The sequence below is a fragment of the Heterocephalus glaber genome, unplaced genomic scaffold, assembly GCF_053883595.1.
Source record: "Heterocephalus glaber isolate CG9 unplaced genomic scaffold, H.glaber_assembly_v1.0 deba00001481, whole genome shotgun sequence".
Taxonomy (NCBI): domain Eukaryota; kingdom Metazoa; phylum Chordata; class Mammalia; order Rodentia; family Bathyergidae; genus Heterocephalus; species Heterocephalus glaber.
In genome coordinates, this window is record NW_028258317.1 from 12,415,173 (window position 1) to 12,553,827 (window position 138,655).

Below are 138,655 nucleotides of genomic sequence, written 5' to 3' on the forward strand. Positions count from 1 at the left end.
ACTGGCTATTTATCATCTTCTTATGTCTACTTTTTAATTGGGTTTTCTATTAATGAGCTGTAAGAGTTCTTTATATATTCTGGTCATAGGTTATATACATTGTAAATATGGTCTGTTTAAGGACTACTTTTCATTTTAATGAGGTCATTTAAAGTTCTAAATTTTGATGGAATCTCATTTATCAATTTTTTTCTTTTATACATCATGTTTTTTGTATCCTAGGAAGTTCTTGCCTACCCTAAATTCATAAAAATTTTCCCTTATAATTTCTTCTTAATGTTTTATACTTTTAGGCTTTCATATTTAGGTTCATAGATCCCTTCAAGTTATTTTCATGTATGGAAATAAAGGGTTGAGGTTAATTTTTTATATACGGATACCAGGTGTTCTAGTGTCGCTTGCTGAAAACACTATCTCTTCCTCGGCTCTTGAATTGAGTTTATATTCTATAAAATGCTAATGTTAAATAATCTTTCAAAACTCAGTGGACCATATATGTGTGGTTCTATTTCTAGATTCTCTGTGTTATTCAAATGATCTATATGTCTTTCCTTACACCAACACTGCCTTGATTACTGGAGCTTTAGAAGAAGTCTTAAAATTAGGTACTAAACGTCTTCCAACGCTGTTTTTTGTCCTTTTTTTGTTTTTAACTTTTCTAGGTCTTCTGTACTCCTACATAACTTTTAAATTTCAATATCCAATTCTTCATTTATAGCACGTATAACAGACCTGAATTTTTATATATACCTTGTGTTTTCTAATCCTGCTAAATTCAAATATAAGTTCTAGGGGCTCCTAGAGATTTCTTAGTATTTTCTCTGTTGATGATCATTTCATCTACATATAAAGATTTTGCTTCTGCCATGCCAATCCTATCCTAGTTTTGTCATTTTATTGCCAGACTATTTTGGTGAGGACTAGGTTTTAAAGTTTAATGGACAGATAAAGAGTTAGCATATCTGCCCTTGTTCCCCACCTTAAGGAGAAAGCATTGTATCTTCTCCATTCATATAAGGCATTCTCACTGGAAGTATGGAGTATATGTCTTTAATCTGTTGAGAAGGTTCTGTTCTACTTCTAGTCTCCTGATAGCTTTTACCATGAACAGCTATAGAATTTAGTCCAATACTTTTTCTCCAACTAGTGATAGGATCATATGGCTTTTTCCTTTCCTCTGTTAAAATGATGACTTTTGGGGGTGGATCTTCCAATGCTGAACCAACACTGCCATCCCTATAACAAAACCACTTTCTACATACTGCCAGATCTGACATCTAATTGTTTTGTTAAACAAATTTCTATCTATGTTCATACTTTTCTCTTCTATTATCTTTACCCAGTTTTAGGATTAGCACAATGTTGATTTCCCAAAATGAGGGGAAAATTGTTCCTTCTTTTTTCTGCTTTAATTGTTTGATATAATTTATCAGTTAAAATGTATATGAGCCTGCTGTTGTCATATAGGTAGGTTTTCAAGCTAGGAATATACTTTCTTTAATAGCTGTTTTTCAAATTTTATATTTCCTCCAGAGTTAGTTTCATTAATTTGTCTTCCAAGGTACTTCTTAGAAGTTGTCAAATTTATTTCAGAAAAGATTTTTGTAATATGCTTTCTATATTCTTTTAAATTCTGTAAAATCTGTGATAATATCTCCTAGATCTTAATATTGTAATTTAAAAGATGTATAATTGACAGGGCCGGGGATTTAGTTCAGTGGTTCCACCACCTGCCTCGCAAGTGCAAGGACCCAAGTTCGATTGCCAGTACCAAAAAAAAAAAAAAAGCAATGTATAATTGATATTGTGTAATAGGAAGAAAGGTCCAAAGGAGCAGGAGAAGTGGGAGGGGTAGGGGAAAGGAAAAAAAAGGGAAAAGAAAAAAATATGAGAAGAGGAATAAAATGGAAACAAAGTCTTTGCAAATAGAGAAGGATGGAGGGGGTGAAGGGAGGGCAGGGTAAGGGGGAAAAAAAAAGAACCAAGATACTCATGTAAAGGTACAAGATCCCAATGATAAATGTAACTGTATTTTATACCTAAAATGTACCAATAAACTTAATGGGAAAAAAATAAAAACAAAAATAAATAAATAAATAAAAATCAAAGTGGTCATCGTGGAAACATCCCAGTTTTTCTGGGCTTCCTAGCACTTAATTTATGGTTTCTTTTTCTTGTTGTTATTACTAAAGAGGCACTCCATCAATATTTGTTGAATGAACAAGCTAGTAGAGAGGATTCTGAATGTTCTCAGCAAGAAGAAACGATAAATGTCTGAGGTGACAGAAATGCCAGTTACCCCAATGTGATCATCACACATTGCTTTTACATATTGAAATGTCATACTGTATCCCATAAATACATACAATACCATGTGTCATGGCTTGTATTTAGATGGCCCCCCAAGGCCTCATGTGGTCATAGGTGGGAAGCATTGAAGGTGGCTGTATTAGGGTGTATGATTATGGGATTAAGGGTGCTGCAAACTGGGGTGTGGGTGGCACCACTCAAAAGGCCAGTAGCCTGGATGGAATATAAAGGGACAGAAAGAAGCTGCTTTATTACTTTGCTGCTTGCTGCCTTCTGCCTATCCTGCTTTCCCATCGACTGTTTCTCCTCTGCGATGCCCCTCTGCCATCCCAACCTGCCTTGGAGCCAGCTGACTATAGACTGAAAGCTCTGCAAACTGTGAGCTGAAATAAACCTTTCCTCTTTTAACTCTGGGTGTCAAGTATTTTGTTTCAGCAATGAGAAAAGTAACTAAGACACCATATGTCAATTAAAAATAAAACATATTCTAAAAGCTGTATTGAATGAACAAGTAAATGATTCCCAGGCCTCTGGCTGTATAGTGGTGCCATTCATTGAGAGAAAGAACAGAAAAAAATGAGCAAGTCTACAAGGAGAGGAAGGTGGGCAATCCCTCCTACCAAGAGAGCAGACATCAGGGCACTCTGGCTTCTTCTGGGAACTCAAGGCCCTGAGCTAGCTTAAACAAGGAGAGTAGTAAGTTTGTTTAACAGTCACTGTGGCACATGTCCCCAACAATCAGAAGGAATCTAGCCCTACTGTTAAGTGTGAATCTTGGAGCCCTACTGATCCAGATGACAATATTTTAATGGTTGGATTATGAGGAAGATGAGCAGAGGGGCAGGGAAGTTAGACTAATTGGGACTTGGGACAGTGGATATTGACTAACAGCAGGTAGAGCTATACCAAAGGGGATGCATTGAGAAAAAGTGCTGATCCTGGAGATGGGCAGAGAAACTAGGCAAACTAGAAGACACCATTCAACAAGGCTGGAGGAAGAACCCCCCAGCTACTCCTAGGAGATACCTGGAGAACCAAGGCTTACTCAAGGCCACGGCTTCATTCCCAGTGCTTCCAGGAAGTTAGCTCAATGAAGAGCAGTTTCAATACCTTCACTTTACAAATAAAAACATTGAGCTGCAGGAAAAGCCAAGAGAGTGTAGGGGATTATTTTTAGTAACTTGGGAGATTTTCAGTAACTTGTCTATGATTGCAAAACTAGCAAGTGGCAGAGCCAAATTCAAATTCAGGTGAAGATCTCTCTATACCTGACTACAATGTAAATGGTAGTACAAGGTAAAAGGCAAAAAGGGAAAATCAGTGAGTAGTTCTCAAGGAGCTTTGAGGAAGCTCAATGGTGTCTTGGTGACCAAAAAGCTCAGGCAGAAACCAGAAAGTTCCTCCTCCAGCTCCTAGGTCAGAAAGATCTATACATATGTGTTTCTATCTGCTCTAGGGTTGCTGAGGCATTGGAGGGGTGGTAATATCTGAGATTTGAAATGGCCTGTGCCATTACAATGGGCTTGAGAATTTGAAAAGTGGAGGTATCATTTATCTTTGTACCTCCAAAATGAAACATAGTCTTAGGTACAAACTAATCATTCAGCAAATATTTTTGAAAGCATGAATGCATAAACAAATGAGATACTTGATCTTTCTCAAACATGGACCTGATTCCATCTATTACCTTCCTAAAGCCTTCCCAAAGTGTCCCACCAGGTGTAGGAGAAAGTCTAAATGCCTTTCCTATAATCCAAGGCCAGTATGATCTCACCTCTGCCTGTCACAACACCCTGCCACATACACTCAGCCTGTCCCTGCTCCTGAGTGTGGCAGAATCTAATGTTTTGGTCCTTTCACCCTTTTGTGCTCTTGATTTTTGGTCATTGCAAAACCCCATGCATTTTGGGTGGAGGGATTGTTTCTTCCACATGGATCATCTCTGGTGGAGCTGCCAATGAATTATGGGTGCACAACACAAGTACGACCAACCAGAGTTCTTTCCAGAACTGATGTAACCCCAGAGGGGAAAGGAGGTCTCTTCTTCTCTCTGAGGCCATTCTCTGTGGTGGTGGGGTATATAGGGTAATGCAAGCCTGGAGCTGTCTGTAAACACTCCTGCCACATGAAGACTCTTCTCTTTGCTTGAAGGAAAGGAGCCATATACTGAGAAAAGCACAAGCAGGCAAGCAAGGCAGACAGGCAGACACAGACACACAGATATACACACAGAAAGGGCTAAGTTTCCATGTTCTACATTCCTCAGGTCTCTGTGTTCTCTTCCTGGTCTCATGATTCAATACATTCGGGGGGGGGGCATTAATGTGAGTATGTTTCCTTTATTAACTAATAGAATGTTTTGACTAATACTCAGCTGTACTGGGCTGCTGCTGACAGTCCCCAGAATTCTGTACTTACATTTCCTGCATAACTGAAGCCAGATAAAGCCCAGAGGATATGGGAAATCCAAGGGTGGATCTTGTGGTCCATTTTCCTTGTTTTCTTGTTTCTGCTTCAGGCCATATCATCCTGTCACATCCATGTTTACTGGGAGATTTTCCTGGGTCTTTTCCTTCATGCTTTCTGACCCCAACTCAATAGCTTCCCAGTAATCCTTTTATCCTTCCCAAGTCTGCCTCCTCACGGCCCTGGCCCCTGACAGGGGTTGGCATCCTTTTCTGTCTGCTGGTTCTGTCACTAGATGGGAGACTTTGGGAGCCTGGAGCTGCAGCCTTCAGAATGAGGACCTGCAATGTCAACTCATAGCAAGAACTCCAAAGATCTCTAGCTCTACAAAGATTAGCTAATCTTGTGCCAAATCTTCCTTCCCATATCACGACTGATTGTGCTAGTTGGCTCCCTAGCTTTCAAAAGCATTCAAGACATCCAGGCAAAGGGGGAGAGTAAAAGGTTTGGAAATCCTCTGCCACTGTATTTTAGTTGCATGGCAAGATTCAGACTTGAAACCCATCAAGCATTCAGGAGAGAAATGAGTAAAGGTAAGCAGGTTCAGGGAAATGGGCAGTATCACAGAGGAACTGGGAGGGGACAGATCAGACCTAGTGATTGAGTCTTTCCAGAGATGGGGTTGAGTCTGAGCAACACAGCCCAGCAGAGGACCCTATGTGGCTCGCATAAGCAACCATAAGGACTCCAGACCAGTGGCCTGTGGCATGTGGAGGCCAGTGTTTAGTGGCTCAGGATTTTGACCATCATTCTGGGTATGAATGGTGCCGGGTTGGCTCAGGGCCTCCTCTGCAAGGGTTATATCTCCTCCAGTCCGTGAAGAGAACTGGGAGGCAAGGACAGGAACCTTGACCCCCTCTCTCAGGGTTAGCAAATTGTTCTCTCCTCCTTTGAGCTCTCCTGCAAATCTCTATCCCATTCTGCCTTTAGAGTAGTTTTGGCCACATGAGCTGACTAAAATGGGTGGCTTTTTACCTCATGGTCTCAGGAGCCTCCTGTCTTTATTCCTATGCAACTTCTGTTCATGCGCCTCTCTCCCTTGTCACTCAACTTGGTAGTCTGGTCCCCAGACATCCATCTCCGGGGCTTTCCAATTATAGCTGTCTTCACCCCATGACTCACGAGAAAGATTCTGATTGCTCTTTCATGTGTGAAGCTCCTAAGTGGAGGTTCTGGGATATCTTTATTGTTGTCCTCAATTTACTTCCTACTTCAAGGACTATGTGGATAAATTCATCTGATTGAGTTTTTGGGCCAGCCCAACTGAATGGGAGGAAGTATCCCAGCATGCCTCTTGCCTGGTGACTATGTTTCTCCTAAGAGTCAAAGCAGAGCCAGAGTCACACACTTGGAACTGGGAGGGACCGAGCAGGCAGCTTGCACCATGATTCCTTGGAAAGATCCTGGGCCTTGGAGTGAGACCGACCCTGAGTCTGAAACTAGCCCCATCCTTAGCAGCTATGCAACCTAGACCAAGTAAGTTCTTGAGCCTCATTTTTACCCTTCATTTCTAAAATAGAGATAAAAATACTGTATCAACTTTGCAGGTTTATTATGAAAAGTGAGGCATGGTGGTGCACACCTGTATGATGAGGCAGGAGGATCATGAGTTTAAGGCCAGTGTGAAACACATAATGAGACCCTGTCTGAAACAAACAAACAAAAAGTAAACGAGACCTCTGATAACTATGATGCTGAACAACTGAAGGTGACATTGTACTTGACTGACACCTCCTTGAGTGACAGAGGCAGATGTGCCCAGTCAGGTATCGAGACAGTGGTAAAATCACAACAGATCGTGTCTCTACTCTGTGACTCTTGCGCCTTCCCACACCACCCACCTCACGCCGAGGGGGGGCAGATGATCATGATGGGAAGATCTTCATTTCTTTGATTACTGCCTGAGGGTTTGTCCAAGTGGCCAAGAGAGGATTAGCAAACCCACCCCAGGTTGCTTCCACATCAATGGCAGAGAATAAAGGAACTAGGGTGAAAAAGTCAAACAGAAGAAAGCGCCTGGAAAAGCTGTTTTTATGTTCACTTACTTGGAAAACAATACAGCATGAAGATACGTGCTTTTCAAAAAATTCATCCCTATGAACCTGTCTGTTTCCGCTGCACTTGTAATTCAAGAACTGCCAAATGGAAGCCATAGAATCGTGGATGGGGGGGTGGAGAGGAGGGCTGTCAAGGGACAGGTAGTAATTATGTGCTATTTCTCTTCTAATTTCAGATAATTTAGAGTTTCAACTTTTCCAGCAAGTCAGAGTTACATAAACAGATGCCATACTAAAATACAATTGGGTAAAAATATAAAACTCCTACAGCAATAATATTTAAGGAAAAGACATATTAGTCTGATACAGTAAGAAAATACAAACAGGATCATTTGAGCAGTTGTTTCTCTGTATGAAAAACAGTTGCAAATAATGGGTAGATGTGAAATAATAAAGTATTCAGTTTGCACATAACTTAGAAAGGGGTAACATTTCTAAACACTGACTTTGTAAGAAAACATGAAGGACATCTTACACTCAACAACCATGGTTAAGAGGAAGAAAGTAATTTCTGAAGGTTGCAGTGGGCAAATGCCATGGTCTCTGTTTTCACCTTGGCCTTAACCTGTGTTGGGATGTTCACACTGCATGGGGTTTCCTGCAGAATCTAGCACCAATATGTGAATCAGATTTTGCCTTTGCACGGAGTCCTTTATGTTTTCAATTTTGAGTGTACTGAGGTATGTTTTCTTTGGTTGCTCTTGTGATGAATGTGTAATAAAAAACTGTAATATTTACAACACTTAAACATTTCAGATTTCAGTGTCAACTCTTCACATAAGAAAAACTGGAAAACTGTTTAGGAATCATTGGAAGGTCATTACTTCCTAGCATCTGTCATGAAACTGTTTTCAATACACAGAACAATTAGCCTATTAGCACAGTTATATGCTTTCTGGTCCAGAATCTTCCCCGTGTTCAGTGGCGAGGCAAATCCTGTGACTGCCATGTCTGCCGTTCGCCACGCTTCACAGTACTTATCCACAAGACGGACACCATGGGTGGTGGAGCCATGCCAAACGACCTTCTGGGGCCTAAAAGGTAATTTTGTCAAGTTACATTTTGAATGACACATCTTTGTGGTATATCTTAGTAAGCAGTGTGTTAAGTCTAGTGAATCAAGTGGATCAAGTCAAACTCCTTACCGCTCCACAGAGTCTAATGCCAGATCTCTCTACTCTCATGGTTCTCTTTTCTTCCCTCCCTCCCTCCCTCCCTCCCTCCTTCCTTCAGCCTTTCTCTTTTTTTCTTCTGGGGATTGAACCCAGGGCCTTTACAGTAAGCTACATAGCCAGCTCTTTTTCATTTTGAGACAGGGTCTCGATAAGTCACTAAGTTCCCCAGGCTGGACTCCAACTTCTATTCCTCCTACCTCAGCTTCTTAGAGTACAGGATTACAGGTGTGCATGCAGCACTGTTGGTTCTTTCTAGCTTTCTGAACACATTGTTCCAGCCACACCCAGCTTGCAATTGTTTCCCAGCCACATACTCTGTTTTCGTAAATCTAAACCACCACTCATGAGGCCCCTTAGTCTAGAGTGGTCCCTATTTCACTAACTCCTTATTATCTTTCAAACCCTGATGCCTCCTTTTTTTTTTTTTTGGTACTGGGGATCAAACTCGGGTCCTCGCGCTTGCGCAGCAGGCGTCGAAACCACTGAGCTAAATCCCCGGCCCCCTGATGCCTTCTCTTGCAGGAAGCCTTCTCTGATTCTTATCCCTAAGTGAAAATGATTGGTTATCTATGTGCTTCTCATTTCATCAGTTTCTCCATTTTACAATCACACCGTTATCTTTTGTCTATCTTCCCTTGAGGAATGGGAGCTCTTTAGGGATGGGGGTCATGTAGGTTTATTACTATGCCTTCCAGGCCTGGCATCAGGCCTATTATAGAATAACCTGAAGAAAGGTTTGCTGAATTGTTCTGCTGTGAAAAGCACACATCATGTGCAAGATTTAGAGGGCAATTCATGTACAGAGTTACTGGATCACCAGTTCATCACTTAGCACTTATTAAGTGCCTACTGCACGGTATGTTTTCGTCCATATCTGTTTTATCTGCCCAACAATCTGATGGTATTTATACCACCTTTTCCAGGCGCATATTTATATGGTCATCTTGTCCACTTGACAAGCAAGGCAACCGAGGCTCAGAGAGTGGAAGTGCCTTGCCTAGCGTCTCATATTGAGCTACTGAACTCAGGTCCTCCAGTTTCAAGGCCAGGGCTTTGTCCATGGCCTTCAGCCTTCAGCTCCTTCACTGTAGCTTCATGTTGGCAATAACGCAGTAGGCAGCTGATAAAGGTATCCCATTGTAAGGATACCCCCTAAAACTCTCCATCATATCATGTAAGTGGGTTCCCACCCTCACTTACCAAGAAGGATCTGTCAACACATCTCGGCCATCAAAGGAGTATATTGGAACATGTGTATTGAACTGACCTCCATCACCAGAAAAAATCGAGTCCCAATTATTAAAAAGTACTTGGCCCTATGAAGATAAAGATCATATTAGAATCACTACAGTCCCTGTGGAGACTGATACACTCAGAAAACAAGGGGAACAGGTTTTATTTTTACCTTGAGGTTTACTATTGGAAGGCTGTATCTCTCTGCCTTCCTCACAACTGTGGAGAGATCTTGCAAATGGGAAGATAAGAATGCTCGGAAAGTGGACAATAGTCCTGCAGCCCTGGCCTGTTGGAAGCACTGAAAATCAGCTCTAATGTCCCCAGAAAATGGCATGTTTAGAGCAACCAAGTGCAGCTGTAAAAAGTGAGAGAAAAAACACTGCAGTTAGCATTGAAGGGAAACCCCAACCACAGAATGGTCTCATGTCCTGAAGAAGATTCCAGCAGTCTTGGGATTGAAGATACTGTACATCACAGATCATCTCATTCAACCTGGACCTTACATGAGAACGACAGCCACTGCAGGACCATCCCCAGGGCAGGAAAGTTATGGTTCCCCAGGTCACCTGTTCCAGCTCTCTGAACAGCCATATTATGTGAGATGTCTTACTTTGATGAGAAAACCAAACCAAACCCTGTTTGGACCAAATAAAGCACTTCAGAGATCTGAATCCAGCCTGAAGGCATATGTATGGGACCTCTGGGTGTCCCTAGCTCAGTCCCAGTAGGGGTTTTCAGCTGACACTGGTCCTGGATCCCAGAGCTTCTCAGGCTATCTGCTATCTGTGCTTTCTTCCATCTCCTGAGCAGGACTGAGACTGATCACATGAGGGGCCAGGGGAATGGCCTTGAAAGGAAAAGGACATGACATTTACTACCAAGACTGCTGGGATGGGACCTTCTAGAAACTAGGGGTCATATAGCCATTGTCACTGTATATCCTTACCTTGTTCAGTAGCAAAAATAAAAGCCACTCTACAGCCTGTTTTCTCCCACACTTTCTTGCCCTAAACCCGGCATCACTCTAATGCCCTCTCTCCCAGGCCCTTCTGCCATGCCTTCTGAATACATTTCATGATCAAAGAGCATTGTCCCCCTATCTTCATGCGCATCTCAGGAGGAACTTGCATCTCACCAGCATAGACCTGAGGAGGGCTGGTGCAAGCTGGGACTCAAGTCATCAAGGGAAGAAAATATTTCTAAATATGTTAAACCAAAGAACAGGAAATGGGCCCAACATGTACACCGGAACTGGTAGGTATTTCTCTCTGTGTTTCTGTGCTGACTTTCAGATTGGAACAAAGACTCTGTGTGTTCCAGCAAATGGTGTCACCATGTTGTCATTCTCCCACTTTCCAAGTTTCCAGCCATTGGCCACAGATGGCCACACGTTACAATGTCTTGAAAGCCCCACACCATCTTTGCATTTCTGTGGACATTTTTCTTCACTCGTTACTCTTTTTCTTCCATTCTCCATAGGACAGACTCCAAGTCTGCTGCCTCCCCTAATCTCTATTTATCTTACTTCTTCCTTTATCACCATGCTAGATGGGGGTCCAAGCCGAACAGCACTTCCTCACCTCTTATCCTGCTCCCAACTGTGATGAGGCTTCCCCAGGAGGCCTTACAGTATCAGAATTTAATGCTATACATTGCCAGCCATTAGGATGGGGAAGGCACTCCAGCACACTGCTTACCACGACCACTTCCAGGCCACCAGACTTTCAACTTTCACCCCACAAACACCCTGACCCTGGATGCCCTTGTCATCTAGCTATATTGCCTTCACCCTGCTTTCCTCTTCATGGATCTGGAGACTCTGGCACCTGAAGGAAGGGCTCCGTGGTCTCATCACCCTCTGACCAGTGCACATCTGTGGCTGCATGCAAGGGCATCCACAGAGGCCCTGACATATGAGGGTTCTCCAATGCCAGAGACCACCAAAGAATAGTATGGGGGCAAATGCTGGCCTTCCCTGCTATACCTCTAATCTCTGTATTCTTCCTCTCTTCCCTTAAGGAGACAAACAGAGAAATGGCTAGAATCACGGTCATTTTCAAATGGTGGGGTTGGGGGCTTGTTCTGTCCTGTTCGTATTTCTCTAGTTGCTGGAACATTTTTCTAATGAATATATATTATTTTTATGAAGCCAAACATCTTATGACAACTAAGTGTTAAGATGGCTATTTTGTGGGTACTAGTCGTTTTGTTAAAATTATAGATAATTTACTATTCTTCATTCTCTATAGGCATTGTCTAAGTTTACTACTGTGAATGTATAATACTTCTAAATTTAAAAAACCCTGTTTAAAAATTCCATGAGCTACCACCCTAACTTTTTTTGGAGTTTTTTGAAGGGCTTCTCTCTCCCCTAGCCTCTCATTTATTCCTCAACTAGCTAGAATCTTCTTGGTCATTGAAACACTTTGCTATAGTTTTTAAATTTGAGGGATATGATTTAGTTCTTTTTATGGACCTCCTGGCAGGTTAGTACCCTGTTTGGCATTCTTTCTTCCTTGCTGGCTATGGCTTCTCAGCTTTCTTCTCATATTTCTTTTATCAGTTCCTGTTTTTTCTCCACATAGTCCAGTCTACCATCCCCATAACAATTGTCATGGTTCTGTTAAAGACTTCCAAATATGTCTTCAGACTAGGTCCCGCTACAGGCTTCTGACCTTCATTATCCCATTTCTTCCTGGCTGTCTCTTCTCAGGTGTCACCTAGGCACCTCAGACTCATCATGCCCCAGTGAGGTCTTCTTCAGTAATGGCCACATTATAGGAAGCATCTTTCTGTTGCCTGTCAAACCCATGCCTTACTCTTTGAAAGTGTCTCGGGTCTTCCATTTTATTCTCCTGGCTCCCGTGGATTAGATTGAGAGTGGGCAATGACCCAAGAGAGACCACAGAGATGCTCTTTCCCATGAGTTAATTGAGTCAGGTGGAATGGGGCTCTGCAACCACACAATCACATAGAATTAGGGCCAAAATTAGTGCAATGGCAACTGGAGCTGTGTGCAAGCTCATGTTACCTCTGTCTGTTTGTTAGGTTCGAGGGGAGGCGAGAAGAGAGACTTGCAGAAGGAAGAATCTGCTTCCTTGGAAATAGTAAGGCATAGTAAGAGCAGGGACAGGAGACCCCAGGTCTGGTTGTACTTCCTGCGCCTGAGTTCCACAAGTTTCCTGTAATGATTTACAGGAAGATCAATCAGATCTTTATTTACAAAGATCTTTATTTAAGTTGGCAAAAGAATAGAGTGAGAGTTACTAACCCCAATTATGTGAAATGAGCCCTGGAAAGGAACTTATGACCACTGATTATCTAGGCTGAAACCTGGCCATCATTACTAATCTCTGTCATCCTCATTGTACCATATCCCATCAGTGACCAAACTGGTCACTCCTGTCTCCTTCATGTCTTTTCAGTCTGTCCACCTTCCCACATGCTCACTGCTGTGACCCTAATTTGGAAAATACAGGAATCACCAAACTAGTTTTTGGACCCTAGCTCCTCTCTTCTCCAATCCATTTGAGCAAGATAATTTCTGAAGATAAGTGCCAATTTTTATCATACACCTTTCCTACCTTAAACCCACCAGTTAAGTCCCCACTGCCCAGAGAAAAGGGCCAAAGTTCTTATGATGGCATGCAGGCCTTTCATGATTAGCTCTTGCCCTTGCTGACCTGCAGAATAAACTTCTCCTTTCTCTGCACTGAACTCTACTCCTTTGGCCAGATTGAAATGCTTGCAATCAGCACTTCTCCTTGCCTCCCTCTGTTCCATTTTTCCTCTACCTGGAATCCCTGCTCTCTTTTGTCCAATTGGCTTACTCCTGAATCAACAGTCCTTTAGATCTTAGTTTAGTGCTCACCACCTTGAGGTCCAGGTCATCTCCTCCTCAGCCTTCCTCATAACTCCAGTATCTTGTGTTTGCCTTGCCCAAACAAGTTTCTGTACTGCTCTGTAATTGTTCATATTTTATTTGCCTTGATTACTTGTCTATAAGCATCCTGGCAGTAGGAGCTGTATACTAAGCCCAAGGTCTAGCAGGTGGTAGACACATTCAATGTTTGCAAAGAAAATGCATGAATTGTACTTACCACAGGATTCTCGTAATTGGCACTTAAAATAGGGTTCAGTGGAGGCTGGAGCTGATATGACTGTTATGTAAAAGGAGAAAAGAAGCAGTTGTGAACACACATTCAATCTGTTCTTCATACTACAGTGAGGTGCAAGTTCAATGCTTCTTGGGAAGGCACGTTTGTCACTGTCTTAAACTGTGACCCCTTTCCTTCCCTCCTTCCTTCCTTTCTTCCTTCTTTTTCATTCCTGGAGATTGAACCAAGAGTCTTGGCACTGAGCTACATCTCCAGCTTTTAAAAAATTTTTAATTTTGAGACAGAGTTTCGCTAAGTCACTAAATTGCTCAGGCTGGGCTTGAACCTGGAATCCTCCTGCCTCAGGCTCCCAGAATGCTGGGTTACAGGCATGCGCTTCCACACTGATTTAACTGTGACTCTTGAGTGTTGAAGAATTTCATAGTCAAATGTAAAAGTCATCCTGAGAAAGGGAAAGGATGCTCTCAAGACTTTTAAAAAGACCTGTGAATCAAGAAAACAGAGGACTTGTGCTAAATGGCCAAGACACTCACTTAACAGAGCAAGCCACATCTTCAAAGCCTTAGTTTCATCATCTGCAAAATGGGGATGACAGCAGCTGTTTCATACAGTTGCAACAAGACTCAAAGATGGACCATGCCAGTAACCCATGTTCTTACAAGGCAGAAAGTGTCAAAAAGTAAAAGGATCTTCTAGATGGCTTGAGCCAATTAATGATTTCACAACTGGTAAACTGAGGCTAAGAGAAAAAACCCTTGCCCAGGAAGACTCATGAGGGCAGAGGTGTTCTACCTCTGGGCCCTGTTGTTCCTCTACTCTATTGTGAGAATGTTCTGTTGGCACCCAGTAATTTGTGGGTTTCCGGCATGCTGACCCATGCAGTGCTGGCTGCTGAATTTGGAGAGTTGGTACTGGATGCCAAGGGGCACTCAGGAAGTTGATAAATGAAGAAGCGAAGGCCAAGGAGGGGGCACTACTCACATTGCTGGAAAGCGCAGGGGGTGGAGGACTGTCGGCAGGGATGGGGATGAGTTCTCCCAGCTTTAAGGAAAAGAGTGCATTGAAAATGAAACATCAATTAGAAACTGTTTGCCTATTTTCAAAATGGAAAAATGTAATTTACAGGAGTATATTATTATCCTTAAAAGAAATTCGGAGGCAGTTTATTAAAGACAGTTTAAGAATTACCTGTAATTTTCTCCAGCCATCTCGGACGCGAATGAAGAACTCTGTGCTGTCCCTCAGGTAGATGAATGTTCCTTCTATGACCAAATGTGCTTTCTGCAGCATGTCATCCATACTGCTGAATGCCGTGACCTGTCAGATCATTTTCATTTCCAAACATTGCTGTTAGCATTAGAATACAGGCCCTTCTGTAAAGTCAACTAGGAGCTGTGCCCTCATAGCCAATGAAAAGGCTTACTGTGCCATACTTTCTCTAATAACTAAAGGACAGGCTTTGTGATGAAACGAAAACATGTATTACCTTGAAACACAAATCTAAATTTTATAATCAGTGAATTAAAACACAGTAAATAATATTCTGTGAGCACAAAGATGTAACCATAGAGTTATTTTTATTGGGTTTTGGTATGAGCAAAACCACTGGCAATTTTTCCCCCTTCCCTTTCTTTAAAGCTGCTCGGTGGCACTAACTAAATGGTGTCATCTCATGTTGCTCCGTAACAGGTTTCACATTTGTTTGCACTTGGAATAAGAAATGCAAGCAAGTAGGCAATTATACTTAGGCCTTAATTTTTTTGCCTAGCTTGGTAATTGCAATATTTAATACACGATGGAAAATGGAGGCCTGCAATTTCTCTGTCTCGAAAACTACCAAAGATTAGACAGCCATTTAGCATATCTAGAAGCAGACTTGGAAGCTGCAAAAAGTCTACTAAACAGCACTCAATTTCAAAGACTATCAGCAAAAGGAATTTTTATTTAAGCTGAGAAAATTATAAAAATTAATCTCATCTCTCCTTGAAGTTGACTTCATGCATCAAAATGGCTTAAAAGGTCCCAAGGAGCCTAATATTAAAATTCCATCATCTGCTAGATACTGTTTTTGTTTTTGTTTTGTTTTGTTTCCCTTGGCAGCTAATTTTTCCGAGCAAACTTCAGTAAAGATCAAAGGGCATTCCTGGGACTCCTAACAACCCCTTGAAGTATTTATCCATCTTTCTGTGCATTATTATAACCTCAGCATGCTACACCCACCCTCCAGTAGTCACCACATCTTTTAGCAGAATAGTGAAGGCAGAAAGACCTCGGGTAAATATGACCAGCTTACAAGGCCTACTGTGGTAGTTTTTACACCCTTGTGGTTATTTTTAAAAAATACAATATGATTAGTCCTTACTATATAGATCAGTCAAATGAAGATTCACAGGGCAGAATTTCAATAATAAATAATTTTGTTTTCTATATCTCTTTATTTAATAAGTCAACTGAACAGATAATAAATTACCTTCCACTCTTTGTGGAATTGCACCAATTCTATTGTTATGGCATCCTAATTGCAAAGTGAAAGGGAAGCCAGCTCCTGAACATTATAGCCAAAGCTTTAATTAAACCCACCCACAGCAGAATGATGACTACACATTGATAATGGTACTGACCAAATTTCTGGATCCGGGAAGCCCTGGCTGTCCTGGAGGGCCAGGTGGGCCTGGAAGAGCCACAGCTAAGACAAAATAGAAAACAAAAATTATAGAAAACACATTCCTTGAAAAATGCCCCACATGCCAGGTGACCACTGAGAGGAGTGTTCACAGCCCCATTTCAGTGCTTCAAGAAATCCCACCTCGCAACTGTGTGCTGGGGTTTTGGACCCAGTGTGTGACTCAGGCCACGCTGACTGGTTTAGGGAAGACATGGGGTTATTCACTGTCATCCTAGATCAAGCCGTGCTGAAGACTTTTCAGGTTTATAAGTCAATCAGTCCCTTCTGTTGTAATTTGTAAAAGCCAGTCTTAATTAGGTTTTCTGTCACCTGCATCCAAAAATATCCCAACTCACATAACTTACCTCACCCAAGACAAGCATGTGACCACTGAACAGAGGAAGTGGGCTCAGAAAGAGGAAGAGAAGGGGCTAGGCTGTGGGAGGAGGCTGGGGTGTGCAGTAACAGTAGCTCTGCCCTTGGGGCAGAGATATGGACTCAAGTTCCCGGTCTGTCACTTCCCAGCTCTGTGATCATGAAGAGATAGTAAGCTCCCTGGACCTTCTGTCTCATCTGTGAGATGTAAACAAGCATTTATTCTTCACTGGGCTGTAGTAAGAATGAGTGAAATACAAACTCAGAATGTGCTTTGCAAATTGCACAGCATTTAGCTAGGGGTTCTTAACCTGTGAAGAGTCATGGTACTCTTAAAAATCAGATGAAGACTACTGACCTCTTCCCCAGAAAAATGTATGTGCACACACACACTCCCACAAAAAAAAGTTAGTGGGATGACAGATCCCTGAAGAATATTCTTGAGCTCTCTAGGAATCCATGATTCACTAACTAAAAAACCCCTGATTTAGGCAAACACGTGCAAGAATTATTACAGCTATTCCCTTACTCTTCTACCTCTCTAAAGCCCTGTCCCCACTCCCACCTCCTCCACAAGATCTGCAAAGCGCTTGGCATAGTTAAGGATGTTTTTACAAGGCCTGGTAAAGTCACTATATATGCTTCTCCAGGTCATTGTGAGCAGGTCTTCAGTTCCAGCACGGTACCTGAATGTCTATACACAGGATAAAGGGATGGGGGTGACTTGGATTTGGATTGCAGCCATTCCTCCCACTAGTATGCATGTCCTTGAAGAAGTCTTTTATCCTCTCTAAGCTTCAGTGTCTTCATCCATGAAATGAGATTTATAATAATATCCACTTCATCTTCCTCCCAGTTGCTGGGAAGATTATATAAGATAATAGCTACTCGAGCGCTCTGTAAACTGAGATTTGCCATATATTATGTGAGGGCAATCCTTATTCAACACAGTGAAGTGTCCCCAGCTCCCTTAGTGCAGTGCTGCTGTGGACAACAGATTCTCTGCAGCCTGTGCTCTTTGCCACAGGCCTCCACTTCCTGCAGCTCCCATTCCTGTGTCAAGACTATGTAGACCCTTCTGGTTTTATCCATCCAGTACCTTCATTCCCCATCATCTTCTCTTGAGGCTTTCCCTTCACCTCTACAACTGTTTGGTTCCAGAAAGAGCTACCATGTTCCCGTCTCCCCCCGCACTCCATCTCTTTCTCTGGTGGTTGCTGTTGTTTGAGACAGGGTCTCACTCTGTAGTTTAGGCTGGCTTCCAACTTGAGGCAATCCTCCTAGCTCAGTCTCCCAAGTGCTGGGATTACAGGCATGCACCACCACTCCCAGGGTTACCATGTTTTCACATGATCCTATTTCCTGGCCATAAGTGATTAATCCAAGGTTGGCACCTAGCTTGAATAGGCCAATCAGAATCCTTCCCTGGGACCTGCCCTGCCTTAGGACTTTTCAAACTAAAACTGAGAAAGGAGGTCAAGATTTCTAGCTGGCAGAGGAAGCTGCAAGTTGTCAGTAGTCATATTTTTCTTTGTGCAGAGGATGTGGTTTGCAGTGAGGTGAGGAAGCATGAAGCCCGTGCACAGAGAGAAGCTGAGACAAGAGATAGCCTGAGAATCCTTGCAGAGGTCAAGACCTTGGTAGTGGTCCTTCTGGAGTTCCAGCTGCCTATCTCCCCATGGACTGATTGTTCACTCTTTCCTTCACAGCCAATACATTTCCCTTTTGCCTGTGCCACTTTGAGTCATGTTTCTCACTTGTAACCAAGAAAGCCAAGGCTAAACCAAAGCCACAGCACCAAGGTCACCTCCTGTATAAAGCTCTCTCTGATGCTCTAGACTACTTGGGTCTCTATGACCCCGCCCTTGGCTCATGCCAACCCAGTCAACAGAAAACTATGCATTCATGATATTTACGCTACTACAAGTTGAGCATCTCTTATATGAAATGCCTGGAACCAGAAATGTTTCAGATTTCTGGTATTTCATAGATTTTGGAATATTTGCATATACATAATGACATACCTTGTGGATAGGACCAAAGTTTAAACACTAAATTCATATGTATAAAGTTTTATGGATACTTTATATGCAAAGATGAAAGTAATTTATACAATATCTTAAATAATTCTGAATTTGATGTTTTGATAAAATTTTGATAATTTTAATGTGTAGAATTTTCTATTTGTGGCTTGATGTCAGGACTCAAGACGTTTCAGGTTTTGGAATCTTTTCAATTTTGGGTCAGGGATGTTTAGCTTGTACTATTATTGCCCACCATGTACATAATAGAAACAACATTGGAGCAACTATGATCTGAGTCTTAAACCTAAGACTAACCATTTATTAGCTGTGTGACCTCAGAAGGTTCCTAAATATCTCTAAGGAGTCACTTTCCTCACCCGTAAAATGGGGATGCAAATACTTTTCTAGAAAGGTTTTGTGAGAATTCAACAAAATACTGTTGTAAAGTGATTAGCAAAATGCCTGGTACTTGGCAAATGTTCAATTCATGGACATTTTCTTTAACTGCACTCATTTTGCATTTGAGGGACTGACTGAAGCTTCAGGGGATGAACCAATTTTTATATGGAGAGTGAGGAGTCAATGGTGGTCCTTAAGTCAGGTTCTCAAGTCCCTAAGCTATCAAGAAGGTTCCACGGTATATGAAAAGATGCTCAAAAGACAAAGCCACAATGAGATACCACCTCACATCCATTAGGATGGACAGAATAAAAAATGTAATAAAGATACAATAATAATAAGTGTTGGTGAAGATGAGGAGAAAATTAGGAACCCTCATGCATTATTGGTAGCATTATAAAATATTGTAGGTGCTTTGGAAAATGGTTTGACAGTTCTTCAAAAAGTTAAACACCAAATTATCATATGACCCAGCAATTTCACTCCTGGTATATGCCCAGGAAGATAGAAAACATATCCATAAAAACCTGTGCACAAATGTCCACAGCAGCATTATTCATAAGAGCTGAAAAATAGAAGCAACTCAAGTGTCCAAGACAAGATGTGTGAATAAATAAAATATACAAGTATTTATACAATGGAATGCTATTTGACTATAAAAAGGCATAAAATACTGATAAACACTTTGACCTAGATTAACCTTGAGAACAATATACTAAGTGAAAGAAGCCAGACACAAAAGGATGTACCGTATGATTACATTTATATGCAATGTCCAAAACAGGCAAATCCAGAAACAGGAAATAGATTAGTGGTTGCCAAGATCTTGGGGGGTGGGGGTGGGTGTTAACTGGTACAAAACTTCTTTTTGGTGTGATGAAATGCTCTAGGACACTGGTGATGGCTGCATGATCCTATGACTGTGTTAAACACCACTGAATTGTACAGTTTGATGAATTTTATGAATTTTATGAATAAAAAAATAAACAAAGTTCCATCTAGGAAATAGCCTTCTGTTAGGCAGTGTGGCTCTGACATGCCACCCAGATGTGGTGCCCCTGAGCACAGATGGGGGAACATGCATGAGGACACCACTCTCAGTACTAACCTGCACCCAGAATAGCGGGAGGTCCTGGAGGCCCAGGGGGTCCTGGTGGCCCAGGGGCACCAGGTCTTCCAAAACCAGGTGGCCCAGGCAGGCCAGGAATTCCTGGGGGTCCTTGGGGTCCAATGATAGTCTCCCCTTTCTGTCCCTGTCAAGCACAAAGTAACAGAAGAGAGAAAGGACCATTATTCATTAGACATCCCACAAATTCCTTTTTTGGGGATGTTTGTAAACAAAGTGAATTCCAGCTATTGTTATCATATTCACAAATCTGGGTGGTGTGAGCCCAACTAAGCAGCAGCTCTGGAGTCATCTGGGCCCTGGAGATTACCTGGTCTGGTCCCTGCACTTTACAGACGAGGGAACAGAGAGGAAAGAACTTGCCCCAAATCCCAGTGCAAATTAGGAGCGCAGCTAGAAGTAGAACCCTGGTCTCTATCTTTGCTCATTCTACCAGCACAGGAAGCTTTGGGACCAATGTCAATAACCTGTCTGTGAGGTCAGTAATCTGGCCATCTCAATGGGACCAAAGCTTGATTTTTTTCTCTTGTGGCTTGGAAAACCCTCTCATCCTAAGAAGACCAAGCCTGTCTAGGAGCTCCAACTCATAAAAATTCAGAAGAACCAAGTAGCCCCTCTAAAAATATCTCTCTTACTTTTCATTCTGCCTCCATTACCTGATTTGTCCCCCATTAATAATTCTTTGTGTCAACTGAGTTTTTCCACCACATAGGTTAATAAGGTATAATGTGGTTAGTGCTTGGAAGTTAACTAACTGTATATAGCCTGGGCCACTTCCCTTCCTTCCACAGGCCTCTTCCAACTTCCCCATCAGTCAACAAGTAGTGAACTGGAGGAGCTGGCCTCTACTCAGTCCTGTCTCCAGCTTGACTGACCCTTTACTCTCTAACTGCCCAATCCTAGTGGGAGCTTCAGGGAAACCCCTAAATCCTTAGGGGAGATGACTTGGAGGAGTCACTACTCACAGCCAGGCCTGGATTTCCTGGCAGGCCTGGAGACCCAGCCACAAAGAAGTTGCCATTAGAATCTCCTTTTTCTCCTTTGAATCCCCTGTCTCCATTCTCCCCCTGGAAGAGAGAACACGGGAATTTTTCAATAAGACTGAGACAGACTGTCTCTAACATAAATCAAAGAAGTTGGAAATAGAAGTTCTTATTGTTTGACTGTGTCCCCCAAATTCTCCCAAATACCATGTGTTGGAAACTTAATTCCAAAAGTCATGTGTTAATCTTTGGGAGGTGATTAGAACATGAGGGCTGTAAATTAGTGAACTAATGGGGTATCGAGGGAGTGGCTTTGTTATAAAAGTAAGCCCTGTCTGGCACATTTTTCTGGCTGCTTGTGATGTCCTGCACCACCCAGGACTCTGAGGAGTCTGCAGCAACAAGGCCTTTACCAGATGCAACCCCTCAATCTCCCAGCCTGTGGAACTGTGAGCTGAATGGACCCTTATTCTTTGTAAATTACCCAGTCTGTGGTATTCAATTATAACAACAGGAAACACTGAGGCCAAATGTTCAATAGAGAATATTCACCTTCAAGCTGTTCAGGAAATGTCTCAGGTAAGCTGGATCAACAGGAGGACCTGAAGAAGAAATGCTTCATAAAACTTACAATCATAAAAAAAAAACAACAACAACTTACAATTATAGTTTCAGGAAATTTAAAACAAGGGTTTCCAAGTTGGTAACCATGGTAATTTCCTAGCAAGAGTAACCCTACATTGGTTTAGTTAACAGGGTTGGCCCTGGGATTAGAGACAGCTGCCATCCTAGCCCAGGGCCACCCATCCCTCTGTAGGATCCTGGACAAGCCCCTGGGCCTCTTTGGGCCTTGTTTTATATATGAAATATGAACAACTGGACATCCCAGTCTCTCTTGACAATGCTTCATGTTGGACATGCCAAGCCCATGACTGGGTCTCGCCAGAACTCACAGTAGATTGTGGTCAGGGAGATCATGGATTAGTCTTACTCTCTGACTCAGCTGCATTTCTCAGGAATAAAAATTAAAGCCAAGAACCAGAACAAGAGCTGGATTACCTGGTGGTCCCTGGGCTCCTTGGTCGCCTTTTTCTCCTTTTGAGCCAGGAAGACCCCAGGATCCTTTCTCTCCTTTAACTCCTGCCACCAAATTTACACACATTTAAGGAAGAAAAAAAAGGTAGTGGAAAATCACCTTCATTCTATATAAAACCTTTCTGAGACAAGTTTTCAAAGTGAGCTCTAGTAACAAAGCTTACTCAAACACAGAAAGGCCTCTTGAGAAGTCAGTGGTATAAAAGCCTTCACTAAAAGATGAGGAGGACGGCGGCAGATGCATCAGACACAATTCCTGACCTTGAAAAGCTCAGCGTGGTTGGGGAAACAGGCACAGCTCAGAGTAATGCAAGGCCGAAGGAAACAAGCGCTATCGTAGAGAGACCAACACAGCCCTATGGGGCCCAGCAGGGGCTACAATGAATTCTCCTTTAGGTGGTCCCACGAGTGTAGACTGAGGCTCAACACTAGATCTCAGCTTACCTAGGCCTACTGCAGCCTGTTGCTGTGAGTGGGGCAGGAGATTCTCTCAAGGGTGACCACACAGGGCAGCTAAGGGTGCTAGGTACTCTAAGTACTCTACTTATGAAGTTGAGGGAAGAGACGCCCATGGTGTGCAACACTCCTACCCACAAGAACAGTAAGAAGCGCTGCTCTACAGAACTGGCCTCACGGGCCCACCTTCTCCTCCAACACTTTACAGGGAAGGGAGCCTTTTGGGAGATCAGCCCTTGGGAAGGGAAGTGATTCCTGCTTGTTCCCCTTGATGGATGAGGCGAGCATAAGACTGTCAAATTCCTGGTCCCCATGAGGTATGACAGATAAACTTTTCAATGCTCTCAAGCCTAGAGATGGGGCCACAAAGCATAGACAAGGTTTGGGGGCTTGGGATTCTCCAACCTGGAAGAAGGACTATGAACATCAGAGGCATGATGGTCTGCACTGGGGATGAACAGAGGGGTACAGGAACAGATCAGTCCAGGCCCCACCAGTGATGGGGGAGTTGCCTGAGACTGAGGGTCTGGACATCAGGGCTATGGAACCTCCACTGTGTCCAGAGCCAGCAGTGTCAGATAAGAAGACAGTGAGCTTACCACACACCAGGCACGGGCTGCTCACCTGAGGGGTCAGCCGTAATGCCCACAAGTAAGCAGGAGGACAATCGCTCACTAGGGTCATCAAGTTCAGAAAGTTCTGCTCCTTCTCCTCCTCCCAGAGGAGCCCCACAAGACAAGGGAACAAATGAGGAGCTGAGAAAGCAAACACAGCCCTAGTCCTCCTCTCCAAGGTCTACCTGGCACCAAGGGACAGGAGAGCCTTGAATAGGATCTGAGCACAGAGTTTGAAAACAGCCTGGACTTGGCAACCAGAAATAACAGAAAAACCACAGGGCCTCATGTGATCAGGGAGACACCACCTGGTGCTAGGGTAACAGCCAAGCTGGAACTGAGTATTAGGAGGGAAAAAAAGACTTTCCCCTGTTTAAGCTGCAAGCGTTTGGGCTCCTCAAACAAAAGGGGACACATGGAGTGCCAGGATGTGTGGGGTCCAGAGATATCGGTTGCCTGCAGATCCCTGCTCCTAGCTGGTCCCTCTCTGATGTGCTCTCGAGAAGTTCCCCCATATAGCTGTGAACATGCTGGTATTTCCTAAACCAACTCTCAGAGCCAGCACTTCCCACACCTTCCTATGTGTACTCTACTCGGAGGGCTCAGTGGATACAGGTTCTGATTGGGCATGTGCAGGCTGGGGCCTGAGGTTCTGCATTTTAACAGATTTTGTGGAGCTGCTGATGCTGCTGACTTTTGAACACTGTGCGGCCAAGGTCTTCCAAGCTCTCACAGCTCTTCCCTGTCTTAGCTCTTGGTATCTTGTGCTATAATTAATTTCTAATAGTTACATTCACCTAACAGATTCTAAGGGCCTGGAAAATAGGAACAGCACAGGATTCAGCTGTCTCAGCCCAACACAGGAGATAACACCAAGCAAGGAGTTGGCATTAGGAAGAGATTAACAAAAGAATGAGCAAATGGAGCACTTCCTACTGACTAGGAGGCTTAGCCAAGATGTGTAGAATGGATAGATGTGTGACAAAACCAAACAGAAGTGTCCCACCCCATAGCCTTGACTCAGCTGCCACCCCTCCCACCACACACAGCCAGATCTTCCTGACCACCACCACTGTGCCCTGGACACATGAAAACCATCTTCTTCAGAGACACTCGGTCAGGAAATGTCCCAGAAAGAAGGGGTGTGTACCGTGGAAGGTGATGAGCTCTGGATCCCCAGGTTGTGTGGTACCAAGCTGTAAAGAGAGAACAGCTGGGTCAGACACCCGGAACCTTGCCCAGGCACTACTATGGCCAGGGAGCCACTGTCCCTGGGGAATGTGGCAGAAAAGGCAATGTTGGAATCCCAAATTCCCCAGCAGCCCTGAGCACACAGAATCCCAGGTCTTCAACTGGGAGGCCCATCATGTAGCTGGGATAGAGTAGACATAATTGAAACCCATTGACAAGAAAAAAACAACAAAACAAAACAAAAAACTCAGCACTGGGGAAGCCTAAGACTTTCAGACAACAGAGCATGGCAACAATGAGCACTCTTGGCCTCCATTCTTATCCAATGTTCATTTTGACTCATGCAAGAGACCAGGCACCCAAGCCAGTGACACACCCAGTGCTGAAGCCAGGCCAGCCAGCAGTTTGGCTACTGTGTATAATCAAAGATGAGCATAAGGAACAGGTGTTGACAATAGTGGTAGTTAACCAACTAGAATTAGAATGGAGGGCCTATTCTGGACTCCCCAAGAAGTGCCAGGGTTTGAACTCCAAGCTGTTCTGGATGATAGTTCTTCCCAGATTCCTGCATACTCTTACCCTTGAGAGAGCACCACATGTCACTTTGTATTAAATAGTCCACCTTCACCTTTTTCCTAGTTCATATGTGGACCAAAGGCATCCATCAGGCATTAGGATCCTCCTATGCTGATGGACAGGGCCTGCAAGCTGCTCAGGGGTCACCAAGAAAAGATGGGGGAAGGAAAAGAGGAATCTTCATGAGAAAAACACTTCTAAGTTAAGGATGAAGGTCGCAGCACCAGGCTGATTCCGTGCAGTGGTGCTGATAAGTTCCCCCACTGCAGGTGTGAGCTGTAAATTGCTAGGGTGTCAGAAGGGCTGAAATTAGAAAGGGTTTGTGAAATGCTGGAAGCATTTCAGTTTGAAAATGTTCACTATGAGAGCTGGTCAGAAAATGTCCATGCCCCAGTTCCCATGGTGTCCAGCCAGGCAACATGAAATAATAACTCACTCAAAATGCTCAGAGCCCATGAAATTCTTTTAAGTAACTCCATTCTCCCAAAGGCCATGGTGGCTACAAAAGGTCCTAGCACAGGCCATGGTAATTGCAGTATATTTTCACAGCACTCTAAAGTTTGTCAAGTGCTGTCTCATGGTTGGCCCAATTAAAGCCTGAGGTCATGTAAGTTGGGCAAGGCCTCTGACACCCAGCACTGTGGGAGCCATGACCAGCCCACTGCCAGTTGGGCAGTTTCTCAAAGGGTTCCTCCAGCACTGACACTTTATGTTTCTCTTCAGGCCATCGATATAATCATGCACTGGGTGCTGCTGACTTCACATGCAGTTGAACCAGGAGGCCCCTCTATCACCTTACACAGGTGGACCAGAGCTCTTGGATCCTGGCTTGCACACTTGGATGCCTTAAAGGCCAGACATGGGCACATGTCAGGGGAAACAGCCAAACTGCATCATTTTCAAGCATTGGAGCCCAGCACCTACATCACCAACCCCTATAGGCATCAATTACAAACCCACTTCAAAGACTATTTCTGCATTGTAATCTGCATACTCCTGAGAGCAGAGATCATGCCTGTCTAGCTCACCCCTGTGTCCATAGGCCACAGGAGAATATTCAACACTGGGGAAGTACTCAATAAATATTTGCTGAATGAATAAGAATGATTATGTGCAGTTTCATGACTCATGCCTGTGCACAGAGATTGGCCCACCTTCCTGTGTTTCCCCACAGAATTAAGACTCTCTTAATAATATGGGCCAAACCCCAGAGAAGGTGCTGCTGACAGGCTGAGGGACCAGGCAAGCACATCTGCACTTGCTGCTTTGTAGTTATGAATTATGAAATCTGAATTATGATTCCAACTCCATCATGTCCTGGAACTTTAGACTAGCCAGTGAGCTTCTGTGAGTGAGTTTGTTTCCTCACGATAAAGGGAGAGAGATCAGCCTTGCCCCTCTGGGGTATGCATTGTGATCACTGGCAAGGGAAAAACATTGTAGTTACAGACCTTAGCCCTTAAACTCCCTGTGTAGAGACCACAGGTTAGTGTTGGGATTTTTCTGTTTGAAGGGCTGGGAACTGAACATAGGGCCTCCAGTATTCTAGGCAAGCATTCTGGGTCTACTTTCCTCAATTTTATGTTACACTGAGCATGAAGCTAGAATGGCCACACTAAAAAGAAAAGACACTGCTTTATGGATCATATTAAAAGCAGCCAGGGTGAGCACCCTTACCTGATCCAGTGTATTTCATTGCCATAGTCTGTTATCTAAAGCCTCTAGTCACTTAAGGATCTACACATAGTTGATAGAAGACTCAGAGAGGACATCTGGGGATGGACAAGCCCAGACAAAGACTGATCTTTTTTTCTTTCTGAGTAAAGCCTGATCCTGGAGGCAGTGACCATATGCTACTTACTGGCATTTTGCAGTGTGGCCGGACAGGTACTGGGAACACAGCCTATAGGAAATAGAATAAGAGAGGTGAGGCCAATGGGATACCTGACTCAAGCATAAACCAGTCTGGTGCCCTGCAAGGTCTCCCCCAGCCCCATTCCAACTTACTCCTTTGATGTTAACCACAGCTCCAGGTGGTCCTGGGGGGCCTGGAGGACCAGGTAGGCCAGGTGGGCCCTGAAGGCAGTAAAGATAGAACATGTCAGAATTTGGGTGCTGGGAATGCAGAGGTGGCTGCAGGACATTTTCCCAGGTTCTGGGCAGGCGCACCAGAAGGAAAGGAGGGCCTTTGGTCTGAAAGCAACCAACTTCTCTCTTGGATAGGCCAGTCTGTCCACAGAGCACTTCCACATCCTTAACCTCGCTATGTCTTCATAACAAACCATGGAGAAGACAGCAGAGCAACAAGTACTGTCCTGGGTTGACACATGCAGATGAAGGGAAGCAACCCGCTCAAAGCCACAGGGCAACTTACAGCAAACATTCTGGAACCCAGATTCTGGCTCCCAGAGCAGTGCTCTGTTGGTGGCAGGGACACTCCTGAGAGCAAACTAGGGGACAGAGCTGGGTGCAAGGACCTCTGGAAGTGGTGGTGGAAGAAGAAGAAAAGTTCCTGGATATCACAAGACCTACCCTCTCTCACCCTGCTCTGGACACCAAGGACTCGGCCCTATCCCCAGGGTGACATGGGTGGTGGCAGTCAGTGGTTGTGGCACTCACCTGCATCATTATTCCTCGATCTCCTTTGGCACCCTTGATGCCATTCAGTCCTGGGCGACCCTGAGACCCACAGGAGACTCTTTAGTAAATACCCTGCCCAGGAACCAGCCAGGCCACATGCTCCACCCTTTACACCCAGTCTGAGGAACACTGATACCTACAGGTCGTCCAGGGAGGCCAAATTCTCCTTTGTGTCCTGGTGGTCCCTTGGGACCCTAGAGGCAAAACAAACATCAGACTAGAAAACAAGAGCAACTCAAAGTTCAGAGAGATGGGGGTGCCATGCCCGCTTTAGGGAGCAGTGGTGACTATGAACCATGGAGAGGAGGAAGGTGGGCAAGGGGCAATTACAAAATAGCCACCTATTCAGCTTCTGGTCTCCTACCTCTCCTCTGCTAGAAGCACTTGCTTAGCCCCATCTGACACCCCATTTCCTGCAGGCTGTACCCTATCCAAGGCCCTGAACCTTCACCATCAGGGCTGACTAAGAAGCAAGAGGTCAGCAGCTCAGGGCCTCAGTGCTCAGGTATCTGGGTCGGGGCTGGCTCAGAAGATGGACCTTTACTCTATCTAGGTCACATATCCCAGAATTCCGCTTGTCCCCCAAGCTGAGTACTGCAGCCCTGCCTTCCTCATTTGCCAGCCTGCCCAGGATTTGGTACCTGACCTGGGATAAGATTTGGCTCCTAATGTCCCAAGGACCAGTCTTGGCCTGGCACCCTGTTCTCCAACCAAGTCCTTCAGTGCCAGCTTTCTAGACTCACATGTTTGTCTAGCTACTGCCCTGTTTCAAGCTACTGCAGAAACTGTCATGCCTTCTGGGATCTGGGATGCAGATTAGCCAGCATCTGGGATACAACGCCACCAATCCTATACCGTTTTCCAGAATATGCTCTTCCTCTAATCTGTACCTTCCCAGTCCTATTTCTGGGTCTGCCCTATCTCTCAGAAAAATGGCAGGTTTAAGCTAGCAGCCCTCTAAGTCCTTTCTTTCTGCCACCATTAACACAGATAGCTATGCCCTGAACAACTGCAAATAAAAGACTGCATTGAAATGGGGTCTGCAGTAAAGTTCCCAGTTCACATCACTCTTAAGGAAGGAGTTAGCAGAGCACAGCCCACTTGTTTCATAAGTTCTAGTGCAATATTTCCCAATGTCCATGTAGATGAGAACCACTTAGATCCCATTAAAATGCAGATCCAGTCTGTCAGGGCTGGGCTGGAGGTTCTGCATTTCTAACAAGCTCCCATACAATGGTTGGTGGTGCTGGTGCCTGGGCCATGCTTTGAGTAACAAGACCCTAATGCATTTGCAAAGCAGCTGCAAGCTAAACTAGTCACCAGGGCCACAGTTTGCGCATATGGCATCTTTATGCAAATTACAAGGTGCCCTTACTGACTGTGTTTGGCAAGCTGTGCACAAGCTGGCCTTCAGTGGGACAACAGCCATAGCCATCTGCAGCCGCCTGCTGGCCCTGTTGCTAACTATTTGTATTTCCTATAGTACTGGAGGTTACTGAGCAGTTAACCAGTTGTGAACAAGTTTCTTCCAGTCTGCCTTAGCTCTCAGCTACTGTACTCTGGGTGTCCATTCTGCCTGATTCAGGGACCACAGGCCTTAGAAGGACTTTTAAAGGGTGCACCTTGGAGATTATGGATCATTCAACGACACACATCTGTTACACAAACCTGTGATCCTTTTTCCCTGGGCCTGAGATCCAGCTTCAACCAAACAAACCCCATGTACAATTCTGCAGCTTATAATGTTTCAAATGAATCAAGGGCAGCTTGATCTTTGAAAGTGGTGGGTGTGTAGTGGAAAGAATCTGGATGTAGATTCTGACAGGCTGGCCTGAGATCCTTCATCTGCCATTTACAAGCCACACGACACTGAGAGGTCACTTAAACTCTCTGAACTCTGCTCTCCTTATCTGTAAGACAGAGGTTCAAGCTGAGTGCAGCGGTACATGCCTGCAATTCCAGCTCAGTAGGAGGCTGAAGCAGCAGGACTGCAAATTTAAGCCCAGCCTGGGCAATTTAGCAACTTAGCTAGACCCTGTCTCATAAAAAGAAAAATAAAAAAGGGGCTGGGGATGTAGCTTAGTACAAAAGGCCCTGGATTCATTCCCCATCATCTATCCCTCCCTCCAGAGAACCTGACTTATCAAATGGAGTTCCGATACTCCCAGTTTAGAGTGGTGAGAAATGAGATGATACACAGGGAGGATCAGCACAGTGTCTGACCCACACTGGATGCTCTCCACCTGAACTGTCTTTATTTTGGGAGAAGAATATATGACAGAGCAGTTTACGGCTCATGCCTGAAAGAAATAGTAGTCATGAAAACTGTTCAGATACCCACATGTGCTGCAGATCTCTAGACCAGCAAGGCCAGGGGGGCCTATCATACCACCTAGTCTTAATCCTATTTCTTCCAAGTACAGATGGGCAAAAAGAAATCCAGAGACAGAAGAGGGCATGCTCCAGGTTTCATAGCAAGTAAGGAGCAAATCCAAAATACAAAAGGTGCAGAGAGACTGTGTGGGGTACCTTTGAGGGGTTCCCTGGAAATGGGCAATCTTCAGCCAGCAAGCACTGTGGCCTAACTTTGAAAGCTCACCACCACCTGATCTCCTCTTTCCTGGCCACACAGCTATGCTACCTGTCAAAGCCCCAGAATCTGAGTTCTGGCCAATGAAATATGCTAGAAGTGATGTCTTCCATGGTCTCTTCCCGTGCCCAACCTTTAGCCTGCCAGCTGGAGTCCACAAGATGGCAGAGTCACAGCATGGATGTACCGTGAGTCCTGAGTCACTGTTGGTGTTGGTGGTGGTTGTGGGGTTAATAAGGAGACACCACAGTAGGCTGTGCAAGTGAGAGACATGGCTGTTACTGTATTCAACCGCTGAAATGTTTATGTGGCTGCAGTTTTCCCACCCTAACACACACAGATTTTGTCACATTCTTCGTATTTTCACTACTAAGACAACTAGGTTTAAGTGAGCCAGAGTATGATACATGCTTCAAAGCCCAGTCCAGTTGCAGCTGAGTGATGCGCTGGCTTACCATTGGTCCAGGGGCTCCATGCAGTCCAGGCTCACCCTAAAACAGGGAGATACAGACTTGTCACTCAGAGGAACACTGTCGGGGGTAACAAAGACAGGAAGCCAAAGCAGATGTGTGCCTTCAGGGCCTGGTGACATAATTACCTTTTTCCCCTTCAGCCTTTCCAGAGGAACATCCCCCGTCAGGATGGCACCTGGCTCGCCCTTCTCACCCTGCAATACAGAAAACCTTCTGATGAAGTTGGGCCTCCTCCTGCCACCTTGTCCAGAGGGTCCCCAAAACCTGCCAGTCCTTCTAAATGACTCTTCACTTTTATCTTGCCTTTCTGGTTCCTCCAGCCCCAATACTCCGACATGATCTCTCACTAAAGTCTCAGACCAGTGCTCACTTCAGAGGCACATACACTACAGTGTCGAACCAGCCCGCTATGAGGCTGAGTGTTCCCACAGCCCTTCCCACTGTGTACCATCAGTTCCTATCCCAGGCAAGGGCTGTGATCTGCACACCCTCCAGGGCTCCCACTGATGACAGATCCGTACCCTCGCTCTCAGTGCTCTGGGACCCAGCCCCTCCATGGTCTTGTCTACCTCTAGCCAAGTGACATCCCTCCAGGCACCTCTTGCTCCTGCTGGCTTACTTTCCTAACAACTTGACTTGGGATCTGTCCCCCACCAAAAATCTCTATTCTTGTTTAAACACCTGAAATTGGGAAAGAGATGAAAGTGTAAACACCCAGAGGCCTCTCTCGACATAGGGGCCTCGGGTCTCCACGGGTAATTCGCCTCCGAGTTCCAGGCTCTTGTCCAAACACTTACAAGCACTTGGTCAGGCAAAGCTATTCCAGACATTGGGAAAAAGGAGATAGAAGTCTGGGGCAAGGATACAGGATCCTGACCCCAATCCTGTCTTTAGCAGAGCCATCAACTATCCCTGGAGGCCCTTGAGAACAAGGCCAAGTAGAGGAACCTTCTATAACCTCCAGAGGCTTTCCTGCTGGCCCCTGGGGAGCTGAGCTGGGCCAGGACAGCCTCCTTTAAACAGGGCTGGAAGCAGCCAGGCAGTGGTACCAAAATGAGCAGTGCAGCCTCTTCTCTCCATCCCCCCAAAGGCCACCCCTGGTATGTGGGTCTTACCACTCCACTGGTGAGGAAAGGCAGTCCTGAGCACGCCAGCAGTGAGAAGAAGCAAGCACAAAAGTGTTAGGGGCAGAGGAAGAGGAAGCACATTTGCTGCCATGGCTGAAGCAAAGCTGCCTGGGCACTTGTCCGGGTCATTCAATGTGGCAGAGGGTCGGGGGCAGGGGTTGCACATCAGGCCCTCTAGATGTGTCTGACCTTGCCACACAGGACAAAGAGCATTGAAAAGGCAAGGACCACTCTTGCTCAATCCAGCCTCCTCCTAGCCTACCTTGGCCCTCTCTCACTTCTGCAAGCCCACTTCTGCAAAAGCACCCCCAAGACATCATTCGTGCCTGGCCCCAATTTTTTGCCCAGAACACAGCCCTCTGACCCCTGGAGCTGTGGTCCAACAGGCACTAGGGTCCTCTCTCCTCTTTGGGGGCCAGTGTGGCATGATGGGAGAGGGAGGGACAGAATCCTAACACTCCTTTCTCTCAAAAACCAGGCCCCTCCAACTCCCCATAGCAGGCTCAGAGGTTGCATAAGCTTCCACACCCTTTGCTCTGTGCAGACTTCCACCACAGCAGGCCGAACACTGTCCATTGTCCCTTTGCCCTTAGGGGACAATGGATGAAAGAGGGATGGGATGAGTATATAAATGGATGGGTCCAATCCAGAGTCTTTGAGATCTGTTTGTGGATGTCACTCTCCACTCTCATCTATAAAAACCAACTGAGAAATTAATTCTAAGAGCCAGTGTGGAAGGTACAAAGGCCAGTTCTGTACCCTGGGAGTTCTCAGGAAGTGCTCTGCATACTAAGTATTTATTCCAAAGATTTTGGACCACTACTGTCATTCAACGGCAGAGTGCCCCAACTTATAATTTCTAAGTATCAGCCACTATTTTATTCTTTAACTATGCAGTCTTTCATCCAATAGTCATTTCCAATATCATTTGTGCACCAGCCCCTGTTCTAGTACCCAAGCGATAGAAGAGTGTTCTCAGGGAGCCCATATTCCAATGAAGATACCCCACAGGTGATTAGACAAAGCATAGAGCATGTGAGACCAGCACTGAAGGGGGTGCTGAGTTGCATTCTCTTTCCAAATTATGGTGAAAATCAACTTCACCCACAGAGTGAACTTCATCATGGAAGAACTCTAAGATTAAATAAATTAACAGCTGGAAAGTGACTGCAATAGGCACAGGCCTTCTTTAGGACCTGCTGAAAATATTCTAGAATTAGACAGTGGTGATAGTTGTACAATCTTGTGAATCTACTAAAAATTTACTGAGTCATACAATATAAAGGAATTAACTTTGTTGTATATGAACAATTTCTCAAAGAAGAAAAGGTTAAAAGCTATGCTCAGTCAGATGGAAATGGTTAGCAAATTCAAAAGCACAATCCCACCCTGATACCCAGATCCCTCTTACCTGTTCTCCTTTGAGTCCTGGAAATCCAGGCAAGCCAGTGTCACCTTTTGGTCCTCTAGGGCCCTGGAAGGAATTGTTGGAGGGTACTGTGTTATTAAGATTAAATCTTTCCACCAATCTAAAAGAACAGAGCATGCCATTCCCCAGGTGAATTAACCATGACATTTTCTCAACTTCAAGAGGTTCACAGATTGTGGCCTGGTACAGCAGAGGCAGCTGTGAGCCCTAGGAGACCTGCAGGCCCCACACCTCTTGGAATACTAACTGATAGTGCTGCTGAAGCACTGGTCCTGCTGTTATCTCATCTTATTGCTTCAATTCCCTGATGGCTCCCTAGGCCTTCCTGCAGCCCACCTTCCCCAACACTCGTCCTCCAACACTGTCTTCCTTCACTGGCTCCTACAAGCTGGGATCCAACATCCTATCTGACACCCAAATCCCTCCCAGTACTTCATTTTCCATGCCACTGGTATGACTCCCCTCCCTTGTTCCCCTGTCTCCCCCTTCCTTCTCTGAACTAATGTTCATGCCATCCTCTGCAAAGCCAAACTCCACACCCAGCCAGATGTGACCTCATCTCAACTCCAAGAAGCACTGAATATCTGACAATGATTCATTTGGCCATGACACCCATCCCCGAAGGACATTTAACACTTTATTGATATTTAGCTTTTCACAAGCCCTGTCTTGTCTTCTGGGTGAAAGGGTGAGCTATCCGTGATGGTGGTGCCATTCATATATTTGCAATTATTATTTTTCAGGAGTGAAGTTCTTTCCTTCCCTTTCTCTCAAATCAAGTCTCGAATGAATGCCCAATACACAATATGTCAAATGGAGCTTTTCTTAAAGGAGCTCAGTGGCCTGAATCCTGCCTAGTTGGTCCCCTCCTTCCTCCCTGCAGTGGTTTGGTCTCTTTCTGAACACAGAAATCCTCAGAGGGAAAAATGCTCTGGAACATGCCCTGTGTCTTGGAGCCACCACACTGGGGCTGGAGCTCAGAGATCGGGCTTCTCCTCCTCCTAACCAAGAGGTTGTCCCATGGCTACTGCTGTCTCTTCTGCCTTTTTGTTTTTTGGCAGTGCTGGGGATTGAACCCAGGGCCTTCTGCATGTTAGGAAAGCACTCTACCACTGAGCCATATTCCCAGCTGTTCTGTTTTTTCTGTCTAGTTAACATGCATTTTTGGTGTTTTCATAGTTTATGCACCTTTAGAAAATATAAAAAGTTCAGGAAACTATAACAAAATACAAAGATCATCTATAGATCCACCATCAAGAACCAATTTCCATTGCAGTTTTGATAAATTTCCTTCATTTATCCTAGGAGTAGTGCATGTCACTTGTTGGCATGAGGCCTTTCAGACTTGCAATGTCTTGGAGAAATTGTGCAGGCTTCACCTTGGGGCCAGATCTTTGGCTTCAGCACAAAATCAAAGATTTAGACAAAAATAATCACTTTCTATACCGATAACAGAACTTCACTTTCAACAGGGAAAGTCCCGTAATTGTGCACATACAGACTATTAATTATTAGACTACTATTCTATGGTTTCCCTTCCTCCCCTGATTTTCACTGTTACCAACCTATTTCTTTTAGGCACTATTTAGACTTTACCTACTTGAAATGTTTGACTCATCTATTGTCATTCATAGCAGCCAACTGCTGGCTCAGACTTTGGTCCTGGCATAAAGAGACACGAGTAACATCTAACCCTCCACAAGCTGCTCATGGAGTGGTTGAGGAAAAACAAATACACACAATGGCACAAATATCTGTTATTTAAGTGGAAAAGAATCACCAAGAGTGGTGAAAATAATGCCTTATGGGACTCAAAGAGAAGGACACTTGCAGGTGGGAGCAAGGAGAAAACAACGAACAAGATGGTGTGAAAGTATGGTCATGCAGGGATGGAGAAAACCACCACTCTACGTGGGAGAAGAGCATGAACACGGCTTTGGGGCACAGGTGCAGAATAGTTACTGTAGTACTTACTGGGAATCCAGGCAGCCCAGGCACACCATCAGGCCCCTGTGACATACCAAAGACAGAGCATTTCCAGAGTCAGAGAGAATCGTGCCACAGGGGGCCACTCCCTCCCAGCCCATTTGCACCCAGTGAGCTCACTGTCCCATTTGGTGGAGGAGGATGCTGAGAGGCCCAGGAGGGAGAAGACCATGTGCTCAGAGTCACGCAGCTAGTTAGTACTAGGGCACATGCTACACTGGGGCCACTCAGACTAGCCATTTTCAAGGACCTGGGACACTAAGAATTTGTGCTTCATTATACTGAGGACCAGGGTCTCTTCCTGCCAACCCCAGGTACGTGCTGCTATTGAAGGTATAGGAGTTTGGCAGAAAAAAGAAAGACAGAGGGGAGGAGAGAGGGAGGGAGGGAGAGAGAGAGAGAAAGGAGGAAGGAAGGAGGAAGGGAGGGAAGGAAGGAAGGAAGGAAGGAAGGAAGGAAAAGAAAGAAAAGAAAAGAAAAAGAAAAAGGAAAAGGAAAGATGGGTAGATAAGATGTGACTGCTGCTGAGTACAATAAAACTTGATCCAGCATAGGGATGAGGGGGGCCTGGACTCACACAAGGCCAGGCCAACAGTTGGGAAGAGAGTAGGAAAGAAAGGAAGGGGAGGCATAGTAATGCAGGCAGACAGGGCCTAGGGACTAGCAGATCAGAGATGCCTACTCTTCAATTTTAAGCTGTACATGTCTTGCTTCAGCATCAACCCATCTATCACCCAAAACCTCCAATAGTTTGGGGATAAAAAAGACCCTCCATGAATGGGTTCTTGCTTATTAGCTGGTTTGCCATAGGGTTGATCACTGGGGTCTTTTGGATGGTGTTTTGTTTCATTTATTAATTTTTTCCTTCACACTGAACCATGTCCCCTGCTCTTCTTTTTGTAATTTTGATACAGGTTATCACTAAGTTGCCCAGGCTAGGTTTAAACTTGTGATCCTCCTGCTACAGACTCAAGGGTGCTGGGATTACAGGTGTGTGTGACTTTGCTTGGCTTGGATGGTATATTAATAGTGATCAAGGAAAGGGAGCCAGGTAGATGCAGTGCAGAAGAGACAGCAAGGTCACCCACAGGCAGGTGTTACTCCACAGAAGGAGAAAGCCAGGGGCAGAGGAGCCTTCCAGGTAACTACAGAAATCTTGGGGCAGATCCTGGTTTCCCCCGAGGATATGCACGGATGGATGAGCAGGCCAACCTCATTGGGATCTGCAGGGTGGGCAGCCCTAGTGGACATCTGCATCGCACAGCTGTAGAGGAGTAAGCCTGCCTCCAAGGTGATTTACACAGATCACAGAATACAGAGCACTTTCACACTCCTCACTTCCTATAAACTGCCCAAATCGTAGCACAATGCTATCAAGAAGGGAATCAGGGGAGGAAAGGGGGTGTAACCCTGAGGCTCCAAAAGCCAAAGCTTCCCTTCCTGGATTGTAGTGGGAGTAGGAAGCTTCCTTCCCCTTAGGTCCTGTTATGCCATGAGTCAGCTCTGAGGAACTGTGGAAGTAACACGACTTTCTTGTGTGTCAATTTCCTCATCTCTAAAGTGGAGCTAGAAAGACTAAAGCAAATCACATTCTCTCCTTGTGCTCCAGTTGCCCCATTAGCACAAAGGTAGCTCTTCTTGTTTTGTGAAATGAGACAATGCAGATAAAGGCATGGATATCAATTTGTTTGTTACTAGGATTCTGATTTCTGTTTTATCTGATGCAAAGGACCAAAAGCTTTGGTTGCATTAGACACAACTCTACACAATCAAATTATTGTGACAGCAACTCCTCAGAAATGTAAAGTTCCCTTTCTGTCCTACTTTGATATACGCTACCTCTATGCATCAAGAGCTAAAAAGATTCCAAACCAAGGTGGCATTGTTTCAACAGGGTTGGAAACCTCCCTGTAGGGCAACAGTGAATACAAACCGGAGGCCCTAGGAGCTCAGGAATGTTGGAGAAATTCAAGGATCCATGAGTGATGTTGACCAAAGACTGGAAAGAGAAAAATCAGACAATGAGCACAAAGAATGGCATGTGTTCTGCCTTGTTTCTGGCCATGAGGCTTTAGTTGAAGTCACCCAGCATGGCACATATTGGTAACACCCCAAAGCCAATGCCAAACACATTCATTCTTCCTTCTTCCTATCCAACAACTCTGCTCTGCCGTGCTGCTTTCCTCTTTTAATTAACTTTTAAATGACACACTACATGCATGCTTTCTCTTTTTAAATATATATGCACCCACAGAAAGCATATAGTGTTGGTGTGTGTTCATGTGATTAGTTTACATAAATGGCATCAGGCTTATGCATTATTCTTCAACTTGCTTTTTTCACTCAACCATATTGTGTGGAGATCTTTCCATGCAGAATTCTGGAGTATGTCTATTTTTAGTCTCAACAGACTGCCAAAGAGCCATCCAAAGGGGCTGTACAATTTACACTTTCACCAGAGCATACAAGAGACCCTATTTCCTCAAAGCCTTACCCACTCAGTATTTTTAAATCATATTTTTTTTTCCTTCTGACTCTACTCATCCTTTTCCCAGTTATTTGGAACTTTTTGTCTTTTTGTTGTCTATCAGCATGATGCTATTTCTCTCAGAAGGGTCACAATTTTGGGGGGGTACCGGGGATCCAACTTGGGACCTTGCGCTTGTGAGGCAGGCAGCAGCACCACTGAGCCAAATCCCCCGCAAGGGCCACAATTTTTTAAAAATACAATGGCTCAATATTGAGTAGACCATGATCTGATCTCTGCCCACATTCTAGCTTTCTCTCCAGATTTCCATCACTCACCTACTGCCCCCTTCAGCCAGCTCCCTGTGTCCCGGGCACACCCACACGGTCCTATTCTTTGCTTTGGCTCAGGGTGCCCCTCATACTTAAATTCTGGAAATTCTGTCCCTCATGCCTACCTGGCAAGATCCTTCTCAGTTCTGCAGGCCCTGCCCAAAGTCACTTCCTTCAGAAAGTCTTCCCTGTTTCTCATATTGCAAACCAGCTTTCTTCCCTTGTTCCTGCACTGTCACAGCCATTCTCCTGACTGCTCTGGGGGCTTTCTGTGTTCCACTATCTTTATATTTACAGCACCTGATAGAGACTCTATGCCCATGAGTATCTGTGCTAGAGCAGTGATGACAGGAATAGAGAATTAAATGACACCTCAAGTTTCACTCAGCTGACAGTGATGAAGCCTGCCCTAGACACCCAGCAGTGGGGATACAGAGAAGAACAGGGGTCCCAAGGAGAAAGTGGAAGAGACAGACATGTCACCAGGCCATTGGTGTATGAGGATGGGGATTTTAATATGAAGTCACAAGCATGTCTTACTGACTTCTCCGTTGATTCGGACTGGCAGAGAATGCTTCCCCCTACTTGTATGGAGATCATGTGGAGTATGGATATTTTTAGTTTTAACAGACCACCAATGAGCCATCCAAAGGGGTCATCCAAAGATGCTTCCTTCACAAGAAGGGATGGCAGTTCTGGGAAGCAGTCACAGATGTGCTCAGCTTTCTCTTGGACCTGACTGTCTCCAGGAAACCCACCTAATGCCTGGCAAGCAAGTCTCTTTTAGGGTGAGTCCACAGAGCAAAAGCCTTCAGTGCAACTTCTTTGGGCAATAAGGTGGTCTTTGGGCCTACCTCTTCATCACTGGCTTTATTTCTCAGCTTGTTCAGAAGCTGTCTGGGGAAGATGAGTGCTGCTTACTTAGGGTTTCCTTGAGACTTTAATAGCTCTTGTGTTCCTAGGCTGCTTTTTGAGTTTACCTCAAATGCTACCAAGTAGAAGAGAAGGTTCTGGAAGTGCTGTGAGAGCAGTGGCACCAGAACAGGAATAGACAGGTGAAGCAGGCTGGCAGGTGGACGCTCTAACACCAGATACTGGCTATGTACAGCAGCCCCAAAGCCCTGAAGTGGTGGACAACCTACTCCCCTACCTTCAGCAAAGGCAGAAAACATATAACCAAGCTCTGACCCGAGGGCTACTCACACTAGACAAGATCTCGATCCGCCCAGGGGGACCCCTGGGTCCTGGAGGTCCCACAGTGCTGATTCCATCCAGTCCCCTTTCACCCTGGTTACAGGAGTAAAAAGTGAAAATAAGTAATTGTGCACGTATAAGAACTTTCTGTACATTTCCACAACTAGGCTGGGAAGTTCTCCCACCCCTTACCTCAGATCTGCGACCTTACCTTGGGTCCCTGGTCTCCTTTGTCTCCTTTGAGACCCTGAAAAAATAAACAAGTAGATAGATATTTTTAGTTTTCTTCTATTCACTTTGTTCACTCTTCACTTTTCCTCGGATTTTATTGTCACTCCCTAGCCCCTCCGGTGGATTTTGTTCCAGGAAATGGCAGCAAAAGATAAAGGGCAAATTTCTCTTCCAGAGTTGAAGGAAGGAGCCCCCAGGGAGAGTGAGGGACTGGAGGTTCTCTCTCAGCACTGGGAGTGTCCTCTTGACTCGTCAGAGCCCTCTGCATCTGGAGAGGCGGATGTCTGAATATTCAGTCACAGAAGGTGCCATGCTGTTCTCTTCTGGGTATGGCTCTGAGTCTTATGTGACAAAGACCGTAAGGGGTGGCCCTCATGAGAGCAAGCATCACAGGAAATAAAGACTGCACCTCCTGGGAACAGGTGCAGTAGGGAGCACAGGGTTTTACAATGGGACAAAGTGTGAGTATTGAATGGGGCAGCTGGAGGGAGGCAACGAAGCAGAGAGGCTTTGAGGTAAGGAAGTGGGGAGAGAAAAAGATGATTTTCAAATTTTCCCACATAGTATTTTGTGCAAAAGTCTGTGGGGGTCCCCAGGGACATAGGCTAAAAAGAGCACCCCATAGGCAATACAGTCTCCCTGTTGCACAGCTGGGGGCTGACAGCACAGAGGGGATGAATTATTGGAAGGGGTAGAGCCAGTACAGCCTCCCACCGCCGCCTCCTCACTCTGATGTGACAGCAGAACAATCCTTACAGGAAGGTTTCAAAGGCAACCTACACTGGAAACAGTTGGCCTGGAGATTCTGGGTTCATTCAGCAGCCTGATATTTCCCGAGCCCTCAGTATCCTGGGGACGAAGGAAGAATAAGAACTTCAGATCTGACTGTTCAGCACATACCTGTGCCAAGTGTAGTGTTGGCAGCTGGGAGCCCAGAGAGAATCAACACAGCCCCTGCCCTTGGAACAGCATTTAGAGAGCTGCTCTTTCCCAAAATCCTTACTGCACATCATGCTTTAACCACAGAAAGGGGGAAGAGTACCTCAAATTCCAGTCCTGTTGCACATCCAGGACCTGGGGGCCCTGGGGGTCCAGGGGGCCCCGGAGGTCCCGTGACTCCAGGAGTGCCAGCTTGTCCATTTTTCCCTGGGGGCCCTGGTAAGCCTCTGTTGCCAGGGTCGCCCTGTAAGGAAGAGGACAGGCTGATCACCAGCCCCAGATTTACTCATGGGAGAAATGGCACACACACACCTGGGTTGGATAACACTCTTTAAAGTTAACTAGTTTGATGAATTCTCTGACTAGTACTGCTCAATGGCACAGAGACAGCTGTCTTGCTAATGGACTTTTTGCTTGGAGAGAAGCTGATGTGCTCATTTGAATGGATTCAAAGGGAGGCGGTGAGAAAGGGGAAACATTGCAAGGTATTCGCTCCCCACCATCCCCAGCTACCCCTCGTGCCCTGAGCAATTCCTCCAAGGTGTGTTTCCCACTGCTCCTTGACATTCATGTGTTTAGCACTTCAACTCAACGGTCTGAGCAATGATACCAAACCCAAGATAGGTGAGGAGGGCGAAGAAAGCTGCTTTGCTTTACCTTTTCACCAACTGAGCCATTAGGCCCTCTTGCTCCCTGAAAAACACAAACACAAGGGCCAATGAGTATATATTTCCATTAGGTATGTTCAGAAGAAAATGCAGAACTATGGACCCTGAAGCAACAGAATATTTTCAGGGGTTTGGCTGACTTCTCCACTCTAAACAAATTGGAATAAGTGGCAGTCTGCTAAGTGAGTCATCCTGAAAGCTTGTGAAACCCATTCTTCAGCTACTAGCTCATTCCATGTCTCGAGAGCAAACCAGAGAAGTTGGAGATGAGTCAGGGAGAGATCACAGAATTCCTAAGAGAGCTGTCAGGGCACTGAAGCCATAATCCTCTTTCCCACCCCTCCCACGGCAGAGGTGAGGGGTACTTCCCTTATTCTAAACCAAGACAAGGGGCTCAAGAATTGACATGTAATCCCCCAGACTTTTAGAAATATGGAGAATGAAGACTGATTCTATTCTAGGAAGATCTAAAGAACAAAAGCTGACCAGAATGGCCTCCAGGGGACAGAAGTGTAGAGGTTTCACAGGAACAGTTTACATGTCTACCCCCACAGGGAATCATGCAATTATGGTTTCTGGGGGATCAGAAATGGGTCCCACAGAAAGAAGCCCCAAATAAGCTTCCAGAAGAGCAAGGGACCCACAGGGGGCAGGTGGACAAGAGTGGTCCCTAAATCAGGTGATAGTAATAGGGGAACCCAGATGGATAATTTGGAAGAGACTACAAATACACCTGCAAGAAATAAGCAGCAATTGCACGGTCGTACAGAAGACAGCGACATGATTATGTTGTGACAGCCATATAAAGCTGTGTGCCCTCAGCTCCCTTTTCCTGGGCTAGAGTCCCCTTCCTACATCAAATCCACAGGAAAGCCAGAAAGTAGTTGTAAAATATCTGTGCTCAAAAATAAGAAGGGAATCGCTTTGGACCTGAAATGAGGATGCCAAAGGGAGACAGATGGGAAGCTGAAGACAGAGGCCTTAGCCATGGCGAGAAACCACAGGAAAAAAAGCATCCCGCAAAATGGCGGAGAAAGACAGGAGTAGGGTGGCCTACAGGCCTCTGACGGGAGACAGGTTGAAATTCTGCAGCAGGATAGCCACCCAGCTCCTGTCACTGACCCTCTGCTCCTACTGGGTCACAGAGATAGGGTAGAGCCTATGATTTGGCTCCCCTGAAAGGGCCAGAGGCACCCAAAACGCAGATCCACCACTGACATACCCTGCTTGATGGTATATCCTACACTTTCCACCCCTTCCTGAGACTCACAAACCTCAGAGGTAGCTACTTGGTCCACCTTCTCAGTGGTCAGTGCAAACAGAGACAGAAGATAGTCTAAAGCAGGATCCCAATGTCAAAAGCAAACACATGAACAAGAAATACCAAACACGAGGAAAAGCAACACTGTGAAAGAAACACAACAAAGCCAACAACAGAATATCCAGCGAAGAAAATAGTGTGAAGAAAGTAGCCCAATTTGGACTTTTAAACTATACAATATACATTCTCAGAGAGAAAAGAAATGTTATAACCACAGAACAAGAACAAGCTATTAAAAGAATAGTACGAAATAGGACCAATTAGAGATCTTGGAAATAAACATATATAAGTGTTCAAATAAAGAACTCATAGAGGGACTGAACAACAGAACAGACACACCTGAAGAGAGAATTAACAGGAAAGCTCGGGCTACAGATTTCTCACAGAAAGCAACATGGGAGGATAGGCACCTAGAAAGAACAATAAAAAGACAGCATCAGAATCCCAATACCTGTTTAATTGGAGAAGCAGATGGAGAGGATAAAGAGAACAGAAAAGAGGCCAGGGCAAGACAACTGCCTCCTGTCTGAGGCACACCTGGGCACGGGAAAGGCCCAGGCTCTCACAGTGGCAGGTCCTTTGTCCTGTGGTTGGAGACCCTGCTCAGCCCTTGGCCTGGGAATGGGGGACAGAGTGGGGAAGAGAATGAGGTCTTGGCAGATGGACCAGGCAGGTGAGTGACAGAACTGCTGCCCTCAACCCTCCATTGGGCCCTGAGGTGGCTTGTGGAACTCAGGCTGCCTCCCTGGCCCGGGAGCCAGTGGAGCCACCCTGGCTATCTGGGAGGTACTGGGTGAAGGAAGCAGCTGAACCTGGGACCGTTTCCCTCCCTCTGGCCAGTGCTCTTGGGAAGAAACTGAGGCCAGAAACATGACTCAAATAACAAAGTTCCTATTTTGCTGCCTAATCTGGAGGCTCCAGTTTCTTCTGTCAGCTTCTCTTCGTGTGATCAGTTGTGCCATCACCTGCTGCCATCTGTCCTTGAGGGAAATGCAGGCCTTTTGCTTCTTCCCAGCAACAAATCAAACCACTGTCAGGGCTACTGTGACACAGAAGCTAAAGTAGTCTCATTGCTGAGAACCTGACAGTTGTCTTGCCAGTTGATCTAATTAAAGAAAATGATGATTATAAAGTGAAAAACTATTTTTTCAATTGCTTTCACTATTTTTTATAGTCAAGAGTGCATTTTGTAGCAGTTTCAGAGGAAGTCCCAGAAGATATTTTGGACTCTGATTTATCTGAAACAGAATTGTTTATCTGAGAAATAGATGGCTTTACCCAGACTGTCCACAGTGAAAAGATGGAACTAGTAGACATTCCACTGGCTTGCAGATATGGTGACCAGCAGTTCCCTGAGTGAATCAGTTTGAGGATGGAAGGGCCTGCCTTATCAGAAATTTCATGAACAGACTGGGTGAAAATTGGAGCTCTGATGAAAGGCTCAGGAAAGACTCCTTACTTCCAAAAGTTGGGATGGCTGAGTCCTTCATTCCTTAGACAGAGCTTCTGTGCTGGGAGGCTGTGAACTGTCTTGGAATTCCAACCAGCAGAGCCGCAAGTGTGGCTATAAGTAATACAACGCAGACAGATAACTCTGCGATGGAAGTTTCATAGCCATGCAGCATGCTATGAAATTGTGGTTTAAAATTCATTAGACTTTGAACTGGAATAGTAAGCTGATTAGTACAACTCAACATACAGGGACATCAAAGAAAAGAACAGGTACATGGGTCTTTTTTTTCTATCGTGGTATCTCAGATTGTGAGTGTCTTGCTCATGGTGTTTGCAATACGAACAAATTCAGTTTGTTATCCACAACAACTGACAATGGTTATTCAGTTCTAGGGAAGCCTATCTTCCAGATGCTCTGCCAAGGACATCTGATGATGAAAGAAAACATAAAGGAAATCAGGCAAATAATGTGATGTTTCATTTACATATGTTGTTACAAGCTCTAAATTGTTTACCGGATTCTAGGCAATAGCAGCTTACTGCTCAAATGATTCTGCTGCTGCTGCTTCCTCTTCTCCTTCTTCCTCTTCTTCTCCTTCTCCTTCTTCCCATCCTCCTCCTCCTTCCTCCCCCCCCCCCCTTTCTTGCACTGCTGTGGATCTAACCAAGGGAGATGCCCATGCTAGGCAAGCACTCTACCATTGAACTGTAACCTCACCCTGCTCAGAGGTATCCTGCTTTTTGATTATAGAAGAATTAGAGAATTGTTTAAAGGCAGGTTGGGGTTACTTGGAGAAACAGGAAGCGGTAATGATTTTTTTGTATTTCTCTTGCATCTTATGGACAAAGACAGAAGCTGATTTTATAATGAAATGTTGGGCCCAATGAAATTACTCCAAGCTCATTTCTGGGAGTGCAACATCCCTTAGCAATTCTGGTTACTGAAGAAAATTTCATAGCACAGACTCTTTTCTGCCTAGGTGTTATGTACTTTCTGAGAACTAAGAAAAATACAAATGACCTAGATTCTGAAAAAAGCAAACAATGACCACCGTTTATCTAAAAAAAAAAAAAACTGTCCATGTCCTCCAACAAGTTCTTCAGCACCCCTTCCAGAGTGATCTTATGTTCTTAGAAAGCAGGCCACTCACATTCATCCTTTCTTAAGCTAAAGGTCTTAGAGTTAGCGACTCACCTTAATTTGGGGGAAATAAACTAAGGAACATTTCTACCATTTTGATGACAATCCTATTTTTTTATAATAATACTATCTAGCTAAATGAATGAAACCTTATTCTTTGAGGAGAAACCCACACTTTAGACAACTGCCTGGACTGGTCTACATGTTCTGCAAATAAGAAAGGCAGCTAACTTCATCAAAGCATGAGGAAAACTTCCCTACAAGTGGATCGATCCAACCATGAAGGCTGCCCAGGCAGGGAATGAGACTCCTGCCACTGGAGTGGAAAGGACAGGAATTGTGAAGGGCAGTCAAGGATCAAATGTCTCATTGGACTGTGTGTTCTGTAACTGTGCTGAGATCACTCATCTTCTTTACTTTCTGTACTTCTTGTTCTCCTCCAGCTCTCGAAATGCAAATTCCCTAGTCCTTCTAAAAAACACCACTACACACAATGCAACAAACTCAGACTCCAAACAAATTTTAGGAACAAACCAACCAGCAAACAAGACTGATCTCCAACAGGCACCCTGGGAAGCTACCACTCCATGCTCATCTGAGCAGCTAATTCCCCAAACTGCAGAGCCACCTGTGGCGAGTTTTGTGTGCAGACATGGGCAAGGGTACCTGTAGATTCCAGACAGAATGTGGGAGGGTTGGGTGGGGCCAGGGGAACTTGTAAGAAGAACAGTGGGGTTTCCTGGAAAATTTAATTTCTTATGAAAAAGCTGGTACATGTAAAATGAAGTCTCTATAGCTCAACAGTTGTTTCTTTTTCTGAGAAATGTGATTTGCATGAAAACTGGGTTACTGTTGAATTAAACATATTTGAGAGCTGAAAGAAACTGGAAATTTAGCTCAGGGACCATGGTGTCTAGGCAGTTGGTATTTTCAGTGCCTTCATGGACCAAGGGGTGCTCAGAGGCACAGCTCTCATCCCAGTGGGAAGAGGCCCTCCCTCCTCAGAACCCTTGTAGATCCCTCTCACCACATTGCTAGTACAAGGATCCTTATTTTTATGACCTCTCTTTGCCAGCATTGCTTATCTTATCTCAAGCAGGCTGGCAAGGAAAAGGGGTAAAAATTCTCCCATCCCAGCATCAGCCAAGGCTTACAGACAGAAGACAGGACAGGCCTACAGACACAGAACAAGGAAGGAAGGCAGGCTGGACTCTGGGAATGGCAGGTCAGTATGGTGACTGAAAGAAGCTTCATTCATCAAACATAAATGGAGGTCTGCACTAGGTGCTAAGGATACAGAGACTACTATGTATCTATGTCAGGGTGGGGGTGAGGGACAGATAGGTCAGCTAACACCTTCAGTGTCACTGGCTAAGAAGGTTCCCAGCAGCTTAAACACTGGGCTGAGAGAAGGCAGGAAGGAGGGGTATTTTCTACTTTTAGGGAGAGTTTCCCACGGGATATTCAGCAGTGCCCTCACCCCAGCTCACAGTTCCACAATTGGCAGTTTCAGTTACCCAGTCAACCACAGTCTGAAAATATTAAGTTAAAAAATGTCAGAAATAAGCAATTCACAAGTTTTAAATTGTGTGCCATTCTCAGTATCAGGAAGAAATCTCGTGCTGTCCAGTGCCATCCTGTCCTGGGCGTGAATCATCTCTTTGGTCCAGTGCATCCACACTGTATATGGTGTTCACCCATCAATTTTTAGTAGCTATCCTGGTTATCAGCTTGACTATTACAGTACTGCAGTGTTTGAGTTATTATTTTACTTAATAATGTCCCTAAAGTGCAAGAGCGGGGATGCTGACAATTTTATTAGTCTATTGTTATAATGGTTCTATTACATTATTAGTTATCATTGTTAATCTCCTATAGTGACCAATAAATGAACTAAACTTTATCATAGGTATGTACGTATAGGTAAAACATAGTACATATAGGGTTTGTTACTGTCCGTGTTCCAGGCATTCACTGAGAGTCTTAGAAATAGCCCCTTAGGAGAAAGAGGGGGACTACTATACATGAACTGGGCCCTGCAAGATGAGAAAAGGGAAAGGACATCCCAGACAGGACGAGGGACAGACAGGTGAAGGACAGTGCAGGGCCTTGGGCTGGTAGTGAAAGGCATGCCCAAGCCTCTCAACAGGGCTGGCCCCTGTCTGGGGCCACGTGAGGGGAGAGTTGTCAATAAGCTAGAGAGTCAGCTGGTACAGACTGGGAATGGTATGAAGGCTCTGTCTGGCAGAGACAGTGGACAGAGTAGTGGGCGATGAGGGCCTGCTATGGAAAGCTGCATCAGCCAAGGATGCAGGACAGGCTATGGGTGGAGCATGGGCACCAGTGAGACCCCCAATACCATGGTATGGGCAAGAAGAAAGATCAGATCAGGGTGGAGAGAAAGGTGGGAGATATGGAGGTCAGTCTTGGTGGCAGGGGAGAGAGGGAAGGAGGAGCTGGAGAAGGCTCCATATCTGAGTCCAAGTCATCTGGTAGATGGCAGCACTGTTCATTGAAGCTGGGATGGACAGAAGCAGGCCAGGAAGATACTGAGCATGGATCTGGGATAATGAGTCTCACAGTGGGGAGGTCTAGCAGAGGTGATCAGTCTGGAATCACAAAGTCAGTCATTCATAGAAGAGGCAAGATCACCTTTAGGGGCCAGAGAGTGTGGCTTTGGCGGCCCCCAGTGTTAGAACGCTCCCAGCTTCCCCATACCTTCTCCCCTTTCATCCCAGGACGCCCCACAGCTCCATCAAGTCCAGGCTCTCCTTCAGGGCCCTGGGAAACATTAAAGACAGTCAGTCCACAACATCTCCAATGAGAGTCACACACCCTTCCTAGAAGGAGGGCAGCTGGGGAGCTGGATGAGGTGGGAGGCCCAGGGCCTTATCTCGGTCTAGAAAGAGCACCAGTCCTGGCCCAGCTGGGCTACCACTGGCTATGCCCCTTGGACAAGCATCCTTCAGTCTCTGGGTCACATTTCCTCCTTCGTGGGGACAAGGCAGGTGTGGACTTGATGGTCTCCAAGGGGCGTCCACCTGGGCCAGCTCTGGGGTCCTATGGTTCCCAAGTCCAGCGCAAGCCTGCACTTCCCACACTGACCACCAAGGAGCAAGGAAACAACACATATAGGATGCTGCTTCGCAAGAGGCGCAGCAGCCGACCAGATGAGGAGGGCTTTTGCTCACAAATGTTAGCTAGCTGATCTCTCCCAGCCTTACACAGTGCCAGGGCCTGCATCTATATAACCCTCCTTGGCTACAGAGAGAGAGAGGGGACTTTAGTTGCTTACCGGGAGCCCAGGTTCACCAGCAGCTCCATCTTCTCCAGGAGAGCCAGGAGGCCCCATAAGAACATCAGTTCCTGGTTTTCCTGGAATCCCAGGTAAGCCAGGTGGTCCTGGAGGGCCTGGGGGACCCTAGAAAACAAGGCATTCCGTTAGAAATAAGGGAGTGGGGAGAAATGTATATTGAGCATGTATGTTTGCACATTCTCTCCATTCCTTAGAACAACCCTACAATGAGAATTGGTGTCCACTTACCAGATCGGGAGACTGAGGCACAATGAGATGTGACTCAAGGACTCAACTCCACATACAGCTTGTTGTGTAAAAGCTGGGATCTGAATCTAAGGTGTTCTGAGCCCATTACACTGTGTGATCTATTGTACAGATATACACAATAAAGATCCCATTGGTTGGGCTGCCCAGAGGAGCTCGAGCTGATTTAGCTTTCTGATTAACTGTGAGGTCAAACACTGCCTGTTTTTTTTGGTACCGGGGATCAAACTCCAGACCTCGAGTTTTCGAGGCAGGTGATGAAACCACTGAGCTAAATCCCCCACCCATCACTGCCTGTTGTCCAGCCTTGTGATTGGCTCTTCCCAAAGTATACACATCTCTGTAGTCTCTTGCTAGGCTGGCTGATCTCACCAGCCCAGAAGGTCCCAAGAAGATTCACTAGGATCCAGTTCCACTCGTGGATGAGATCAGAACCCTTCCAGCCTGGCTATAAGGAGTCGGCAGGGGGCCAGGCAGCCAAATGGAGCTCCTGACTGGGGGCTCAGAGAAGGCTGCAGAGAAGGCTGGGCCTGCAGACAGAGCAACAGCTGCAGCTGGAGAGGGAGGCACTCCCTTGGTGGCGATTGAGAGAGACTGGTGGAGTCCAGCTTTGGGCAGGAGGCCAAGGGGCCACAGGCTCCAAGAAGGAAGGAAGAGCAGACTGCAGGGGGACAGCGGAGGCTGCCTAAGGGTAGGGAGGATTGCAAGCAGGGTGTGGAAGTCAAAAGTGCAAACGCTATCCAAAGAGGCTAGGGGGTCTCTTTAATGAAAAGGGAGTGACGGGATGAAAGAAGGAATTAAGATGTGTGAGGTCCGTGTACCAACTCCACGCAAGGAATGTAAACTTTATGTACTGCAAACACCTCCCCTCCAAAAGGAAGAGGATCGAGATGGGTAGAGGGGGAGGGAGGGAAAGGGAAGGGATGAAAAAGGAATTAAGATATATTATGGACATGTGCCAACTTCCCACAAGGAACGTAAACAGTATGTACTACAAATACGTACTTATAGAAATAAGGAAATCCTTAAAAAGCAAAGAAAAAGGAGTGAGGCGGGTTGGCTCGGGCAAAAGGCAATGTGTGGAGGTGAAGGTTTGGGGCAAACGTGCTGCTGGAGCCGCTGCCAGAGGAAGGCACAAAGTGGAGAAGAGGAGGCTCTCCATGTAAATCCAGACTCACACTTACTTAAAGTAAGACAAAACTGACCGAAGCAGAAAGTTTCAAATGCATACAACAGTAAAGAGCAAAGTGTAACAAATCTCCGAGAACTCATCAGCAACAGTCCTCAGCACTGACCCTCTGCTTTCATCATTGCTGCTCCCACATCTTTCCCTCTGGGTCATTTTGAATTTAGACACCAGATGGCATCACCCTTCACACTCACCCTTAGGAACTCCTCTTGGTCCACCAGGTCCCCGGAGCCAGAGCCGATGTCCAGGGCCCAGCCCAGGCCAGAGCCCACTGCCTCGGTACCCACCTGGGAAGAGAAGAAATTCCCAAAGCTGGACTCCAAGTCTCCAAGGACAGCCACATCACTGGACATTTTCCCTACGTCACGGCCCCATAACTTTTGCCACCCATTTGCCCTCTGGCCTTTTCCCCACTCCAGCTGCCCTCCTCCCTCCTTGTTCACCCCAGAGTGGCTGGTTCTCAGCCTCCTTGCCCACATTTAAACCCCAACTCCAAGCCCAGTTCTACAGTTGTCTCCTTCGTGAAGTCCTCTGCACCCCTCTTCCAGAAGCAAAAGTCACCTCTCTTTCTTCTGGGCTCCTCTGGCCTCTGTTCAAGGGCCCAGTTAGGTGCTAGTACTACCCGACTCGTAACTTAGTTGTTGGTGTGTCTGTCAGCCCCTCTAGACTAGAAAAGGTCCAAATATGTGACCTCCTGCATGTCCAGAGTCCAGCACAAGCTCTGGCACTGCAAAGGCCCTCGGTGTGCACCTGTCATTGTGCACAAAGGCCTCCAAAGAAGCAAAGGAAATTTTCAAAATGCCTTCCTGGTACTGAGTTCCTGAAGACAGGAGGCAGGCAAGGCTTCCTTGGATCACTCAATGGATGTACACTGAGCACCCACAAAAAGGTTTCAGAAGGAGCCGGGCGTGGGCTACGAACGGGCGCATGGAAATCATGTGGTAGGCTTGTGGAGTAGGAGAGGGGGTGGTGAGGGAGGCAGGGGGACCAGGCTATTGCCCTCTCTGTCCCAGGGAAGAGGAAGCACTGCAGGCTAGACTTGGAGAGACCAAGGGACAGCCTGGTTGGGGAGTGGGAAGGAGAAGATCCCTTAAGGACATTTCCTGTGTTCCCCCCTTGGTGACAAGATAAATGCAGTGCCATTCTTGCCACTCTCAGGAGTGAGGCATCGGTTGGCAGGGAGCAGGTCTGGGCCAGAGGTGGAGGTTCAGCTTGGAACATGTTGAGTTGGATGCAGGATAGAAATGAATTCTCATGCTGAGTACACTGCAGGATTCTAGTAGAGGCAGGAAGCCCTGAGTTTTGACCAGAAGATACTTTGGGAGGCTGTCTTTATACATTGTGGGTCCAGCAGGCCCAGAAATTCCAGGGACCAGAGAGTCCCTCCCCAGCATTGTCCGAAAGAGAACAAAATGGTCCAGGAATAAATCATCCCCCCAAACTGTCCTCTTTCTCTTCATAGAAAGGGGCTCATCTTTAAGATCTAGATCATGCACGAGTAAAGAAAGACAAAAGGACAGTGGAAATATTGACAGTGAAATCCCAAAATACGAAGTGGCCAGAGGCAGAGAAGAAGAAAGACAACACCATCCCAGCCTGTTCTCTCTTCCCACACCCAGGTGGACACAAACCTGAAGCCCTAGGGCTGGAGCCATCTTGCCTGAGAACCTCCTCCACAAAGCCAAGGAACTGAGGAGGGGTAGGGAGGCAGGGCCAGCATGGCAATGGGAAAGGCAATGCTGCCTAGGGCAGGGGAAGCTCCCTGAGTGTGACTTTCTGGAGACCACAGACCGGGGTCACTGTGATGCACCCCCTTGGAAAGGGTTTTCCAACTAGCAGTTATTTTAATAAGAGGACTTCATTATCTTTCTACAGTGACCGAGGTAAGACAGTATTTCCATAAATGTCACCTCATTTTATCGTGGATGAAATTACCACCACCCCCCATTTTATAGATGAAGAATCCAAAGGGAAGAAGTGGGAAAGGAGCGTCCTGAGATCCTCCAGCTGCTAAGAGGCAAATCCAGGACTGTAGTCCTTGGAAGCTTGTTTACGAAATACTTTCCTAGGTAGAAAATCGGACAGTTTGACCCACAGAGCACTGGCATTGGAAGGACCCAGTAACAGATAAGAAAGAGGCCCGCAGAGGCCAAGGGAGTCGGTCAAGGTCACTGTTGGTAAGAAGAGTCAGAACTGTTCCTGTGCTATTCTGGGATTTCTCTTTGAGGCTCAGTCCTCTTGCCACTTCTGTCCTCACCTTGATTGAATGGACTAAATTAACCCCAAATAACATGCTCAGCACCCTTGCTTGGGAGTCAGTGTGCCCTCCAGAAAAATCATAGCACAAACCTTTTCTCCTTCAGGTCCAGACTGTCCTTCCATTTCCCCATGTACTAGTTGAGCCTGAAACAAGATTTGGTTAATAACTGGTCACAGGGTCTCTGGAACATGCAGCTGCTGAGCTCTGATGACTTTCCTGGCGCTGGCCAGTGAGTTGGGCACGGGTTGGGGGTTGTACTGGGCTAGAGTAGGTGAGAAACCATGGTCACCGCTGCAATCCCTGTACCTAGAAGACCACAGCCTCTTAGTATCTATTTACCAAGTGACTATGGAAAGACCATGGCATTTGGAGTCATCCAGACTTGACAATCGGTCTCATCTTTTGCTAGTGTTCCCCAACACAGATTTAAAAGTATTTAAGTTCATTTTAAGGGCAATGTTTGCCCTATGTTCCCTAAAAGATTTGAATACCTCACCAGTCCTTCTAAATGGAATGACTCTTGTTTCAACCACTGTGGCCTTTGCTGAACAACTCTGGCTCTAGTCTGAGATGATGATGGAGGTCACTGTAGAAACCAAGCCAGAAAGCCCTAAGACCAAGGCTCTCATCCTGCCTGACCCCTGGGAACTGTATGACCTGGGGCAAAAGCCTAATCCTCTCAGCCTCATATGCAAAATAATTCTATTTAGCTAATTTGAACACATCCTTTGTGCTAGGCAAGGTTTTCCATGTATTAACTCATTTAATCCTCACAACACACGAAGAGGAAGGTGCTGTGATTATGACCCCCGTTCCACGCATGGTAAACGCAGACAGGGCAGGTGGAGAGTGGCAGAGTTGTGCAGGGCCAGGCTTGGATGCTGACTCTCACCCACCAAGCTGTACTTCGTTGGTGACTCAGATTCAAAATGATCCTAAAAGCACTCCAGAAGGCCTCCTCTCTTGCCATCATTATTGTGCTTTTACACCTTCTGATCGGGGACTGGGGAGTCCATTTCAGTTCAAGGCAGGTACCTAGCACAGGCACTGAACAGTGACTTGTCTTCATCGATCACATACAAGGATGTCACACTGTGTGCCCATTCACCTCTCCCTTTCTTTTGTCTTCCTCCCTTGGAGTTTTCAAAAAATCTGTTGCAACCATCGTTAAGTCCCCATGGTGGAAAACACCAAAATGCATGAAAAATCTACCAACCTCCCACAGTTACAACCACTTTGAGACAACAACCGCTAGTATTTAGGGAGGGTATTTCCTTCTAGGGTTCTTGCGTGTGAATATTTTTAAATACTGAAGACCACACAATAGACTCAAGATTATAACCAGCTTCTTTTACTTAACGTGATATACTGGGTATGTCCTCTACCATTAAATACCAATAAGAATAATGTTAAGAGCTGCATAATGTTCCATTATTTGAATATAATTTAATTCAATTAATCACCAATTGTTTGCTAATTAGTTCATGCCCAATTTTTCTCTACTATGAACATTAAAATCTACTATGAAATTAACATCCTTGTAAACAAAGTTTTTTTACATGTTGGACTATCTCCATCAGGATAAATTCCTGGACCAGAAGTTTCTGGTTGCAGTTTTATGGTGGTTAACTTATGGTTGTTAATATGTAGTTTTATGGTTGTTAATATCTGTGGACAAAGAGTTTCCCAGAAGCAATAAACCTTCAACACCCCCACCAACATAGCTGGCTTCACCAGGCCAACTTCTTAAGGCAGAAAATACAAAGAAATAAGAAAAACTGAGCCAGATTCTTCAACAAACCAATAGCAGAAAGAGAAAAGAAGGGGTAAAGACGGCTAGAGATTAGAAGACATCTGAGACAAATTAACCACATATTTAGATTCACAATCAAACAATCTAACTGGGAAAGAACATTTTTTTAAAACCAGGGAATTAAATAATATGAAGGAACTATTGTTAATTTTGTTAGAGGGACAATGACTATGTGGCTATGCAAAAAAAAACCAACAAACATTCCACATCAATCTATTACCAGCACACATTGACTTATTTACAATTTAAATGAAAAGATGTTTGGGACTTTTGAAAAAGACTCCAACCTTCCCCTTCTCTTCAAGAAGATGGTGGGAGGAGGTAGAACAGATAAAGCCTGATTGGCTACAGGATGATAACTGTTTAAACCAAGTGATGGCCATGTGGGGGTTACGTATGTCATTTTAAGACCCTTGGTCAATTTTTTAGATTTTAAAAAGTATTAAGATTTATTTATTTATTTTGGTTTTTTGAGACAGGGTCTTCTTGTGGTTTAGGCTGGTCTTGAACTCATCACATAGGACAGGCTGACCTCTTAAGTTTTAAAAAGAAAGAAGGCTCTACTAGCGCCCGCTGCAGCCCCACTCAGGAGCTCTGGCTGGGGTTTTTGCACATACCATGGGGTGGGGACTGCAATGGTGGGGGACACTGTGAGGGAGCACATTGTGTACTGCCATCACAGCTAGCTGGCGGCTCCCTCGCTAGCTGCCTGTGGTCCTTTCCTGGTGTCCCACCCCAGTCTGTCTAACTCTCTAGGTTGGCACTAGACTCAGACTCTGTAGGGCTTTAAGGACCCCTCCATCCCCTATGTGTATCTAATGTGCACTGCATTTAAAAGCAGAGTCCTCACTAGCCTTCCTCCTTTATCAATGATAGCAGGGAGGGCAGGGGCCCAGGTGGCTCAGGCCGTGCTGGAACCAGAACCTTGCCTCCTGGCTCTCCATCAAGGGTCTTCCCACCATGCTGCACTCTCACAGATGAGATCCCGGCTGGGTGATGCTCATGAGCAGGAGCCACAGGTCAGCAGGCTCCAGTCCACCTTAGCTTAAGCTGGCCACCAGTGGGAGGGCTTCCTCTAAAACTACTCACCTTTGAGGAGCTCTGTGCTTCACACGACTCCGGGATTCAAGAACTCAGTTTCCTTTTGGGTTTTTGCTTCATTTTGGTTTGGTTTGTGTGGTGCCAAGGATCAAACCCAGGGCCTCACACATGCTTGGTCACTGAGCTATACTCCCAGTCCTCCTCCCCCAGCCCGCCCCAGTTTTTGTTTTGAAACAGGGTTTTGCTAAATTGCTCAGGCTAGCCTTGATCCCAGGTTCAAGCAGCTGGGATTATAGGCCTGCACGACCACACTCAGCTGGGTTTCCTATTTCTAAAAGACAAATTTATAGCCCTTAAGTGGTGACAACCTCGTGTGTATACACAGTGTTCCCAACATTCTCTGACTTAACCTCAGTTACTCCCATTCACACACAGAAACAGGCTCAGGAAACAAAAAGGTCTGCTTAGGGTCACACAGCGGCATTCCAGAATCCTAGGAATCTGTGGAGGAGTGGGCTTGACAGGCCCCCACCACCCACCAACACTTCCCTCCCCCCAGTCCCGCCCAGCCCGGCAATCAGCTTTTGCATCTTCTAACAGCACTGCTTCTTAGAAGGATCTCATTTCAATTTTAAAAAGGCAGTCTGGGACCCAAGGCTGTGTCCCTTTGATTTTCACTCCCTACTTTTTCCTCAGCAAACTGCAGTTTCCTCAAGTGTGCCCAAAGGTTGAAGGCCCTAAAATGCTCAAATTTGAAAACCAGAAAAATGAGAACCCACATCCAAGAAGGCCAGGGCTGGTCTTCATCTTCCCTGTGATATCTGCCAACTCAAGTCTGTCCACCTGTACGCCACTCACCAGAGTGACCCGTCCCTCAGGAGCCGCTGTGGGTACCGGGAGCGGCAGCCCATCAGGGGGAGCGCTGCCAGTCTCCTCTCTGCCAGCGGTGGCCAGGGGCTCCAAGTCTTCCTTGTCATCAGGTACCTGAGAGGGAAACAACTGGAGAAGTCACTTGGGCTGCCGAGGTGGAGTGGGTGTGGTAAGAGTCATTTCTATGGTGAAGCCCATCTTCAAAACACTTTCGAACCTACATCACCCCTGACAGAAATCGCATCTCTTCCCAGGGCTCAGCTTCCAGCAACCTGCCCCACATGGGGCCACTTGTGTCTGAGAAAGTTCCTCTTGGTCAAAGCTAGGAGGTAGCAGGGAGGGACAAAAGCCAAGGCCCAACCCGTCTCTGTCACACTCCTGCCCTTGCACCCTGCCCCATCTGGCAGATACCTCCTAAGAGAGCCAAAGGGGGCATGCATCTCTGTGGAGGCCACTAACTGCTCCTGATCCAGGATGCTGACCTCTCTCTCCCATGAGCCAGAGGGGACGCTAGATGACACTTACAGAGGTGACCACTTGTCTCAGGGCCACTGTGGGTGTGAGAACAGCCAGGCCATCTGTGGAGGCCCTGCTGGCATGTGCAGGGGCCACTGTGGGTGTGAGGACAGCTAGGTTGTCTGTGGAGGCTCCACTGGCTTCCTCTTCTCCAGGAGTACTGAGGGGAACTTCTGTGGGAGCTGCAACTGAGGTTAACCATTCTTTGCCTGGACCCTGGAACAAAGCCAGCATGAGAGACGGTCCCAGGTGATCCATGCCCAGCTTCAGGGAGTGTGCAGGGGTCTGCAGGGAGGAAACCCCCAGGGCCAGCAGATCACTGGCAGCTCCTTCACTCCTTTCCCTTTGCACACTGAGAACTGTACTTCAGTCCACAGACCTCTTTCAGGGCATTCCTGACCCAAGTGCTTATCTGATCTTGGTCTTCATGTATCCAGTAATGGGGAGCTTACTACTTCGACTTTCAGACAGTTCTGTTCAAGTTCTGGTTTCTATTCAGCTAAGATGCAGTGGAACTGGGACCTGATCTCTTATGGCTTGTCTTCAAAGAAAAGGGAGAAGAAACAAAAGAGAAAGGAGAAGAAGAAGAGCACTGAAATCATCCACACAGCTGCCGGATGGCTTGGAGAGCTCAATCACTGCTCAGTCCCTGTGCTGCCACTGCAGTTTCCCTATGTGGACATTAGGCCAGAGCTGGGACGCTGCTTGACCAGTGTGACACAGACTGGGGAGCAGGTGTGTGGATGCCCTCAGAGGCAGGGCTGTTGGCCTTCGATGGCCTGGCTGCCCCTCCATGCATTCACTCAGCAAACGCTCATCCACCACCAGTCAGGAGGGAAGTGTAGCAGTAAATGGTGTCTGTGATCCCTGTCCTCGCTGCGCTTACACCCTGCTGAGAAGCCAGATATGATCTAGTGGCCAAGTTTATTATGGATCTAAATTGTGATGAGCCTCCTAAGGACAAGGATGGGGGCCTTGCCAGTGTGGAACGCCCCCTTCCAGAGGAAGCAGAGTTCAAGTTGGCTATAGGACAAGCAAGAATGGAAATAAGGAGAGGAAGAGAGGCTCTTGGCAGAGAGAAGGGGCCTGGCAAGACCGCAAGGCAAAAAGAAAGAGGCCTGCTCAAAAAGTGAAAGGGAGACAGGCTGGAACACCTGGGGCTGGGGACAGAAGAGCCCGAGACCCTGAAAGGCTTTGGGAGAGCTGGTTCTGCAGGTCAGGGTGAGGGACAGCTTGCTTCTAAGCAGGGGGCTGAAACTCCAGGGAGGTGTCATAAGAGAAGATGGAGAGGTCGGGAAGGGCCTCAGAAATTGCCTGGGCTGGGGACACACGATCAGTCTAGGGGCAGACACCAGAGGACAAAAGTGGGAGGGTTCACGACGGCTCTGGGCAGAAAAGTCAGTGAGACCTGATGCTTGATGGGACGTGAGATGTTAGGGAGAGAGAAGAGAGTTCTGCCTGTGGGAACACAGGAGTGGACATGGGCAGTGGGGTTTGAATCCTCAGAGTGGAGAACTAACTGGCGGGTGCCATTATAGGGACACCATGGGGACGGGCTTGCCCAAGGCCCTGGCGCGCTTGTATCCTGCACTCCAGGCAGACAGGACTGAGCAGCCCTGCCAGGATCTCCCTGCTGCTGCATCCTGACCCCTCCACCCAGCCTTCCGATAGCTTGTGGCCACTCCATTACCTCCCCCCGCATACAGACACCGCCTGTCACCTGGCTCCTGGCCCCTGCTGATGAGGGCAGAGGGTCCCCACTGGTCCCCTGTTCTACCCCACAGCAAGCTTTTAGTCCAGGAGGTACTGTGTCTCCATGTAGAGGCCTGCAGCTGTCCCGGCGCTTCATGCTCCTTACCAGCGTGGTCTCTTCCCTGGGGCTCTGGGTGGACATGGTGAGGGTGGGCCCCACAGTGGACACGCTGCCTGACTCTACTTCCCCAGCAGTGCTGACGGGCACCTCGGCCTCCCCTGCTCCCACTGCTGCTGAACCTTCTTCGTCCTCCAGACCCTGAATAGAAAGACGGCCCGAGGGACCATGTCAGCAGACCACACCCCTGATCCTCCAGGGCAGGGCCCCTGCTGCACCTTCATTGTGTAACTACCTGCCCTTCAAAGTGCACACACGCCACAAGACTCCCACACCTCCTCCCTGGTTCCCTACCCGTGCTGTTCACCGAAGGCCCTGCCACCCTCAAGAGACATGTGCCCACTTGCTGTTCCGCTCAGCCTCTGCCCTCTACTCCTGGGTGTAAACATCCCCCTGGTGTCTAGGTTGTTGTGCTGGGGTAAAAATCCAGGTTCTTGGCCTCCCCACGTCTTGTTAAGGGAGCTATTTACACTGTGGGTCACCTGGCCACTTCCTGCCTCCTGTTCCCCCTAACTGGGTGCCTGCCATCTGGCTTCCACCCCACTTCCCAAACTGCTCTCACCATGTTGTCACTCAGAGCCACATTTATAAATGCAATGGACACTTTTCAGTCCCTCACTCTGCAGGACTTGCAGCAGGATGCTACATGGTGGATGTTGCTCTAGAGCCGGCTGCTATCACCACTCACCTGGGCCCTGATACAGCCTCTGTGCCCCTCCCCAAGTCCAGGCTGGCTTCCCTGTCCTTTCCCTCTTGGAAGTCAGGGTGATCTTTCTAGAATTCCAAACTGTCTGCACCTCTCTGCTGTGTCTCACCCAGGTGGCTCCTGACTTCTGCTGGGTTCTCTTGGGCTCCTAGGCAGGGCCCCCAAAGCCCTTGTGGTCTCAGAGGCCTCTCCAGCCCCATCTCCCCCTCCTTCCCTCCCAGCCAACTCCTGGGGCTGCACAAGCTTCTCTGGCTCCTTTGAGACTCACAGGCCTTTGCTCCTGCTGGCCCCTTTCCGGTGCCCTGTCACACCGCCAGCGGCTCAGCTGCTTCTACTCACCCTCCCTCCAGTCTTGCCTTCTTACCTTCCAGACCCCCAGGGTTGAGTCTGGGCCCCTGGTGCTCCCAGAGCACCCTGAGTCTCCTCTCTTCACCTCTTACCACTGTGTTTCCTATCTGCCTCCAGTACCTGGAACCAGGCTGAGCGCCCAGCACAGTGTGGTGCTCTGTAAACACCTGCTGGGTGATACAGCATCAGCCTCAACCTCCTACTCTGAGCTCAGCAGCCTCGGCCCCACGTGGCTGTCCCTCTGCACTTTGCCAGCCACTGCTCCACCAGGACAACCTGACCTCCCCCAAAACGGCTCAAGTGGGGTGTGCACCAGGACAACTTACTGGGGCGGTCCCTTCCCGAGGGTTTAGGGTGGACATGACCAGGGTTGGTCCTCCTGTGGGCACGCTGCTGACCTCTGCCTCCCGGGCTGTGGTGATGGTCACCTCATCCTCCCCTATTGCTGTTGCTGCAGAGCCCTGGAAACAAGGACATCACAAAAGACCATATCAATGTGCCCGGGCCCCGATGAACATGCCTATGGCTGGAGAGAAGAGGCTGCCTGAGCCCTCCTGAACCTGTGTCTCTGTAGCTTCTTCCAATGTCTCTGACTTTGCCCTGGTTCCAGGCCAGCCCAGGATTGCAGAACACAGGGATATGAATGACTGCCCAGGCATCTCTGTCTTGTGTTTGATGCCTGTTCTGTTAGGTCACTGCCTCCTGAATCAGCCCCTCTCCCCAGTGCTGGACATGTCTGCCTAGATAAGGGGGTCTCCTGAGACCTCCACTAAGTACCCATCAAGACATCAAGACAATGTCTTTTCCCATGGCAGTGCTTCGGAGATGTGCCAGGGGCATCTCTGTCCTTCTCAGCCTTGTCCAGTCCTGACACTCCATTCCTTCTCTCCCTGTGTCATGGGAACTGTCCTCAGGACCTTAACCAACGTGACTCCCTCTTGCAGTGGGCCCCTCCAGTGTGGCCGTCCGGTGGGCTCCACTAGGTGCTGAAGCTGTGCGCCACGCTCCCTCACTCCCATGGCCAGCAGTGCTTTCTGAGACTGGGGGAGTTTCCTGATAAGGACAGGATGAGAGCAGAGCACACACCACTTTTCCCAAGGATGCTCCTTGCTCCGGATTCTGCGTTTGCCCTCTAAAACCAGTAGCTTAACAAAGGAGGGTTGATGACTTCAGTGGTGCTACAGCCCACACATCTGCAAGTCACCCCTACTAAACTCATGTACGTGCCAGGCTGGACTTGTCTGAGTTGTTCACTAGACTGTCAGTGCCCTCTCAATTCAGAGGCAGCCATTTCTTTCATATCTCTCCAGCAATACATGCAAAACCCCTACAACACCCCGTGACCCACTTTACCCTGGGCAAGGAACAGGAGATTCTCTGAAGGTTGCACAGCAAATAGAGAAAATGGAAAGAGAGCAACTTTGATTACAATGTCACCAAAGGGACTGTGTTTTATCTGTTTTCTAAAATTTTGTTTTTTCAATTTTTTTTTTTGCGAAAGAGTAGTTCCTTTGTATGCTAAACAAATAGACCAATCAAAGTTAGCTAGATCTCCTAGCTGCAGGACCCCTGAGAGCCTATAAAAAAAGGGAAGACAGAATGAACTATTTCCCAAACTTATTTGACTTCAGAGCCCATTCTTCACAGAAGGTATTAAGTCCTTGTAGACTTATCCTAAAAAAAAGTTGGAAGAAAGATGATGCCACAGGATATCAAATAAGACTTTCTTTGACTCAGGTCAGCTAAAGCCCTAAGTACAAGTATAATTCCATAGGCATCAGGTAACTCCCACTCACTGAAAGAAGTGGGCAGAGCCCTTAAGGGGCCTGCTAAGAGGCTGTGATGACAGCAGTTCTACCAGCATCAGCCCATCCCCTACCTGCAGGCCCTGTAAGAAAAGGGACAGAATTTACTGTGCGGTTGAGTGACAGAAGGGGAAGAATTCTTTTGGAGAGAACTTTCATCATGTCTCCCATCCCACTACAAACCATCTGGCGAGTGGGACATGCATTCGGAATTTGGGAGACATAGGGACTGGTGTGTGACTATTTCCAGGGGAAGACAAAAGGTGAAGGGTGGGGGTATCCAGATCCAACAGGAGGGAGAGGAAAGTGTGGGAAGAGAGGTGAGGAAGTTATTATGAGGAAGCCTCACTGGATTTATTTTCGCACACTACTGTGTCCAGCATTTCAAAAGCTGCCTTTGTAGGTGTAAAAGCCAACTATGGAACAATAGCATGAACACACCTGCAGTGAATGTGATTCTGTCCTGAAAGCACTGAAAGCACCGGGGAGGCTATACTCTTCACGATGGAGCAGGAGGGAGGTGGTTACCATGGTGAGGAAGAGCGTTCATCACCAGGCAGGTGTGAGCACAGGCTGAGGCTGGGCTTCTTTCACCTGTCCTGGTGTATCCCTGGAGCCCTTGACTCTGGCCTCTGCCCTACCACGAAGACAGAGTAGTCTTGGTGACTTTCAATTACACTCTCGTGGTTCTCTCCAGTGCACATCAGAAGCCACCATCAAGTATGAAATAAACAAAGAAGCTCACCACTGACTTACCAAGTGAAATTTACCACTCGCTTACCTGTTCTTCAGTGGCACCAAGGAAGGTCCTGTCTCCTGAGCCAACATCAGAAATGGCGTCTCCATCCAGAGAATGAACCTGCTCCAGCGTGTCATTCAGGATCTCGCCGGACCCTACAGGAAGCAGGTATTCTACAATTAACTACAGTTCACAGTCTTGGAAAAGAATGAGCTAGCTCTTCACCCACTAACTTGGAAAGATGTTTGTAATACCATCACACAGGATTAAGAGGGAAAACACCAAGTTGAAGAATAACATGGTGAGGGAGTAGTTTTTGGTGGTTTCCACCAGGGACTCTGGCCCCTCCTGCTTGCCTGGAATCCTGCTTTGCTACTTACCAGGAATACATCTGTGGCAAATGCCAGACAGCTCTTATACCTCAAGTTACTCATCCACAAATGGGGGATCATAATAATTTCTACCTCATAAGTCTGTTCTGAGGAGGCTGAATCTCAAGATTAAATAAATTAATGCAAGAAAGGCATTGAGGACAGCCCCTGGCATTTAATAAGCAAAAGATAATCACTGTCAATGCAGTTCTATACTTGTAAAATAGAAAAATATTATACGGGTATACATACTTGATCATTATACAGTTATTCTATAACATACTCAAATTCTATAATAATTATATAATATACAGTAAGTATGGACATGAGTATATATATTTATATACACACCGAGCTGAACCACAGTACTCAATATTGGTTTCTTGTGCTTGGTTCGGCAGCATATATAATAATATTGGTTTCTTGCAGGATAGGAGAGGAAGGAAACTATTACTTTTTGTTCATATGACTATGTGTTGACTGAACTGCTACCACACACACATATTTCTTTTGCAATTAAAAAAAAAACCAAATGGGAGGGGAAGGACAAAGGAAAGAAGGGAAAGGAAAAATTATGAGAAAAGGAAAAAATGGAAACAAAGTCTGTGTAAATAGGGAAGGGTGGAGGGGGCGAAGGGCGCACAGGCAATGGGGAAAAAATAAGAACCAAGATACGTCACGTACAGGTACAAGCACCCAGTGATAAATGTAAATGTACTGTATACCTAAAATGTACCAATAAAAGAATTTAAGGCAAGAAAACCCAAATGGAGTCCAAAAGCAAAGAAAAATAAATTATATTAAAATGAATGTATGCCCGTGCTGGCTGGACACTGGCCAGGCTTATCACATGCACGTCCTTTTCATCTTCCTGCTAGCCCATTCCTTCTTACAAGAAACCATCCTACCACCAGGCTTGAGGGGGTAAAGCCAGGACGGGAACCCCACGTTTTCAGCCTCTTTGCTATCAACCTCGGGGCTCTGTTGGCCACATTAACACCTTCTTAATTATTAACCCCATTCTGAAGAGGAGGAATAAGGTTCCACGGAGAGTGGCTGGGAGGGGTCTTGAAGCTAGATGGGCCTGTCTTCATGTCAGACGCTTTCCACAGACGCTGCCCTCACGCAGGCCCCACCGCCCAACAGTGTAGGAAGGAGGTCATGGTGAACGCTCGCTCCTTTGGAGCGCAAAACGCCGGCCCCTGCTGCACGCTTCCGTGCTCCCCGCTCTGACCACCAGGGGGTGCTGTGCAGCCAGCCGGCGGGCCCCCAGCCCTTAGTCCCGACCTTCCGCGGAGTGACGTGATCGAGGGGTGTCAGGGAAGCCAGATACAAACACTGGGGCGCTTTCCTTAGCCAGGGGCAGCCTTGGGCGCAGGTTCTTTCTCCCCACATCCTGGCTGTCTACCCAACAATAAGAAAAGGAATATATCAGCCAGCTCCGTGGATTCCCTCTGGCGCAGTGTCCGCTGACGGATACAGAGTCAGGCTGATCCCAGCACAGGACAGCTGTGCTCTATTGGGACTACGAAAGACCCTCCCCTTCAGAGATCCCAAGTTTGCCCAGATCAGAATTTGGGATTCACAAACCACTGCTAGGATCTGACCAGACTGCAGGGACCACGGCCCATTCAGTCCTCTCACCCATTCCCCACTGGGGAACCAGGGCTTAGTTGTCAATACTCACGGCTCTTGGTTAAGGAACCTAAGGCTTTGGAATGCTCACTACCCCCCGCCCCACCCCCAGTTGCATGGGAAACAGGCGGCCAAGCAAGGCTTCCATCCAAACCATCCAGGTCTCCTGCCCAGCAGGCTTTCCAAAGCCACACTTTCACTCCTTGGTTTTATGGCAACTTTATTAAACTATTACTCATTTTTTTCTATTCTATCCTCTCTCTTACCCATAGACTTCCCAAGTTTAGCTCTTACTATAACATTCATTAACTGATGGTAACAGCAAAAAGAAAAATGGTAACTTTTTTGGGGGGGGAATCGGGGATCGAATTTGGGTCCTTGCACTTGCGCAGCAGGCGCCGAAACCACTGAGCTAAATCCCTGGCCCCCAAAAATGATAACTATTGTAGAAGACTTATAAAATATAGAAGTCCAATAAAGAAAATAAAAACCTCTACCATAATCCTTCCACCCAGAGATAAATTCTCATAAGATTTTGTTGAATAGTACTTCTAATATGTAAATGTATCAAATATATACATTGCTTTACATAGCTATATAAAAACAGACATAAATAACATTCAAAATGAGGATCATAGCACACAGAGTTTTGAAATCGGCTTTTCTGCTGGAATAAACCATGAGCATGTCCCTGAGCCATTAATCCTCCACATCACCAGGATGTGGGCTGAGGGATGTATGAGTAACAGAGAGTTTGCTTAACTAATCCCTACTATGGGCATTTTCAGTTGTTACAACTAGGAAAGGTGCTGGTAGGAATGACTCTTTTCCTATATCTCAGAGCTCTGGGGTTGGCTGCAACTATGGTCGGAAACAGCCACCCTCTGAGAAAGGGTGGAAAATGCCCATGATGTCAGGCCTTGGGTACATGTTAAGCTTCTGCATGGGGAATTGTCCCTGATCTCTGGGCTTTACCAGTGTTCCTCTGCAGGGCTGAAGGAACACTAGGGAGGTGCCAGAGCCCTGGACAAGGAGACAGGATGATTGCTGTCCTCCCAGGGCCTGCCACCGACCTGCTGAGTGGCCAGAGAAGTCTCTGCCCATCTCTGGCCATCAGTTAGCTGGCCTGTTTCTCTGAGAGTCAGACCCGGCTTTGGAGTCAGGCAAAGGCTCTAGCCTGTGTGGTTGTGGGCACACCACTCAACCTTCCCAAATTTTGGTTTCTCCAACCTATAAAATAGTGGCTCCTAATGTCAACTAAGGTGTGCTGTCTGGATTGGAGAGGAAGTATGCAAACACTTGGCACACAGTAAGTATTCAATAAACAGCCATAGTTATTATAAGCCATTTTGTTAAACCCCAGAAGAGGAGGAGGCTGGGGGTTAAAAGCTGAGGTATCTGAGATCAGATGCCAGCTCTATTATTTCCAGGCTGTGTAGTCTTGGCTGGGTGACTTAACTTTTCTGTGATTCAATTTTCTCATCCTATGTATAAGATGAGGATAAGTACCATTCCTTCCTTGAAGGGGTGAGGGAAGATTAAATAAGAGGCTATGTGTTACATGCACTATCCAGGCTGAACATACAGTAATCACTCAACAAGAGGCCGCCACCCAGGACTGTGCATCAGGACTTGCCTTGCTCAGGGCTGTTGTGTTGGCTGATGCTTAAGTTGGTTTCTGGGGTCCCTTCTGGTACAGGTTCACCAGAAAGCTCCATGTCCTCCAGGGGAGGGGGAGAGGATGAGATTGGAGGTATGTTTATAGGTTCAACTTTTGCTTCTTTAGGCTGCAGGGAGGAAAAATAAGGCCCAAAGGATTAACTTGGCAGTAAAAGCAAAAAAAAAAAAAAAAAGACTTCATTGGAGAAATTAATGTACCCACAGAATGCCAAATAAACCCAGAAGAAAGCCCATACCACTTGCTGTGCCCCTGGACATCACCTCATCTCCCAGGCCAGAAACAGGTGCACACTAGAGGTAGTCTATCCCATTCCATTTAAAAGGAGACTGATCATCTCAGCCAAAGGCCTCCGAGCACACGGACCACATTTCTGTGATCTCAGAATCCCAGGCCAGCAAAGAGGAGGCGCTCAGTAAAGATCTGCAAGGTGAGGGAATGAATGAATGGATGAACATACTTATAAATGCCATGTAAATCCAATCCTACTTGATCCAGGCAGAAATCCTGATGCAGGTCCTAAACTTCCTGCAACCACTCCCAGACCCCAGGAGCAGCATGTGAGACCAGGGCTTGTCAGCACTCAAATGGTCTCATCATTTTCTAAACCTGAAGTTGCTAGGAACAGGGTGGGGATGGTTGAGTAGAAGGATCTAATGTTAGACTTGTGGTGTGAACAAGAAGCAAATCTTTGCCTTGTTAAGATGCTAAGATTTCAGGGTTAATTTGTTACCAGAGGATCATCTATCTATCCCTGTAATGGAAGGCTATGTCCTTCTTGTCAGAATCTAGAACACAGAGATTCTTAGAGCCCCATAATTTAGGACTTACTGGCTCAGTTCTTAGACTTGGTCAAATCCAGCTCTCTACTTATTAGCTAAGTTATGTGGGGGCAAGTCCTATAATCTCTCAGAGCTCTGGCTTCCTCCTCAGTATAATGGGAACAATAATAAATATTCCATCCTCAGCACACATTTATTTTTAGTGCTCAAATATTCCATATGCATTGTTGAAGAAAATTATAAATGGAGATGAACAGAAATAGAAAACAATCACTTTGAATATCAACACCTAGAGAAAATCACAGTTGAATGCACTGTGCTGTGAAGTCTCCAGGGTGGAGGTGGGTGGGATGGCAGCAGGAACCTGGCCTGGAAGAGTAAGCAGTTTCTGAAAACGGTGACAGGGAGGCTGGGTGAGGTCAGGGCGTGACACCCTGACCTTGGCAAAAGCTGAGGGTTGGAGGAAGAGGGTAACAGATGGAGAGGGGCTAGACCACTGGCGAGATAGGCTCGGAGAAAGGGAGGAGGGACAGTGCTGTGGGGGTAGGCTGCTGAGTGGCTTGGTCCACTGTGGACTCTGGACAGTCTACTCTGCAGCAATGAGCAAGGGGGGCTGAGGTCCAGGCCAGGAGGCCGGCGGGTGCACTGAAGAAGCCGCCCAGCAGGCAGGAACTAGTTGAGGCTGGGGGCAGAGCAGGCACCTCTCTGAGAGACTTCCCCATGCCTCCCAGCGGGGTGGGTGGGTAAGGACCCCTGCCCTAGAGGGTGCTTCTCCTCCCCTTGCACGGGGTCCAGGAGGAAGCCACTTCACCACAGTTACCCGAATGTGCCAAGAGAGCCTAGGAAAGCCTGCCCCTAGCCTTGAGTGAGGCCACTGGTGTCTGGAAACAGAGCTGCTTCCAAAAGCGCTTGGGTGTTGGAATAGCCAGATGGCAGAAGAGCTGCAGGAGCACAGGAGGACACGGTGGTGGTGAGCTGAGCGCTGTCACTCGGTGACATCACTGACTCCAGCCCAACAGTCAAAAAGCTTCTTTGGTGAGACCTAGCCAGGCGGCCACAGCCACCCTACCTGGCTCCTGCTCCAGGGTAGAACAAGCTTCGGTAAGCTAACCTTCCGTGGGGAGACTGAGGTGCCCAGGCATATGGCTGGTGGCTTTCAGGGTAACATGGATGGGGAACCATTGTTTCCTATGACAAAGTAAAAAAATGCAGAGTCTAGGACTCAAAACCATTGAAGTTATTAAAGGAGTGTGATTTGCTGAGCCCACGCTCCTCTTCACACAGTCAGGTGTACTGATCTCACACACATGTCCTGCAGCCCTACTCTGTGCTAAAACCTGGAGACAAGGGAATGAATAAAGAAGACAAGATGTCTGCCCTTGCATTGCCAGACCTCAAGGGAGCACAGACCAGACACAAATAATGGTGACTTAAAATGACGCATGGAATTACAGAGGTGAGAGCCAAGGCAGGAGCAGAGCGGGGCAGGGGTGGGCTCTGAGGACATGATCCCTACTGGATCCAGAGCGCAGGGAGGCATTTGCCAGGCAGGAGTAGGGGAGGGCAGCTGTAGGCAAATGAAACCACAGGAACCAAGGCATGGATACCAGGGACAAGGCCCTAGCTGGGGTGCCTGGCAAACTGAAGATTCAGGGGTGCTCGGAGAGGCATCCTGGCTTTGCAGTGTAATCATCTGCAGGGTTTCTTTAATACAGATTCTTGGACCTCACCCCAGACCTACTGAATATTCAGATCACCAGCCCAGGCAAGAATCATTGCTTAAAGATAGCTCCCCGAGCCCCTGGGCATAGGCAACTCAGAAGCACGACCAGGGCTGAGACCCATTCTAATTCTACATAAGATAGAACTTTCCAAAAATGCAAAGAGGCCCTGGCCCTGAATGGCAAAGAGAGCAAGAAAGGGCTGGTTTTTAACTCCCAACCCTATAGAAAGTCTCTGGTTCAGTTTACTGGTTATAGCTCAAGTCTTGGAGGGTCACAGGCAGAAAATGCTCAGGATGGGGAAGTGAGATTCAACCCCATAAAGAAGCCAGACAAAGCAGGGAGGGGACTGTCTGAGATGAAGAGGGAAATTCCCCATCCTGGGTGGGTGGCTGCCAAAGACAGCCATGAAGCCCTTCCAAGAGATGATAGAGGGGAAGTTCCCAGATCAAGTGGCATGACTGATAGCACACTTGATCTGGAGCCCTGGACCTGGCTCTGCCACCTTTGGGCTGGAAGGCCAGGATCCAAGTACTCATTGCTCTTCCCCTCTGGAAGTAGGTGGCAAGAGGGGGCTCACGAGGAAAGAGGCATCGGCACTGGTCCCTGTGCTGGGTCCAGCCCTGAGCTTTGCTTAATCCTCACACAAGCTGATCACTCGGTAGTCACCACAGCAAGAGCAGCTGCCCAAAGCTGCTGGACCAGGCGCCACCCAAATGTTTTGCCTGAGTCCGTTCATCTGCCTCTCATGCTAACCCCGTGAAGAAGGTACGCTCCACTGTAACAGGGGAGGAAGCTGAGACACAGAGAAGTTGTCACTTGAGGAAGGTCAACAGCTAGTGAGTGGCAGAGCTGGGACCCACACGCGTGGGACTCTGATCTGCACCAGGTGTCTTAGAAACCACTCAGAAGAGTGGGGCTTGGGAATCGGAGAAGAAAGGAAAAAACTGTGTAGGGTACCCCAGAAGGCCCCCAAGCGATTAATTACCTCTGGTGTGCACCTCTTTCGCCCTGGGAGACGAGGTGATGGCCAGGGACAGAGCACGTGGTGTGGGCTTTCTTCTGGGTTTATTTAGCATTTTATGGATGAATTAATTTCTCCAATGAAGTCACCCATCAGATCACCCATTCCCTTTTCTTTTTTACTTCTTCAGGGTGTCTAAGGGTTCAATGCGTACCCCTTCTGGTTGACATCTGCTCCAAATCTATCTTGTGAGGGGAGCCACTTGGGGAGCCGGCCAGGCCGGGCTTGAGTCCTGACTCTGCCACCATGTGACTGGCAGAACCACCTGACCCTGCTGGGCACCCCCTCCACATCTGTACAGTGGGGCTGAGGCCACCCCCTTTGCAGGGGCCTTGGAAGGGATGAGAAATCACACAGACAAAAATGCCATCCAACTGTGGGTACGGGAAAACGCCAACTCGCTTCCTTCCCATTCTGTTTTTCCACCCTGTCCTATGCCGTCTGGCTCCAATGTCCTTTCCCAAGCTCCACGGCCTCATCTCACCCCTGTGACCATCTCAGGCTCTCCAACTGCTTTCCTTTCCTGTCCCTCTCTGGAACCAACAGGGGTTACTGGCATCACTCTGTGGGCGAGCCTCCCTCCAAGTTTTAGACCCGTGCACTGGGGGTAGCATCAGATTTGGAGCCCCAAGAACTACTCTGCACCCTGCTGCTGATGGGGCAGGCCAGAGCTGATGGGCACATGGGATCGCAGCATTGCCCAGAACAGCCACCACCCCCAGTCACCAGGCCAGTGGGTCCTCTGATCTCCCCCATCTCAGGCAAGAGTTGGCCACAGTCCTGAGAATGGACTTCCACAAAACCACTAGACTCTTGACCATGGGTGGACATCAAGAGACCCAGGCTTCAGCACCAGCTCTGTCCATGGACCCTAGGGCTGTCTCTTCCTCTCTCTGGGGCTCAGTGTGCCCATCTGTACCAAAGGCACTTTCTACACACTTCTGTACAGAAAGAGGTGACCATAAGTCCTTCCACCACCAGCAGCCAATAATTACTCTGCCACACCCATGTCCCTGTCACCCATGATCTACAAGTTACAGCTTGTGCCTTCTCTCTCATCTGCCTGCTTTCTTTTATCAGAGGTGAGTTCAGAGTGAGCCAGGGCATCCCAGGGGATAGCTGCTGCTCTCTGTTGCTCCTATTAAAAACGGGGCTCCTCACTGACCCCACAGTCTGACTTGGAGCTTTTGAAATCACTTCCTCCTCTTGGCCACAGGGTGCATTCCCAGAAGGTAGGTGCCCAAGCTCAGAAAGGAGGGCTGCCTTTCCTGGGGGACCCTGGTGTAATGGCCAGCTTTATGGGTAGGAGCTCCAACTTTGCCTTTGTAGCTGGAGCCCCAAGGAAATGTAACAATGCCCTTCGTCTGGGGCCACTTCCTTTGTCTCAGGCACTGGGCTGAGACTCATCCCTACTTAACTTCATCTAACTCTCCAGCAACCCTATGAGATAGGTCTATTATTATTACCATTCTGTAGAAGAAAAGCTGAAGTTCAGAGAGGTTAAGTTATCCAAGGCCAAAGAGCTAGAAAGCCAAGAAGTGTAACATGTGCCTTTGCATAGTGCTCTTGTGGCTGCGTGGACAGGGTCCTGAGGTAAATGGTACACCAGCTCACCCAGGGAGTTTGCAAATGCCCACTGGCCTGGACCCGCTTAACCTCCCCAGAAAACCCAATCAGTAGGTTCACATCGGAACACAGAAACTTCAGACCTGGGGCCATGGGCACCAGCCCTGAACAGCTGACCCAGCCTGTACTCACCAGAGCTTGAGTGTAGGTGATGGCCTCTAAGGTCTCAGCGACAGTGTCAGTCTCCTGAAGTCCGCTGCCCTCTCCTGATGCCTGTGCAAAGACAAACCATGCCCCGTGCCGGGCAGGCAGAGCAGGTTACAGAGGGACTGAGGCAACCGGGACCTCAAGGAACCTGCAGGGTGACTCCCACAGAGGAACTTGTGCATGCGTGTGTATGTGCCTCTGTGTGTGCGTGCCTCTATGTGTGTGTGTGTGTGTGTCAGAGATAGGGTGGAGTTGAGGAGACAGCATTTGTGCAGTGTACCTGGTTGGTTATTCTTTTTATTTACTTCCCCCATTTTATTACTCAAACAAAAATCGATCATTTTACATTCTGATGTAACAACTTCCCTTTTGTCCAGGTTCCCGTCACTTCCAACCTTTGCAAGGCTGTCACTGGAATCCACTTTAGGAGCCATTACATCCCAAGTAGACATCCTGCTGTTACCTAATCATTATCACTAGCCCCCTAGACGCAACCAAGTCACCGGCATGCTGTGAGTTTTGCAACCAGTCCCTTGTTCTTGGGCTCCTGAGTTATTTCTACTTCTTCAATACTAATGGCAGCGTAGCAATGAATGACTGCAAGCGCCCCTTCAGCAAGTTTCCTGCAAATGCCAGGCCAGGTCACTGACTCAAGGAGCACAGACGTTCCTACAGAACCAAACTTACCTCTGGGGGAATTGACTGCTTTTTAAAATAATACTAAATTAATGGAATCAACCAAGGATTTGTTTTGGGGTTGACACCACCCAAAGAACAACGGAAATGCCACCCCCTGCTAGATTCTGACTTTGGCATCATGCTCTCCTGTCTGCCTGGAAGGCCTTCCAGACAGGACTTGCTTACAGCTCCTCCTTCCTCTTCCTGCTCCCTGGCCTGCTGAGCTGGGTCTGAGGACCTCCTGGAGTTTCAGTCCTTCAGCTCTGTCCCTGCAATTGGGTGTGTGCCAGCAGCTAGAGGAAGGGGGCAGTTCCAGCTTATCCCTTTATCTCCACAACCACCCAGCGCTGTCACCCACCAGCCACTCAGTAAATCCTAGTGGGAAGGAAGGAGGGAGGGAGCCATTTTTTGCAGCCCACCCCTCCCCTAGTTTAGGCACTGATTCATTTGCCAGGCATAAAACTAACCTAAATTTAGTTTCGTTTTTATAGGAATTTACACGCAGAATAGCTTAGAGTTCTAACTCTGATTTTAGAATTCTGACACCCTTCTTGGCAGGAATGCTGGAAATGAGGCCATTGACTGCCTCAGAAGAGCCTAACACCTTATAAGACACACAACCCCTACACCCAAAAGAGGGCTGAAGTTCTTTAAAAAAGTGAAAAAGAGCCAAAGGCCCAAAATAGGCATTGAGGCAGCACTGGCCAAGATGAGAGGGTTGACAGACTCCATGACGTTGGGGAGGAAGAACTGCTGGGCACCCAGCCCTTCCCTGGCTGGTGGCTGCTGGGGCTGCACAGCCACTGTGGAGGGGCAGGGAGCTCACCGACAACTCCTGGGCTTCACACAGCTCCTCTGGAACCCTGGGGTCAGCGTGGATGGTCAGCTGCTGTATGGACCCCTGGGAAAAGCAGAAGGAAGAGGAGCCCTGGGTTACATGTCTGCAGTGCACATGCCGGGGGACAAAGGACCATTTGCGTGACAGAGAACAAGTGAAAGGACAGGCGGGAGACTGTGCTGCCTGCCACTGTGACAGGAGAGCCGCTCCACCTCTTGGCCCACTCCCTGTTCTGGGGAGTCTCCGTGGAACACTATGATAGGAGCCCCCTTAGCCAGAAAGGCCCTTGCAGAGCTTTGTGCGTGTTGCCACAGCAGCCTCCTGACCGTCCCCAGGCCCCACCTGGTCAGTAGCTCGCGCTGAAATGCACGGCTCCCTCTCTTAGAAAGTGAGCATCTTGTCCCAAGGAGAGCTGTGGCAGCCACTCCCACCAATTCTCTTGATACCAAAGGTAGCAGGTAAAATTACCACTGGACTCGAAGTCCTAAACATGCTCCAGCACCTTCCCCTGCTCCACAAATAAACACATTCCATCCCACTGAGCTGCCTGGTTCACCCATGAAGACTGATGAGTAAATACATGTGCCGACTAATGAACACCTACGGTGACTTAGCCACTTTCTGTAGAACAGCCTATTCATAAAATTCATTCAGATAATGAATCAGCTTTCTGATGCTTTGTTGCAGGCACATTGTTTAAAAGAAGAGAGAAAAGCTATCTCTCACCCCAGTATTCTAGATTTGTCTACCTTAGTGGAAAGTACTTCAGTGCAATGGTCACCCATATCCAAAGAGAAAATCATTTAAGGACGTAATTAACCTTACTTTTTCTAAATCACAGCCTAAAATGTACAGTATTTTCACATGTCTCACTTGACTCTGTGAGTCCATAGGGTAAGTTTTCTTATCTTTATGTTCAGATGAGAAAACAGAGCGTATCAGAGAATCCAGGACTGTCTAAAATCAGCAGGCTAAGTTGAAAATGGAGCGCTGGAATCAAAGTGGTTTGAATTCCAGGCACAGTGTTTGTCCCACTATAACACACATGCTCTTTTAAGGATATCAGAATAAAATAATAACAATCATAATCGCTGGTATTTAGTGGACTGGGACTCCATGTCCATTGGCTTCCCTGATCTGCTGGGAGTGGACTTGAACTCACAGTGAATTTGTCCAGCCCTGTGGCACCTGCGCTGCCCACGAAGATTCCTGTGCTGGGCTCGAAAGTCAAAGGCTGGGAGGACCGCTGGAAGAGGACATGGCTGTGCTCCTCGCAGTCCATGAGCAGGGTCACTTCCTCCCCCTGGATGATCACAGCAAAGTGGTTCCACCTGTTGGTCATCACAGGCACCGAGAAAACAGCAGCTTCGTGGGACAGGTGGGAGCCAGGCTCCGTGTAGTAAAGGATGACCCGCTGGTGGCCATCCTGCACTCCCGAGAGCCGCAGGCCTAGGTAAATGACCTTCTGGAAGGCGTCAGTAACGGCAAAAAGCACCCCGCCTCGGGTGCTGCTGGGCTTGGCCATGACACTGACGGCAAAGTCCCTGAAGAAGGCAGGTGGGATGAGGGTCCTGGCTGGGCGACCTATGTTGGCACCAGGTCCGAAGCTGTAAGCTGGGAAGCCATTATAGCCTGTGACAAAGGACACGGAGGAGGGCAGTGGGACACCGATGAGCTGTGTGAGGTCCAGATGGCCTTGGGAGGCTGAGTCTGCAGGGAGGGAGAGAGGACATGCTTCAGACATCGAGGCTACACAGCATCTAAACGGAGACAGTCATAAGGGAAACGGGATCTCTCAGGAACCCACTGAAACTGCAGTTTCTAAATTGCTGTTTTCAAACTTTTTTGGCGAAAAAATCCAATGTGAAACTCATTTACATTGCAACGCAATACGCACGTGTGTAGATAAATATGTATCTGTAACACTGAAACAAATGTGTCATAAAACACCATATTGACTTTTAATATTCAGCACACCCTCAGATATTTTCGCTTGCATTTAATTATCATCTTTCTCTTTCATTAAACACATTGGAATGACCTACTGAATTGATTTCATTACCCACTAATGGATCATGATCCACAGTTTGGGAACGTTTACAAATCATTCCTGGAATAATCCTAGAATATATAATGTTCCCCTATTAACTTGCAGATTTCTTTCCCTCCTATAAAACCAGATAGGTTTGTTTTGGTTTGTTTTTAATGAGGTTTACTGTCTAAGTGCCTCAGAGTGTGGGGCAAAAAAATTTGCAGGGACAAAGTGAAATGTTCTCAGACCTCAGGAAAACTGAAATTTGCATCACTGTCAAAACCCTTCATCATCACTGTCCTCCTCCTCCTCCTCCCCCTCCCCTCCCCCCCCCCTTCATCATCCTGGGCACTTTCCAAGCTTTTCACATACTTTAGCTCACCGAGTCCTCTCAACAGCCCTATGAGGTTAGGTACTATTGTTCCTGTTTTTACTTTGGAGAAAAGCGAGGCTTAGAGATGTTAACAAAGTAAGGTCCATGCAGGCTTCAGACCACAGCCTCTGCCCCCAGAGTCTGTACTCCTGACTGCCACTCCTGTGCGGGAGAACCAGTAGAGCCCCATTACAGTGGCCTGACAAGGACCCTAGACAGCATCCCCAGAAAAAGGCTGCAGGCTAGCTGCTAGTGATGCACACACACTGCTGAGCTGATGTCCAGGGTACCAGCAGTGGGACAGAAAGGTGAGTCGCAGGAAAGACCAGACAAGTCCTGCGCAGGCAGGGCAATGGACACACACACAATTACCATGAAACATTTTGGTCATACAAAATAGTATAAAGGATAATATGAGGCACTTGAAATGGTGAAAACGGCAAATTTGATGTGTATTTTATCACAATCAATAACACACATAGCCCACAGGGTTGCTGTGAGGATTAGATGAGATAATATGAGGCACTAAGACCTGGAAATGCTCAGAAAATGTTGGTTATTATTACCCTCATTTTTGTCCTCCTCCTCCTCATCATCGTGAGAGTTTCAGGTTTAGAAAGGAATCTCAGATCACCTGACTTGACCTCAACCTGAGAGGTCCAGTGTGGTAGCTCCTGGCCACCTATGGCTACCAGGCCCTTGAAATGTGGGTCTTCCTGAGTGAGATGCGTCATGAGTGTAAAATGAAAACTGGGCTTTCAAAGACTTAATTGGGAAAAAGGAACGTGAAACACCCCAGTAATGATTTTTATATCAATTACATACATGTTGAAATGACTGGAAAATATTGGGCTAAATATTATTAAAATATTTGAAAAAATAATATGAGAAACAAAAATGTGCCCCCACCCCACTTAAGAAAGAAAATACCCATCAGCCCACACTCTGAACTCTCTCCAGTCTGTCTGTCCCTCTGCCCACACTCCATGTGGCCACTCTTGGGACCTGGCACTTATCCTTCCGATACATTTGATTTTATGTTTACTAAACAACTCTGTGTCTCTAAAAGAATGAAAAACCATTGTGCATGTTTCTAAACCTCAGAAACATTGGTGTGATGCATGTATTCTTCTGGCTCTTGTTTTGTGGTTTTGTTTCACTCAAGATTGTTTTTTTAAAAATTTCTTTGTTAACACACATGATTCTAGGCTTTTACTTTCATAATAGTACTCTATGGCATAAGAATGCCACAATGGGTTGATTCACTTTTCTGGTGATGGACAGTGAGGTTTCCATCACTGTTATCAACAGAATTTCTATGAACTTCCTTATCTTCATCTTACTTGTGCAGGTAATCATAGCACCTTGTGCTTACCTTATGCAGGTAATCCCACTGCCTAGAGGTAGATTATCTAACAGATGATACGGGATGTGTGCACCTGCCACTGCACTGAATGCTACTAGACTGCTCTCCAAAGCAACTGGGCCATCGCACACACCCATTAGTAGCATATTCTTGCCAGCATTTGGGGGACACAGAGAGGTATCATTTGGGAGAGGTCGGGGGAAGGGTTTGACTACAGTGATAATGTTCAGTTTTTAAACTATGTGACATTCCAAAGAAGCATTTATTGTACTACTCCTTATAACAAATTTCATGGAAAATATTTCAAAACAACTGAAAACAATTACTCCATCCTCCATTAAAAAGCACATGTGTACACGTTGGTGCCCTGCTTAGAAGCCTTCTATGGCTATCCAGGATCCCTGGGGTCAGGGATGACACTGCAGCTACCACCCGGCTTGAGAGGCCCTTTATGATCTGGAGCTGTCACAGTCCTTACCCCCAACACGCCTGACACGGTCCCTGGCTGGCCCCATGCTGCCTCCGTCTTCCCACCTTACTAGGAATGCTTTCCCTTCTGGTGTCCCCCTACCCCATCCCAGGTATTTTGCCTGAATAACTCCTGCTAATCATTCAAGACTCAGTCCAAACCTTACCACCCCGGAAGTCCTTTGTTCCACCTCCCATTCCCATCCCCTCTGGCCCTTGGGGCTGCATGAGAAGCTCCCTGGATGCACCCCGGAGTTCTCCATCACAGCCCTCAGCACGTCCAATGTCACTACTGGGCCACTCATTTCTCTCTCCATTGGACAGTGAGAGCAAGGTTCCATAATTCGTCTCTGCGTCCCCAGTATCCACCCCAGTGCTGATGAATGAATGACTGAGGAACAAACTGATGCATGATGGATGGATGGATGGATGGATGGATATATAATTTTTTTTCTTTGGTACCGGGGATCCAACTCAGGACCTTGCACTTTCGAGGCAGGCACCAGAACCACTGAGCTAAATCCCTGGCCCTGTATATATAAATTTAAAAATCCAATTCCCTCATTTTACAAAACACCAACTAAAGTTAGTAGAGGGAGTGTCTGTTGACTCCAGAGCTCAAATTTGATTTTCAATTGAGTGGAAATTGCATTAAAATAGAAATTAATTTGAAGTAATTTGGGTTTAACACTCAAATCCCAGAAAATATTTAAGTTAAAAGACTTATAAATCTGGTTAATCTGACTACATGGAAACAAAGTTCTGCCTAGCAAAATTTTAAAAAGATAATTCCAATAATGTCAAATAAAAACCAAAAGCTGACAAAAAAAAAAAAAAAATATATATATATATATATATATCTCAGACAACAAAATCATTTCCCTAATATGCAAAGCAAATGCATAAGCAAGAAAGCAACAACTCAACAGAAAAATGGGCAAAGAACTGGAAATTCTATCCACAGAAATAAAAACAGCTCATACATATATGAAAAAGATTTGACCCTACTCTTAATGAGAAAAATACAAGTTAAGATTACAAAGAAATGATTATTTTCCCTGTAAGACTGGCAAAGATCAGAATGTGGGATAATATGCTATGTTTGCAAGAGATCAAGACAACACGAAGCCCTCTCATGTACTGCTAGTGGGAGCATAAACTGGTATCACATTGTGGGAGGCAATCTGATATTTATCAAAATTCAAATGCACATGTGCTCTTTGATCCCACTGTTATATTTCCATGATTTTGAAATAAAGTTACCCAAGTGAAATATAGAGCATCATACTAGAATACTCATTGCAGCATTGTTTAGAATCTACCTAAATGCTCATCCTTGGGAATGATTAAGTAATAAATTATAACATATTAATTCAATGAAACACAATGCAGCCTTCAAAAGATGTGGTTCTTCACAAACTAATATGAAGGTTTAAGCAAGATATATTAAATAAAAACAAATCCCAGCACTTAGGGAGGCTGAAGCAGGAGGATGTAAGTTTGAGTCCCACCAGGGCAACTTAGTGAGACCCTGTTTCAAAAAGTAAAAAATAGGAAGGGCTGGGGATGAAGCGCAGTGGTAGAGCACCCCTGAGTTTGGTCCTCAGTACTACTGCTACTACAAAAAAGGTAAAAACACACACACAAAAAACAAAGTACAGAATAAACTGCTATCAGTTGGAAACATATATTAGTGTATTAAATGCATAAATATGAAAAATATATTTAAATATACAGTCATGCACTGTATAACCTTTGGGCAGTGGCTAATACATAGGTGAGAATGGCCCCGTAAGAGTATGCTGCTTAGTGACAAGACAGCTAACTCGGTTTAAGCACACTCTCTGATGTTCCCACCATGATGAAATCAACTAGGGATGCACTTCTCAGAACACATTTCGTCATTAATCGATGCATCACAATTGGAATAGATTAGAATATCTCTAGAAGAATGCACAAGAGACTGGGGAAGGGAGCTAGTGGCTGGGGTATCACTGGATACCGTCTTGTACTTTTTAAATATTACACCATGCACACGGCATAAAAAATAAAGACACTGCATACTTTAAGACATCGACTCTTTGTATCTGCTCCTAGCAATTTAAATTCCTACTCATCTTGCTTTTCCTCACTCAAAAATTACACATCTTGTGTAAAAGAAAGCATAAAAAGGGAAAAGAAAAAGCAAACATCCCATTGAGAATTCTTTTCTCCCCTCCATAGTTTAAAGATAAAAACAAAACCAAGCCACAAATGTCCTGCTGAGGGTGCTGCTCTTCCCTTTCTTTAATTCAGTGAATAGTTTTTCTGCCAGCTCCTCTCTGTCCTACTGAGGATGGGAAGGGAAGCCACTTTCTGGCAGGATACTCTGGGTTTGGGAGAATTCCTGCTTCCACCACAGCAGGTGGGCCAGAAGCTCACATCCAGTGGCTTGCTCTCAAGTGGTGTCCCTGAGAGTTCAAGGGTCAGGTTGGAGTTCTGGGGACACATGGGAAGGGACCAAGAGGGTCCCACTCTGAAAGCTATTTAAGCCAGCCTAGGGCTATCCAGGGCCAGTACATCTGGACTTCTACATGGCAATTCCGGATGTTCCTGTTCCAAGGAGTCTGCTTTTTGAAAAAAATTATGAATCTATTCAACCACCTTGATTTATAGACAAGAAAACTGATAATCAGGGAGAAAGATCCATTACCAGGAGACCAAGCCAGGCCACAGTAGGTGCAGCAGCAGAGCCAGGATGGACAGAGTCTCAGAATACTAAGTCCCCAGAGAAGGTCCCCTCCCATTGACCAGTCATTCCAGGTGCCGGCCATTGTTGTGCTAGCTGGAAAAGGCCAAAGGGCAGGCAGGAGAGGACAACATCCTCAGCTTTGATCAGATGATGGTGAGAAGCACAAGTGCCTGATAAACTGTAGTGACTGGCTTGTGATTAGATTTAAAGGTATAAACTTAGCAAAACCCAAAGTCTTCAAAGTCTTTTTAACCTCTCTGTCCACAGATATATATGTGTGGGTTCTGGCCACTGGCTCGGCCACAGAGGAAGCCAAGCTATGTATGTGGAGGAAGCCCAAGTCAGCCATCCCTGCTCCGAGCAACCCCTACTTCCCTCCACAGGCTCAGTCCCATGGTGTGATGTGGCAGGAACAACCTCTAAGCTGGACTGACCCATGCTCAGGGCTGTGCTGGGCTGGCTGGCTAATTTCTCCCTGGCCTCTAGTAGAAGGGCCGCCTGCACAGGCAGCCACTAAGGAGAGGAGGAGCAGCCGGAGAGCCAAGAGCAGCAGGCAAAACAACATGGTCCATGGGCTGTCCTGGGATGGCTCTGTGCTGGGGAAGAAGGGAAAGGGTGGAGTGCACAGCTGGTGGGAAGACATCCCATCATCCTGGAGGGGCAAGACCAGGGGCTTTCATGGAAATTTCTGATCTCAGGATCCACAGAGGGGGCCGGGCCCATACATCACAGATTATAAAATACCTACCTCACAGGACAGCTGTGCGCTTGAATAAAACCATGTCCCTAGAATATTTACCATACTGCTTAGGATGAGAGGACTTAACAAACAGTAGCTACCTTTCCTTTCACTATTATCATGATCCCACTGTTTCCCCACACAAGTGTCAGACTGGAAAACCCAAAGTATCCTAAATGGGTTTCATTCTTTCACACTTCCAAGTTTCCTCTGCTCAAGGAACTGCTTCACGCTTCCCAAGGTCCAGCTTCAAGGGCATCACCTCCTCCGTGAAGTTTTCCTGCATTTCCCACCAGCCGGTCTGGGCCTCCTGCCCTGACTCCATGGAGCATGCATGGGATATCACAGAAGTATTGGACTCCACATCTTGGGAGCCCCTTGAGTGTCAGAGCTGGGTCCCTCCCTCCCTGCTCTGCTTGAGCCAGTGCTCAGTTTGTGTTCCCTGGCTGAGCTGAACTCCAGGCATGGATTCCAGTGAAGTCCCACATCCAACAGTGACCTCACCTTACACTCATTCATCAACTGGGCATCCCAGCTCCCTCCTGTGTCCCAGGGAGCTCACTGGAAGCAGAGGGGACAATGAGAGAGAGCCAGGCAGGGAAAGAGGGACTCAAGTTCTAGTTCTGGCCTTGTCATTGACTATCTGTGCTCTCAGGCAAATCCTCTTCTTTCTCTGGCCTCTGTTTCCCCACCTGCACAGGGTTAGATAGATGGACTTTCAGAGCTGTATCCACTATGATATTTCTATGTACATTCACTGCTCTCAGACACCTCCTAACATTAAATCTTACCTCAGTCTTATTCTTTCACTTCACTAATGCATAAGGATAGCTTCATTTCCAGTGGGCTTCTTTTTCAACTTTCCAATTCATGAATTTGATAACACTTACAAAACCCCCACATTGTGTCTTGTGTAGTGCTGGAGATAGGATGAACCTGAAATGTGTGTTACCAAGAAGCTCACCATTTCGGTGAGTGTGAGCAGCCATCCATTCATGTTACATACAAGCTCCAAAGCCTTCATTAGCTCCCCAGTGCCTTCAGCATCAAGCCAAAATTCCATTCAAGTTACCTTCTACTTCACCCCCTCATTCCCCTCCCCTGTAACTTTGCCTTGACTTACGCCATCCTTTCTATTGACATTACCCTTCTCCATCTTCTCACTGGCTGAAGCTTTCCAGGCTGGCTCAGGTGCACCCCAACACACGGGAGCCCCTCTTCACCCTATAAACAAAGCTGAAGGCATCACTCCCTCCTCTAAGCACCTACCTAAGAGGCTGCACTGAGCAGGAAGTCAGGAACGTGGCCTGAAGGAAAGGGCTCTAATAGTCAGCACCTAGGTCTTGCTCCCCCTGGAACCTTTGGCTCAGACTCTCAGCGCAGTTTCAGGGCGGCCCCTCCCCTCCCCTCCCCTGGGCATGGGGAAGAGACAGCACACAGCTTTAGAGATGGACCAGACAGAGGAAACTCTGAGCACCACCGCAGGGTGCGACTTTCCTCCCAAGGGTCCAAGCCAGTTTCTATGGAAACCGAGGCCAAATACTAGCGATGAAGAAACAAACGGCACAGGGATCTGTTTTCCTCCCACAGGGATTACGACTTGGCCAGGGGAATGAAGAAAGGGTCTCACTTTTCCTCCTTCACTCTGCCACTGCCCCTGGGACATCTGGCGCCTCCCCCTTTTCCATTCGGCCTCGGTTTCCTCTTCTTTGCAATGGGCTAGGTCAACCTTTCCATCTGTGGGGTCCGGAAGCAGTGCCTGGGGCTGGCTTGGGTTTGGAGCCTTGCCTCCCTAGGGAACTGTATCTTGCTCTGCAAAACTCCATCCCACAGATGACCATCTGGGACCTGCGCCCAGCGCTAGCGCTTGTAAGTATTTAAGGCCCGAGGAGACAGACGAAGGCGCGTTCCTCTGGCTGCGGGTCAACCCAGGCCACCAAGTTCGGACCTAGCAGGCAGAAGAGCTAGGACGTCCCGCCACCGAGCACGGCGGCGGCCCCTAGCGGCCGCGCGAGCACCTGCGCCTCTGCCAACTGCACGGAAACCTCGCCGTCGAATTGGGGGTCACTGCGCGTGGAGGGGACTGGAGGAACCCGGATCCTGATCAAAGTCATGATCAGAGGTCTGGAAGGGACCCAAAAGAGCTGGGCCGAGCCCAAGCAAGTGAGCTGTGGCCAAGCCAGGCCTCCCTCCCATCTCGTGTTCCTTACCTACACCTGCTGCCTGGGAAGGGTGCCTCTCGCGCAGGGCTCCCCCTCCCACCCTTGCCTAGCAAGGACCTTTCAGGAGAGGGCTAGGAGCAGGGTCCAAAAACCAGGGGCTGCAGCTGACGAGCGAAGGGTGCGTAGGGTAAGGTGGACCCATGCGGGGTCTTTCCGGCCTGAAATTTCCTGCACGCAGTATTCCAGCTGGAAGAAAAGCCATCCTCAATCCCAATAGCTCTCTCCACCGCCTGCGGCGTGAGCTGGGTGTGTCCCTCCTCCTTGTCCCTTTGTTGGCTGTCCAGCCAGGGGAAAAGGAAATGCTGGCATCTCTCGGGACTGTTCATTCCTTTTACTAAGTCAGGCCCCTTCGCATGTGGCTTCTTCCCTTCCTTCCACATCCCTGGAGATGCTGGAAGCTTGGAGTACAGCAAGCCACAGGCTGTGCTGAAAGAGTGTGTCTTGCTCTGTGGGGAAGAAATCTCCTCTGACGTACACCGATGCAGTCAAGGCCATATGGTTTCTGCTTGAACATCTCCATTGCTGAGAGCTCATTGCCGGCCCCCCGACCCTGACTCTGGCTGGGCAACTTCAGTTCTTTCTCAAGCTGAACACAAGCCAGTCTCCCATTTGCACTGCATTTTTTCTAGCCACCCTTGATGGCCTGTTCCCTCAACCCACAGGCTTCAGGCCTGGAAGGAATGACTCCAACAGGGACCAGGACAAACCCAGCCCTCCCCACAGGCTTCTCTCTGGACAGCACAGCCTGGCCAAGCACAGGAAGCACTGTGTCCAGGGACAAGTCACAGCTCTGTGCCTGTGGGGAAACGGCTCCACCTAGGCCAGGAGCTCGGACGGCTCCTGGTGCTACCTGACTCCTCTACCTAGCGACAGGAACACAGCATACTTCATGCTGCACATTATCTGTTGCACTCAGCAAAGAGCAAGAGGTTCTTAGAAAAACCTACCACCCAAAGCATTTCTTAGAAAAAGAACTGTTTCCCCGCCAGGGAAAATCCAGGACCAACTTAGAAAGGAGACCTGGCTGGGCAACAATCAAAGACCCCATTTTTCTGAATCACAGAAGAGCATTTTTCTACATGTAAACTTAGAACGCCTCCTTCCCCTTTCTGGTTTTCATATATAGCACAGGAATTTTCCTGCTCAATGAAGTTACTGTGTGAGCGCTCTCTCTCACTCTCTCTCTCTCTCTCTCTCTCTCTCTCTCTCTGCTTCTCTGTCTCTCCCTCTCTCCTTTTTGCTCTCTGGTTATCTCTCTCGGGCCTCTGCCCTAAGCCAAGAAGAAGATGGGCTGCCGCTGGGTTCCCCTGGCCAGCAGCTGGAAGACATTGGAAGAAGTTCTCACCTGTCCAGCACTCTCTCCACTTTCCTAAGCATCCTCTTACCTGTTCCTTCTGCCAGGAGAGAAGCAGAAAAAGGATCATCCTCTCTTTTCGCAGAAGACACAGTCAAGCTACAGAGGAGGAAGCAACTTGCTTAAGGGCCCCCTGCAGTGGCCAGCACTGAGGGCCAAAAGCTCAGCCCAATCACCTCCCTGGCTTTCCTGGGGGCTCTCCCCAGTGCAGCTGCCACCTGTGTGTTCCCAGAGCCCCACCCGTTCTTCCCCCTTGACACCCTCATCTGGGTGCACTCCAGTGCTCAGTTCCCTACCCTCTCCTAGAATCTACCATGGAACGGACCGTGCCAACCCATCTTTCAGTCTGCAGCACAGAGCCACCAAAAGTGACCTATGAATGATCTGAATGAGAGGCAACAACAGCATCCACAGCTAAACCTTGCAGTGAGTGCATTGCTTCTCACCAAGTACTGTTCAAAGAACTTGCCACAGATCAGTTCATTTTCATACTTGATTCTAGGAGGTAGATGATATTGTTATCTCCATTTTACAGATTCGAAAACTGAGTTTGGGAAAGTTACTGTTCCCAGACTATGAGGTTAATAAGTGACTGGAATCGGGATTCAAATGGGAGTAGGCAAGATGATGGAAAGGTTCCAGGCCTGGCCACATATCAGAGTCCCCCAGGGAGCTATGAACAAATCAGAAGTCTGGCCCTCCCGTCTGGCTCTCCAGGACCACAGTCTTTTACAGTCTGCTCTGGGCAAGTCAAATGCCCTCTCCCAGGACACAGCCACAGGTAAATGCTTGGACTTGGGTCCTGCATTTGTCACTAACTGGCCGTGTGACTTTGGTCAAGCCACTTCACCTCTCTGAGTTGGAGACACCTACTCTGTGTGGTGTGATGCAGTGGAACCAACTGTAACCCCACACACACACTCCTGCTGTCACTGCAATGAGGCCCTTTGATCCCTTCCTTCTCCCCCTCCCCAAAGTTTTGAGGCACCCCTGGGGCCACGTGTACCAGGTGACCCAGAGAGGGCACAGATGTGAGCAAGCGTGAGCAGCTGTGGGCACTGGGGAAGAGTTTTGTAGTCAACTGCTCTGCTTTATGTACTTTCCTCTTCCATGTGGGGAACAAAAGACTCTTTGAGTGTGTTGAGGGCCTTGACTCCTGAGAGTGACATAAGCTGAAATGAGTCACCACCCGAAGCAGGCAGGCAGGCAGGCAGGCAGGCAGGCAGCTCTGGCGGGCTCAGCTTGGGCTGTGTGAGGAAAACACGGGAACAGCTTAGAGGAGAAGGGGCCTGACAGGGGCACATGAGGTGCACAGATGGGGACACACCGAGGCCTGCTGGAAGGGGCACCCACAAGTTCTGGCTCCTGCAAACCACCATGCTCTACATTCAAGGGCACAGGGCTCCAGCTGGCGGGTCAGGCAAGGGCCAGTGCAGACATCTGGACCTGAGGGATTGCAGGGGTATTTTCCAGAGCAGGGATGGGAGGGAGGGCCTTTGAGGAAGCCAGCAGCCACAATATATACATACTTAGGATCACTTGTATACATTTGCACTTCCACTGTGACATACAGTCATTCAGATTCACACCCACACTCATAAACACACACATGTGCTCTCAAATATTCACACCCCACCAACACACACATTCACACAGATGCTTCTGTTCACATATACATTCACTTTCAAAGACATACAGACTCACACACCTTCACAATCCAGTACACACACACACACACACACACACTGCACACAGTCACACACCCACGTATCTACTCACATGCTCTCATACATTCCTTCCTGGATCCTTTCTCACATGCTAACACATATCTACACACTCATGCTTACTCACACCCAGGCATTCCTACCTAATTTTTTTAGTGTATTGGGTTCTAGTTCCCGTCTCAGTGAAGACAGGGTTCTGCAGCTAAAAGCAAACAAGTGATGCCATCACTCAATGTGGAAGCCAGGGGATGGAAAGGCAGGTACTGGCTGGGGGGCCACCCTCGCTTCTCTTGCTATTCCTTAAAGGCTGAGATCTTTGATGGCATTTCCACATACTGGGTTTCAGCTTCTCTGGAGGGTTTCAGTTTCTCTGTATTTTCTCCCTTCTCCCCAGAATGTCTGACTTAAGGTCATGTGTTCATGCAGCACTGACCCATCATCCCATTCCCTTGGTGTCAGTAACAGCAATGATACCTAAGTAAACAGGAGCAGCTGCCACATACAGCTGACACCTGGCACTTGGCCCAAAGCCTGGACAGGGAGATGCTCGATAGAAGCCTATTTTGTGGCTCATGCGCCCTAAGCTTTTACTCTGTCCCAGGCACCAAGTGCTACACCCACACAGCAGTGCTTATCCCTGCTGCACAACAGAGTCCTCTAGAGGGACTTTTAAAATACTAATGTCTGGACCTCTCCCCAGAGATGGGGATTCTATCAGCTTAGTCGTGGCCAGGATATGGGGGACTTGCACAAGATCCCTAGGCAACCCTAATTACAACCCTGGATTCTTCCCAACAAGCCCACTTGCATTGTCCTCAATTCACAAATGAAATATAAGTACCGAGAAGTTAAACTACATGCCCAATGAATGGCACACAGCTATCAAATCCCACACCTGGTCATTTCAAACTCTCACAGGTCTGATGTGAGGTGCTGAGTCCCTGTCTGCTGCTCCCAGGAGTGTCACTGCTACCTCACAGGAGGCCGAACTCCTTCAGGAAGCACACCCTGATTGTTCCAGCCCTCAGTGACACAGGACACAGCTGCCTCTCTGCTCCCGCTGCCCTGACCACACCTCCCTGTCACTGCTGGCATCCACACTCAGCACCTCCCTGGCAGCTGGGAGCCAGGTTCTGCTGACAGCAAGAGGCCAACTCCTGTGGCTTCTCCTGACCAGTTTCAGGTGGCCTGGGGTCTAGTCCTGGCCACTGACCTGGCATTTTTTCAGAGCTTGGAGATGGTTCTTTGAGCAGCTAGTATTGTGCAGAAAGAGTCAGCCAGCTCTGGATTCAACCCCAGGTCTGCTGATACATGCTGTGCAGCTATGGACAAGATATTTTAGCTCTCTGAACCTTGACATCTACATCTATAACAGAGGAATAATAATACCTACTTCAGGAAAGTTTCCAGCATGACCTGGGATAGGAGACATAAAGCACTGAGCAGAGTTTCCAGCAAAAACAAACATCTAACAAGTCATACTGGTGGCTGTTATTACTATCAAAGATATTAGCTTTCTTTTTTTCCCCATAAACCACTGTCTAGAGTTGCTATAAAAGGTACCTTTGTATAATTTTCCTTCTGGGCATCATTTTTCTCACCTACAAAATGAGGTGATACAACCTCCCTCACTAGAGTGTGGTGAGGATCAAATATGATTCAGAATGTGAAAATTAGCATCGACAAAGAGCTCCTGACAAGGGCCTGGGACTGCAGATTAGCGAAATCTGAACATGCTGCAATGCTATAACATGTCCAGTGTGGCTTCATAAGCAGTTTCCTGCCACAGTAAGTTTGAGGCCAGTCAGCTACATAGTGAGTTCAAAGCCAGCCTGAATTACATAGTAAGACCCTACCTCAAAAAAAGAAAGAAAGAAAGAAAGAAAGAAAGAAAGAAAGAAAGAAAGAAAGAAAGAAAGAAAGATTTATATCCTAATATCAGGACCTCTGAGTGTTACCTTATTTGGAAAGTTTCTGCAGATACAGATTAACGAGTTTAAAGTAAGGAGAATGTTGTAAAGCGTAAAGTAAGGATTAGCTGGATGGGCCTTAAATCCAATGACAGATGTTCTCATAAGACACACAGAGGGGTGATTTGACAGATTGAAGAGGAGAAGACATATGACCATGGAAGCAGAACTTGGAGTAACACAGCCACAAGCCAAAGAACACCAACAGCCACCAGAGGCCGGAAGAGGTAGGAAATGTATTCTCCCCTAGAGACCTACAACACCTTGATTTCACACTTTTGGCCTCCAGAGCTGTACAAGAATAAATTATTGTTGTTTTAAGCCATCCATTTGCGGTTCTTTGTTACAGTAGCCCCAGGACAGATACATTTCCTGAATGCTTCATGCACCAAGCACAATTCCATGTGAGTTACCTGCCTCGGTCCTTCCATACTCACTACGATTTCCTCCGAGGAGAAAGTGGTACGATAACTTCTCTTGTGTAGGTGAGAAGAAGGAAGTGCAGAGGGATCAGGCCACACAGTTTGTGAGTGGTAGAGGCAGGATCTGGGCCCTAACAGCCTAGGTCCATAGCCCATGTGCTTCTTAACAGTGACATTGGTGGATCTCAGAATGTGCTGCCTGGGCCAGCAAGACACCAGTGGCATCTGGAACCTCCTGGAGACACAAATCTTCAGGATCTACTCCAAACCTACTACATCAGAAACTCTGGGGAAGGGAGCCCCACATCCTGTGCTCCCCCCAGCCCTGTAAGTATCTCTGATGTACATCAAGTCTGAGGTCTGCTCTGCTGCCGAGACTAAGTGTGGCTCATAGGGAATCAGGGGGCAGAAGACCGGAGCAAGCAGCTAGCCAGAGAGAAGTCTGCTGCAGGGGCTGAGACCCAAGCATGGGGCTTAGGGGCAGGACCTCAGTTGCTTCTACCAGGGGACAGACCCAAGAAAGACTCCAGACCTAGACAGGAGAGATGTAACATAGCACAGCAATTGAGTGATGTCTTAAGCAGGCTGGTGGCATGCTGAGTCCTCTGAGTGACTCGATCCCATTAACAGGAAACAGGAATGTCCTGGGGCCTAAAGGAGGCTGCCAAGTGGCTCCCACTGAGAGGGAAGGAAGCTGACCAGCAAGAAGCCTGTCCCAGCCCATGCTTGGAAGTAACCGGGTTGGAGAGAGGACTGGCAACTCAAGCCCCTGGGCCTGGGGATGGATGAGGGCTCTGCAGCGAGGAAGAAGCTTTTGGTCTCTATCCATGCTACCACAGAGGGCAGCTCGGTCCCACGTCTTCCAGTGGCTACTTCCTGAGCTTTACCCCAGTCTCCCCTCACCCACGCTGGGCTCAGGGGTCTGAGGATATTCAGCAAAGGCTGCTCCAGCTACACTAGGAAGCTGTGCCTGGTGGCTTCCCCTTCTCCACAGGTCTCCTGCATATTCACAAATGAGTCACATCATCTCTCCAGGAACAACCCCTTCCACGCCTCACCCCTCAGAGTCCCAGGAGGCCCCAACTTCTTATACTGTTATTATATGTTCCCTTGCCTATTCTCCCCCACTGGCCCGTGGACCCTTTGGGGAGAGGCAACATGTTCAGTTTCAACTCTTTATCTTCTAACTTTACCCCCTCTTCCCTAACACAGAGCCTTGCACTAGGTTTGGTTGAAGTTGAGCATTTGATGAATGAATGAACGAACCAACACATGTAAGTAAATGAAAAGAGCTTCATGGATTCTGGACAAGACAGATTGTGTGCTCATCTTAGCACACCACGTTTGGTGTAATCATAAAGTCATAATCATATAATCATAAAATATGTTCATGAATGCCAGTAATTGTCACAGTAATCCCACCAGCACCACTGAGTTTAATATGTACTTCATAGCCTAGCTCTGCTTGAACTCCCACTGCTGAGGTATAATATTAACAGCTATCTAAAGGCTTAATGTTGACTCTTTGCAGCTTGGAATAACTGGCTTTCTGCAAAATGGCTGCCTTTGGCTCTCACCCCCAAGCCAAGTTGGGAATGCCTCTGCTAGACATACTGGCTTCTCAGACTTCATACCAAATTCCAGCCGCCTCCACCTTCCCCCTCCCTGAAACAAGGGTCTGGGTGGGGCATATGGATACAGATGCTTCCCCTTCTCTGTGACAGACTGTTAGATTCTTGCGGTTTGGCTGGAGGCCCAGAGGGGTTGCTGTGGCCCATTCAGGTTATGGAGCAGGAGCTGGGACCACTGGACAAGATGGGATGAGACAGGCCAGACCTTCAAGCCCCAGGAGCAGAGCAGGTTCTCCTGCAAAGATGAAGCCCCACTTCCACAGAGATGGGCATTGAGTTGGAAGGAGAGCCATGGAGTTGTGGGAGGAGCTTTTTAAAAAGTATGGGAATTCTGCAGCGTTCTAAGTCTCACTAAATCTCTCTCTAAGTAAAGCATGTCCTGGGGTGTGTCCTGAGTCTTTGGTATGGTTGATACTACACAGTTAATAAAAACTCTTTTAGAAGCTGCTACCCATAGGCCTCCAGGCAGTCATAATTTACATGATCCTAGCCCCTGGGAAGCACATCCACCAGGGAAGACTGGATCCCAGAAAAGGAGGCAGGTCCTCCCCATCATTCACTCAGTCACTCAGTCATGGCCCCAAGTCTGGCTTTGCCCACAATCAATATCCGTGAGTTAACTTTGTCTGTACTTGGCCTGCACTGAACTCGATGAGATGGAGAAGATAAGGAATTCAGTACCTAACTACTTCTCAGCCTAGTAAAGGATACCAGACACCAACACACAGAGTCCTGATAGAGTGACCTGAGCTTGGGGTGATGAGTGAAACACAGGCAAAGGTCTGCAGGGGCTCCCTGCCTACTGGAGGTTCTGGTAAGGGCCTGAAGGAGGAAGCAATTGAGAAAGGCCTGGAAGGCTTTGCACAGATGAACACAATGGAGTCATCAGAGAGCATAGCAAACCCACAGTAGGAAAGCTGGGAATATGGAGTAATTCCAGGAATAGGAGACATGGGTCCCATACATAACCACAAACATTGAAGCAAAAAGAAGGGAAATATGGGTCCAGACAGACACACCCTGAGAAATGTTAAGCAAAAGGCCTAAGTTTGTTTACTCTCAGGACAATCTGATAAGGTGGGAGCCATGGCTATCCACTTTCTCAGATGAATGGACTGAGGATGAAGGAGATCAAACCCATGAGCTGGTTACTGGGGTGGATGGGCTTCTACTTTCTATTCTTAATCACTTCTGCACTTAGAAGATGAGCCAGGCCAAGGCACCTTGGAAGGTTTCTGAGGAGGGCTCCAGCTGACCATTTTAGGAGGAGTCACCCCCTTCACCTCAAGCTGCTGTCCCTGGCAGCTGGGCCCCTTCCCTTCCAGTGCCAAGGAGAGGGTAGGCCTGGGAGACTTGGAAATGTGGAGTGTAGGCGTGAGTTTGGCAAGAGAGGAGACGTACCTCCTTCCCTGCAGTCTCTCAGCACTTGGCATGTTGTGCCCTGGGGAAAGTGAAGCTGCCCTGAGAGCTGCCTGTGGCATCTCAACAGATGGGGCTGTGTGAATTCAGGCAGGACAGGCAAGCAGCGAGGACAGAATGAACACATAGCTTCAGCAGGCACCGTGAAATCGCACCTACACTACCAAGGCAGATGAAGAATCGGGGTAAACAGAGCTGGGATGGATCTCAGAATATACATGGCCCAATGACCCCAAGATGAGAAACCGAGACCCTGCCTGATGGCAAGACCCACCCAACCACCTACAGCATGGTATATCCCCAACTATCCAGGACACTCTCACCTATTACCTAAGGGATGGAAAAGTGCCTGGCATAGTGCTTGTCTACACAGGGTGCCTACTGCAGGGATGAATGTGTTTGTGTCTATAGTGGAGGCCTGTGGCCCACATGAAATGACTCTAATGCTGTTGAGTAGGGGAAATGAACATAAGAAATTTGTTCTACTGTTATCAAACACACTACATCTTTCTGCACATTTTCTGTATCAACTGTGCAGAGACCTGCTCTCTGCAGAATGCTAGAGTCTCATTTGGCTCTGAAGTGGGATTTGAGTTTAAGGTGCAGCCAAAACAGATGTTGACCCTGAAGTCATATTTGAAATAGGCTGACTCTTGTTTGATGCAAACGGAAGTACAGCTTGGTGGTCCCTAAATGTCTGCTGGAGGAAAACCCTGTGGCCTCCAGAATCATGTGAGGGACTCAGACCTTCCAAGGAGACAACCCAGGAAACAACTCATAAATGGAGACCAGAAGCTGAGTAGGGAGGGGGCGACCTTGGAGGGACCTGAGAAAGACCAGCCTTCCCCAGCTTGGGGCAGGGAAAAAGACATAGAATTAAGCACCAGAGAAACTGCAAGCAACTTCCTACTCTACCACTTACTAGCCAGATGACCTTGTGAAGGTTCTTCAACTTCTATGAGCCTAAATCTCCTTATCTGGGCAGAGAGGTGGCAATAACCAGGTCTCAGTGTTGCAGTGCAAAGTGATTGTCAGGTGCCTAGGACATCCTATTCATTTCTGTACATTTCACTCTTTTATGCACAGATTCACAAATAATTTCCAAGCACTAATGACCATGTGCCTGCCGCTGTTAGTGCTGGAGACTCAGGCTGAACAAAACAGACATGGCCCTGGTCCACAGCACGGAGGGTCTAGGATGAGCTCTTTAGTCTTGGCTGGGTATGGTTCATTAACCTTGTGGGACTTCAAAGTGCTGGTGTGTGGTCCTCATTCCAATCAGAATCTCTGGAGAATGAGGCCCAGGTCTTGGAATCTGGGGAGAGCTTGTGTGACTGAACACCTGCTGTCCTCAGCTCTACCTTCAGCTTTCAGCATCCCTGCAAGGGTCTCATATGCCTGCACCCTCATCGCAGGGAGAAGCACCCTTCTGTTCAAGTGAGGAAATCAATGCTCCTTCTGGACAAGTCCCTGGATCACAAGCCAATACGTGACAGAACTGGGATTTGGAGTCCATCTGATGATCCCAAACCTTAGCTCCTAGTCATACACTGCCAGGATGACAGCACCACTCCCAGAAACCGAGGAGGGGTAAGACTGACAACACACCCATGATGAAGCTGCACTCAGCAATTTCAGGGTGGTGACTCTTGTAGCCAAGAGACAGAAGTCTAGACCCAGTTCTAGAACTATTCATGTTAACAAGTTCCTTTCTCTTTGGATCTTCATCTGTTTGTCATTTGAGAGCTCAAACAAATGATCTTCAAAGTCCAGTATTTTCTATCCTTAAGTTCCCAGGGGGTTCTGATGGCAGTGACAGAAAAGAAGTGAGCTATGCAAGGTACATGAATGGTGAACTGTGCCTTCGCCCACAAGGAGCCACTATGCAGCCTGGACTACACTGGGTAGGAGGCTGCCTCCAAAGGGCAATTCTTAGAAATCTTGAACTTGAACATGACTGGCCAGTCTCCCACATACATATGCATGAGCAGCATTCTTCACATTCCACCCAAACTTCCCAGGCTAGGGCAGCCCCACACATTTATTCCTGGAAAGGTAAACACAGATCAAGAAGGGCAAGCTTCCCCAAGCCATCAACAGAAACATGCTGCTGTTCACACAGCAAGCATTTATGAAGCACCTGCTGTATGTCAGGCACCATTCAAGTACCTTCCCTCTTGGAGCTGACAGTTTTAGTACCAGAGCTCGGGAAGGCAGTGATGGTGTTAATATCAAACATGAACAACTTCCTCCATGCTCGTGTGTCAGCTGTCTGTCAACAGAGAGAGCATTTAAAGAATTGATTTTGCCACCATTTGCAATAATTCTGAGCCTCTTCCATAATTTAAGGACCTCAAATCTATATACAGTACCATCTCCACCAAAGCATCTTATCATCAAAGAGAGGGAACCCTTACCTGCAGGCCTGAGCCTAGCCAAAGAGGCCCGCAGGAACTTGGAAATTGAATTAAAGTCTTCTGCTTTAAAGTGCACAAGTTCCCACTCCATAACACATGTGTTTGTTTCTTTTAATAATGTAAAAACATTCTCAATAATTTTCCAGTTGTTACTGGTCTCCTTGCCCCAACTCACCAACCACTGAGTAGATGCTCTAGGAAATAAACAGTGTGGCTCTTTGCAGGCTGCTGTCACACAGCCAAGAACCGCAAGCACAGCCACGTTTGAGAAGCAGGTCTCTGAAGGGGTGGCTGGGGCAGGAGCAGGGATAGGAGAAGGGCAACACACCATGCTCATCCCACTGGTCCAACTATTTCTGAAGGAACCACACCCCCACACACCACCAGCTTCAAATATCTAAAGCCTTCCCACCCCAGATACTCCTCTCAAGACCTCATTTCTCTTTCTTGGCAAGAGCATTCTGCATTGTGTTTATGGATGCACGTTCTTAATACAGAGATCCAGAGAGAGACAGAGTAAAAAGCAATCATGTCAAAGCTGATCCTAGTCCATCGTGGGACAGCCAGGAGGCCACTTTGCAGGGCCAAGACTGACTGAGCCTCCCTGCCCAAGGCAGACGCTTTCCTTACTCACCCTCCCCCACCGCTTGGCCAGGCAGCTGGGATGGCCTGAGAGGCTCTATGTGGTCAAGGGCTTCTAGCACTGGCTCAGGGATCTCCCCGTGACCCTGTGTCCCAACTTGCAAGTCTCTGAAAGTGGCTTCCCTTGAGCAACAGAGGTGGAAGCCCCTTTACCCTCACCAGGAACCAATTCACTCTCCAAAAGCGAGAGGCAGAACCAGGCCAGGTAGCAGAGCCCACCTGCACCAAAGGCCCTCAGCTGCTGGTGCACCCTGGGCTATTAAGTGCCACATGAGTCCCAAGGGACCACAGCCCCCAGGGCCAGGCTAAGGAAAGCAGCCACTAGACAGAGCTTCCACTTTCCCCCCAGAGACCAGCCCCTTTCCCTCCCCTCCGTGTCTGACTGCTCAAAAGCTGCCTCAGCCCTCATCCTGTTCCTTCTATCTGGAATATTCTATTCCTCTTCCAACCTGCCAGCCCTACTCCCTTCCCTATTCACCCCACTGATTTCATCTTAAACGTCACTGTTGGGAGACTCTCCCAACACACCAGTACAGATCAGATGTCCATTGAGACTCCTCTTACTTCTTCATAGCACCATTTGCCACTCAAAATGTTGAGTTTCATTGTGCAAATCTTCATTTAGTGTTAACTTCCCCCATTAGAGGGAAAGCTCCGTGTCTTCATCATTTCATACCCAGCTCATCACACACTGCCTTGTAGCCAGTAGGTGGTCAGTAAATGTTTATTAGGTAAAAGTGAGTAAACAAATAGATGAATGAAAAACAACCAGGTGACCACAGGCAGAATGGACATCTCTACCACAACCGGAAATTTTGAGATTCATTCTATGCTCCCTACACACCTTGAAAAGCCCTGATTAGCTATGTTTCACCTTTCCCACATCAGATTACGGTTATCTCCCTCCATCAATGATTCTAACCTCCAAAGGTGAATGACATTGTCCTGGCCATTCTGGTCCTTGGTAAGATGGGCCTGCAAATGAAAATTCCGACCGCTGATGGAATGAACCAGGTATTACCGATGCAGAGTGAAGCCACAGGAGAGCTTAGGGATGACATCAGTAACAGCGAGATTGAACTTGGTCACAACGACCATTACCCTTTATTGGGGGCTTACCACATGCCTGGCACTCTGCTGAGTTTGGGGGACACTATTTTATTTACTGGTCACAGGAAGTCTGAGATAGGCACTATTATCATCAACACTCTTGTGGATGAAGAAGCTGAGACTTCAAGAACATCAGTCAATCACCCAAATTCATCAGCTCGTACATTCAGAGCCTGGAACCAAACCAGCTCTGTCTGATGCCATGGCCCACCCTCACCCATGCCATCAAGCATTGCAGCGCACACTTCGGCATCTCATCCATCACTGGGGGCAGCTACAGGACACTCTGATGCTACAGGTCTGGGCAAGAGCTAGGACCCTGCCTTCCTAACACGCATTCTGGTGATGCCAATGCTGCTGATTCAAGGAACCCAGTTTCACAGTAAGTCTCTACAGGAGAAAAGGCTAGTGAGGATGTGAAGGGAATGTGCCTGGTAAATTCAGAGACTAGCGAGTAGCTCAGTGTAGCTGGAGCCAGGGCAGAGGGAGGGATGTGAGGGGAGAAAAGGCCTTGTTCCAGCCCAAGAATCTTGGAGCTTACCATGCTGCAATGGAAAGCAAAGAAGGGTTTGAAGAGGGGACACAACATGATTAGACCCGTGTTTTAGACAAGCCACTCTGTTTACAGCGGGAAGATGTGGCAGAGGTCAGAGAGGGGAGGTCCTAACTGGTAAGGCAGCAGCTGCAACCCTCCATTAGAGATGTGCCACAGGCCCGAACCGGGTGGGGCAAGGGGTGCCAGGGAGAGAATGTGTGCAAAAGACACTCAGGGGCACTTTGAAACAAAGATGCAGTCCTTGTCCAGATGCTAAAAATGCCTCAGCCATTCCACACGCTGGAGCCGCAGTGCAGAGTGGCAGACATAAACTCAGATACACCCAATTCTAACCCAGGCCCACACATGACAACTCTTAGGATCACCCCTGGAGATCAACCCACGAAGCCAGGCATGGTGGCACATACTTGTTATTCCAGCACTATGGGAGGCTGAGGCAGGAGGATCATGAATTTGAGCTCACCCTGGGCATTTTAGTGAGACTGTCTCAAAATAAAAATTCTTTTAAAGGAATGGGGATATTGCTCACTGCAAAGGTCTTGGGTTCAATCCCCAGTACTGGGTAAAAAGAAAAAAGGGACAGGACAGGAAGTGAAGGGGAAAAAAATAAAGGACCTAGCAAAATACTTTTTTCCAATCCAACCACACCATGTCTGTGATGAGCCAGCCTTCCCCCGCTTTGCACAGTAAGTATCTTCATTCACAGGGCAGAAACGACTGATCAAACTCCACAGCCAGCCTTGGAACCAGGAATCCTGACCATTAAGCCAGGGCTGAAATCTCAGACCAGAGAAAATGAAGACATCCAGTTGTGATTTAATATCAGCTCAGTTACAAATATTAAACAAACACGATTCCATTTCTTAAACTGGAAGCTCATATCCTAAAAGGGTGGGGAAATACTGAAAAGGAGCCACTTACTGTAGACAGTTGAACCTGAAATAAAATTAGAAAATGTGTCACATGGAAAAACTCTGCAGTGAGAAATGGTTTCTTATCCCTTTGCCCCACCCCCACCTTTTTTCTTTCTGGAGGAGAGTGAGTAATTTGGCATTTTAACTAGACAGGGCAGCTGTAGTCTCTTGTTTGGTACCAAATATACACAGTTGTTGGGCAGTTTTGTGTCCCAACTCATGAATGGGCTGTCAGGGAGGGACGTGCTCAGCAGGACAGGACCAGGGATGAACACTGCCGAGTTGAATCACTGCCCGTCTGCCTCCAAGTTCAGCCAAACTGAACTCAGACATCCAGAACTTTCTTCCTAACAGTAATTTTAAGGTTCACCTGATTTGACCCCTTCATTTTCCAGATAGAGAAACTGAGGCCCAAAGAGGTATGGAAATTTGCCCAACACAAAAGAGCAAATAGATGTCAAAACACAGGCTCTGGGTGATTTCTGCCACAGCCCTTCCTGTGGCCATAGTTGCCTGAAGAGCTCAGGGCCGTCCTTAGCTAGGAATGACCTGAAAGTATCTGGGTTCCATGGATTATTCCCTCAACAAGCATTGCCTGAGCCTGACCCATAGGTAAGCCCAGGGCTAGGTGCTGGGGATACAAGGAGTAACAGTCCCACACACACACCAGCCATCCTGCAGGTCCTTCTGGTGTGAGACAGATATGCATTCGGAGAGATGAGGTCAGAACAGCACTTAGTGGGACTTCTAGGGCCTCAAATGCCATGCTAAGGAGTAGAGTGCTATATCTGTCCTCAATTGCTATTATAATTAGTTACCACAAATTCAGTGGCTTAGATCAACATAAATTTATTATCTTACAGTTCTGGAGATTAGAAGTCTAGTCTCCAGGGCCTCACTGGGATAAAAATCAAGGTATTAACAGACTGCACTTTTTTCTAAAAGCTTTAAGGATAAAAAAATCTCCTGTTGCTGTTGCTAGCTTCTAGATGCTCTTCCCATTCCTTGGCTTGTGGCCCCTTCTGCCATCTTCAACGCCAGCAAATAAGGCCGCTCAAGTCCTTCTCATGCCCCTTCATTCTGATCTCTTCTGCTTCCCTCTTCCATGTGAAGGATGCTTGTGATGACACTGGCCCCCACCTGATAATCTAGGATCATCTCCTTCTTTAGGGGTCAGTTGCGTACCAACCTTAATTCCATCTGTATCCCTTTGCCATAAAGCCTAATGTGGCACAGGTCCTAGGAGTTAGGATGTGGACCCTTTGGAAAGCCATTACTCTACACACCACAGGTGGTTTTCATGGGCAGAATGTGGAGCAGGGTCAACATAATCAGAGCTAGTGGAAGCTTCACTGTATACATGAATCACCAGTGAACTCCTTAAAATGTAGATTCTGGTTTACTGAATTTGGGGTGAGGCAAGAGAGTGTGCATTTCTACCAAGTTGCTTGGTGATGCTGAGGCTGCCGGTGGACCACAGTTGAGTAGCCGGAAATTAGAAGATTGCTGAGGCTGTGACATGGGGGATGGGTTACGCAGAGGAGAGAACAGAAGCAAGACACAGGCGTGTGTGCTGAGGGCAAATTGTCACTGAAGTCCATTTCACAGGGCTGTTGTGAGTGTTGGATACATTAAATACACAAAATAGGTACATCTACATACCATTTTATATGAAAACCCACATACACATAACTGAAGTTTATATTTAAAACACAAGAAGCACTACAGTATAATTATCAGCACACATCACATTCTTCTTCATGGGAAGCTCTGTGCACCACATCACTGGCCTAGGGGCCAGGAAACCCCATTTTTGGCTGACTCTGCGACCAACTTGCACCATGATCTGGAGATATTCACGTTCCCTCTCTGGGCTGCACAATAAAGACAGGGCCAGTCAGGAGTAAGACAGTGTGACTGGAGGTAGAGAAGCAGCCCACTGAGCCAATTCTAGAGGGAAATCTGATGTGAACTGATGGAACTGCATGAATTTAATTTCATTCTGTCACCAGCCAAGATCTCTGCAGCTCTGTTCCAGTGGATGGAATGGTTATAACTTCCCAGCCCTGGGAAAGCCTACCTTACTTTATTTTCATGAATATCTTCTATTCCTGATGTACCTGTTAGGTGAATCCCCCTCTCACCCCTCCCTGCTCCCCATCAGCCATTACAGTGGATGGTAGCAGGGTGGTCGACCCTGGAGCTACACATAGACTGTCATGGTCAAGGGTTCATAATGCAGGGTTTTCACGAAGATCACCATGGTCTCAGACTTTGAATGATTCATTCATTAACACAGTCAAATGTTCATTGTGTCCATTTGGTGCTATGTCAGATGCTGGGGAAACATGGATAAATAAAACAGAGTTCTTTCCCTCAAGGAACCCACAGCGCTGTGGAAACAGGGAAATAAAGAGGCACTGAACTGGTCACCAATGTTAAGTCTGAGGCTCATCTCAATAATCCTCTTCAGTAGGAATTACTGTTCTAATTTACAGATAAGAAATACAAGGAACAGGCAACCATGGTGGCCCAGGCCTATAATCTCTGTACTGGGGAGGCCAAGGCAAGAAGGATTGCCATGAGTTCAAGGCTAGTTTGGGCTACACAGTGAGTAAGTGAATGGGGGTGGGGAAAGGAAGGCATTCCCGGCTTCATTCAACTAAGGCTTCCATGTGGAGAGGCAATCCAGGTACTGTCCCTTTAGCTGCTATTAATTTCTCCTTTTGAATTAAACAAGAGGTAGCCACAGGCAAATGCAGGGGGAAGAAGGCATTTGGAGTGTGAATTACCACTGCCTTTCAAGGAATTCAACTGAAGCCTTAGAAATGGGCATGCTCTAGACCCCAGTAATTTGTTTTAGGAATTTGTGTTAGGAAGTAACTGCAGTAAAAGTCAAATACAGAACTGTAAGAATGTGCTCATCCCAATAGTGAAAAATTAAAAGAAGCCCAAAGGCCTAAAAACAACTAATTTAACTACAGGACATCCATACAATGAAATACTATTTCAATTACAAAAAATATTTAACACTCCAGAGAAGTGTCTCTCTAGATGATTGTTAAAATAAGAAAACCAATCAACAAAATACAACGTACAAAATGATCTGTTCGTATTCTAATATAAGTTTAGGCATGGAAATTAAATTTGAAAAATAGCCTGCCAAATGTTAGTGGGGTTTATGTCTGAGTCATGACATAATATGTAGTCTTTATAAATTGTATTTTTCTGGTCATTTTTTGCCCTAGGTTTTCATAATGATTATATGTTATTTTTATTATGAAACTTTTAAATTTTATTTTGAAAAAAATTTCCTCTTTCAAGGCTGCTTACATCCCTCTGTCTCCCTCATCTGTGGTGGAAGTTTATGCATTAGCCAGGCTTATTTGCACTGCATGGGGACACTCAGGACAAGCTGCTTAGCACTCAAGCCAGCAGCTGCACGCCCACCTTCACTGTCTTGTGAGTCCCTCCAGGATGGGCACTGGGTCCAGTGCAGCTCTTTAGCTAACCCATTACTCCCAGGAGAACAGGCTGCCAACAAATGCAGGAAGACATCACATCCTCAGAACAGTTTTGTATCCTGTCCAGTCTTCAGCATATGAACTGGATAGGTCTGGGTTAGGCTGGTTGAGTTGAGCTAGACTGGACTGGCTTGAGTTTGGATGAGTTGACTTGGGTTCTGACGGGAATGAGTGGGCTGCACTTATTAGGTGACCTGAGCCCATGTATCCCTCATTAAATGCTGCCCAGGAAGCGATCTGGATTTTCTTCCAGGCTCTCAACCTAGACACTGGATATTGTCTCTCTCCCAAACCTCCTCCCTTTCCCTCCCCTCCCCTCCCCTCTCTTCCCTCTCATTGTCTCCATTTGGGGTGGAGCAGAGGAGGGTGTTCAACAAACCTGGCTCCTCTAAACACCTCTGATGCCATCTAGTTCTCTGGACTCTTCATTGACCGATGTAGCTCAGGCACCATGATCTGGTGCAGGGAACAGGGAAAGGGGACATTACCAGAATCTCTGCAGTAAGTCCTAGTCTCCTGCGAGCCATGGCAGTACACGGCGAATTACAGGAAGGGTAGAAAAATGAGACTTTGAGAAGCTGAGCTTTGGGTCTGATCAGTGCTGCTCTGGGAGGCAAAGATAAAAGCCCCCAGCTTACCGCACCTTTTATTCAGTACATCGGGAGAAACAAATGTAACAAATGACTTGCAGAGAGTTCAGTACATTCGCATAAACAAGATGTAACAATCCAAGAACAATGAGGAACTGAGTAGATGTTTGTTCCTCCCAGGATGTTTTCAGCTCCCAGGATGTTTCTTGTCCTGGAGAATCACAGCATCACCAGATCATTGAGGTCTCTTTTGTGACCAGAGGCCAAAATGGAATTATATCTCGGAATTCCATAGCTGGGCTGTAGGCAGGAGAACTAGGCTAACCAAATGAGTTTTCCCTAAAATTATGTAGCGTTGCTCCCGACAATCTGGTGCTCTGACTTTGAAGCCTTGTTTGTGTATCCATTCTACTCAGGCACATTAACATCTACATTGAGTTTTGTGTAAGTTGCTTCCCTTTTTACAACCTTCAGCTACCTACCACCACTAGTACTCTCCTAGTACCTAATCGCACCATGAGGAAATTATCTGATAAACCAATCTATATTAAAAAACTAATGGTTTCATGAAAGAGGCAGGAGTTACTTCCCTTATCAGACTTTAAAACACATTATGCAACAATGATTTCAAGGCTATATGGATTTAAACACACACACACACACACACACATACACACACAAGCACAAGAAAGTGACTGGTAGCATAGAGATTATAGAACTAAATTTAAATCATTAAGAAGCTATCAGAAATAAGATGAATGTAGATAAGCTAGAAAATAAACTGCTTATACAATTAATATAATAGAGAGCAAAATAACACCAATGTAAATTCTAGCCTTCCTAGTTGTAAAAGAGAACTAGAAGCCCCCTCGTTTTCTTTGATTACTCAGCCATGGCCACTCTACAGTTAGCAGAGCCATAGCAGAAGTGGGTTGACTCACATATCACAGAGAACATGGTAAGTTGGTACACTGGACCACAGGCTAGACCAGCCCACTCTTTCTTCTTTGATTCAGTGAGAAAGTTTACTGAGCGCCCACTTTGTGCCAGGCCTGTGCTAGGTTCTGGGGTGCAGAGCTGGACAAGCTCAGTCCCTGCTCCCATGCAGCAGAGGACACAAAGGATGAATCAATGGCCACCATGCCCAACCCAGGTAACCCTGTGACTGAGAGACTCTCAATATGCCTGGGAGGGAGGGAGGCTTCCCAGAGCAGAATCCTACAGGACAAATAGGGGTCGCCAGGTAGACTCCAGGAAAGGCATATTCAAAAAGGACCTGGCCTGGGCTGAAGGCACAAAGGTCAGGCATCACATGCCTCTTTCAGAAGCTTGCCACCGGTTTGGTGTGAACCCAAGAGGGGCTCTGTGCTCATGAGGAGAGACCCAGCCCTCTGAGGATAAAGGCATGACCCCATCAGGGGTACAGTGAAAGCCCAGCAGGGTAATTAAACTAGGGAGTGGCATGATTAAATTGTTATCTAAGAAAGAGTCTTCCAAATATATAATAAGAAGTATCCAACTTGGTGGGTGAGTCCACTTGGGGAACTATAGCCAAAGGAAATTACCCAAAAAGAAAACAAAGTCCATTTGTCTGAAGATGTTCCCAGCAGCACTATTTATAATAATGGCAAAATGGCCAGAAGATCCAAGTAGTCAACTCGGGACAATCGCACTTTGGGAGATGGAGACCAGAGGCCAATGACGTGAAATCTCAGGTTTGACTCCTACCCACTTCTCTGTCATGCAGGAAAGCACATCAGACTGCCAGAGAGCACAGGGATGTCATCAGAGGAAAATCCTGAACTGCTCACTTATGCTTTGATTTAAATCAGGCTTTATTCAAAGAAGATACACAAATGGCCAGCAAGCACTTGAAAAGATGCTTGGTGTCACTGGTCATGAGAGAATGTAAATCAAAACTACAATGATATACCACACCCACACACACACACACACACACACACACACACACATACACACGAGAGGGCTACAAACCTGAAATGACAAATATTAGTGCTATGTGGGAAAATGACACCTGATATACTGCTGGTGGGAATGTAAAATGGTATAGCCATGGTGGAAAATAGTTTGGGAATTCCTCAAAAACTTAAACATAAGAGTTGACATATGAATCAGAAACTCCACTCCCAGGTATATATCTAAAAGAATTTTTTGAAAAAACAGCTACTCAAACAGATCCTTGTACACAAATGTTCTTAGCAGCACTGTTTACAATCACCGAAATGTAGGAAAAGCCCAAATGTCCATCAACAAATGAATGGAAAAACAAAATGTGGTCTATCCATACAATGGAATAGTATGCAGTCATAAAAAGGAGTGAAGTACTGATACATTATACAACATGGATGAACCATGAACCATTATTTTAAATGGAAGAAGCCAGACACGAGGAGTCACATGCTATATGAGTCCATTTGTATGAATATGCAGAATAGGCAAGTCCATAAGGATAGACAGTAGTCTAGTGGTTGCAAGAGGTAGGGGTGGGGGAGATGGGAGAATGACTGCTAAATGGGTGTGGAGCTTCCTTTGGGGGTGACAAAAATGTTTTGGAAGTAGAAATGGTGATTGCACAAATGTACTAAATGCCAATAAACTATACACTTCAAAATGGTCAGCTTTATGAAATAAGAATTTTACCTCAACAGAAATGTAACACAGGACATGCAAATGGTCCATAAGCAAATGAAAAGGTGTTCAACTTAATTGATAATCACGAATGTGCTGATTAGGACTGCAGTAAGATTCTAATATGCACCCATCAGAAATGCAGAAATTGCATTTGGTGACAAGATCAAGGGCTGGGAAGAGCAGGAAGAAAGGGGGACTCTCCTGACCATTTATGGGGGACCCACCCCATGACCTAGGACTCTGCTCCTTGTCACAGAACAAGAATTTAATTCCACGTACATGTGCATGGAGAGCCACACTGCCGAAAACACTAACCCAAATGTGGCTGGGGAAAAAAGGATTAGACAATATTTGACATATTCACACAATGGAATACTGTATTAGACAACCATGGAAATGAACCAACTGCAGCCACACACAGCAACATGACTACATCTCAAAAACATAATATTCCATGAAGAAACCAGATACCGAAGAAAATATCCTGCATGCAAGAAGTTCAAAATCGAATCAAACAGAGCTTCAGAATTTAAGGAACCGTACCTCAGTAGTAAAGTTATTTGGAAAATGCAAGGAAGTGGTAACTATGAAAGTCAAGGTAATGCTTACCTCTGAGAGGAGGGAGGGAATGACTGCAGCGCAGAGGGGAACGGAGCTTGGGGGCTGGCCTATTCCTGACCTGGGGTACAGGGCCTCTGCTCCAGGATAAACTGCTGGGCTATCCTTTCAGCAGGCCCTCTACTGAGTGGGTGTGATATTTCATAATAAATCAGTTTGAATAACTTGCACGCTCAGCACTTTATTAGCAGGAAAAAATTATAACAATACCACCCCTGTCTCAGGAATAGCCACTTAGCTTTCCAAACAGCAGGTACTATGTTCTAATGACACTGTGAAATCAGAGTCAGGAAGGGGCAATGCTTCCTGCAGCCACTGACCCACCCCCCCATTAGGGCCACAAGGGCCACGAAAGGGACACCTCATTGACAGGAGTCTCGTTCAGAGTATGGGACTGGCTACAAGAGGGACACGATGAATACTGGGTAAGAAGTGCTGCAGGAAAACTGCATCACTGAGATTGCCTGAGAACTTGGCCTCCTCCATGAACTATGAGGAGCCCTTAGGCAGTTCTGTGTCCAACTCCTTTCTGTCCCTGCCCAGTCTGTATTTGTTGGAACTCAACTATGTGGAATAATTAAACCTCAAGCTACATAAACATTGTTTTTGTTTCCCAGTGTTTTAAACGAGGAGGAACACAGTTAATCTTACCTCCTCATTTTATAGATGGGAAAACTGAGGCTCAGAAAGGGGAAAGTGACTCACTTCAGTTCACAGAGGGAAGAAGTGGTAAAACGCACATTTCCCAGTGCTTAAAATATTTTTTGGTGGGGGCTGTGAGGAAGAATATCAAGAAGCTGACAAAGATCTGCTTTTCAACAGCTCCATTATCTGCAAATTATCATATGGCTGTGCTCCATGCCAACAAGGAGATCCTTGCTCAGGCCCACAGTGCCATCCCTGGAGAAACACGAGGGACAGTAAAGGTGGAGTCGTGGAGGTGCATGCAGGTGGACCTGGCTGGATCTCAGGACCTGTTTGTCCAGGGACGGGCAGCTTGTGAGCACCAAGCTGTGAGGCAGCTCTATGTCAGGCTGGCTAGTGACTCCACCAGGATGCCCTGCCTGATCTGGAGCCCTCGTGCCCTGGGAAAATGCATGCTTTTGTTTTCATAAACAGCTTTGCTGAAGTACAGCATACAGTCCATGAAATTCAACCAGTGTAGGTGTACAGTTAGATGAATTTTAGTAAATTTATAGTTGCACAGTCCAGCCCTAAAATATTCCCCAGAAAGTCCCCTCCCATTTGCAATCACTCCCTGCTTCTATCCCTGGCCCAAGCAACCACTGATGTGTTCTATTTCTGTAGTTTTGCCTTTTTAGAAATTTCATACAAACGAACTCTAAAAATGTATAATTTTCTGTGTCTGGCTTCTTTCACTTTGCTTATTGTTTTTAAAGTTTAACTATATTTGAGCATAGATCTGTATGTCATCTTTTTTTCTGGCTGAGTAGTATTTCACTGAAAAGATGTACCCCATTTTGTTTGTCCCTTCACCAGCAGATGAAGCAATGTGTTTCCATTTGGGCTGTCATGCAGAATGCTGCTATAACCATTCATGGAGGAGTTGTTGGGTGGATATATGCTTTTCTTTCACTTAAGTAGATATTTAGGAATGGAATCACTAGATTGTAGGGTAAGTGTATGTTTAGCTTTTAAGAAACTGCTACATTGTTAAGAATAATGCAACAAACTCAGAACTTACAGACCACCTGCCTCCAGGGTTTAGCACAGTGGTTACGAGCACAGATTCTGGCACCAGACCCTCTAACTCCAAACTGTAATTGCCTCTGGATAAATGACTTCGTGCCTCAGTTTCCTCATCGGTGAAAGAGGATAATAAATGGGGTGTTGTGAAGATAGAGGGTTAATTCACACAAAGGACTCAGAACACTGCTGCCTCACATCAGTGCTCTTTGGTCTTAGCGACTTTTTAGGCAGTTCAGCAGCAGCCTTGTGGGAGAAGCAGCATTGGTTATGGAGACCACAGACAGGTAGGTCTGAACTGGATCAACCCAGAACAGCTGTGTAGCTTCAGGCAATCACATGTCCTCTCCGAGCTTCCCCTGGGTAGTGGACCCAGGGACACAGTGGAGGGTAAGTGCTGCTCTGTAAACTGCACAGTGCCATGCAGATTCAATGGGCTCATGTTATGATCATGATGCATCACTTACAGGGCTCACTAGAGGCTTTGGGGCCCTAAAGCCCTTTCTATCTGCAAAGCACCTCTAACTGAATTCTAGAATGGTTAGCAGCAAGGATGCTGGAGTCAGACTACCTGGCTCAAATCCTACCCCAGGCCCTTAGGAGGCTTGTGACATGTGACCTCAGTTTGCTCATCTGAAAAACAGTGACAGTCACAGTCCTCAGTCCCCACCTCCTGGAGTGACGGGAAGGGTTGGATGAATGAAACAGGTTCACACTCCACCTGAACATACAAAGTGTTTTATAAGCGTTAGCCATATTAAACTGCACACAAACCGGATGGCTCACATTTCCAGAAACTCGTGTCAGATTCCTACAGGGGAGGTGAATACCCGGAGTTGTAAATGGCCCTCCTGAGGGTTTCCTGGCCCTCCCTTTTTATGTTATGGATGGGAACAGGACTTCCTAGAAACAGCCCAGAGCTAACATCAGGGCGCCAGGCTACAAACTCAGAAGAAAGAGAAACACTGAAGTTGCTTTCCTTAGACCTCTTCCTTTTGAGGCAGCAGGGGTGGCAGTAAAGTTCACAGAAGACCACAGAACCTGAAGCTGCCTCTGTAGCTGAGTTGGCAGTGCCCGATATACATACAACTGCAACTTTCCGCCATGGGCCATGGTGGTGAAAGGCCAAAACTATGCCCCAGCTGCCCTTTGATCTGCAAGAAATGCCAGACTGGACACTCTGGCAGGAAAAGCTTTGGCTGCGTTTGGGTCTTACTTCCCAGACGACAAGTCTGGGCGGTACCAGACTTCATCAAGCACGCCAAGAGTTAACCAAGGCCACCCACTCAGTCTCCAGCTTCCTTTGGGGGCCAGTGGCTGTTCCCCAGTCTTCCCATTCACTCCCTTCTTCGATTGAGGCTGTGTACTAATCTCTTAAATCCAAAAGGGGTCAGTGGGAGGCTGCTATTCAGAGAGCCTGGTTCTCCTGCAAGAGTGCATGGCTGGGCAAGGACAGGAGCCTAGGGCCCGGGGTTCAAGTTTTAGTTTTCAGACTGGCCACTTCCAAAGCCTCTCCCAATTTCAACATTGTGATATCCCACACTGCCTTCCACACATAGTTACTGCAAGGATCAAGTGGTGATTTCTATCTCTTACTTTGTGCCTAGTATGTGTCAGGAACATGGAAAGAAAATTAATTGTAATCTCTCTTTAATCTTCACAGCATCCTTCGGAGATAAGATAGTCTAATTATTCCCCTTTTTCAGATGAGGAAACTGAGGCACAGAGAGGTGAAATCCTTCGTCCAAATTTACACAGCCCAGTCAAATTCATAATCCACATTCAGACCTTACTAGAGACCTATTTTAACTCAGACATAGCTATTCAGCCAGCAGCCTCGGAGTCCTGGTGGGGAAACTGAGGCCCAGAGAATAGAAGAGACCAGATCCCCAGGCTCTGGGCCCACAACTCTTTCCATCCACCTATGGTGCGATTGCCCACAATGGACATGATCCCCTCAGTAACTCGGAGCTAAATTAGCACAGGAGCGATTCAGTTGTTATTCCTGGTGTGCCGAGTGGGCAGGTGTCCTGGCTGGTGGTCATGCTTCAGCACCTTTGTACCTCTAGGTCACCCGGCCTGCCCTTACCGAGCGCTGAGCAGAGTGCGCTTAGACCGTCGCTGCTGGCTGTCACTGTGCTTCCAAAGTCCCTCGCTACCCACAACTGGAGGCGCCGCGCCCCGCTCAGACACCTCGGCTGTACAGGGACCCCATTTGCAGCTGGAAGCCTTGCACTGCCCAGGGGAAGCCGCGAGCAGGACAGCCGAGCGCACGGAGCGGCGAGGACTCCCTTTTATGTCCAGGAATGAGGCGCGCATAGCAGCTGCGCCGCCACCCAAACCAACTTCCTCGGGGCGCGGAGCCTGCCGGTGCCACCCTGAGGCCCGGTCACTTACCTGTCGAGGCGCGCGTCCGGGTGACAGCGGACAGGAGCGCAGAAATGGACAGCAGCAACCGCCGGCACCAGTTGCTCCTGCAAGAAGCGATAGAGGGAGAGCAGGTGAGGCGGGAGTCGGACGGGTCGGAGCGGACCGGGCGAGGGGAAGCGGGTCCCACCTTGGCGCCATCGCGCGGGTCTGCGGAGCCCTCGGAGGCGCGCGGAGGACGGGACACACCAGGCGGCTCCGCGGAGGACGAGGACCGCTGCGCACTGGCCGCCGCACTCGCCCTGCCTGCAGGGAACAAAGGCGGCGCTCGGCTGCGGCGGGATCCCGGCTAGGAGTTGCCAGCTTCCTGAAGCACCGCTCTCTGAAACCCGACTCCGCCTCGCCCAGTGCTCGGCCCGCGCGAGGAACCCCACCTTGGGCAGCAGCGGCGCACTCACGCCCGCCGGGATCCCGGCCGCGCCAGCGTCCCCACGCCCCTTTCCCCGCTACGGATGCGCGCTCCACGCCGCTGCTTCCCCCGCCGGCCTTATGTAACACGCGAGGAAAGCCGGAGCGCGCCCCTCTGGGTAGTCCAGACGCAGCCCCACACCAAGTTTGTCCCTGTCCAGGCTTCCCTGCGGTCAGGCCACTCTCCTTTCACCTCAGTTGCCAGAGGCTGATTTCCTTACAGGACAGATCAAGAGATTGAGGCTCAGAGAGGGAAGTGAATATCCCAAGATCACACAGCCAGAATGCCCTCCTGACCCTTGACTGCCCAGGAACGACCACGTCCTTGCAGAACATAGGTGATACATATAACTAAGACCTCAAAGGCCATGTGAAGCCACTGGTGTTCTTGAGCAGTTTGGAATCCCAGATCATTTATTACAGACAGACTCCTAAGAAATCTAATCCAGCCATCCCTCTCCTATCCCCATTTTATTGATGTTGAAACTGTGGCCCAGAGAGGGCACGCAGTTTGCCAAGTCATCCACTCAGTGAATGTCAAGAGAAGACTCACTAGAGAAGGAAGGACTGGAAAAGGTCTTCAAATGTTGCAGAGTTCACTTACAGTCAAAGGCTCCTTATAGGATAGTGAGTTCCCTCTCATTGAAGGAGTTATTAGAATTAGATTTTTTTTGTTGTTTTTGTTTTTGTTTTTGGTACCAGGGATCGAACTCCAGTCCTTGCACTTGCGTAGCAGACAGCGAAACCACTGAGCTAAATCCCCGGCCCTCATTGAAGGAGTTATTAGTTTGGGTTCTGGGGTCACACAGGATTGAATCCTAGCTCAGCTTTACATTCTGTGAAACATGGACACATCTGCAAAATGAGGATGAGAACCCTTCTGTCCTGGTGGGAAGACTTCAGGTGTTGTTGAAATAGGAAGCATTTATCAGAGTGCCCAGAGCAGGACAGTCAGTGCTTTTTGGATGTTAGCTTCTGTTGTTGATGCTCTTCTTATCATCAGGGCTGCAGCGGGGGAGGCCACACCTGGCAAAGCAAAGGCAGAACCCAAGACAAAGCTCTTAAAGATCTGACACACTGAGAACCAAGCAGCAGTACAGCTAGGATGGCTTCACACGGAGACAACACAAAAGACAAAGAACATTCTAACAAAATTATTCACTAAGGGTTTCTTTAAAATCTGTTCACTTTCTCTGTGAATGTGAATCCTCTCCCACTTGGAGTCACTGTGATGGGGATAATCTTATTTCATTATGAATCATCCATCATAGCAAATTGACTTTCTTGATCCTGTATTTCTCTATGCTTATAAAGTACCATGTCAACTGGGCATATAATTGACTTTATTTATTATTATATTTTTTTTATACCAGGGATCAAACTCGTGTCCTTGCTCTTGCCTGAACTAAATCCCCGGCCCATAATTGACTTCTTAGAGCTATATTTCTGTATTGCTTAGGAAAAGCTACATCAGCTGTGATGACATAGTTGATCTATGGTTCTTTCTGACAGCTAAAATCAGAGATTGTAAAATGGAAGCAAAGCTTTTGTAAATGGAAAGGAAAGAAGGATTGAAGGGAGGGGAGGGGAACGTGGAAAAAAGAAGAATCAAGATGTATCCTGTGCAGGTACAAATTCTCTATGATGAATGTGATCATTATCTATATCTAAAATGTTCCAATAAAATTAATTAATTAAAAAACAGAGATTGTGAACTGGTGGCCATCAGCTCAATGGAGCCTACAGACATATTTTTTTCACATTGCCAGGCATCAACCTCCAAACTGAATTGAATTAATTAGCAATAATTGATAATTAGGAAATTTGCATTAAAATCCAGATTTCTGAAAAAAATCCAGATTTCTGGGGTTTTTTTATGATGTTGGAAAACCTTGCACTGTGCCACTTGCATTCCTTAGTTGCCAACAATTGGCTGGTATTAGTTTGGCAGCTGCATTCAGGTTAGGCAATATTCTTCAGTTGGTCATAGTCCCCAGAGCTCCCTACTGTTCTCAGCCACTAGGCTAAGAATCAATCTTCCATTTAGCAACACATTTGCACTCTTGTCTTTGCTTATAAGAAAGACAAAAATGGAATAGATGAAAGCGCATGTTCCTGTTTAAAATGAATAAACCAAAGATATATACCGAGAAGGTCATTCTTAAAGAAAATGGGGAATAACATTTTTCTACATGTTTAATATACAAATAAAGTGTATCTGCCTTGAAAAGCATGAAAACTAAGATGACATTATGAAACCAACCTGGCCTGCCTCACTTATGTCTGTTACCTGACGGATGAAGGCATAGCTGTGTTTTCATGACTGGGCTTGATGTTCAATTTATGAGTCCAAGATATACATGGATAGCGCAAAAGATTCCTTTATGACTCTAGCAGGGGAATTCTGTGTGCACATTTCATAGTTTGTTGGTTCTGTGTAAGTATCTGGCATTCAATTCACTAGAATCTAAAGATGAAAGTCCCTGCAGGTCATTTCTCCCCTACATGTGACTGGAAACTGATAAATGCCAATGTTGACTTTGTACCTTTTTCACCTGGGAAGCCAGACCACGTGCATAAACAAGAAAGGTTCTCATTTTGGAGTCTGGCCTGAAAGAGGGAATTATGACCTCTGTTTGGTGGAGGACGAGGGAGGGTCTCGGGCCTGGGCGCTGAAGAGGGGGGGAGGTGACAAATGGTCCCAGCTGTGAGTGTGGGAGAGATGGAGGCAGGAAATCAAGCCAGGCATTTCTCCTCCTGCCAGACAGTGTAGTGAGGGCTTAAGCGATTTCCTTCCATTCAATGTGAAGTAGAAATAGCCAAGAGGAAGCGTCATGTCATACCCAAGCTAGTCTAAATTGTTTACCATGGTTCAGTATGATCTGTAAGATTCAGCTGTGTGGAGACTAGGGATTTTATGTTCCAGCTCTTCCAGGACTGGACTAAATTAATAGGCTGTTCCATGTTCCTATAATCCATGCAAACATTCCAGAAAACTCTACACTCAAAAGCGTTCCCCAGACTGTCTTAAGTAGCTGGGAGGGGCACAGAAATCTATGCCGAGAAATCTAAAACTTGATTTAGAGAAAAGTTACCAAGAATGTAGTGACATCATTCTGAACTTGAGTTTCTTCTGTACATGAGTATGATACTTGTGAAGTCCTGGTGAGAAAGTTCACAGGTGATTCCCAAAGCTTGCACCATCATGTGACTTAATGAGAAAAAATCAGAATAGACTTCCTAGCTGACTGGCAAAGAATTTACTGGAATAACAAAAGAAAATGGCTCCTTCCTGGGTAATTGAGGAAAAACAGTGACAATTTAAAACCATATCTTCGGGCTGGAGATTTAGCTCAGTGGTTTCGCCGCCTGCTGCGCAAGCGCAAGAACCCGAGTTCGACCCCCTGGTACCAAAAAATAAAATAATAAAATAAAATAAAACCATAACTGACTTCCAAGAAGGACTCTTTCATTCTGATGAGCACCTTGATGTATTTGGAGGTGCAGAAGAGGACCATATGCTGAGAAAAAGTTAATTCATTCAGCACAACAGAGAATGATGCATCTGGAAATCTGACAATCCAAGTGGAAAAAAGGATACATCCATACTACACACACACACACACACACACACACACACACGCGTACATATGTACACACAAAACAGAAGAGAGGATGTATGAGACGTCTCTGATACACTACTGTCAGTATCCTGTCCTCTTTTGTCACTTATGTTCTTGGTGGCCATCTTCTGACACAGCACCTGTGTCACTACCTGAGCACATTCTATGGCCCCTAGGACCTGCTCTTCCCACAAGCAAAGCAGGTTACCACCCCATCCACAATCACACAGCAGCCCACAAGCAATGACTGGCAGAAACTGGTGTATAAAAACTTTAACTCCTTCATTCAACTGGTGGGAGCACAAAAGTGTCTCATTTCTCCACTCCCCTCCAGAGTTTCTTGGGAAAACTGACCCAATTAACTTCTCACAATGAAATCCTTGCCTCAGGCTCTGCTTCTGGAAGAATCCAAATTAAAATGCCATTTCAGATTCTGTTACCCTTTCCTTCTCCAGGGTCTTTGGCCACTTGTATTAGGCCCAGTTCCCTTCATGGTGACCAGCTAGATACCTGGACTCTCACTAATACTGGCAGGTAAGCTCACAGCCCTTGCCTTAACCCACACCACATATTGCCTTTTACCCAGGGCCTCCCTGCTGATGGGAATATGTAACAGGCTTACAGTCTGTTCAACATCCCAGCAAGCCAGCTGGAAGTGTGGTGCAAATTACACCTGGGGGCAATTTTTAGCCAGTAATTACATTTTCCTCACTCCTTCCTCCATATGCCAATGTTCCAAGAAAGTGTTTTCTAAGATATCTTGAAAGATGGTCTCCCAATGAGAAATCAGTCATATCTAATGTTTCTTATAGGCTCTCCTTCCTTCCCTGCTTCGCTCCCCTTTTCTTTCCTTCCATCCCCTAGGATTGCCTTCCCCAGTACAACACAGGCACATAAAGCCTCGCCTCTGATGCCATGGCCTGCATAGGCGAAGACAAAAGATGCTGGAGTTTATCTGCCACACTCAGACACACTCACGCATGCATCTCTACATAGAAGACCCAAAAAACTCTGCCAAAAGACTTCTAGACTTAACTGACAGATTCAGTAGAGTAGTGGATACAAGGTCAACACTCAAAAATCAATAGCCTTCTTGTACACAGATAACAGATTCACTGAGAGAGAAATTAGGGAAATAATTCTTTTCATAATAGCATCCAAAAAAATGAAATATCTAGGAATCAATCTAATGAAGGAAGCAAAAGACCTCTACATTGAAAACTACAGCACTCTAAATAAAAGAGATAGAAGAGGATATAAGAAAATAGCAAAAATGGCCATACTTCCAAAACTGTTATATAGATTTAATGCAATCCTAATTGAAATCCCAACAGTATATTTCACAGAACTAGACCTAGAATACCAAAAGCAATTCTAGGCAACAGAGACATGGCAGGGGGTGTCACAATCCCCAACTTGAAACTATACTATAAAGCCACTGTGATAAAAACAGCACGGTACTGGTAAAGAAACAGACCTGAGGATCAGTGGAATAGATTAGAAGATCCAGAAACAACTGCAAGACATACTCAGCCACCTCATCTTTGACAAAGGAGCCAGCCACCCTCATTGGAGGAAAGATAGCCTATTTAATAAATGGTGTTGGAAAAACTGGATTTCAACTTGCCAGAGATTAAAACTAGAACCATATCTATCACCATACACTAAACTAAAATTGAAATGGATTAAAGATCTAAATATTAAAACAGAAATAATAAACTTGCTGGAAGATAAATTAGGTAGAACTCTTGAAGACATTGGCATAGGAAAAGACTTTATGAACAAAACCTCAGTAGCATGGGAACTAGCACAAAGAATCAACAACTAGGATCTCATCTTATTAAAAAGCTTCTGCCTTGCAAGAGAAACCATCAACAGAGCTAAGAGACAACCTACAATGTGGGAAAAAAAAATTTTAGCAGCCATACTTCAGACAAAGGTCTACTATCTAGAATATATAAAGAACTGAGAAAAATCAGACCCCCCAAATTTAAAGACCCAATCCAAAAATGGGCATCTGAAATGAACAGACATTTCTCAGACAAAGAAATAAAAGCAGAAAATAACCATATGAAAAAATTTTCAACATCACTGGTCATTCAAGAGATGCAGATGAAAACAACACTGACATTCCACTTCACCCCAAAAAGAATGGCTGCTATCAAGAAATCAACCAATAACAAATGTTAGCGGGGTTGTTCAGAGAAAGGAACACTTCTCTATTGTTGGTGGGAGAGTAGACTGGTGCAAGCACTGTGGAAATCAATATGGAGATACCTCAAAAAGCTAGGATTAAAGGTCCCATTTGACCCAGCTATTCCTCTACTGGGTATCTTCTCAAAAGAATTACAAGAATCATACCACAGCGATATATGTGTACCCATGTTTATAGCAACACAGTGTGTAATAGCTAAAGCTTGGAAACAGCCCAAGTGCCCATCAACTGGAGACTGAATAAAGAAAATGCAGGGTTTTAAAAAATAAAATGGAGTACTACTCAGCCATAAAGAATGAGAAATTAGGGCCGGGGATTTAGCTCAGTGGTTTCGCCACCTGCTGCGCAAGCGCAAGGACCTGAGTTCGATCCCCGGTACCAAAAAAAAAGAATGAGAAATTAGAGACATTTGTAGCTAAATGGATGCACATTGAGGCCATACTCTTAAGTGAAATAAATAAGACACACATGTATAAATATCATGTAGTTTCTCTGGTGTGAAAAACTGAAAGTGTAAATAAGGATTAAAATGAATAATTGATAATGTGAAATAGGAAGAAAAGGTCCAAAGGGGTAAGGGAAGTGGGAGAGGTAGAGGAAAGGAAAGAAGGGAAAGCAAAAAACATGAGAAAAGGAAAAAATGGAAACAAAGTCTTTGTAAATAGGGAAGGGTGAAGGAGTTGAAGGTGAGGGCAGGGGATCGGGGAAAAAATAAGAACCAAGATACAGCATGCAAAGGTACAAATTCCTAATGATAAATGTAAATATATTATATACCTAAAATGTATCAATAAAAGAATTTAAGGGAATAACTTATTTGAGGTAGCTGTCACTTCCTGCTCACTGGCACCAGTTAACATGATGTCACCAGGTGTGTCAGAACATAAGTCTCTGGACTATTTTGTTTTTGTCCTTTTTTATTTTCCAGTAGCAGGGCTCAAACTCAGGACTTTGTACTTGTGAGGTGGGCAGTATGTCACTGAGCTAAATCCCTGGCCCTCTGTGGACTCTTATAACTCAGAAGAGGAGAGTTTAGACAACCCTGGGGACAAAATGCTGAATATGTGCTACTGTCCTTGGCATGAAAGTGAATTTTTAAAAATCTTCCCTTTGATTGCATTTGTCAGATCATTTAACATGTTAAGGCTATGTTGATATATTCCAGTAAAGGTTCTACATCTTCCATGGCAGCTGCAGTTGATGCTCCCATCTGGAAAAGTTTATGACAATCTACTATCATCTGCCACCATGCATTTGGCTTTTGCAGGTCCACATATGTGAGTTAATGAAAATATAAAAGAACCCACTTTACCTGTACCATTTAAGTCTTGGTGGGGGTGGCTATAAAGTACTTCCTGTGACGCAGCATTGTTTCTTATCTACTCTCTTGAAGTGAAGGAAAAAAGATAGTTTCAAGGACTTCCATTTGACTTTTCTTCTTAAACACAAGTCAAGTTGCTAATGTAAGGGTTCTACAGAAGTTCACCTTATTTATCCCAATTAGATATTTGAGGTCAGGCCTAAACAGGTCTAGGGAGCAAAAACAAATTTTGTGAACAGGTAGCCTAGACTCCCATGTCACCCACTGCTTTGCAGCAACATCCCTTTTTCTATTCACACTTAAGACTTCATGGATGGTTTCCTGCAACCAGTAAGCAGAGGAAGAAAGAATGCTATGTTTGTGCTGGTTGAAAACGGACTGTTGCTGTAATGTAGCCTTCTCAAGGGTGACCCTAAAGGACAATGATGAAGAGAACTCCCACTGGGTAGAACTAGGAGAGGTGCACATGATGAACCTTTTTGAAGGAGGGAGGAGTGATGTATTTAGATATATGAAGATTCCTGAGCAGTGGGTACAGATCTTAGATGTTCAGTGAGGCCTGAAGGATAAGATTGGATGATTCAGGACAAGAAGATCTAGGGAAGAGTAATATGGATTGACATATAAAAATGAGCCCAAAATGTGTTGGCCTTTGTATCTCACAATCCTCCCTAGAGACCATCCACCACAGAGGAGCCATGTAACAGCCAGGTAGACTGGATGACTCATTCCATGAATGTCAGTCAGTCCCTCTCCTTCGCTACCTCATGCTTTGCACAATGGAAGCCTAAACAATGACAGTGAAGGTGCAGATACATGCTCAGCAAAAGCCCAACTTCATACACCCCATCCCTCTGAGGCAGATCCAGCTGCTGACACTGCTGAATGTCCCACTTGCCAGCTTCAGAGGGTGACACGGAGTCCCCATTATGGTGCCACTCCACAGAAAGGCTGCCCAACCACCTGGTGACAGGCTGCTTTCTTTTGCCCTTTCTTAAACAAGTCTTTCTCATCAGCACAGACACCTAACTGGAGGTGGTTTATCTTCCCTAGCCAAGTGCCTTTGCCAGTTCCATCATCCAAAAACTTGCAGAATACTTGTTTTATCACTATAGTGTCTACACATTTTTACCTCAGGTGAAGGGGCTCATTTTATAGCAAAAAAATATATGACAATAGGTGAATGACCAAGGGATTCATTGGTTTAGGCATGTACATAGCCCAAAGATAGCTGGCTTTCAGAACAATATCAATGTCTATTAAAGGATCAGCTATGGCACTAGCTTAGGGACAAACTCATGCTGAGTTGGGGCACTGTTATGGCTTATGTTCAGATGTTCCCCCCAAAGCCTCATGCAGCCATAAGTGGGGCTTTTTTTTTTTAGAGGAGCTGAACCTTGAGTGTGACTGATTCATGGTGTTATGCTAGGATTAGGGTACTAGGATTAAGGGTGTGAGTTCTATCCACCCTGTGGGCAAGTACCCTGGATAAGATATAAAGGACAGAAAGAAGCTTGCTGCTACTTACTTGCAGTTGGTTGCATTGCTTGCTTTTGCTGGCTTCTGCCTGCCATGAACTATTTCTCCTCTGTAATGCCCTTCTGTCTGCTACTCTGTCTTGGACCCAGCCAAATATGAACCGAAATCTCTACAAAGTGTGAGCTAAATAAACCTGTCCTCCTTTAACTTTGGGTGTCAGGTATTTTGTCTCAGCAACAAGAGAAAAAGTAACTAAGACAGGCACTCTCCTCCAGAATGTGTTAGGTACAATCATTGAATGGCTAATATGTGTGGCTTTCTTCAATAGCTAAAATAGTCATCCTTCAGCATTGCAGAAGATATGTTTCAGTATGCCCATGGATACCAAAATCCAAGAATGCTCATGTCTCTTATATAACATGGTGTAGTATTTGCATATAATCTATGCCCATTCTCCCTTGTATTTTATTTTATTTTATTTTTCTCCTTTGTATTTTAAATCACCTCTAGATTACTGATACCTGATACGTAAATAGTGATTAAACTATTCTCTCTAGGGAATAATGACAGGAAAAACTTCTGTCCATTTTCAGTACAGAGGGATTTTTAAAAAATTGTTTTGACCAGCAGTCAGTTGAATCCTCTGATGCAGAACCACAGATATGAAAGGGTCTGGAAACCAAGAGATACATTAAGCTCTTTAACTCTCCCAGAAGCCTTAGGCTCTTGCTGGGTAGTGGTTCTGGTGTCTGGCAGAAGAATTTTCCCCAAGGATAGGGGAAGGCCACTAAACTTGAAGTTATGTCCAATACCAGATCACATTGAGCTCCTTATACAGTGGACAAGCAGGCAAAAAAGGGAGCGACTATATAAGTGTGGAAAGTGTGCCCTGATCACTACCAGAAGCCACAATAACAGCAACTTTGTGCAGACAGAGAGGATTATGTCTAGAACCCAGGGAACATCATGGGGTATTTCTTGGCACTTTTGTATCCCATAATGATTGCAAATGGCCACAAGAACCAATGAAGGCAACTAGGAGATCAGATCCTTAAAGGATGAAGGTCCATATCACTTTACCAGCCAACCAACCCAAATCATCCAAAGTGTGGGCAGAGAACAAAGGAAACCTAGACTGAGTGGTGGAGGAGGGAGGTGAGATTAGCTACAGCTGAGGGCACCATAACTTCTTGTACTCTTTTGCTTTTCAGAGATTTAGTTGGCTGTGAATTTGAAAGGAATTCTGTGAATATTGGAGTTGTACTTCTCCTCTTAGAAAATGAAAACATCAGCTGGGAATTTAGCTCAGTGTTTCCAGCGCCTGCCTCACAAGTGCAAGGTCCCGAGTTTGATCCCTGGTACCAAAAAAACCCAAAAAAACAAGATAGATCATGTACAAGTACAAATTCCCAATGATCAATGTGATCATAATGTATACCTAAAATGTACCAATAAACTTAATGAATTAAAAAAAAAGATTGGGGGAGACAAAAGTCATTTCCAAGGGACAGAGAGGACTCTACCCAATACTGACGTGTGAACAGTATAAAGTATCCAAGGTTAGATTGTATAGGTTGGTTTATTTATTTACTTACTTATTTATATTTATTTTATAGGGTTAAATTCAGATACTGTCCCTTACTGGCTTGCAATCTTAGGTAAGTGACTTATCCTCTCTGGTCCTCAAGTTTCATGAATTGAAAAACAGTCATGGTAGCATAAAATGGTTGACTACATCAAATGAAATGACTCAGGAACTTAGCACTTCACTAAACATTTTACTATTTTGTTATTACTATTTAATATTTTTGTCTAATATAATAAAACAGCCAGATTTAGAGTTATAAGATATCCAATCTAGCAGAGTGCTCAGAGATCTTCAACAAAGCCTGAGCCAAGTTCTCCTGACACCTATCTAGTGTTCTTTTCTCTACTTTTTGGGGCTCTTGCCTGGATCCTCGCACACATCCAAGAGTGAAGACCATCCCAAATCATGGACTTATAACACATCCTGAGGTTCTATGTGTCCCGCCAAGCACTGCCCTAGAGGCTGTCCCTCGACCAAGCAGCATTGGGCAGCCATGGTTCACGTTAGTGCTTTCTAACCTAAGGCCCATCTGCATCAAGTCACTTGTGGGAAAAAGGCCAAGAATTCAGATTCCTAGTCTCTATCTGACATTTTCCAAGTCCAATATCTGCACGTGGGGAGGGGACTGGAATTTTAAGCAGTTCCATGGAGTCCTTCTTGTACACACTGAAGTTTCATTGCCATTGGCCTAAAGGGTCACATTTCTGTTCCCCATGGCACTTGGTTGCTAAACTATGTTTTGGAATTTCTTGCATAAAACAGTTTCCCATTTCAAATACTATCCTCACAATGATGCATTGGCAGTTTCCAGCTCTAACAATCTGCCAAGACTTCGCTTGGATGGATTTTCCCACTTACCACACCCTTAGAAAGGGGGGGAAAATGTGTTCTATTAAGTTAGGGGCTTTAGAATCCAAGATTTTGTTGAGAAAGCAGTCCAGAACTAGAAAGAACTTTATACCCAATCCCAAGCCCAAGACAATTAAAGGCTCTGCTCTGTATTTTTATTTACTTTGAAATAAGATAGTGAAGGAATCCCCTGTGTACCTTTTTTTTTTTTTTTGGTACTGGGGATCAAACTCAGGTCCTTGCACTTGTGAAGCAGGTGGGGAAACCACTGAGCTAAATCCCCAGCCCCGCTGTGTATCATTTGACCGGACAAGGAGGTCTGTTAAAAAAGATGTGGGCAAAAGCTTGTATCTGTGGGCTGCCTGCCATCCATTCTGCCCCAACTCCCTCATCAGTGTACCAGAAAGATCTCAGGGCTAAAGCAAAAGCCCCCGAGATCTCTTATAAATCAACTCTATCATGCTCTTTCTCTTAATACCAGGTGACCAAAGAGAGGAACAATTGGCATTGCTAACCCCAGTGGGCTTCCCAGGACCCTGCCCCGGCACTGGCTACTCAGACACCTATGTGTTTTGCATTTCTGCACAGAAAGAAGAGATGGGCCCAACCCTTTCAAAAGTTCTCTATCACAGTGGACAATAAAACTACCCATGGTAGGTGTGGAGTGGAGAGGGGGTGAGAGCGAGGACCCAGAATTAAGCAGAAGGGCCTTAAGTGAGCATTTCTCAGCTTCACTAAACCACATTCTGGCACCTTACACCAGGCGGCCAGCCAGATTCTGCAAACTAATTCCAAACTTCCCTGCCACAGTGTGTCAGCAGCCCAGGTTCTCACCTAGCAGGAGCAGCACAGGAGTAAATGCTGCCCAGAGGACCAAGGCAGGGCCAGGCTCAAAGTGTGTGATACTGGCCATGGGAGAGCCAGCCACTGATCCATCTCCTCCCACTAAGGCCCCAGTCACAAAATAGTCTGATCCATTCTTCCCACTAATTCCCCCTTGTATTTTTACCCGCATTCTTAACAACCATCCTATCAAAACCTCAGTGTTAAATGGTTAAAAAGACACTACTTTCAGAAAATGTGGTTCAACAGCACCCCTCCATAGATGTTCCCTCCCTATCCTGGCTTTTAGTTTTACCACTTTCTGGATTTGATGACTCAGTGTTCTCCCTTGGAGAGCCCTCTGTAAAGCACCCTCATTCCCTCTGCCAGAATCTGGTGCTCCAGAGGATCCAACCTTACACCATCTCCAGTCCTAGCCCTGCCACCGGAGTCGGAGTCTGGCTCTAGTAGGGCTCCTGTTCCCAATAACTTGGGAGAATTCATATATACCCACCAAAAGCCATTGAAATATAACTTTGACTTTGATGTGGCCTCTGTTCTCATAACCTAAATAAGATTATGCCAAATTCCATGGGTAGGGGTCTTTATGATTTCCTCACTGCATGCCCCATGTGATTATCTCACCTACCCTTGTGTCGCATGTGTCATTATCCTCATTTTAGAGATGAGGAAACAGACTCAGAGAAGGTAAGCACCTAACTTTCCCAAGGTTAGGAGGTGGATAAAGAACAGGGCTGGAATCTGAACTTGAATTTTCTGGCCTCTTAATCATATTCCACTTCACTCTACCACCCAAGAAAAGTACACAGGCTTTACTTCAAACTTGGCTCGCTTACCTGGCTTTCCAGGTAATACAGGAAAACCCACTTGAGAGTTTTCCACGTCACATGAGAAACTGCAGGAGACTGGAGGGCTTCTGCTTAGACACACGTTTCTAATAGAAAGGTGAAACCATAGAAATCTCAACCCACCATTCCCAATGTGAGCACTTGGCTATCTTGCTATTTGTTTGGGGTCAGCCCCTCAGGCCCCTCATCCCAATATTTACCTGTAGACTGTGAATAAAGAGGAAAGGTCAGGGTTGACCTAATGGACTCTTTTTAGAAAAGCTCAGAAGTATAAAACATCTTCAGAAGAGACTCTCCTCAAAAACAAATAAAATAAGAAGTAACATTTTATATTTGTTTAATTTGAAAGGGCAACATTTAATTGCTTAGAAAATTATCAGAACAGCCTTTTTCTCAAATGTTAACAAACATGGGTAACAAGGGACTTTTTTTTTTTGTAAACCAAATTTCCTCTTTTATGTTTGGGGACCTCATGAAATGGAACACCAACCTTCTTCAAAAGATACTTGGACGCCATAAAAATGTTCATGTGCTTTGACTCAATAACCCCCTTCTGGGAAGCTAGCCTAAAAAAATACCCTGAAATATGGAAAAAGCCATATGCAAAAAAGTACTCATCAAAGAGCTGCTTAGTGAAAAACTGGAATCAAGCCAAATATTCAAAAAGAGGAAAGAGAGTAGTTAAGTATAAACCTTGAAGAAGAATTCTATAGCCATTAAAATTGATGGGTACAAAATTTATGAAGGATCATACAAAATGCTTATGATAAAAAATTAGGTGATGGGCCGGGGATTTAGTTCAGTGGTTTCTACGCCTGCTGCACAAGCGCAAGGACCCAAGTTCAATCCCCAGTACCAAAAAAAAAAAAAAAAAATTAGGTGACAAGGTCTGGAAAAATGCTTAAACACACATGAGTTGTAAAAATAGCATGGAAACATAAAAATATACTTGTTACTACGTCCAAGTGGTAGACCTGTGGATTTTTACCTTGTTTTCAAATTTCTCTTATGTTGATATATCTGTATTTTAAAAGATAAGTTCAAATCCTTACTAAAAATTGCAATAGATATTATTAATGCTTTAAGCAAGAAGAAAGATCATTAATAGAGATTAGAATAAGTTAAGATGAGAAACATGATTAAGTATCTTTAGAATATTGTTCATGTTTCATGAATAAATATGGAAGATATATGAAAAAAGCAAACATGAAAGTATAGTTTTGTTCAAGGCAAAAAAAAAATCCTCCAAATTATATTCCTGCAGAAGCTATTTCAAATTTAAGGATTCTCTTATTTCCATGTTTCCTGGTTGCTGTGGATACACATACAAGGGCTTTCTTGTCATGAAGTATTGAAATGATGCTTAGTATTCCTGTATTTTCAATTTTTATTTGCAGCACTCAGTATGTCATGGGTGTGAGTATGGGCGCTGGATTTAGAAAACAAATCTCATTTCTCACTTCACCATCCAGGACACTCAAAGTCCCAGGAGAACTGGAAAGAAGCATCATGGCCATCCAAATAGATGTCCTCTTGTTAGGAGCATATGTTCTAGAGATGTGGATGAGAAGGTGGATGTGCAGGGTCCCAGGCATGCTATATGTGTGAGTCAGAGTCAGAGTCAAAGTCCTACCCTAGAACAAAAGAAGGACAATTTACGGATGCACAATAAACTGAAAGAAATAGTCAAACAAATCCAAATACCTAGGAAAATGCAAACTGGAAAAGTAAATCAAAGAAACATAGTTCTTAACAAATGAAGAAAAGAAAACAAAAAGGCACTGTTCCAGTTATCTATTAATTTATAGCACAGTATCCCAAAATTTAATGGCTCTAAACAACCACTATTTAGTATGTGTCATGACTTAAGCATCAGGAATTCAGGCAGAGCTCTGCTGAGCAATTCTCTTGCTCTTCAGAGCACCCAAGGACACTCAGTGACATTCGTCTCCAAGGGACTTCAAGGCTTCACTTACATGCCTGGTGCCTGGGCAGCCTGGCAGGTTGGAACTGTTGGCCTCTACTTCCACAATGGGCCTCCCTAGCATGCAGCCTCCTCAGGTGGCCAGATGTCTTCCATGATAGCTGGCATATAATGCATGGTGACAGAAGCTGCAGGGCTTCTTACAACTTAGCTCAGAGGTATCAAAACATCACTTCTGCCACATACCATCAACCAAGCAAATCACTAAGGCCAACCAAGTTAAAGGAAACTGGAATCAGACTCCATCTCTCAATGGGAAAGGTACCAAGAATTTGGGATCATCTTGGATCTTCAACAATATCATTTACATACATAAAATTGAGGAGGTGTGAATTGCAGGGAGTAGCAGTGTGAACATGTGACCCAGTGCAGACAAAGGCATGGAGATGGAGTTCATTACAATGCTGGTGATGGCGCCAACAGGTGCACCAGTTTGAGATGTCACCTTATCGATAAATACAGAACCCATAAAATTGTTCATCTAGTTGGATCCCACAGGCTGTCTCCTGGGCATCCATCCTACAGAAAGAATTATCTCAGACACATGAAAGATTCACTGTATCTATTATAGTGACAAACTAGACAAGTTTGTCTGAAAGTTAATAGACAATGATCAAGGCTTACTGCCACTTAGGAAGAATAACTGGCTATTTAGAATATTAACAATGAAAGCTCTGTATAGAAATATGAAAAATATTTATAGTGCAACGCTAAGTTAATCCAAGAGTTTATATGTATATAGTAACCAAGAATCTGAAGGGAATTGGTAGAAATAAAAATAGTTTTATTAGGTTAATGATATTAGGACTGTCTTAGTCCATACAATAGCACAGAGTGGTACATTCTAAAGAGAAGTTTATTTTGGCTCATGGTTCTGGTCTAAGGTCAAGGGGCCACATCTGGAGAGGCCTTCTTGCTGGCAGACTGCCAAGGTGTGGCAGGGTGTCACATGGCTGGAAATAGGGAGTGCTTCAGACACGCAGCCAAACTGCCTGATGCTGCAGACTCAGTCTCAAGATAATCCGCTAACCCATAATCTGTTAATCATCTCATAAAGCTCACACCTGACCCACCTCTTAATACCTCATAATGGGGATTAAATTTCAACATGCGTTTTAGAGGAGATAAATCATATTCAAACCATAGTGAGGTCATTATTTTTTCCTTTAGATCCTTTTTTTTTTTTTTTTTTTTGGTACCGGGTATTGAACACGGGTCCTTGTGCTTGCGCAGCAGGTGGCGAAACCACTGAGCTAAATCCCTGGCCCTTTTAGATCCTTTTTTTAAAAGCAAAGGGCATCCTGAGTTCGATCCCCAGTACCAAATAAATAAATAAATAAATAAATAAATAAAATGCAAAGGGCAGAGAAATATGCCAAGCAATACTTCCTGGGAGATGCAAACAGCAAAATATGGATTGGGGGACACTGATGCTACAGGCAAGATGACCACTTTCCCCAACTAAATTACATGGAAATAAAAAAGGAAGAGAATCTAGTTTGAAAAAAATTTAACAGATATAGCAACCAAGGGGGATGTATGGATATTGTTTCAGGTCTTATCCAAACAAGTGGATTCTAATGACAAATTTGAAGGGACATAAAGGAAAATTTGAACTGAGGACTTTGGTTCACACTATTTATCTCATTAAAGGTAATACTGACATTATGGTTAATTCTCCAAATCCTCATCTTTTAGAAGTACAGAAATGCTTGCAGATGACATGGTGTGATTTCTAGGATTTTCTTCTAAAAGACATGGAGGGTGGGAGCGGGAGGTGGTGTAAGAATGAAGTGAAAGGAGTTGGCTGTTGGAGCCAGGGGACGGTGGTATTACACTGTTCTCTTCTGTATTTCTTTGAAAGTTTCCATAATAAGAGGCTGTTTGTTTGTTTGTTTGTTTTTAACATCTTTTATGATTATGAAATGAAGGGATAAGTCAAGCTATGGCTTGAGGGGATGACTAACAGTGGTGTGGAAAGGGTAGGTGGGAGCACGGAACAGTGAAGGATTGAGTAGTAAGGGTCTTAGGAACCTTATCAGGCTTTTCAAAAAATGTTTATTTTCTTTATTAGTGCATGTTTGCAGTACATGCAGTTTATAGTCATCTTGGGCAGTGATTACTTGTGCACAATGTACAATTTGTTTCTTTTTTAACCCCCTTCCCCTTCCCTCCCAACTCTGGCAGCATGTCACCTCAAGCCCTTGTGCCTCTCAGAGCCTCAGTGTTCTCAGCCCTTAACTGAGACACAGGCCGTACCCTTCCACATTGACACAAGGCTCGCTGAGGGCCCACAAAGCTCCTGTATTTGACACTTGCTGTAGACAAGGTGGCTATGGGTACTTGTGCATCGAGCAGGAGCAACACTAAACTGTGAGATCCACCCTGAACTGTGAATGGCCCATCAACTCTTGAAATGGGACAAAGTCTAAGCCCATCCAGGCCTATGAGCAGATACACAGTGACCTCCCTACTGGTGACTAAGTGGCTGTGGAAGGAGTGCCCAATGCCAGAGTCCTGGAGAGGTGCCCCATAGGGCTTTTGTCATCCATCACCCAATGGCCTGCCCTGGGGAGTGAGGACAGGAGAGTTGTCCTGTCCCTGGCCTTCAGCTGAAGAAGTAAGGAACCTTGGATCTGGGAAAGCAACAGTCTGCTCACAAGGCCAGGCACAGTGTCCAGGGTGGGGCAGATGGGGAGCCACCTTCAGGAACCATATGAAGCAAAGCAAGAAAGGCTGGGCCTCCTAGAGACTCCCCCTGCTGGGATCTCAGCTCTCCAGAGAAAGAGTCTGGACCACAGCCTACTGCTCTCTCTGCTCCTGTTGTCATGTAACAGAAGCCAAACATGCCACATACAGGAAAGATGTATGTAGGTGTCGGGCCCCCCTGGTTTGCTAGGAACTAAGGGTTTGCTGGGCCACAGTACTTTTGGTGCTCAGATTGGCAAACCAGAGGGGTTGGTCTCCCTGGCTGCTTTTGCTACAGGAGAATAACCCAGAATCTGAGAGCCAAGCAACATCTCCTGGTTCAGTAGCTTTATGGCACACAAAAAGATTATGACTTTCCAAATCTTTTAGTGGCAACACTGAGACAGAAACCAAAGGTCCCACTTTCTTGTCCAGGATTATTGATTTGGATTTCTGTGGGATCCTGCTGCTCCTCTCCTGATGTTCTACCCGTGAGTGGGACTTAAGGACCCACAGCAGAGCCTCCTGTCCCACCCTTCACTACAGTTGGTCATGGATGGAACAGCAGGACCACTAAGCACCTTTCCCCACCTACAGTGGACTGCATCTATGGCCCCAAGGGCTTAAAGGGGCCTCCCTTGATATCCTCTCCAGCCAAGTAGCATGAATGACCCTTTTCTTCCCTGACGGGACGTTTCTTCTTCAGGAGAACAGGCAGCCCCAGGAAGCTCAAGCCTCAAAAGCAGTCAAAGCAGGCAGAGTGCACATGGCATTTCTTCACCACAGAATGCTGGAGAGGGCTGCAGAACCCAGAAGAGAACCTGGGGACACATGGGCTGAAGCTGGGATGGGAGGCAGCTGGGTGGAGGCTCAAAGGTATCTAAAAGAGGAATAAGCTGCCTGGAAAAGGAAGGAGCTCTCCTCTTTCCCAAGGAGGGAGGGAAAGAAGCCTCACTCTAAATTCTACCTGCTTCACCTGCATCCCCTGACAGTTGAGCGCCCTTAGACACGTCACGTCCTCTCTCTAAACACGTGCTATACAACACCAGTACCTATCTTACAAGGTATTGAAGCCTACAGAACTAGGCTGGCACCAGAAAGACTTTTAATAAATAGGTCTTCCCTTTCCATGCAAACTTAAGCCCCAAGCTGCAGCTGTGTGTATTCTGAAGAACGGTCTCACCTAGGAGAAAATACTGGGTTGCAGTGCCAGCATTGTTGGTGAAGAAAGGCCAGGGTGGAGGCAGTGGGATTCACCAAGAATGTGCTCTCTCTCCAGCAGAAGTGCTTAGCCCTGGCTTGTCTGGAGTCACCTCAAGTCTGCTCCTAAACCCAGAAACTCTGCTGGGCTTGCACTAGGGTGCAGCCTGGGAAGAGAGACGAATTGAAGCTCTCCTAGTGACTCCAAAGTACACCCAGGGTGGAGAATTCCTGCCACAGGGCCTTTGTGATACACCCAATAATGAGCAAGTGAATGAATAAAACCAGCTTTTCCCTGATGGCACTTTTAGGCAAAGTACAGCTGGATGGGGGCTTTTAAAGACCAAAGAGATGCAAGATTAAAGAAAATTTTAACCCCTCAGACACTAAGGTCAACTGTGGAATGTTGTCACATGCTTAAAAACTTGGGGATTGCATCAAGCCTGGTTTAACTCTGCTTTTTGTTATAACATGCTGAATAGCTCTGTGTTGGTTTTTCCCCCCTCTCTGTTATTTTGCAATGATCTGTGTCCCAGAGGCTTTAAAAATTTGATGTACCATGTGCCTCTGATACAGATGTCTCAGAATAAATTAGAAAACACTTGAAATATATTGAAATGTGTTTAGGAAAAAAACGCCATTTTGAACTACAAAGATTGGAGGGTTGATAGAAAGACATCTTTCAGAATAAATGTCAGGCATTCTTTTCAGATGAGTAAGTCCCTACAGCAGTTCCCACTACTGGTCAGCCCCCCTCCCATTCAAATCACAGCTGCTCACTGATTCTGGAATGGGGCTGAGGGTCCAACACAGGCAGAGTGACACTGGAAATGCTTGGTCCAATCCTGGGAAATCGATGCTTTCATTCTTTTCACAAGCCAGAGAGCTTTGGCAGTGTCTTCGTAGATTTCTCTTTTACTCTTGGAATCATCCTATTGCTGAGGTCTGTTGCCCAGGGGTTGTGGAGAAGGAAGTAAGCAATACTGTAATGGCCTTCAAAGTATGTTCCCTGAAGGAGCAGCATTAAAACAGTTAAAAATGCAAGTTCTCCTGCCCACAAGACAGACCTACAGAGGCAGTAATTTAGAGGTGGGGCCCAACCTTCCAGGTGATTCTGAGTCTCCAGACCTGAGATGTGGTGCTTAAGGACACTGACTATATTAGCCAGTTTTTTTTTTTAATTTCTGGGGCAACATATCTGACATCTGCAACTTAAAGGAGGAAATGGTTCATTTGGCTCATGGTTTCAGAGATTTCAGTCTGTGATCAGCTTGCTCCAAGGCAGGAACATCATGGCAGTAGAGTGTGGTAGAGGAAAGCTGCTCAATTCATGGCATCTGGGAAGCAGAACACAGGGGAAAGGCCAGAGGAAGGGGCCAGGGGCCGGGTCTAGTCCCTAAGATCACACCCCCAGGATCCACCCAGACCCACCTAGAAGTGTGCTTTACTAATCCCCTAGGTTGCTATCAAGCCGATCAAGTTGACAGCCAAGATTAACCATGACACAGACCAAGCCTGAGCAGATGTTGCCTCAAAGGCCGGCTTTGCCATTTACTTCCTGGCCTAGTCACTTCACCTCTCTGAGCCTCAGTTTCTTTACTTCAAAATAAGTGATAACGGCCCCTACCACTCCAGGGTTGCTCTGAGAATGAAGGCAGTGAATGTTGGTCAAGTGCTTAGCACTGCTCTTAGCAGAGCTGGGGCCAAGGAGCCAGGTAAGGTCACACATGTGCCTCCTCAAGCTTTGCATCTCTAGTAGCTCACTCTCCTCATCCTAGTCCCAGCCTTGGTTCAGCAGGCCAGGATCCGAACCTAAGAACACCAGTGAGGAGAGAAGCTCTTCCATTGCACTCGGTTCCCCCTCCTTGTTCCAGGGAGGAAGCAGGGGCTGCCACTGGGTGGGGCTTTCTTGGCTATGACCACTGTATTTTCTCAAAAACCATTTGACAAAACCCAACATTCATTCCTGACTAAAAGTCTCAGCAGCCTAAGAATAGGAGGGAAACAAAAGGGGTGGGCCTTCCTCCACCTGTCAACGAGCAACTACACACCCACAGCTCACATTGAACTTAGTAGTGAGACTGGCTGCCCTTCCTCTGAGATAGGAGTGGGTTACAGGTGTCTGCTCTCACTGCTACTCTGTGCACGATCAGAGATTCTCATCAGTTCATTAAGCCAAAAGGCACAAAAGGGACTCAGATCAGAAAGGGAGCAGTACAATGGCCTTTATTCACAGGTGACATGATTATTGATGGAGGAAATCCAGTGGAATCCACAGCAAAGCTACTAGAACTAATAAAGTAGTTTAGTAGGATACCAGATCAATATATAGCAATCAATTTTATTTCTATACAGTAGCAACACAAAGATTGGAAAATGAAATTTTAAAACGTAAACATTTATAATAGTACAAAACTCATGAAATACTTAGATATAAATCTGGCAAAAGATGTGAAAGATCTATACTGAAGACTATGACATCATGCTGAGAAAAGTTAAGTCGGACCTAAATAAATGGGAAGAGATCACATTGCTTAATTTGGGATCATGAAGATTATTAACATCTAAGTTTTCTTCTCCACGTTTTATAGTTTTAACTCCTATGTTTGGATCTTTGATTCAATATGAGGTAGTTTTCCTACACATGTGAGGCAAGGATCCAATTTCATTCTTTTGCATGTGGAGATCCAGACATCCCAATACAATTTGTTGAAGACATCGTTTTCACCATGTTAAACGATCTTGGCACAATTGAAAAAAATTAATGATCCTAAAAGTGACGTTTTACTTCTGAACTTTCAAATCCTATTCCATTATATATGTGTCTGTCTTTATGCCAATACTGCACAGTCTTGATTGGCGTCCATTAATAGTAAAATTTGAAATCGTAAAGTATGAATACATTGTTTTGACTATTCTGGGTCTGGAGGACTTATCTGTGATGAAGATATAAAGGCAGATTAGAGGAAAAAGTATAGAGTTTTCAATAAATATAGTTCTGGAAGAATTTGTTATGTACTGACCTTGAGCTTGGCTGAACCTATTTTTTGAAATGCTTCAGTTCTTCTAGAAGTCATTTTATTTATTTTCAAAAACATAAATTCAGGTTTGTTTTTTTTTAACAAGGTCTCATTATGTTAGTTCAGGCTGTCCTTGAACTCACTATGTAGCCCAGAGTGGCCCCGAACTCATAGCAATCCTTCTGCCTCAGCCTCCCAAATGCTAGGATTACAGGTATGCATCACCATGCCCAGCCCCCAAAATATAAATTTAATTAAGATTAATTAAATGTATATATTCTTGGCCTGTGCTCTCTGTTTTAGAAGGCTGTGTGTTACTGCTACGTTCATAGACCATTTCCTGAAATCTGGAAGTGTGAGAAGCTTAAAGCGAGACGTTGACTGAAAGGAGCTGGGAGGCATCCTGCCCCTCTGTTCTGTGTGCCTTCCCCAGACAGATGGCCTTGCTCCCCGGCTGCCCTGAGGAGAAGCCTGGGTAGCCATATCCACAGCATTCAGGTACCTGCAGGACTGCAAACGCAAGCAGATTCTTCTCCCACATGGTATCTGAAGGAGAAAGTGCTTCCTCGCTGTCACCATTTCCACCCTCTGTGCCAGCTTCACATATGTCCCTATGACACAGTCAAGCATCTAGTGACTGTGGATGTCCAGCTAACCTGTGCAAATACCTCACATAGCTCAGTTCTGGCCGCTGGTAGGGCAGAAGAGCTTGGCAGTATAGTGTTTCTCAAACTGTGGTCCCCAATCCAGCTGGAAACCATCACCTGGAACCTTGATAGAAATCAAATTATCAAACCCCATCCTAAGCCTATTGAATCAGAAATTCTGTCAGTGAGACCCACCAATTTCCACTTTGACCAGTAGTTCGGGTGATTCTGATGCACCTAGGCTGTTACAGCACTTACCTGCTGGTGGTAAATGACCAAGATCCCATATCCTGCTTCTGTTATTTGCCAACTTCTACTTAAAATCTCAGTCTCGGTTTCTTCATCTATAAACTGGTGATACCAGCCCCCGTGCAGGTCTTGTTCGAATGAATAGGGCAGGCCCTGTGCATTGCTTAGTAAGCACTTAATAATCTTTAGTGTTTAGGGGCCGAGGATATAGCTCAGTGGCACTGTGCCTGCCTGGCAAGCACACAAAGTCATGAGTTCAATCCCTGATACCAAAAAAAAAAAAATTAAAATAATCAGTGTTTAAATGTGAATTTCCCTTGCCTTAGTTGCTTATGAAGCTTGTCATATATAACAGTCACGTGATACTCCTTAAACTTCTTCAGAGAAACTTTTGCATGCTGACCCTGCTCATTTTCGTCATAAGCAAGTTTGGTCATCCTCACTGGACACAGACTGCTCCCAGGGGGAACAGTCTTTCCAAGATGCCACTGAGAAAGGTATCGGTCTGGGACGTAAACCACTTCCGACTTTTCATCATATCAGTTCTCAGAATGCAGGCCTGCAATCTTAGTGGACAGGGTTGAACTTGTAATTTAGGTACCTATATGTATCCACTCCAGGAAAAAAAGATGTGGTTAATGGTGATGCTGTTGATTACTTATGAATTCTTTTCAGGAGCTAGTGCTGTGCAGTTCTTTTCGGTGTGGTAGAACAGGCAGTGATGGGATGGAACTGTCAGAGCCAGCTCCTACTTCTGACTCCAGTGTTTCTCATGTGTGGGCATGACCTTAACAAGGTACCTTTGCCTCTTAAAACTGGTTTCTGCTCCTCTGCAGAGTAGAGTACTATCCTTGTCCTACCCAACTTCCAGAACAAGCACGGATCTCATATTACACACTGTAGAAGATGAGGAAGCAATTTGCAAACTGTAAAGTGCATGCAGAAGGATGGAATTGGAAATCAGTGAAGGAAGTTTGCTGAAGGAACATATGTCTGTTCCCTGCCAGCTCTGAACGCCTCTGTGGTCCGGCAAGACTGAGGGCCTGTGCAGCTGGTGGGAGGGAGGTGGGGACTGGTAGGAAATATTCAGGGTGTGTGGTCTGACCGTTGTCAGAGTGTGGCCTGCCAGGGCCGGGGAAATCAGAGACCCCACCAGGCAGACCTGTGGGCATGCACCATCATCTGGGCCCGGCCCACTGCTGCCCTGCTTCCTGGCCAGCCAGAGGCCCTCTGGAGTCAGGCCCAAGGAGCCCACCTGGCCTGAACAAGTTCTTGACCCAGCTGTCAGCTCACATGGTAACTGTGGGCGAGACCCTCACCCTCTCGGCCTCAGTTCTCCAAAACAGGTGGCAGCTCCTCAACTATTTCGCCACCCTTTTATTGTTCCTCTTATAGGTAGTGCTTGCCCTACCAAGTCCCATTTTCTGAACAGTGATGAAGGTGTTTGCCCACTGGCGAGAGTCACACAGTTCGCTTTCAGGAGCCCATCTCTTGGCAGTGAGGGTTGGAGCTGGGAGATCAGATGGCTGGACGGGCAAGGTGCCTAACCTTTTGGCCCTTAGTTTCTCCACCCATGAAAGAGAGATCTTAAACATCCCCATTTTACATGACTGAAGCTGATTGAGGTGACATCACCCAATTTCTAACAGATGATAAGCTCAAGGGGAAACTGTAACCGCTGCCAGTGACACTAGGGTACGGGGACCACCCTGACTTGGGCACAGGGAGAGTAAGACCATGACACTTTCAGGAGCCTGTGAGCCCTCCACAGGAGCTATATACATTTCTTTGAGATCTTAAAATGGAAATTATCTGGGGATACCTCCTACCCCGTGTCCAGGGCCCCAGCCTGGGAACCACCAACCCTGAGTACATTACAACTTCTTCCAGCTTAGAGTCTAGGTCCCGGAACATCTCAGCTGTGCATAAAGTCAGCCAAGCCTTTTAAAAGAAGCTCACATGGTTACTAGCAGCTGGCCTGTGGGAATCTAAGGTAGACCACAGGAGGAGCTGCCGCAGCAAGTCCTGCCTCCCAGGCCAGGACTGGAGATGAGCAAGCATCAGAGAAAAGCTGGTGGAGCCTCCAGAGCCCAACTCCACACCCACCCCACCTCTCTGATCTGAAAAGGCCAGGAGGGAAGGAAATGGTTACTTCAAAGGCTGGGCGAGCCCCTTTGCAAAGGCGCCAGAATCTGTGGCCTGAGCTTTCTAAGGAACTGCTGGAAGCAAGAACTTTGCCTGTTCCCTTTCCTTCCCCTCTTCTTCTTTTCTTTGCAGGCCTATTCTAAATTGTCTTGTAGGTCAAGATCGAGGAACAGAAATGATGATCACTTGGTGGAGTGTTGTGAAGGTGAGGGGGTTAGACTCAAGGTTCCTTCCAGACAGAGCCATCTACAGTTCTGGGGTGGAAGGAGGCAGTGAGACCGTCACAGTTTCTTAGTGTTCTAAGTTTTATTCTTCCTTCCATTCTAGTGTTACTCATTCATTCTCTTAACATACAATTTATTGAGCACCTACTAGTGCCAGATGCTGTGCCATATACACAGTAAACAAGAAAGACACAGAACCTGCCCTCCTGGAGCTTATGGTTCAGTGGCCTACATGACCCAGCTGGGATGCCTAGAACTTCCTCTGCCATGCCCAGCATTCCTACCTTTGACATTGGCTCACCTGTTCACTCTTGCCAGTGTTTCCTTAATGCTGACATTAAGCCAGATCACCTGATTTGCCTTCTCTGGTATTCCCCATAGAAGTGTCACTCCTCCTGCAGGGCTCCTGTGACCACTACAGGGTGCTCACCTACCTCGTGGGCAGTTGCGTTGACCTGCTGTGTATTGCAGATAGATGTCAAGGGACGGGAATGGAAGAGGGTGGGGTGGGGGGTTCCAACTCTGGATTCCATTGCCAGGCATCCAGCACAGGCAAGCCACTCATTCATTCATCCACTCATTTAACAAATGGGTACTAAACGCTTACAATGTGACAGGCGTGGTTCTGCCACCGGGTTTGCAACAGTGACCCAAGACAGCAAAAGTCCCTGATCTGATTTGCATCCCAATGGGACTGGCTGGTGAGTGAGTCAGTGACCAAGTGACCATGCGCAGAACTCTGAAAACTTCCTGAGATCCGACACCTAGGGAAAGGTACACATTACGGCTGTTTGTAAATCCACAGGCCAAATGTTTATGTAAACTAAATGAGCTCTCCAAGCAAACCTACCTTCCTCTGTGGTGTGAGTGTTTAAAAATTACCGGAAAGGGATTGTATTGGAATTAGTCTTCTCTTCTTTGGAAACGGCTGGGGGGGACCTGAAGTGTTAGCCTAAGGCTTAGATAAAAAAATAAACAAAGTAAATTTTAGTCACAAAAATGATTTAATTTCAGGAAACACCAGGCCCAGGGGTAGTAATGTCAGAAATAATCACAGCAGACATTTACACAGCACACACTCTGTGGCGGACCCAGCAGAAGGCCCGGATTTCTGACAGATGACAAGGCCATGCCAGAAGGAAGGGGAGGCTTCCAGAGGGGTGACCTCGACTGGAGCCGTCCCCTGGGGTTACCATTGTTCACTTTGGCTCTGACTGACCTGTGATCAGCAAGCTCTCAGGCCCGATGCCTTTGAAATTCCCAGGAATACAATGGCAGAAAAGATAGATCTTTCCAAGCAAAAGGAAACTTGACTCCCTCAACTAGGAAAAAATGTGCACAGGAAAGGAAAGTCCCTAAAACTGAAACTGCTTCTCTCCCTGAAAAGAAGGTTGGAAAACACATTTATTGAGCACCTATTGAAAAGCCCCAGGCACTGTACTAGCACTTGATTTGCACTGTCATTTGCTTGCTGCTCTACACTTTATTTTATACAGCTGGACTGAAATGGACATTCTTGGTCCCCAGTGGCAGCCAGGATGTCTGATACTACTGTCGCACTTGTTAAAATATTTGCATCTTTGTGTTCTAGATGGTACAGAGCAGCTGCTCCCCTCCCTGTCCAAGCTTTCCTGGGCCCTCTTCCCATCTTTCCCTCACTTCCTTGTGATCCAGAGGCTTGAGTGTTGAAATGGGCACAGCTGGGAGCCCAGAGGACCCAAGGTCGAGCCTGACCCAACTAGATAGTACCAGTTTAATGTTCTGAATATCACCCCTTGTCCGGCCCTCTTGGGGTGCCCAGGTGCCTCACTTAATCCCTAGCAGCTCCATGAGGGAAGAACCATTGAAACACTCAGACGACATCTTCCAGCTGCTTAAATGCTGCTTCCTTCTTGGCCAATACCCTCCTGTTCCTCACCATGTTCTCTAGTGACCTGATCCCCGCTGCCCAACAGTGGTCTTCCTCCCTTTTATATGCGCTAGCACCGCGAGCTTGTTTCTCCAGCCTGGACCTCTCTCCTGCACTAGCCGTATGACCAGCAGCCCACCGGATACCTCTCCAGGAGTCCTCAAACTCAATGAGTCTCCAAATAACTGAGCTCAGCCCCATTCCAAGCCTTCTCCATTCCCCTCCTCCTCTCCCTCCTTCTCCTGTAGTCCTATTTTGATAATTTACACATGCCTGTATTCATGCCCCAAATACCCATAAAACATCTATTATGTGTCCCATGGTTCCAGGGAGAAAATCCAATCTCACAGCCTAGCAGGGCAGGCCCATCTGACCTCCCTTCTTCGAGCAGGGTTGGCTTGGCAGGATGAGCTGGGGCTATTGAAGCTGTTAGTTTCCAGCCACCTGCTGATTTCTTATCAGCCAAATGCATGTGCACACAGACTCAGGACTCATGGATACAAATGTGCACACACTAGGGAACCCTCTAGTTAGATACAAATAAGAAAGGCCATTTACACTGATATACAGTTGCCAGTTTTAGCAAATAAAAATACAGGTTGCTAGGTTACATTTGAATTTCAGGTGGATAATTTTTTTTATTCATTAAATTTATTGGTACATTTTGGGTATACAATATGGACATTCATCATTGAGAATTTGCACCTTTACATGATATATCTTGGTTCTTATTATTTTCCCCCTTTCCCTGCCCTCCCTTCAACCCCTCCATCCCTCCCTATTTACAAAGACTTTGCTACTATTTTTTCATTTTCTCGTATTTATTCCTTTCCCTTCTTTCCTTTCCCCTACACCTCCCAATTTCCCTTCCCCTTTGGACCTTTTCTTCCTATTTCACATTATCTATTATACAGTTTGATCCTTATTTACACTTTCAGTTTCTCACACCAGAGAAACCATTCTGTATTTACACGTGTGTCCTATTTATTTCACTTAAGAGTATTGCCTCAATGTGCATCCATTTAGGTACAAATGTCTCTAGTTTCTCAATCTTTGTGGGTGAGTAGTACTCCATTTTATTAAAAAAACACAGCGTTTTTAACCAGTTTCCAGTTGATGGGTAATTGGGCTGCTTCCAAGTTTTAGCTATTACAAATTGTGCTGCTATGAACATGGGTGCACATATATCACTGTGGTATGATTCTTTTAATTCTTTGGGGAGGATCCCCAGCAGTGGAATAGTGGGGTCAAATGGGACCTCTAGCCCTAGTTCTTTGAGGTATCTCCATACTGATTTCCACAGTAGTTGCACCAGTCTACACTCCCACCAGCAGTGGAGCAGGGTTCCTTTTTCCCCACAGCCCCACCAGCATTTGTTATTGGTTGATTTCATGATAGCAGCCATTCTTTCCGGGGTGAAGTAGAATCTCAACATTGTTTTCATTTGCATTTCATGAATGACCAGTGTGGTGAAACATTTTTTCATATGTTTATTTCCTATTTCTACTTCTCTGCCTGAGAAATGTCTGTTCATTTCAGATGCCCATTTTTGGACTGGGTATTTAAATTTGGGAGGTCTGATTTTTTTTAAGTTCTTTATATATTCTAGATAGTTGACCTTTGTCTGAGGAACAGCTGGTAAAAATTTTTTCCCACTTTGTGGGTTGTCTCTTCACACTGTTGGTCGTTTCTCTTGCTGTGCAGAAGCTTTTTAATGAGAACCCAGTCGTTGATTCTTTGTGCTAGTTCCCGTGTGACTGAGGTCTTGTTCATGAAATCTTTTTCTACACCAATGTCTTCAAGCATTCTACCTTATTTCTCTTCCAGCCAGTTTAGTGTTTCTGTTTTAATATTTAGAACTTTGACCCATTTTGACTTAGTTTAGTGCATGGTGAGAGATATGGGTCTAGTTTTAATCCTTGGCAAGTTGAAACCCAATTTTTCCAGCACCGTTTATTAAAGAGGCTATCTTTCCCCCAGTGAAGGTGTTTGGCTCCTTTGTCAAAGATAAAGTGGCTGAGTGTGTCTGGCATTGTTTCTGCGTCTTCTAATCTGTTCCACTGATCCTCAGGTCTGTTTCTTTGTCAGTACCATGCTGTTTTTATCACAGTAGCTTTGTGGTATAGTTTCAAGTTGGGGGTTGTGATAGCCCATACCTTGTCTTTGTTGACTAGAATTGCTTTTGCTATTCTAGGTCTCTTCTTGTTCCAAATGAATTTTTGGATTGTTTTCTCAAGCTCTGTGAAGTATGCCATTGTCTTTTATTCTGCTCTTTATTTATAATTTGATTTTCTAATATAAAAGAAACTATGCCATATTTAAGCTTAAGAGTAATAAACTGTCAAATGTTTTGAGAATGGTGGTGCTAGGTTAAACACACACCCCACACCCCAGATACATGAATATGTGAATGCCAGCGACTCCATACTCTCATCGTGACCTGGAATTGTCAATCTTTTTATTTTCTCTCTATATATTTACGTCAAATACTTTCTTCCCATGGCAGAAAGAGAGATATTTCTAAAACTGCACACCTGGCCATCCCTGCCCCGCCCCTGCCCCTGCTGAAACTCCTCCCAAGGCTCTCACTGCTCTCGGTCACTCATAGTCCTATGTGGAGCGCAAGCTCTGCATGAGTCATCCTCGCTCACCGCTCCACATTCCTTTCCCCCCCTCCCCCACCCAACATGTGAAGTGCGTGGATACACACACACGTGAACATATGCACATGCATAGAACATAGTCCAACCAAAGCAAACTATATCCATTTCCCCCAGTTGCCCCTTTCTCTTGTCTTTGGGCCTGGCAACAAGCTGCTTCCTCTAGAACACTCTTGCCATCTCCTTTGGATGACCAATTCCCACCACCCTGAGCCCTCAGCCTCATGTCTCCCCTGTGGGAAGCCTTTGCAGGCATCTCAAACCTGAGTGTGCTGCCTCTGCTCAGCTGTTTGGCGTCCTTCGTGTCTGGCACCAGGACTCCTGGGACACTGTCTTGTAATTGGCTGCTTATCATCTCCCTCTCTCACTAGACCAGACCATGGACTCCCTGACAGCAGGACCTGTGTGACCAGCCTATCTATGAAATGAATTTGCTCAATAAGAGCAGAAGAGACTGTAAGATGGTGAGCAGTTGAAATCAGGCTAGAGAGAAAGCACCATCCCATCACCCCTAGAATCCAAATATTCAGGTAGGGAAACTGAGGCCCAGTGAGGTGCCTCTCCCGTCTGGTGTCATGTTTGGTCAGTGAGAGAGCTGTTGCCCTGAACTGCACATTGGGTGTCAGGTGCTGGTTGCTCTCTGCTGCACTTCAACTTAGCTGCCTGCATAAGGGAGAGAGCAGGGCTCCCAGGAGGGAAGAGTGCACAGGGTAGGGAGCCTTGGCTCCTGGGACACAGATGGAGGGCTTGGTCCCGGGGACATGAGAAGCAAGGAAAGAAGTCCTGGGCCAGGGACTTCTTATATGTTGGATTTCTCATATAAGAGAAATCATGCAATATTTAAGCTTATGTGTCTGATTTATTTCACAATAACACTTTCTGCCATAAAGAAGAATAAACTTGTGCCAAGGAATATCTAGAGCAGACCTCCTTCAGACTTCCCCAGGAGCCTGGGGTGGCTCACCCTTCTCTGGGGGAGTGGCAGACATATGGGAAGAAATGCAGAATTTCCAGTATCACACAGCTTACCTGAGTGGTCTCTTCCTGCTGGTGACCAGAGCCAAGGCCAGCA

General features: G+C 46.2%; 1 protein-coding gene across 1 annotated transcript; it reads right to left on the reverse strand.

Annotated features, from left to right (window-relative positions):
* Positions 1 to 6,791: 6,791 nt before the first annotated feature.
* On the reverse strand, positions 6,792 to 108,124 carry Col15a1 (collagen type XV alpha 1 chain). The gene is made up of 42 exons (XM_021244521.2): positions 108,058 to 108,124; positions 107,814 to 107,929; positions 107,654 to 107,730; positions 73,238 to 73,785; positions 72,064 to 72,138; positions 70,545 to 70,625; positions 65,218 to 65,368; positions 61,618 to 61,730; positions 59,358 to 59,492; positions 57,966 to 58,118; positions 56,117 to 56,323; positions 55,580 to 55,705; positions 51,957 to 52,010; positions 49,802 to 49,894; positions 48,152 to 48,277; positions 47,575 to 47,637; positions 40,932 to 40,967; positions 40,378 to 40,518; positions 40,116 to 40,184; positions 39,316 to 39,351; positions 39,114 to 39,197; positions 37,045 to 37,110; positions 35,100 to 35,135; positions 33,108 to 33,170; positions 30,695 to 30,763; positions 30,552 to 30,587; positions 27,647 to 27,700; positions 27,486 to 27,545; positions 26,874 to 26,942; positions 26,728 to 26,769; positions 24,250 to 24,295; positions 21,994 to 22,074; positions 21,487 to 21,536; positions 20,917 to 21,018; positions 19,934 to 20,078; positions 15,984 to 16,048; positions 14,551 to 14,679; positions 14,344 to 14,403; positions 13,345 to 13,404; positions 9,414 to 9,599; positions 9,209 to 9,324; positions 6,792 to 7,867 (listed from the first exon to the last, which is right to left on the reverse strand). The coding sequence occupies exons 2-42, from the start codon at positions 107,822 to 107,824 to the stop codon at positions 7,654 to 7,656; spliced, it is 4,128 nt and encodes a 1,375-aa protein (XP_021100180.2). The 5' UTR covers positions 107,825 to 107,929; positions 108,058 to 108,124; the 3' UTR covers positions 6,792 to 7,653.
* Positions 108,125 to 138,655: the final 30,531 nt, after the last annotated feature.

Coding starts and splice junctions, on each gene's coding strand:
- Col15a1 (XM_021244521.2), bottom strand. Junction 30,764..33,107: donor CAGGACTCAAAGGAGAACAG/GTAAGAGGGATC, acceptor TCTGTATTGCAG/GGTGAGAAGGGCGAGCCAGG. Junction 26,943..27,485: donor ATCGAGGAATAATGATGCAG/GTGAGTGCCACA, acceptor TACTGCCTTCAG/GGCCCACCTGGCCTACCTGG.